We start from the raw sequence: 144,179 nt of genomic DNA on the forward strand, positions 1-144,179 counted from the left end.
GTTTACATAATCATGATCAATCAAACCACCAATCTTAGTTGGACTTGATTTCTGAATTCTTTCATTAACGCGTTTTTCTGTTTTCTCACCCCGAATTTCTTCTTGAATATTTGTTTTTGATGATGATAATGGGGATAGTGGTTTACGATTATCCTTCTTCTTAGTTTGAGATTTGGAAACCTCGCTGTTTCTTCCACCTGCTCAAGAAAGTTAATATGGTTAACTGTTTTTATCGATTGATTACATCATTAATCAAATCATTGACTAAAATCTTAATCCACTTAATTCTTCTTCTAACAAGTTTTTTTTTTTAATTTTTTAAATGGATTACTTACAAATAAAACCGTAGTACAACAAACAAGTTCTTAAAATTTTAAAAATATTAGATAGGAAGAATGTTTTATTCGTATAACTTAAATAATCCACTTTTTTATCAAATAATATTTTTTTTATATTATTCATATATATAAAAACTACACCAAACAAGCTCTTAGAACTAGTAAGATTTTGGATTTTCTAAGATTTTTATGGGTTATCTCAAAAACCTTGTTCCATAGAAAAAATAGGTTATTTAGGATATCTTTAAAATAAATTACTAAAATATATTTTTGTATTTAAAATTTAAATTTAATAAAATTAAAGGGTATTTTTCTATTTTAGTTGATGATCAAAGTGATTTGATAGTTAAAACAATATTGATATGAAATAGAGAGTTTTCAAAAACATGAAAAAATGAAAATAACCCAAGATCAAACAAGGCCTTAGAAACTAAACTTAGACAATTTTTTTTATGAATCTGAAATCACACTTAGAACATGTCAATCACTTTATTAATCAAATTAGTCAAGTCATTACCTAAAATACCCTTATGTTATTGTTTTTAACATTTTGAAATATTAAATACAAAAAATATTTTAGTCATTTAACTCAAATAACCCCAAATAATCCACTTTTCCATCAAACAAGCTTTTAAAAAATGAAATACAGATTCAAAATTGCTAAAATGTTGTTACCTTTCTGTCTAGAACTGGATGGAGTTAACTGAAGAAGAGCAGGTTGAATTGAGTATCTTTTGTTATATAAAGATCCAACTGATGTACCTGAAGCCTTTTTTCCACTCATGGATGGACTTGGTTTAGAACCGTAAAGAACTTCATGTTTCGCCCTCATTTTTCCCTCGAGTTTCTTCTCTTCCTATGAACAAATAAACAATTTAACAAAAGGAAAACATAAAAAGAAAGAAAGTAGGAACATTACTCTCTGCCTCTGACATTCTTTCTCCTTCTCTTCCTTGGATATAGTATATTGCTCAAGCATTGTAAGAAGATTGGCCTGGATATGAGAAAGGAATTTCAGAATTATGAAATTTCTCGAAAGAACAGAATTTTTCGCTGAAAATTCTTACACCATCGTATAAAAATTCAACTTTTTTCTCATCATTCCACGCCCTCACTTTTGCAACCAATGCCTCAACCGTTGCTGATCAAAGAAACAGTCAAGAGTCATTCAACATGAAAACACTCAATCAATCAATTAAAAGAACTAGGAAACAATATTTTTTTGAAATAGGCCAGTGCATTCAAAACCAGAGATCCTCTTGTCAATTATACCAGGAATTTTATTAACCAACAAACGAGCTTTCTCTGCTCGTTTCAAAATGAGATGAGCACCCCTCCCAGCATTGTAGCGGTTATCATCCTACATTCAATTTCATAAAATGGTAAAAGGGGTTAAAATGAGAGGATTGAAACTAATAATGAAAGGTCAAGGCAAACCCTGTTATATTCCTCAAGCCAGTCCTCTTCTTCACAAGCTGCTAACCATTTCTCTACTTTTTCTAGTATTTCTTTCCTACTAGAAGCTTCCTCCTTCGCCTTTGAAATTTGCAACTCAATAATCTCCAATAAGTATATCGGGTCTGTTTCACCTGCCAAGATTAATTAGAAGTTGTTCATAAAGAAACTAACAGCTAGATTACCAGTTTCTATATAAAATTCATACCAGACTCTACAGCATCTTGCGCTTCAAGAACTAGATGCGCTCTCTGACACAATTCCTGCAATTGTGATCTCTTTTTCACAACAACTTCATTTATTTTACTAGATTTCAACTGTTGCAGCCTCTTTACTTCAATCTCTGCCTACATATATAAGAACAAAAAGAGATGAACACTGTTCTTAGCCATTTTCCTTGCCAAACTAATCCAACATATATTAAGAAAGGGGTTTTTAACAAGTATATAAAGTTGCAGGTGAAACAAATTTACTAGGAAAAAAATGTAATAAAATAGCTAGAAGATTGCTTCTTGATTGATTTTAAGACTGCTTTTGATTGTCAAGATATCATTTTATGATGATAATAATATAATTGAAGAATAGTTTATTCTCTTGACTTGTTTTACATTCTTCATTATCCTTTTTTTTGTCACTTCTATCAATCTTGCTTCATAATGTAAAGGACAAGAGAATGAAAACAACTTACTTTACTAATCAAATCCAAAGATAGTGCATTAGGCTCAGTTATTTCATAATCTGAAGCAGCAATCTTCTTTGTAATGTTGTGAAATAATCTTTGATCCATTATCGGTGTATCCAATAGGGTCCAAAGTTCCACCATTGTCGTTGCAAGATCTTGACACTAAAGATATTAAAGTATTAGAAGGTATATATAAAAATTAAAGAACAGCAGAAAGTGTCACCAGAAAGAGTATCTAAATGAGCATCAAGAACCTGTTCAAGTCTTTTTGTCTTGAGCTCCTGCAAACCACATATTTCAGCGGATAATACTTGAATTGTGTGATCACTTATGCTTTTGATGGCATGGCTGTCAACAAGAGAAGGATGTGCCTCTTGAATTTTCAGATTGAAATCAATATCAAGCACTGAACAGAGTGATTTCAAAGTGTTCAGATGATTTTGAACTTCATTAAGGCGGTCATCCTGCAGGGAAGATGGAGAAAACGGGATTAACAGGTTATCAATCATGATAAGAAAATCCATTAAATCTCTAAAAGATTTCTAAAAAGCAAGAGAGGTTAGACTTAAAAAGCCTCTCATTTGAAATGTTGTTAATTTATCTACATAGCATTTTTGGCCCCATTTGAAAACACTTGATACAAAAAAAATCTAGATCTAAAAATGAGATAATGTTTGAAAACTAAACTTAGTGAGAGATAAAACCATAAGTTTATTAGTTGTTTCTCGTATGGATCTACGTCCGGATACACAAACAAAATTTAGAAGTGTTTCCAAATGGAGCCATTATTATAAACTATAACCATCATTCAAGGATTCCAACATGAAAAGCATAACTTCTTTGCACTTGGTTCCATGAAAAAGATTAGTTTATTTCAAAGGACTAATGAAAATTTGACAAGGTAAAACCTTCTTTTTCTGCAGAACAATCAGACAACTATGGATCTCTTCTAATCTTTTCAAAGACAGGTCATTTTCATCACCAACTCTAATGCATGTATTATCTTCTTTAGGCAGAGAAAACTCATTGGAGATTTTCTGTATTTGATCTAGAGCTTCCTGAAATTCATTCTTTCTTTCTGCTTTTTTCACTCGCATTTCCTCTAGTTGGGAAATAATGGTCTCAAACTCTTGCTTCAATGTTCCAGGAATCTGTTTCAAAAAGAATCAAACAAATCCTGGTCAGTAGTAAAAATTGCAGAAGAAAAATATGAATTTTGATCATTAAACCAAGTCACAAACATACAGGTTTAGTATGTAATGGTGGTCGTTCACCCAATTCAGAACAGATATACGCAAGTTCAGCTTCTGAGTCAGCAGTTGCCTTTCGCAACTGGGCTCTTTTCTGGTTTGCCTGATCTACTCTCCTCCTGCACACTTCTATACACTCTTGTTCAAGTTCAAGAATAATGTTTCTTGTAATTGTTTCAGGCTCCCCAACTTCCTCCCATATTTTCTGATCAAAAGACAGTAACACTCAATTAAAACTTGAGGATTAACAAATGAACTGTACCAAAAGAGACAATCTAGAAGAAGTAAAACATTAACAACCTTTAACTCAATCAGAAAAGAACCACAGATTGTCTCCAGATGCAAAACATTCCCTTTCTCGTGATTTTGCATGGTGATAGTATCAGAACTGGAAAGAACAAAGATAAACAAAATTACAGTAGTCATAACTCATTTTGTTTCAATACCAAAAGCTAACTAAGAATGACATCAATCAAATAAGGAATTGAAAACCTAATTACAGAAATATGAACATCTGATTAACAAAATGAAAAGAATACTACTACGATCATAAATTAACTCCGTCAACAGTTACAGAAACGATTATCGAACTAATACAACATCATGCAAAAGAAAATCAACGATAGCAAATTCGTCCTCAATAATAACTCTTAAACAGTAACTTCCAGTAATCTCATTTGCTTCTCTACAATCAAACAGTATCTCCAAGAATGAAGACGGAAGCGATCAATGTAAACGCACCTGAGAGAAGCTAGTCGATCGACGAAGACGGCGGCGGCAACGGCGACGGAGACGGCGAAAGCAACAGTAAAATTCTCGCCGGAAACAATGAAAGATTCACGCGATTTTCTTTTTATGGTTACGATCGATAATGATGAAAATATTTCCCTCCTAGAAATTAAACTGAAAATAAAAATAAATGTAACGCATTATTATTATTCCTTAATTACATATAAGATAAAATCTCAATCAAATCTATTTTTGTATTGAAATATATACCAGTTCATTTGGTATTTAACATTTTTTTCCAAACAAGTACCAATCAATTATATTTAATTTTTTGTTACCAAAATTATCATATAGATTATTGTAATTTAAATTATCATATAAATTACAATCAAGAATTAATTGTATAAAAATAAAATAAATTTAATGTTTTAACTAAAATTTATTTAAATACATAAGGTTATTCACTCTAAAAATGACAATAATCTATATAATATTTTTTTTCCACAAATAATAATATGATAGAATTGTCAAATGAGATTTTAGATTTTTTCTTTTATATCTTACCTTTTGAATTTTTATATTGTTAAAATTATACAAATATGTAACGTTTATAAATAAATAAATAAATAAATAAAAGATCATGTCACTAATTTAATTACCGACTTTCAGCAAATTGAGAATTTAACTACTGAATTTTAGAGAATCGATAGTCAGAACTTTGAATTCGATAAAAATCGGTAATTAAATTATTGACATTGATATTTTATTTATTTATTTATTTATAAATATTACGTAAATAATAAGTTAACGTAGTTTAAAATTAATAAGACAAAATTTCATTTTTGTATTATAAAGTTTGAAAGAAGAGATTCAAAATTTCAATTGATCTAAGAGTTCAATTTAACCATTAATCTTTAATTTTTTTGATCAAAATTATCATATAGATTATTGTCATTTTTTTTCAAGATTATTTAATATTAATTTTATATGTTAGGATCAAAATTAGTGTCTATAGAATTAAGTGTATAGAAAATCAAGCAACTTAATTGTTTTAAACTATAATTTATTTAACCACACAAGTTCTTAAACATATTTTAGGCACTCTAAAAAAAGAAATAATATAAAATCGCCGTACACTTTAACATGATATTTAGCTACATTAAATAACTTTATTTAATTTAACTTAATTTATAATATATATCATATTTTTTTAAACTAGAATACTCTGAATTTAGAGACTATTATTGTTTTTAATAGTGGGAATTTAATTTGAGATATTTAATCTTGTAAAAATAATTATTTTTATTTGAATTAATACTTTAGGTTAAAATAAAATTAATTTATAATTCAAAATTTAATTTGTATACAAAATTAAGTAAAAAATTATAATTTATATCATTATTTAAAAAATAATTTTAATATCATATTAATACATAATCAATAAAATATTTTACATCAAATGAAAATAAAATTATGATCTAAAAAATATTACCAAACGAAATACATTATCTAAAAGTTATATAATATTTATATAAAATTAATAAACTACTATATCTGGTCAAAATTCAAATTGCTAAAAAAGTTGATAATTTTTTTATAACTATACATTAATACTACTGTATGTTTATTAAAAAATAACTTTTTTTCATCTACTCTCACCTAAAATGTTTATATATCTAAATACATCACATTTTCATATTAAATTCCAACAAAATCAATTTCACTTTTTACATTCACATTTTCCACTTTCTCAATTTTTACTTTTTACTTTAATAATTTTAAAATGGAATGTAATCTTGACAAAATATTAGTTTTTAAATAACTTTAATATAATTTAAAAAGAAAGGAAAAATAAATTGTATAAATCTGATCAAATATTGAATAGAAGTTCTTACTTATCAAAAGAAAGAAAAAAGCACTTCCACTTTGTGACAAATTAACCAAATTTTAATATTTAATACTCTTACTTTCATTTCTTGTTTATCTTTAATATATATATATATATATATATTTGGATGGTAAATATGAAAATTTTGATCTACCTTAATTAAAATAATATTTTAAAATTTTAAATTTAAAATAACTCAAAATAAAATTAAAGGTTAAATTAGAGTTAATTAATATGATAATTAAGCCCTAATTAAAAAAATTAAATAAAAATTCAAAAATAATTTAAATTTTTGTTAAAATTATTTAATTATAATTTTAAACATAAATTACGTATAATTTATGGTTTAAAACATTTAAATAAATACCCAAAATAGCCAAAAATAAAAATAATGAACATAATTGTTATTATGTTTCCAAAAATAATTTTTGTGGAAGAAAAGCGCAAAAACAGGATTGAAATTTGATTTAAAATAATTCTTTTATAAAAAAAATAAAACTGATAATCGAGTGTACCCGAAAATGGGAAAATAAATTGCAGCAGGAGCCTAGGCCATCGGATAAGCGATGAATTTTCATCCAGCGCCCAAGAATTAGCCACGCATGTCGGCTGTAACTAAGCGAACGCGCGTCCGGTCCACGCACGATCAACTAACAGGCCGCTAACCCCGTTAGCCCAATCTCTCAAACGCGGACGGAGCTCCAACGGAGCGCCTAACGATGCGTTCATTAAATCAAAACGATGCCGTTTTAGGAGTCTTCTTCGCCGATATAAGTAGGTCGCCGGAAACGCGATCGATCGTCGACGATTCTTCTAGAAGCTCCATCTCATCCCTCAACCATCCTTATCCTCCAATTTTTCGCACATGTGATCGCATTATCCTCGCCATCAATAGCCCTATACCTATAATCTCCACCTTACCCTAGAACTAGGCTGTCCAAGATAAGATCAAAGTTAGGATAAGAACTCCGGTGATCAAATAGTATAAATATTCTCTAGGTAATTCTCTTCCAATCCATCAAACAATATCACATATTACATCCTAAATCAAAGATTCAAATATTCCGTCCAAACTAGTTTTTGTGAAAATCATTTCCGGCAATCAAAACTTTGATACAGGCTTCTGGAAAGCTTCTAATACATCCTTGGAGTGTTCTCCAACTGTTTGTAAGCATTGGGAACCTTTGTAACTCAATTTGTGATTGAAAATTAGATTATTTCTAAGTTTGATCGGTTTGATCTGTTTTAGGGTTCATTATGTGATTTATTGGTTTTGAGAAATTGATCTTTGTAGAGATCGATTGATTGTGATTAGGGTTAGGGTTTTTATTCCCTACAATCATATGAGTTGATTGTAACTTATAGATCATGATTTCATGATATGTATCAAAAGTTATAGCACCTGCAATTCTTGACCAATTCAAGAATACTCTGTCCCCGACGACCAAGTCCTGTAGGACGGGAATGAGAAATATGACCGATGTTCTTAAGTCCGAACCGAGACCAAGGACCGATGTTATTGAGTTAGGACCGAGACTCATGACCGATATTCTTGAGTTAGGACCGAGACTTAAGACCAGTGTTCTTGAGCAAGGACCAAGAAATCCGACTGAGGTTTCTAACCTCGGACCGAGAGGTCTGACCTAGGACCAAGCCTCCTAGGTCCTCGACTGAGAAGCCTAGACCTAGGACTAAGCCTCATGAACCCCAAGACCGAGCCCTCAAGTCCCTCGACCGAACAATCCAAATTCAAGACCGAGCCTCTTGAACCCATGATCGAGCCTTCCAGATTCATGGACCCATATTCCTGAGCCCTAATACAGATCACCCCAGTCTAGACCAAGTCCGTCCAAACCCAGATTAGCAAAATTGGACCAGACCCTAGGAACCCGGTCCTAAAGCCTGTTTGGTTCCACTTTTCAAAATCTAAAATTATTTTTATAATTTTAGAACCTAAATCCATTTCAAATAAGAAAATTCAGAAAATGACATTTAAATATTTTTGGGATATTTCTTAAACAAATATTTTGTCTAATGCACCATTTGTAATTTATTTTTAAATTCTAACGCTTTTCTAATATTTGTAGGGTTTTTACTCAATTATATCAACGCAATCGCATGTATGCCCTTTTAAACAATTTTGTACAATTATTTACATAATATAAACCTATCATTGTTTAAGACCACCAGACTACTAATTAAAGGAAATAAATGTTATAAATAAATTTCATAGCCAAACTTTGTTTTAATAAAATAAAACCGTCATTTGACGAGCGCGAAGGACATAACGCGAAAGCCCTTTTCCGAGCGTAACCAAAAACTGAACCCCTTATAAAGACTCTAGTATAAAGTACATTTATACACGTACCTTTTACTGATTTTTTTAAAATTATTTGACGACGCTGTTTTTAAATAAATAATTTTTTAAATTAGTTATGTTTGATTAATTTAAACCAAGTTTTAATCAAATTGTTATTTGGTCCCTAAATTATTAAAATTTGAATACACTTAATCATTTTTACATGATTAATTTCAAAAGCTCCCAAGTATGCTCAAAATATTTTAAAATCTTTTAATTTTTTTAAAAGACGCTTGTCACGCAAACCAAGGTTGAAACACATCTAACCTCGAGCCACCCCGCGATCTCTTGTATTTCCACGTGTCATCCATACACGTGCTAAGCTACGGTGGGGAATTCCAGGGGGTTTACAACTTTGTTGACGATTCTATTGGGGATCAAACTTTTAATTTAAAAATAAAATAAACAAAATTCTAGCTATTTAAATTTTATTTATAACATTTAAAGGACCTTCACAATAGTCCACCTCGACGGGTTCATCAACTCAAAGAGTAACTAGGCTCTATCATAATAATTGCTAGAAATCCCAAATGGGTATATCACTCGGGATTATTTGAATACGTACTAGATCAGAATTATGTACTTATACAAATTACCTGAAGACCGATAATACCGGTCTGTGACCGAGAGATGTTGTGAGAGGAAAAACTAGGAACCCAGAATGAATCCCCCTTTCGGCTTTGATACATCCGCCATGTTGCAACCTTAGCGACGGTGGAGAGAGATTCCAACACAAACCTCTACTAAACCTTAGCACACAAAACCTAGTTACTTTACCCTACCGTTGTTTGACGTGTCCGAACAACAAAGTCTCGACAAGTCAACCCCCACGTGCTTATTTATTATACATGCAAACATGCATACATCTATAATAAATAATAAACATCTCTAAACATATTTGTTTTTATCAAAATAAAACGACATGTTTGTCAAATTGATTATACGATCACAAAATGCCTCTTCTAGAGAACGAAGATCTGTTCCTCTAGAGCCACAATTTCCATGAAACGGAGTGGTGCTATCGACTTTACGATCTCAATACTGCTCTTAAATACACCCACTTCCGAATTCATCATAACTTTATGATGGAGATGCATCGAAAATGGGACCGGATGCACAAGGCCTTCATGTTAGGAGATCGCCAAATCTGTCCCATCATCGAAGAGTTTAAAGCCATTATGATGATCGATAACAATAACATCATAAGGCTTAAACTTTACACGAAATCTATGTCCCTCGGATGTCTACTCAACAAAGAATTTGGGCACACAAATTATTTTATGCATTATAAACCTTTTTTTAGGGAGTTACTAATTTTATCCATCACTAGTTTAATAAAATAATTTTACCTTAAAAAAATACAACTTGTCAATGATAATCACAAATTAAATCACAAATTCAACTTAGCTATGACAATTCCTTTGTGTGTGTATTGAGGCTCCTAAGCAAGTGAAACTATTGCAAATATGATTATTTTGTTAGTATTAGGTTGTGTTTCCTTAGGGTTATAAGACCGGTTATAAGACATATTATATCCTAAGTAAATTAGCATAATTGTTTGGTGTGATTTTTTTTAATACAAATATATACATATTTAGAAGTATAACTTATAAGCTTCTAAGCTTTTTATAATTATCTATATATATATTTATAACTTATTAATTATATAATTCATTAAATAATTTTAGTGGCAAAAGTAGGTGCTTAGGAGAATTTTTTTTATAAGTTTAGAATTTTACTTAGAATGTATTAAGCACTTAATTAGGTACATAGTTATAACTCGTACAAAACTATTTTATTCACAACTAAAATTTTTATTTATCGCCCTGTGTTAACTTTTGTTTGAGTTTCCATAGAGCTTTTTTAAAAAAGAAAATTGTTTGGTGAAAAGAGATTTTTTTTAAAATTATTTTTATTTAAAGTTTAAAAATTTATAAAAATAAAATATATTAAAAAATATTTTAATTAATAAATTGACGATGTAATAATATTTTGTTATGAAAAGAATCCTAAAATATATATCACAAATAATTAATGTTTAATTACCGTACTAATCTCAAATTTTCTTTTTCTATCCCTCTACTTTACAAGAAAAAGAATTATACCAACTCTCGTCAATCTACACTAACCCACCTATATATTCATTCATTGTTCATCCTATTTTTTTACCAAAAAAACTCCTTTGAAAGGAAAAATAATCAACCATGAGCATCAATGCCAATTCTAGAATCATTATCGAAGCATGTGGGGCATGCAAATTTTTGCAAAAGAGGTGCTTAGATGACTGCATATTTGCACCTTATTTCGATTCCAACGAAGGAACTGCAAATTTCGAGTCCGTTCATAGGATTTTCGGAGCCAACAACATTTGCAAGCTTCTAACGAATATGCCGATCGAAAAAAGAGCCGATGTTGTTTTCACTTTATGTTTGGAGGCTCGTGCTCGTCTTCAAGATCCTATCTATGGTTGTATATCTGAGATCTATACTCTCCAAAATCAGGTACTTATTTATCTATATACAAGTCATAACGTGATATATCATGATGAATTAATAAAGAAAACTTGAAAAAAAAATCAAAACAATTATTATGCTAAATCTTCTACAAATATATTTTCGTCTAATTACGATTATGTGTTTTATTAATTAGGTTTCATTGTAGAGAAAAATGGTTTTAAAATTAGTATGAACAGTTCGTTTTGTTTATACTTGTGAAATAATTGTTTTGCTTAATGATTTTTTTAAAAATTAATTAAATTAATTATCATCTTATCATCATCATTTTTTTGATAATAACCTTGTATTCATTTGATATTATCTTTAACGTTATACGTTTCTTTGATTTAACTTTTAACTATTATTATAAAATTTTGATTTTATTTGATTCTTTAATATCATAGACGTCACTATCATAAATATATTATTAATTAAAGAAAAACTTTTCTATAAAATAACCGTTTCAAAAATAAAAATTCAATAAAAAATATATTATATTAGATTAGGGTAATATATAAATTTAAAAGTGAAGTCATCCTGGTTTAAGATAGTTTTCTCACATATATATTTTATTTTAAAATTATTATTTAATTTTAAAATAAACTAACATGATATTATTGTTATTCATACATTAACACAACTTTATATGGATATATTTTATGTACTATTATCTCGTCTCTTCTCTTAATTCATTTTTATTGGAAAATTTAGTTTTAACTATCAATAATTTTAATAGGTTTTTTTTTTTTTTTTTTAATTTGTATGCTTTTGATTTGATTTTTAAAATTTTTAATACATTTTTGTGGACATGAATTATAAATATATATATATAGGTCATAACTCTAGAAGCTGAGCTTTCGTCCTTGCAAGCCCAAGTAGACACGCAGCAGTCACCTCTGGATGAGTTTGATTCAAATATTGGATCATCTCAGCAGGCAGCCGATCAGAGAACTTTCACCGGAGCTCCGGTGGACGGTGGCGATGGGGAAGAGTTTGCTCGGGAGTTCCCTATTCCCTAATTGATGTCACTTTCTATTGCTTGAATATGACAATTTGTTTTCTTTTCAGGACTTTTATGACTTAATAAGCAAACTCAAGTACTTTATTTATTTATGTTAAGTTTGAATATTTCATATATTTTGATTCTTCCCGTGACATTCTAAATTAAAATTTTGGGTATATGTTTTGATGTTTTGTGCCTTCTTTTAGGTATGATAGCTACTATCCTTACCTTAGGGGACAAATAGTTCGTTATGAATACTCATTCATTGGGAAGGTGGGTTATAAATTCAAATTTAGGGTTTTGAAAGGTATATTTTGAAGCTTTGTACCCTCCTTCGACAATGATATATATTATTATATTTTTTTATTTAAAATTTAAAATTTATAAAAATAAAATAAAAGATGTTATTATAATTTTAATTAATAAATTAACTAATGGTTGAAATAGAGATAATGTGATAATATTTTTTTTTTTTTATGAAAAACTCCCAAAAGAAAATTACAAATAATTAATATTTTTGATTATTCTTGATTTTAATTTGGTCTGATTTTCTTTTCTTTTCTTTTATATTGTTGTAATATAATGTGCTATTAACATTTAATTGCAAAAGTATATGAGTTTGGAGCCATTCTTGGCTACCAATTAGTTAGGAAATAGGGATCTCAATAGTCTGAACGAGAGTATTCAAAGAACATGTTGAAATCTGTTGTAGCAATGCTTGTTCAAGGCTCCTAGCGTAAAAAGGCGACGCTTCTTTCGTTCCTGCTGCTAACTTCGTGAGCGACCGATAAAATGAGCCAGATGCTTGCTTCTGGTTAGGATTTTCGACGCTTCATACCGAGATCGCCCAAGACGTTTGCTACTACACGCGAAGAGAAGCAACCACACTCTTTCCGCTCAACTGCTGCAGTTCTTCATCTGACCAAGAGCTGCTCCTCATGGCTAGTTTTGTCGACACTTTCGACCTTGGAAGCTCGCTGTCTTCACCCGATTGACCTCCCTTTACTGTTGGTTTACTTTACCGACGTTTCCAACCTATGGAACGATTAGAAATCTTGTCTTGAAATAACATAAATATATATATATATATATATATATATATATATATAAATGATGCTACAAATAAATTAATTAAATACAATATTATAAAGAACGATATCACCGAATAAAATGTTGATTCGAGGTATGTGCTTAGCACATTTCCTTTAAAATAGTTCCACCATCTCCCCTTGTGCTGAAGCTTATCATAGATTACTGTCTCCTAGGGTACAACGAATCTAGTAGTGATTCAGCACTAGAATCACTACGCAACGAAATTGACAAAGTACCTGAATCGATCATCGGGTTTCAACGAAAATATGACGAGTTAAAAACTCGAAAAACACTCGACTGAGTGAAGAACTCGAAGAACACTCAAGAAAACAAAGAAAAAAAATTCGAATTATAAAGAGATATTGAAATGAGTGAAGAAGAGATATGAGATATTTTCAGAGTTCCAATATGAAGAGATATTTTTAGTAGGAAATTAAACCATTACGATAAATTCATTTATCAATCCAACCGGTTGATAATTTATCTAACGACTGCCATTCCTAAACTCTTGACATTTTAAGACTCTTGACATTCGAGACATTTCAAGACTCTTGGCATTCGATCTTATCCATTAACTTTCGATCTTATCCACTGACATTAAATTTCACCAAAATTGCCCTTCCTAAATAATATGAATTTTTATTTATTTGGATTAAATTACGTTTAATTTATTTATCTAAATTCTCATTTCTATTTAATTAATAGAATTAGTTTAAAATTCCAACAATACCCCACATTAATGAAAATTGAAAAATTAACTAAGTGAAATGTTCAATAGTTGAATCCTACATATGATAGTTATGTGTAACCTTTAAACATTCCTTTATGAAAGTATATAACTTTACTAGTTGATTAATAGACTCGATGTTCTTAACTATTCTGCCAATTGTGTAAAGGATTACACACTTTCACATAGAATTCTTCATAATAAATGTCAAGCTCTCATGGTTGTGTCCGTTTTGGCCATGGAACACGCGCCTGGTTCTGTGAAAGATTCTAGAATTGAGCCGTGCAATTTCTTAGAAGCGGCCCCACTTCTCCCTCACATAGGTGATCTATTTGCTCACAAAAAATCATTAAAGGTGATTTGCTTATCCTCGTCAAAATATATATTGTTTCATTTGCTTATCCTCGTCAAAATATATATTGTTTCATTGTAGGATTAATCCTCAACAATAATCTTCCAAGTCAATACAATTAGGTTGTCCCATTGAACTTAGTTCTTGGGATCTCCAGTCTGCATAGTTGAATTTTCATTCATACTAATATATAGTAGGCTCGTGTCTTTAAAAGACTTCCAAACAAATCTCTGTTGAATAGTTTCGTTAGTGAATCCATAATGTTATCCTTAACTAATATAGTCAAATGTGATAATTCTATTAGAGAGTACAGTCTAATGACATTATATTTAAGACGTGTATGTCTAGATTTGTCATTTACTCTAAGTTAGTCTAATTTCATATTATTATCACAATAATTAGAAATTTCCTTCAAGACAATCTTGGAATATCTTATAATAAGCATAGTCATTCATACATATTTATCATTTAAACATTCTTTTGTGAAAATATTATTTATTTGGCAACTAGTAGACAAAATATCTTTGAACTATTATGCCTTCGTGTAAACGATTACATATTTCATAAAAAATATATTTTTCGTTAGAAGATTTCCACCCATACAGTTGCACTTTCAAGTGTAAACATGATACTTGTTAGTGCAACTCCCATCCTTAGTGAATTATATCATTTTTATCGTAATTTTTAACGATAAAAATATTGTAAAAAGATGCATAATGAAATAACTACTTTCGTTGTCTTAATGATATACATAAATATTGTCACATTTATTAACTTTTCAGTTAAAATCAAAATATGGTCAAAAAATTTCATACCAATATTGTAAACATCGTTACAAGTCATACAAAACTTTACAAGCCAATTTTTTTTTTATTAATTTATTTTTATAAAATCTATTTTTAAGATATCTGTTCTTCAAATTTGTATGAAAATAATATAAAAGAAAAACGTGTCTCTTGATTTCAAATCCTCAAAACATCAAATTGAGCACCAACTAAACAAATTTAAACAAGACATTTTCTTGTTATGTTAAGTTGCGCAACTTTATCTTTTGTAGAGAATATATTTCTCTAACAATAGATCATTCTTTTATTTATTATAACATACACAATAATACTTTGTGTTATTATCAATAAAAATATTTGGCACCACATTTGTGTTGGTACCTTTTAAAACACACTTTTGTGTGAATTAAATCCAAAGTTTTTTTTAATCAAGAGATTGCAACACAATTCTTGTGTTATACTTATCATTAAATTAATAAGTTAACTATTATTGTGAATATTAATTGAATAAATCATTCAATCATTCATATATAAACCATTCTACACACAATCATTATATAAGAAATTATAATGTTGAATCAATTAAAATATTCATTTTAACATATTATTTCTATAAAAGAAATTAGAATATTTAATCAAATAAATATTCATCATCATGTCACATGATTTTTACAAAAGAAATCATAATGTTTCAAGCATTTTTGGCCGAAGCCGCTTGAACATTTAATTTTGGTTGCACGTTTGCACGTTTGCACCCGATGATGTCGGCACATATGTCACATCATTTCTCAAAACAATTAAATTTTTTCCTTGTAAGACCAAATCAAACAAGATCTTATTATTGAGATCTATAACCAAATAGGCCCTCTCTATTAATACCCCATAATAATGAGTCTTCTTTTTGGCTCTTCAAATTCAATCTAAACAACTCTTCAATTTCTTGGTCTCCAACTTTATTGCTATCACGACCTTCTATTTCCTTTAATTAGAAGAATTTATTCTTTTTCCTTGACTCAACTCTGTCAACAAACAAATATATATATATATATATATATATATATATTTAGAAATAATATCTGAATATCATAATAAAATTGTAGTATATAAAATAAATAGATTATCTCTTATTAGTTAGTATTCACCATCACCCCTTCTTATTAATTATCGACGTTTAATTAATTTAAAGATGTATATATTATAATTAATTATTTAAAAACTGAAACCATATGTTTCAATTATAATTAATTTTAATTATTATTAATAAATATAACCATTAATTTTTTGAAAATTATAAGCTAACCTCTTAATTACCCTTTCATTTATTATTAATAATAATTTTAGTAACTATGAAACTTTTAATTAATTTTTTTTTTATTTTCTAATTTATTTTCAAGATAACGTTTATATATTAAATATACCATTTTTCTTGAGAAAATTTATATGTCAAACATATATTAGTTTATAAAATTAAACTTTGGACAACACAAGAAAAAAATGTTAATAATTAATACATATATATACATATATAATAAAGACTTATCTTTATTAGTAAATCTTCTACTTTTTAAGATGAATAATTTCAACTTGTCGAAATGAGTCATCATCTCTTTTGCAATATCGCAACTCGTATTTTTAAAACATCAAAGTTAAAGATTTTTTACGGCAAAAAAACTACTATAAATAACTTAGCACATGAAACTGTTTTAAGATTGTTAGAAATATTGTCTTAAAATAACAGAAATATAAATATAAATGATACTACAAATAAATTAATTAAATACAATATAATAAAGAAAGATATCACCGAATAAAATGATGATTTGAGACATGTGCTTAGCACGTTTCCTTTAAAACAGTTCCACTGTCTCCCCTTATGCTGGAGCTTATTGTAAATGGTTGTCTTTTAGGGTACAACGAATCTAGTAGTGATTCAACACTGAAATCACTACGCAACGAACTTGATAAAGTACTTGAATTGATCACCGGTTTTCAACGGAAATATGACGAGTCAAAAACTCGAAGAACACTCGACTGAGTGAAGAACTAGAAGAACACTCAAGAAGACAAAGAAAAAACTAAGGTTGAAACGCATCGAACCTCGAGCCACCCCACGATCCCTCGTATTACCACGTGTCATCTAAGCACGTGCTAAGCTACGGTGGAGAATTCCCGGGATTACAACTTTTTTGACGACTCTATTGGGATCGAACTTTTAATTTAAAAATAAAATAAACAAAACTCTAGCTATATAAATTTTTATTTATAACATTTAAATGACCTTCACAATAGTCCACCTCGCCGGGTTCATCATCTCAAAGGGTAACTAGGCTCTATCATAATAATTGCGAGAAACCCTAAACAATTATATCACCCGGGATTATGTGAAGAAGTATTAGATCAGAATTCTATACTTTTATAAATTACCTGAAGACTGATAATACCGGTTTGTGACCGAGAGATGTTGCGAGAGAAAAAACTAGGAACCAATAATGGATCTCCCTTTCGTCTTTGATACATCCGTCAAGATGCGAACTTAGAGACGGTGGGGAGAGATTCCAACCAGAACCTCTACTAAACCTTAGCACACAAAATCTAGTTACTTTACCCTACCGTTGTTTGACATGTCCGAACAACAAAGCCTCAACAAGTCAACCTGTACGTGTTTATTTATTATACATGCATTCATCTATAATAAATATAATAAACATCTTTAAACATATTTTCTTTTATCAAAATCAAATGGAAAGTTTGTCAAATTGATTATACGGTCGTAGAATATCTCTTCTAGAAAACGAAGATCTATTCTCACTAATTTATTAAACTGAAATTTTATGCACTATAAACTTTTTTTTAGGGAGTTACTAATTTTATCCATCACTAATTTAATAAATTAATTTTACCTTCAAACAATAAAACTTGTCAAATCACAAATTCAACTTAGCTATGACAATTCCTTTGTGTGTATTGAGGTTCCTAAGCAAGTGAAACTATTGCAAATATGATTAATCTGTTAGTATAAGGTTGTGTTTCCTTAGGGTTATAAGACATATTATATCCCAAGTAAATTAGCATAATTGTTTGGTGTGATTTATTTTTTATACAAATATTAACCTATATAAATTATAAATTTAAATATTTTAAAGTATAACTTATAAGCTTCTTAAAAGCTTTTTATAAATAAATAATTATAATTATATATATATATATTTATATATAACTTATTAATTATATAATTCATTAAATAATTTTAGTAGTAAAAGTATGTGCTTAATAGAAAAAAAGATTACCAGTTTCAAATTTTACTTTAAACGTCTTAAATTGGTCTTAAATTGAAGTAAAATTCATTTTTTCAGTCAATTTAGTACACAAATATAACTTATTTATTCACGCAAACAAATTAAATTTCTATTTGTCGCCTTGTGTTAACTTTTATTTGAGTTTCCATAAAAAGCATTTTCTAAAAAAGAAAATTGTTGGGTGAAAAGCGAGATTTTTTAAATTATAAAAATATTTTTATTTAAAATTTAAAAATTTTAAAAATAAAATATATTATAATAATATTTTAATTAAAAAATTAATGACGTGATAATATATTTTTATGAAAAGAATCCTAAAATATTACAAATAATTTTACTGCACTAATCTCAATTTTTCTTTTTCTATCGATTCACAAGAAAAAAAAACTCTACCAACCCTCATCAATATATAATAACCAACCTATAAATTCAATTATTGTTCATTCTAAATTTTTACCCAAAAAAAATCCCTTCTCAAGAAAAAAAAAATCAACCATGAGCATCAATGCCTATTCTATTGTCAGAATCATTATCGGACCATGCGGAGCCTGCAAATTCTTGCGAAAGAAGTGCCAAGATGATTGCATATTTGCACCTTATTTCGACTCTGATCAAGGAACCGCCGATTTCGAGTCCGTTCACAAGATTTTCGGAGCAAGCAACATTTCCAAGCTTCTAACGAATATCCCGATCCAACAAAGAACCGATGCCGTTTTCACTTTGTGTTTGGAGGCTCGTGCTCGTCTCCGAGATCCTATCTATGGTTGCATATCTGATATCAATACTCTCCAAGATCAGGTACTTATTCATCTAAATACAAGTCATAATGTGATTTATCATGAATAAATTAATCACGAAAACTAGAAAAAAAATCAAAACAATTATTATGCCAAATCTTCTACGAAGAAAAAAATCAAAACAATTATTATGCCAAATCTTCTACGAATATATTTTCGTGTAATTACATTATGTGTTTTATTTATGTTTGATTGTAGAGAAAAATGGTTTTAAAATTTGTATGAACTGTTGTTTATGTTTACACTTGTAAAATATTTGTTTTACTTAATGGTTTTTCAAAAATTAATTAGATTAATTATTATCTTTCCATCGTCATTTCCTTATAATAACGTTGTAAACATATGTCTACTATTCATTTGATATTATCTTTAACGTTATACGTTTCTTTGACTTAACTTTAACTATTATTATAAAATTTTGATTTTATTTGATTTTTTAATCTCATATACGTCACTTTCATAAATATATTATGAATTAAAGATAAACTTTTTTACAAAATAACCGTTTCAAAAATAAAAGTTCACGTGACGATAAAATAAAAAAATATATTATATTAGATTAGATTATGGTAATATATAAATTTAAAAGTGAAGTCATCCTTGTTTAAGGTAGTTTTCTCACATATATATATTTTATTTTAAAATTATTAATTAATTTTAAAATAAACTAACATGATATTATTGTTATTCATACATTAACACAACTTTATATGGATATATTTTATGTACTATTATCTTGTCTATTATTTTAATTCATTTTATTGGAAAATTTAGTTTTAACTATCATTAATTTTAGTAGATTTTTTTTTTAATTTGTATGCTTTTGATTTGATTTGATTTTCAAAATTTTTAATACATTTTTGTGGACATGAATTATATATATAGGTCATAACTCTAGAAGCTAAGCTTTCGTCCTTGCAAGCCCAAGTAGACACGCAGCAGTCACCTCTGGATGAGTTTGATCCAAATATTGGATCATCTCAGCAGGCAGCCGATAAGAACACTTTCGCCGCCGGAGCTCCGGTGGACGGCGGCTATGGGGAAGAGTTTGCTCGGGAGTGGGAGTTCCCTAATTGATGTCACTTTCTATTTCTTGAATATGACAATTTTTTTTTTCTTTTCAGGACTTTTATGACTTAATAAGCAAACTCAAGTACTTTATTTACTTATGTTAAGTTTGAATATTTCATACATTTTGATTGTTTTGTGACATTCTAAATTAAAATTTTGTGTTTTGAAAATTGCGTATCGATATATTTGGTTGTTTTTTTCCTTCTTTTGGCTATGGTAGCTAAGAATCCTTACTTTTGAGGAACAAATAGTTCATTATGAATATTCATTCATTGGGAATGTGGGTTATAAATTCAAATTTAGAGTTTTGAAAAGTTGTATAGATATATTTTGAAGCTTTGTATCTTCCTTTGGCAATGATAAATATTATTATATTTTTTATTATTTAAAATTTAAACTTTATAAAAATAAAATAAAAGATGTTATTATATTTTAATTAATAAATTAACTAATGATTAAAATATAGACGATGTGCTAATATTTTGTTTTTATGAAAAACTCCGAAAAAAAATTACAAATAATTATTGTTCTTGATTATTCTTGATTTTAATTCGGTTAATAATTTGATTTTCTTTTTTATTGTTGTAATACAATGTGTTATTAATATTTAAGTGCAAAAGTATGAGTTAGGAAATAAGGATCTCAGTCGTCTGAGTATTCTAAGAATATGTTGAAAGGGATGCTTTCTCAAGGTTCCCAACGTTTCTTCTAGGGCTCCTAGCGTAAGAAAGCGAAGCTTCTTTCGTTCCTGCTGCTGCATTCGTTAGCGACCGAGAAAATGAGCCAGGCGTTTGCTGCTGGTTAGGATTTCCAACTCTTCAGACCGAGATCGCCGAAGACGTTTACTGCTACGCGTGAAGAGAAGCAACAACGCTTCTTCAAGAACGCTCTTTCCGCTCAACTGCTGCAGTCTTCATCCAACCAAGAGCTGCTCCTCATGGCTAGTTTTGCCGACACTTTCGACCTCCCTTTACTGCTGGTCTACTTACCGACGTTTCGGACCGATGAAACAGGTACACTATTGCTTTTCAAACGACCGATGAACTAAAGCCATGCTCATCCGCTGCTGCACTTGCTGCACTTAGGGATGAGAAAAATTACCGATATTAAAGGTATATTGAAAATACCGTACCGCAATATATCGAAAATATCGATTTTTAAGGTATACTAAAAAAAAGGTAAGGTATGATACCGATACCGAAATTATTGGTAGGGTAAAGATATGAGATTTTTAAAATTTTGGTATATTGAGATATACCGAAATAGTATTTATAAGTTAAAATATATAATATATATATATATATATATAATACTTATAAGGAAATAATTAAATATATTTGATATTAATTTAATTATATAAATATAATTTTTAAATAATATCAAAATATAATTTTTGAATAATATCAAAATATAATTATACTGAAATATTATTTAATATATGTAATCTTTACCTTATCGATGAGATGAATTTTTTTTAAGTTAATATGTTTTTTAGGTATCAAATGTATAATACCGATACCGTACTGAAATTAAGATATACCGAAATCAAAATAAGGTAAATATATGGATTTTTTATATATCGAAATTAAGGTATATCGAAATCAAGGTATACCGAAATCAAGGTAAGGTAAATGTATACATTTTTTGCATACTGAAATTTTTTGTAAGGTATAAGGTATGGATAAAATATTAAGGTATACCGACTCACCCCTCGCTGCACCCGACCATGAAGACCAATGCCCCACTGATGTTGCCGAAGCTTGCGACCAAGAGGATGAACATTGCTGCTTTCTACTAGCTGCCTGACCGAGAATTATTTGATGCATGTTGGTTGCACGATGCTGCATCCGATCGAGGAAATGAAGCCCGCTACTGCACCCGACCGAAGAAAAGAGGCTGACAGTGATGCATCTATGCTGATGCACCAGCACCGAGTACGCTTGCTATTTCCTTGCTGCAGCTGCATCCGACCGAGAGCTCTCTAAGCGACCGATTTTCTTCGGTCCACAACCCGTTTGTTTCCTTATTCTCAGTTTTATTTGGCTTAAAAATATAAAACTCGAAAGATATAAACACTTCCTCTTATATAAACACCCACTAATATAATCCTAAAACTATAGTAGACTTAGAATAACATTAAACATAAGATTTTTAGGATAATTATTAGGTGAGGATTTATTTTTTTAGACTTTAGGCTATTCTTTATTTTTTTTTACATCCTTTTCATTTATTGCATTTCTTTTCTTGTACAAACACAAAAGAAATCAACCTTAGTTATAAGGTATAAAATATAAGAATAACATAAAAAATAAAACGTAATATATAATTTTAAAAGACCAAAATTAAATTAATAAAGACCTAAGTGGGCGCAGTGGAACATACCTAACTTGCTATTCCTTTGGCTCTTTCTTACATGACCAAATGCCGAACTCACATAAATCTCTAAATATGGCATGCATACGCCTAATTTATTTTCATAATTTTAGAAAATAAGGTGACAACTCTCTTGTCATGAGGTTGTTAAAATCGAAAAAAATCTAAATAGGCCTATGATTGACTTCCCATTAATTATCTCAATCTCTACCAGATTCGACGGAATGTTAAGTTATGAAGTCATCTATAAAACCTCACTTTTTATTTTAATTTTTTGATAACATAAAGTTGATTCTCCTCACGAATAACATCTTTCTAAAAAAGAAAATCCCATCAAACGAAGTGGCGACTCACTAACTATGCACAAAGTTGGACTTCATTGTTATTCAAGGATGCCAATTGTTCTTATCCGGATTTCGAGAGGAAGAAGACGAAGTCAGGTCACCAACACGTGTTAGGCGCAGTCTATGGAGTTCTATCAATGTTCTGTTAGGCTGGGTCATTCGGTATTGACACTTAAAAAAAAGACTGTTTTTAGATGGATTCAAAGCCGACTATATCTTTTGGTATTGTCACAAAATAACGAAAGAAATGTAGAGACTGTAGGTATTTTTTCTCCTTGGCAATAATTTTCTTCCTTTCGGCACCTATACCGACAAATATATAAATTTGTCGAAATTTTTTTTTGGTAAAACCCCTTTTTTACTAGTGCGTCTTTCTGTCCGCCTAGGTTTGCCATGCTAGCCGCGCACTGGGCCTCTGTGTGGCCTAGGCCTAGTTTGATTTGGCCAAACAATTATGGCCTCGTTTGTCCTTCTCCTATTTATTTATTAATTTTTTAGTAGGGAAGAATGTTGATAAAAAGATTGCGAAACATATTTTTTTTTAGTTTAGTGTCATCTTTATAAGCTATCAATCTTCATTCAACCAAGCAGACAGTAAAAAGAAATAGACACGAGCTTTAGCGTGGAAAAACTTTAACAAGAGTAAAAAACCATGGAACTCTTAGGCTGCTTAAACTATCCACTATAATATCGTTTATAATGAGTAATATAGAGTTCTTACCAACTAAAATTTACCATCGAAAAGATTACCGAGAAGAATGAGAAAACTCTATCTTATAATTGACTCAATACTTTCCGTTGGAAAAATTCGGATTACACCTAGTTTTGGTGAAGAAGATGATGAACATTAATGGAGTTAAAGAGATCAAAGAGGTTAATTAGGTTATGATATATTTGATAAAAAAATTAATTTGTAATTGTTTAAAAATAAATAAAGGCAAACGTATAAAAATTTAAAATAGTCATTTAATTAACGTTAATTTAATAAATTTAAGAATTTTTAACAACATTAAATATATAAACAACTGATTTTTAGGTTAGGGATAAATTTAAAAAATAATCACAATATCAAAAATAAATTTATACCAAATTAATTAATAGACAAAAAAAAATTATTTTTGTCTATTTTATTTATTTATTTATTATTGTGTATTTTAGACTTTATAAATAATTATTTTGAGATTTTAATCTCTACAAATTTTTTTAATTAATTATTTAATTTATTTAAGCTCTATTATGGATAAATGGATACAACCTTTTTCTAATATTTTTAAATATATTTATTCAGAATTTAATAAATACAACATTTATCTAAAATATTTATTCAATTATAATAAGTCTATAATTTTTGATAAATTATTTTAACGACTCGGTATTATTTGAAAATTTTCTATAAATTAGGTGGATAAGTCAAATTCTAATTTCTACAATATTATATATATATATATATATTAATTTATAAATATTATTTCGGTATATACCCATATACCGAATTTTTAAAATCTCATAAATTTAGCATACCGATAATTTCGGTATCAACACCATATTTTACCAGTTTTTTCAGTATAATAAATTTTTTTTTTAATATTTTGCGGTATGATATTTTTGATATACCAAAAATATTGATAATTTTCTCATTCTAGGCAGTAAAACCTCGAGAAACATATTTGTGAAGAATTAAGTTATGGGATTTTAACTAACGTCGACTTTTTTTTATTCTTTTAACAAAAAATAGTTTTATATATCTAGTGAAGTCTAAATGTTGGTTCTTCATTTCACATTATTCAATAAGATAGTAAGTTATAGGACAAGCTTATCTTTCTAAAAACATTTTTGAAGAAAAACGATTTAGATCAAATTTTTCGGGGTTAGAAATTGTACATATTATCTTATAAAAATATATAATTTAAGTTGTGATCTTATTTAGAATCCATTGATGAAATTCTAGTATTTTAGTTAGTTAATGTAATTTTTTGTTTACACATATAGCTTCACTTTTGTTAACTTATTTGTGAATTATTTTCTCAAACATCTTTTTATCTATTTTTTAAAATAAATGTTTGGGGGTAATATGAGAAGACTACGAAATAAAAGGACAACCTCACACATTTTTCTTTTTTATTTATAGAAGAGGATTTATTTCATTTTATTATAAAAAAATGTACAATTATGACTCACCAATTAATCAATTCCAAGCAATCATTCATTCATTTTAATAAACAAATTATAAAAAATAAAATTCAAACTCAAAGATGATTGTGTGTCTTCGTAACCTTATCAATTTCAATATCTTATTTCTTTATAAGGATCCAATTCTAGTGAGTATTTCTAATAACTTGTTTACTACTATTTTCAATTGTTTGAAGAAATTTGATAGTCAATTTGACTTGGTATGATTTGCATAACGACGTGAAATAATCGGTTAGCGCATAAATCAAGAGTAAGAATAATTCAAGTTTTCGTTAGTGAGGCTTGTTAGCATGTATTATCTTTAGTTTAATATTCATGATTTTAGCCGAGTTGTGATTTGAGTTTTCAATTCCATCTATAGAGAAGCTAAAGGATTGACGAGGTTTTTGTTTGGCTATTTTGGTGTTATTTTTATTTTCCCTTTATTTTGATGAAAAGCGAGTTTTTTAAAATGATTTGAATTAAATTATTAAAATATATTTTTATTATAATTTACACGTTATAAATTTAAAATGAAAGATATTATAATATTTTATAATTAATAAATTAACTCATGGTTGAAATATAAATGTGATAATATTCTTTATGCTAAAAATCCACAAATAATTAATGTTTAATTACAACTATAAACTAAAATTTCCTTTTTATTACTCCATTTTATAAGAAAAAGAACTCTACCAACCTTCACCAATTTAAAAACCCACCAATAAGTTGTATCATTATTCATCCTAAGTTTTTACCCAAAAAAAACTCCAACTTCTCAAGGAAAAAAAGATAATCAATGAGTATCAAGGCCAATTCCCGCGCTAGAATCATTGTTGGGCGATGTGGAGCCTGCAAATTTATGCGACATAAATGCCTCGAAAACTGCATTTTCGCACCTTACTTCGAACATGATCAAGGAACCGCCAAATTTGAGACCGTTCATAAGATTTTCGGAGCAAGTAATGTTAAAAAGCTTCTAACGAATATTCCGATTCACAAACGAGCCGATGCCGTTTTTACTTTATATTACGAGGCTAGTGCTCGTCTCCGAGATCCTATCTATGGTTGCATATCTCAACTTTATTGTCTCCAAAATCAGGTACTTATGTATTTAGATATTGGTCCTAACATAACATAAGTTTATTAATCATGTTAATTAGAAACAAATTACAACAATATTTAGGTCAAATCTTTAACAATAAATTTGGGTATAACTATATATATGGTGATGTTATATGTATGTTTGGTCTTCTAAAATAATTGTTTATGTCTAATATATTCGTTTGACATCTTTTAAGTTATACGTTTTTGTAACATATTTTTTAAATAATATTATAACATTTTGAGTTTATTTAATTCTTTTATCTCATACAAATAACCTTTCATAAATACATTATTAATTAAAAAAATATTTTCACAAAATAATCGTTTAAAAAATAAATAAAAAATTATGTCACAACAAAATATAAAATATAATACTAAATTATAGTACTATTCAAATTCAAAAGTGAAGTCAACAATGTTCAATAGTTTCTCTCATATATATTTTATTTTTATTTTATTATTATGATTAATTTTTGAAATAAACTAACATAATAATATTGTCATTCACATTGAACTTTATCTTAATATATTTTATGTACTATTATCTAGTCTCTTCTCTTAATTCATTTTATTAGAAAATTTAATTTTAACAATCAATAATTTTAGTAGAAATTCTCATTAATTAGTAGGCTTTTGATTTGATTTGAATTTTGAATGTTTTAATACATTTTTGAGGACATGAATTATATATATAGGTCATAACTCTACAAGCTGAGCTTTCGTCCTTGCAAGCCCATGTAGCCACTCCGCCACCTCAACCGCCACCTCAGCAAATTCCGCTGTCAGTGTCGGACTTCCCTTTTGCTGGAGGTGCCACCTCTGACATGTCATCTCTCGCCGGAGCTCCGGTGGCCGGCGGTGGTGGGGAAGAATTACTGTTGAAGAATCAAGGATCTGACGTCCCAAGCATGCCACCTGGCCCTAATTGATAATTACTTTTGACATCCCTAAACTATTTGACTAGCCAGGTCACTTTCTATTTCTAGTCCTATGTGGCGTTTGGCAAATAATTATTACTATATGACTTTGACTTTGTAATTTGTTATATTTTCTGTACTCTGTTTCTGAATAACACTATTAAGTAAATTTAATACTTTATTTTTTTATCTAAGTTTAGAAATTTCATATATTATGATTGTCCCATGCTATTGTACTTGTAGTGGTGCCTTCATGACAATAGTAGTTTTAATTCTTTCCGAGCCATGGGTTCATTATGAATCCATATTAATTGGTAATATAGGTCCCCAATTTTGAATGATCTTGTACTACAAAAACAAATTGAACATTAACATGTGCTTAGCAACTATTTTTGCATTAAAAATTGTCCTTAGCAAATGTCTTAGCATTAGTTCGAAACTTCACAACTACATTTGTAAGTACCGTTAAACATTGCAAATACCTGGTTGCAAATATATATTGATTTTTATACTAACTGTTTCAACATAATTTTTACTAAATACAAATGTATTGCAGAAAATTTATTTTTTCTGAAGCTGTAACTAACCATAGTTAATATATATTTGTCATAGAATTTGCAATATATGTTTTTATTAATAAATCTAATATTTTACAATAGAAATTCCAATAAGATAAATCTATTAATAATAAAAGTATATTTAACATAAATTATAATAACGTATAAAATTATGAACTGCAATATGTTTCCGCAATAGTCAATATAATAAATATATGAAAATGAAGTAATAAAATTTACATATTTCTATTAAAAGTATATTCAACAAGTTCTACAATACCTACATTATTTATATTAAAATCTACATGCATTCAACAAAAATTGCATTGGCTTATAAAATAATGTTACGCAATACTTTTTGCAATAATATATTAAATTTTGTACTACAATAATCTTCGCAATATCTATATTTATAATTTGCATAATCAATTACAAATATATCTGTAATTCGATTTGCATTATTTCGTTTGAAATTATATTTATATTTTCGTATATTATAGCATTATCATTTGCATTATACATATAAAAAACGGGTGTAGGTCCCCATATATTATCATTTGCATTATATAAATAAGAAACGAGTGTAACAACATTAAACATAAGAAAACCGTTACTATTAATATATCAATAACGATATTAAACATAACAAAATCGTTATTATTAATATATCAGTAACGATATTAAACATAACAAAATCGTTACTAATACTTTATCAGTAACGATTTACCTTTGTTAAAGTCCTTACTGATGTTAATATCATTAACGGTTGTGTAGCCGTTACTAATATAAGTTCCAGTAACGATTTTTGAAAGCCTTTACTGATACTAAAAGAGTATCAGTAACACTCGTTTCTGTAACGAATGGTAACGACGATAAATGTCGTTATAGAATGTCATCAGTAACGATTTTAGGGCTTTCAGTGACGACTTTCGCCTTTACTAATACTCATTTTTTACTAGTGGTACCAACTCTAGTATTTCTTTCTTGAGATCCTTTCTAATATTTAAGATACTCATATATTTCTATTTTCCAATAATAAAGTTTTTACATAACTGAAGTTCAATAGACTTCAATTATAGAATCTGACCATTTTTCAAAAAAAAATTCATCTCTTTTTTGCTCATATGCCATAACTTACAATGTCATAACTCACTGTTCTTTGAGTCATCAACAATACCAGCAATTGTGTCTCTACATTTTGAAGTCATGTATAACGTTCTAGTTTTGTGACCTCGAGCAACAACTATTGATTCTTTAGTCATCTTCCATGAACCATTTCCACAACTGAAACTTTGATATTCGTCATCAAGCTTTGTAACATAAATCAAATTGCGCATTTGACTAAGAATGTGTCTCACCTTATTAATCTTCCAAACAACTGTTTGTCATCTTTAATTTAATACCTCCATGCCCATAATATCTAGTGGCTCGTCATCTACAAGATTAACTTTCCTACAGTTTCCAGCCACATAATTATATATTAATTCACTATGAGTAGTGGTGTGGAAATACACTTCCAAGTCAAAAACCCATTAATCTATCGGGGTATCAACTAACATAAACAACACATTAGTGATAGTTTCTGTAACTGAATTGACTTGATCATTTTTATCATCACCGATCTTCTTCGGTGCTTTGCAGTTCCTCTTTAAGTGACCATATTTATTACAATTCCATCAAACAAATGTCCTCCCAAATTTGGACTAACTCCTCATATTTCTCGACATAAGTTTGCTCTTACCTCGATTGATTTTATCATTACCTTTAGCCCTATTTTCAACCTTCAAAGAAAAACGTTTGAACGTTTCACCATAATCAATTTTATGAACCTCTTCAACAAGAATTCGATCTCTAACTTCAATAAATTTAAAATTTGAATTCCCAATAGAGTTACTGATTGTTGTCATCATAGGTTCCTAACTATTTGGTAGAGATGGTAACAAAATAAGGGCACTCACTTTGTCCCCCAAATCAATCTCAATAGATAGAAATTGATTCACAATTGTATTGAATTCGTTCAAACGAGTAGTGACAGAAATATCATCAACCATTTTTAAGTAAAAAAGTATTTTCATTAAATGTATCTTGTTATTAGCACATTGTTTCTCATACATATCAGAAAGAGATTTCATAAGATCTATAATGATCTTTTTTTTACGTTGTGAGAAACAATCTTGGTTAGTGTCAATTAGACAACTCCCAAAACATGTCTATCTAGAAGTTTTCATTCAGTTTCATTCATCTTCTTTGGTTTCTCACTCAAAGAAACATGAAGCTTCTTTCTGTAAAGGTAATCTTCAATCTACATTCTCTAGAATGCATAATTTGTTCAACTGAATCTTCCAATACCATGCCATATATTGCATTCTCGCCTTCCATCGTTTCAAATGCTCCGATCTTGCCTAACAGCTTTGATGCCAATTGTTATGATTTGGATGCCCCAAATTCGACCTATTTGAAATTATCTATATAAAGCGCAAGAAAATAAGAACATAAGAAGACAAAAAAATTACAGTGATTCACTCAAATGAGTTACGCACACTTTAGCCGCTACCAAATTTCCTTTTGAAGAAGAAGGAATACAAAGTTTTGTTTCACACTGCTTATCTCTCTAGAATTATAATTTCATTTGTAAAAATCTTAACAATAAAATATTTATAGGGTAAACATTCATTAATAAAACCTAGCTAAATAACTCTAGGTCATGCTCAAACCTAAACACAAACCCAATAAATTTTAATTAACTTCTTAGAATTTATTAAGTGTATACAATAGGAAATTTTGTCCTTATATAATAGAACACATAAAAAAAAATTATCTTTCCATCTTTTATTTGTCAAATCTTATTTATCTATTTATATACCAGACATAACATGATTTATCATTAATTAATTAATCACAAAAATTATAAACAAATAAAAATAAAACAATAACTATGTCAAATCTTCTAAGAATAAATATTTGTGTAATTACATCGTATGTCATGTATGTTTGGTGGTAGAGAAAAATGTTTTTAAAATTGGTATGAAATGTTGGGTTTTTTATACTTCTGAAATAATTTTCTTGCTTAATGATTTTTTAAAAATTAATTAGATTATTTACCATCGTCATTTTCGTTGTAGGTGGATTCCTACTATATTTTTTTGATATTATCTTCATATCTTGAACACTTATATGTTTATTTGACTTAACTTTAACTTATTATTATAATATTTTAATTTAATTTAATTATTTAGTCATAGGCGTTACTTTTATAAATATATTATTAATTAAAAAAATTCTATAAAAGAACCTTTTCAATAATAAAAAATCAACTGACTTGACAAAATAAATATATTAGATTAGATTGTGGTAATTTAAGACAAAATAAATATATTATATTAGATTGTGGTAATATAAAAATTCAAAAGTGAAGTTATCCTCCATTAATATAGCTTCTCTCCCTCATATATATTAAATTATGATTTATGTTTTTTGAAATAAACAAACATGATATTATTTTTATTTAGACATCAACAAAACTTTCATGTACTATCTTTCGACCTTGCAAGCCCATGTAGTCAGGCATCCGCCACCTCAGCAACAGCCGCCGTCTTCTCTGTCCACGTCGGACTTCCCTTTTGCTGGCGCTGGCACCTATGACATGTCAGTACCTCTCTATGAGTTTGATCCTCATCAGCAGGATTCATGGGCAGCCAATCAGCAGCAGTTCCATGATCAGAATCCTTTCGCCGGAACTCCCGTGGGCGGCGGCGATAGGGAAGAGTTTGCAAGGAAGTTACTGCTGAGGAATCAACGTGGAAGGAAAAGATCTGCATTGAATATCTAAGTTTATTAAGCAAATTCAATACTTTATTTATTTATCTAAGTTTGGAAAATTTCATAGTTAGGTCCATAATTGTATTGGAATGTTTTGAAGCTTTGTGTCCCTAGTTTTGAACAATCAATTTAAACTTGTAAGAATGTATTCAGCATTAACAAATGAACTAGTCCTTATATTTTTTTAACCAAAAGAGACAGAAAGAAGAAGTAAAACATTAACAACCTTTAACTCAACTAGAATTTAGCCCGTGCATTTACACGAGTACGAGTAATAATATAAAAATTGAGAAAAAAAATTCACTGTGATAGCATTTTTAATTTACTCTCGAAATATACCTATAACATTTTAAATTTTATTTTTAACCATTTTAAATTTATGTGCGGGTCAACTCAAAATCCGACCAAATATCCATTTACTCTCACATATATATTCAAATTAATCACAGCTCTCGACCCGACAATCGGGACACTTTAAAAATTAAGCGTCATTATATAGATCAGAAAATATTTTGATATAAACTAAAAATATATATAATAACTCTAAAGAAATAAGGACTGACTAATCAACTTATAAATAATTATGTCTTAATTTTTTTTTTCATAAATGAGATTCACACCGTCATTATCAAGATCAAACGGTAATTAACGAATTAATCAATTTTAATAAATCTATTTTCTTCTCCAAACATATTTTAGATTTAACTTTTAAGGTATCTATTTTTTATATCAAACTTAAAAAATTTATTTAAAATTTTCAAACATATTTGATGTTAATTCAATTATAAAAATATAATTTTTGAAAATCAAATTATATATGATAATATTATTCGATAGATGCAATTCTTAAAAATAAATTATTCAATTAAAAATAAATTATGAGTCATTAAAATAACTAGCATGCCTTGTGTTGCAATGATAAATAAAAATCACATTTACAAAGTTGAAATAAATAATACTATCACCTCTTTGTGATCATATTCATCATCATTTTCATCGTCTTCATTATCTCTTCGTCGTCAACATCTATGGTCTGAACATGATGGTACTTCAATGGTTGGGACAGCTTAGTGATCGTTTTCCTCCTCTCATTCATCGTTGTTTTCGTTATTCGTAAAAAAAAGATAACAAAATTGATAAGAAGACTTTCATTTAATTTTTTTCATCAGCACCGACCTCTTCCTCTTCGATTTCTTACTCTCATTTCTCGATTAACAAACAATATTTTATTTTACCTAATAAACTTCATATTATTAATCTCGTGACCTCATTTCTACACTCAACCATCTCAAGAGTACCAACATCTTTTACCATCATTTTTAACAAATCAACCATCTCATCATATCATTAACCTCTTTATCATCACTTCTTCATTAAACCAACAAATTCATTCATATATTTAACATCAATATTTTGTGTTCTCCAATGAACATCTCAATACTAATCTTGTGACCTCACTTTGAGTATTTTGTATCTCAATCATCTCATAACATTAATGAAACCTCTTTATCCTCACTTTAATAAACAATCCACCAATCCAATTAACCTCTCACCTTGTGACCTCACTTTCTCACTTCGGTCAACAAACCTGTTAGGATCGGGGACGCCCTTGGAGGACCGGGGTGTTTTCCGGTTTCGGTAAGGGTGGCCGCTTACACAACACACAACTTGGTGATAGTCCGGTTAGAGACTAAAACCGTTCTCAGCACTGCACAACCTGTCACAGACTCTTGAACCGGGTTCAAGGGCGGAAATGTCTGTTTCAGGTTGAAGCAACGTTTGCGACTTTAGATGATGTTTAAGAAGGAGTTGGTTTAATGGAGGTGAGTGACCGGTTTTAGAAGAACGATTAGTTTGCGGTTTACGTTTAGAAAGAGCGGGAAATGGAAGCGAATGAAAGAACACGAGACAAGGAAATTTGTTTATGGATGTTCGGAGCAAACCCTCCTACGTCACCCCTTCTTCTCAGGTTATGAGAAGGATCTCCACTAACTCTTTAGAGTTACAATCACACTTCCGGTCGAGCCCAACTTCGCTACTCGCCGGTTACACCAAACTCACACTTTGATGTAATACAATTACTCAATACAAACACACACAAAGAACTTCCGGTTTTAGGCACACCGGCTTTAGAATACAGGACTTTATTTCTCTAGAATTTAATGCTTTATGACTTTTTGAATTTATGATGCTCACAACTACAAGTACCGAACTGCTCGTATTCACAACTGCATTAAATGAAGACGTTTGATCTTCCTTTTATAGTTGAAAGTAGCTAACGGCTACTTTCTTCTCTCTCTTGCGGATTGGTTGATCGTCATCACGCCTGTTTGCAGAAAGGTTGCTTGCACGCTTCAACTTCCTCAACACATGGCATTCATGCAGGTGACTCTGAGCATATGATGACATAGGCGGTTTTCAGATTGATACACGTGTTTAACATCCGCTTCCGGTTGTCAGCATCGGATCAACAAAGCATCATTGCTTTCCTCGCATGCTTCTGATCGGATCCGATCTTCTTTTATTCTTTCAAGACACGTTTCTTCCGTCATGGTACGTCACTGTTGAGATTTGAATCTTCTGACTTTTGATCTGTACTTTCCGGTTTCTGTGTCTTGTGCATTATGATCCGGTTGGAGTGTGATCTTTTGTTCTTCGTTAACCGGTTGCTTGAGAGAGTGAAGCCGGTTCCTGTGATCTTTTGACTTGATCACTTGAGGCTGGTTTCTTTGAAGTAGTAGCAACCGGTTATTGATGCAAGATTTCCGGTTCCGGTTTGTTAAGTACCTGCACATGAAATTTAACTTCTGTTTAGTTTGTCTGGCCGGTTCCAAAATTAATCTACTTAATTTTTCTATCAATTTCTCCCTTTTTGATTATTTAGAATAAATATTCAAAAATTGTAATGTGTGGCCGGTTTTAACAAAATTAATCTACTTAATTTTTCTATCAATTTCTCCCTTTTTGATTATTTAGAATAAATATTCAAAAATTGTAATGTGTGGCCGGTTTTAAGTATGAGTTCAATTGCTAAATTTGAGAGAAACGTGTTTGAAAAATGTGAGTTTGATTTTTGATAAATGTATGTTTTAAAAGAAATAAGTAAGATTTTTAAGAAAACTATGTTTGAAAAGCATCAAAAATATGTTTGAAAAACATAAGAAATAGCAGAGTAACCGAGTTCTGAAACACAGTAAAGCATAATTGTTCAAAAATAGTTATAGAAATAAAGTTTAGGGCTTGGATGGTCCCCCCTTGTCTTGCTCTTTTTCCAGTTCTTTCTCCAACCGTCTTCTTGCTTCTTCTTGCCGTACTCTGTGTTCTCTAGCACGTCTGTCGGCATCGATCAGCACACCGGCCCACACACTTGAATGACCGGTGACCTTTTTCTTAAGGTTGAAGTTGGCGCAAATTGGTTTTGGCGGTGGAAGAGGTGGAACAGTCAGAGGTCTGAGGCTTGGAGTTGCTGTGGATTCTCCGGTTGTCCTTCTTTTCCGTCTGTTGAGTTCCTCCGGATCTTCTTCTTCTTCCTCATCAAGCGGTTCCGCATTTAACGCAACCGGTTCGGCTGTTTTCAGTTCTGCCCGCTTCATCACGTTTTTAATGGCACTTCGTTTCTTCTTGTTCTTGGTCCTTGTACTCATGGAGTGGGACGATTGACCCTGTGCCGGTTCCTGGACGTTTGCCTGCTCCTCTTCATTGCATTGTTGGGCAAGCTCATGGTCTTTATCTTCAAGTTCCTTCTGTAGCCGTTCTCTTTCAATCTCTTCTTCTTGCAGTTTCCTTGCGGTTTCAGCATCCTTTTCGATTTGAGTTTGGGTTGAGCCGACTTGAACCTTGGACATTTCTCGATTTGAATTGCCATTGCTTGCAGCATGTCCAAAAGTGGAGCGGTTGCGGCTTTGATGGACTCGACAATCATGGCTTTAACAGTTGTTTGCATTGTCGTATCCATCATGGTTTGTAGAGAGTTTACCATTTTATCTTCAGCCACTGAGATTCTTTCTTCGGTTACTGCTTTAAAGTTCCCAAGGCATGAATCAGCTGTTTCCACCACTGCTTGCTTGATTTGATCGATGTCCAGAGCTTTAGCCGGTTGAGAGGCTTCTTGTTCCAGGTTTTCAGAGGTGCCGGATGTTTCACCAGTTATAAAGAAAGGCTTACTCTGAAATAACTCAGGATTGTTGAATTGACGTTGGCAACTATTCCACCATTGCTTATCAAGACGATCGAAACTTTCCACAAGCTTTTCTCGTACCCCAAGAAATCTTTCTGCCATCTTCATTTCAATCGGTTCTAGAGTCTTTCCTTGGATTTCTTGAAAAGCATTCTCAACTGCCTGCAACCGAACGTTTTCAAGGATTACCGGAGCTTTGTTGAACGCCGGTTGGATTAGATTGGTGTTGGCTAGCTCGAGTGCCCTTTCTTCTAGCTTGACGAGTTTGTCCCACTGTCTGTTTCCACTAAAACCTGGAAGCATGTCGGATAGTTTGGTTTCGCATCGGAGCTTCACCCACAGAATGTATGGAGCTAGCGCTTCACTTGCGCCTTTGTTCATATCTTGAATAAATTCCTCAAAAAGCTCATTTTCTTGCTCTATGGTATATGGATATTCGTCTCCGGTTGAGGCTTCAGTCTGAGGGTCGATTTGCAACGTGCCCGTTCCGGTTTCGGTTGTTTCTTCAAGAAGAATGCCTTTGCCTTTGTCTATCTGAGTGGGACCTTCTGGAGCTGTCTTGCCTCCTGCGGAACCGGAAGGTTCCTGTTCTTCAATATTTCCCTCCTGAGCCGGAGGTGCAGTATCTGTTGATTTGGTCGTCTCATCGACCGGTTCAACTTCTGTTTGATCAGGTATTTCAACCTGATTATCTGGCTTCCGACGACTAGAGACGTCGTCCTCTTCGGTTTCTCTTGTGATCTCCTGGACCACATTCTGAATTGCTTCTGAAGTATTCAAGCCCACATCGGCTAATACCTCTTCGGCTTGCTTACTTGGTGACTTGGAGGTTGCAGAGTGAATATTTCCCTCTGCCTCCTCCTTTGAGCTTGACTTGTTCTCCTCGCTCCCCGAAGATTCGGTTTGCTTTGGAGAATCGGATGGGATGGGAGTTGGAATAACGGTGTTGATGGGAATGGGCTGAAAAACATCTGCGGTTCTTTCTGGTGGATTGTCCGAGGAAAGCGTTTTCTCGGAGTCCGCCGGTTTCTTTGCACTCTTCTTCGCAGCTACCTTCTTCCTCCTCTTCGGTTCTGGTGGAGCTTCTGCCTCAACCGCTTTTCTTGACGGTTTCCTTTGTCTCGTTTCTTCTTCAACTGGAACCGATGAGCTAGCTCCCTTAGATGATTTTGTCTTTGAGGTTTTTGGCTTTATCGTCTTCTCCGGTTTTTCTGCCACTGACTCAGAGTCAAGAATGTTGGAGATCGGAAGCGGTATGCCTTCACCTAGTTCCACATTAAGGAACTCAAGGATCTTGACGATTTGCATGGCATAGGCCTGCACCCGGCCATCTTTCTTAATCACCATTTGACAGAACTCTTCGTATAAAACGTATCCCCAGTCCACCTTGTCGCTGCGAACAATTGCTAGCAACATTCTGAGCTTAAGCTTTGTGAGGTTATCAAAGTTACCTCCCTTTCCTTGGAGCGATTTGGCGATGACGGTTACTAACCATATGTATTCCGGTTTTAGCTTGATTTTCCGGCTGTTGTGGATCACCAGATCCTGACCTGAGAAAGATACAACCAACCGGGCAGCATTTGATTCTGCTTCGGTTAAGTCGAACTTTAGGTCTGAACCTGTGTTGGGCAGACCAAGGGCTTCCGCAAAGGTTTCTTCAGTGATAAGGACGGCCTTCCCGTTGACAGTAGCCGAGATCTTTTTCTTCAACAGTGTCGCCGTCGCTAAGAACTCCGTCACTGCCGCCGGATAGATGGTGAACGGACCAGAAAGGAACTTCTCCAACCCAGATTCTCGAAGAAGTTGAAGAACAGCCTTGTTCTTGTCGTCAGCGTGCTCGTCAATGTCTGCGAAGTCTACCTGCAACATCCATTGAAATGGAGCTTTGCCTAGATCCATGATAGCTTTTGAGAGAAGAAGATGAAGATTGATGATGATTGGAGAGAAGAGATCTTTGGAGTTCTGGAAATTTTAGAGAGAGAAAGCACGTGTGTTGAATGGGCTGATTTGAGTTTATATAGATGGCGGTTCCAAGCGGTTTTGAAGATGAACCGTCAACTTAATGTTTTGGCGCCAATTTTCCCTCCAAAAGTTACTGCCGTAACTTTCGGCGGTAAAAGCGGAAATTCGATGGGCGGTAAATTTTGAGAGGTAAAACCATGGGCGGTTAAGATTTTTCAAATTTTTCATCTTTGCTCGAAAATCCGGTTTCTATTGACATCTTGTTAACCGGAGATTGTTAGGTTAACCTTTTAAGTTTAGTTTGAAAACCGGAAAGGAATACGGTGAATGAGAGAACCGGAGACTCTTTAAGAATTGAAATATTTCATTAATAGAAGGAAATGATTAACATATGAGCGGTTCTGGTCGTACAACAAAATGACCAGAAACCGGAAAGAAAATAAAAGAAAGAGATTTATTCAGTGAACCATCCTCCTTCCAACCTCCTTTCATACCACTTGTCGATGGTGTTTTGAGGAGACCGTTCCTCAATCCTACACATACACTTATAGATCATGTCTATAGTGATGGTGTTGAAGGATCCAACCAGAACACCTTTTCCAAAGTTACGACGTTTGGACATGAGGAACCGGGTGATCTGAGGAGCATAACTGATCCTTCCTCTTTTTCCGGTCATAAGCTGCTTCAGCTTATTGAAGAGATAGGACGACCAGTTGATGTCGGTTTCGCGAATGATGGATATCATAATATCGAATGCCTCCCGGCTGTAGTTCTGGTTAGGCATTCGGCCTATGATAGACCGTTGGACCAAGTCTTGAAAGACTTGGTAATGGGGAGCGAGGTCTTCTTTCTTCCCAAAATCCTTAACAGGAGCGTAGGAAGAGGAGAAGATCTTGAAAAAGATTTCCTTAGCCGGTAGATGCGGTGTCGGAAAATCAGAGAAACCTTCCGTTGGAAGGTGAAAGAATGTGGCAAATTCCTCCTCAGAAAACTGGAGGAACTGACCGTCGATGATGGTGCGAATGTTGCCATCATCCAGAACGTGACCGTTGTTAAAGAATTCGCACACCTCCTCCACGAGGATGAGGTCCGAACCCTTGAGGAAGCCTTGCAGGCCAGAAGCTATGACATGTTGAAAGATGCAGTCATAGTAGGAACTGTGCTTGATGTCTTCAAAATCAATGATCAGGGTGTTTCTAATCTCAGCAGACATGATGATGAAGAGTAAATAAGGCTTAGGAGAGTTCTTGAGCTTTTGAATTTTTAGAGAGAAGAATGCTTGAAGGCGTGATTTGAAAAATGGAAGTTGAACCCCTTTTTATAGCCTGGAGTGAGTGAGAGCATTTAATGCAAGGATTTGAAAATCTAGCCGTTTATCCTTAGTCATTAATGATTTTGTGATTTTCCAAGAGAATAAAAGCAAGTCTTGTCAAATCAAGTCAGGCATGCTTTTTGATAATGAGAATTTATGTTTCCAAGAGTGGAATGATTTATTTTTGATACGACGCATTGAATGTTGTAGATTTTGACTTGGAAGAGAAGGAAATCCGTTTCATTAATTGAAGTACAAAAACCGGTATTACAGCAAAAGTACCGGTTTTGTAAAGAAAGGATAAAAGACAAGAGGAAAGACATGTTTAGACATTTGATGACTCAGCCGCTTGAGCATTTGAAGCCTCAGCCGCTTGAATTCTTCTGGCTTTAACCGCTTCCCACCGGTCGATCATCTCTTGTACTCGTTCTTTGGTGAGCACGTGCCTTGGGTGCAGAGTGACGAAGGCTCCGGCGTGGATCTCCAGACTTGCGCAGAAACCGCTCAGCTGAGGAGCGTAGCCGGTTTTGTTGGAGAGAATCATCTTCTTCAGGTTGCTGAAGATGATCCAGGACCAGTTAACCGGTGTCCCAACCGTTACAGCGATCATCATCTCGAAGACCCTTTGAGTGTAGTAGTAACTTTTCTCTCTGCACAAGACAGATTTTCCCAGAATCTCGCAGAGAATCTGGTACTTGTGAGAAAGTTGACTCTTAGCACCCCAGGGTTTAACCGGGATGTCAGATCCAGAGAACCGGCGACACATTTTTTCCATTGTCACCGGAGAATAGGTTAAGTCGGTTACCCCTTCATTGGGTAAACCGCAGTATACAGCGAAATCCGTCTCGCTGAAGAGGATTTTTTGACCGTAAACCTGTGCAACGAGTATATCTCGATGCACCTCTTTCACGGTTTCAAACAGTTCTTCGACTACAAGGTAGTCGATGATGAACCTGTTTTCAAGAAAGCTCCTTAGCCCACTCCTTTCTATGGCTAAGAACATTTCCCTGACTTCATGATCCTCATATTGGTAGATTGATTCGAAATCTGCCAATAGGATTTTCTTGGCTAGAGGGTTGGAATTCATGTGTGTTTTTGAGAGAGAAAGAGGATTTTATCTCAAGAATGATACTTGTGAATAGTGAGCTTGTGATGTTTTTGAAAAGGATTAAAGATGGTTTATATAGCCCGGGGATTCGGCTTGGTCTTTAATGAAGTTAAGCATGCCTGATGATGTCATCAGCTATTTAATAGACTTAACTTGTTGAAGTAACTAATGGTTATTTCCAAGGTAAATCTAATAATTACTAAGATAGCAATGATGAAAAATATCTATTGACAAGATGTAAGTCTCCCTCTCTTGATGATGGACACATGTCGTCATCTCGATTGTGGTAGACTTGTTTTTAATTAATCACAGGCTTCATTTTTCAAAACATGCACGAAAACTCGGTCGGTCATCTCAGGTTAACCGGAGAAATTCATTTCATCAGACCAGAGTGCATACGTACTCAGCGGTTTTCCATGACCGGTTTTAGTAGGATATTTCCGTTTTATGAAGAAAAGTTGATTAATGTCAACAATTGTTCAACTTTGGATTTGTTTTATCCACTTCAACCTGGTTATTTCAACCGTATAGTAAACATACATTTGATTTGAAATAATGAGATAATCGGGCATAACTGGAGACTTCCTCCCGGTTAGCATATTTGATTTATTAATGGCCTATTTGAATATGGTTTGAGAAGCTTTAGCTTCTCCCTGAACACATATCCCGGTTTTGTATACAAGCATGCATCATGATTATATCAATTGATTTAGATTAGTAAGACCCAAGATATTTCGAAAATGTGAAAACTTAGCTTCCTGTAGCGGTTTCGTGAAGATGTCCGCTACTTGTTGCTCGGTCGACACATATTCCAGCCGGATGTGTTTCTCCTGAACATGCTCCCGGATGAAATGGTGTCGAATGTCGATATGCTTTGTTCTTGAGTGCAACACCGGATTGTATGTGATCGCTATGGCGCTGGTGTTGTCACAAAATATTGGAGACTCCTTTGCTTCTATTCCGAAGTCCCTGAGTTGCTGTTGAATCCAGAGGAGTTGTGCACAGCAGCTTCCAGCCGCTAAGTACTCCGCCTCTGCGGTTGACGTTGCAACGGACGTTTGTTTCTTGCTGCTCCAAGTGACTAACCGGTCACCCAAAAACTGACAGGTTCCACTTGTACTCTTTCTGTCGATTTTGCACCCCGCGTAATCGGCATCTGAGTAGCTTATTAGATTGAAGCTCGAGTCTTTTGGATACCAGAGTCCCACTTCTTGAGTTCCCTTCAGATATTTCAAGATTCTTTTAGTCGCCGTGTAATGAGATTGCTTTGGATTTGCTTGGAACCTTCCGCACACTCCAACTGCAAACAGAATATCAGGTCGGCTAGCTGTGAGATACAACAGCGATCCGATCATTCCTCGATATGCTGTGATGTCAACGGCTTGACCATCATCATCTTTGTCCAGCTTCACGGAAGGACTCATTGGCGTAGCCGCTTCGGCACATGTATCCATCCCAAATCTCTTCAGCAGTTCGGCTGTATATTTCGGTTGGCTTATAAAGATTCCGGCTTCCATCTGCTTAACCTGAAGTCCTAGAAAGAAGCTCATTTCCCCCATCATACTCATTTGAAATCTATCAGTCATCATTTTCGAAAATTTGTCACATAACTTTGGATCGGTTGACCCGAATATGATATCATCAACATAAATTTGAACAAGTAAAATTTGCTCCTTTCTTTCAAATTTAAAGAGGGTTTTGTCTACTGAACCTATTGTAAATTTGTGATCAAATAGAAATTGAGTCAAAGTATCATACCAAGCTCTTGGAGCTTGTTTCAAACCGTAAAGGGCTTTATTCAGCCGGTAAACGTGATTTTCATGTTCTGGATTTTTAAAACCTGGAGGTTGATTAACATACACCTCTTCATTTACTTTACCGTTTAGAAAAGCGCTTTTTACATCCATTTGATAAACTTTGAACTTTTTGAAAGCTGCATATGCTAAAAATATTCTGATGGCCTCAAGTCTAGCTACAGGAGCGAATGATTCTTCAAAATCAATGCCTTCTTCCTGCTTATAGCCTTGAGCCACTAACCGGGCTTTGTTCCTCGTAACTAAACCGTCTTCATTGAGTTTATTTCTGAATACCCATCGTGTGCCTATAACCGGTTTGTTTTTCGGTCTAGGAACTAGGTACCAGACTTTATTTCTCTCAAACTCGTTTAATTCCTCTTGCATTGCCAAGATCCAATCTGGATCTGACAGTGCTTCATCCACCTTTTTCGGCTCAATTTGTGATATGAAAGCAGAGTTTCCATAGTGATCCAAATTTTGTTGCCTAGTTCGGACGGGTGAGGATATGTTACCTATTACTAGTTCAAGAGGATAATTTTTGTTCCTTCTGAGGTTAATCCGAGACGTGTCTACCAAGCTTTCGGCTGGCTGATCAAGGTTAGACTGATCGGTAGGTTGAACATAGTCAGACCGACCGATTTCTTCAGTGGAAACTGAAGCGTCAACTTTCTGCGGTAAAGCAGCTTGATCAGGTTGAATTTCAACATCAACCGCTTGGTCCTTGACAAAGCGTCTAAAAACCGGAACCTCGTCTTCATCATCAGAATAGATATTGAAATTTTCAATTCTGTTGTGAAGGTCGAAGGGTAATGCAGTGTTTCGCTCAACTGATTCATCGAAAACAACGTGTGCGGTTTCTTTAACTGTTAAAGTCCTAGTATTATATACTCTGTAGGCTTTACTCACAGCTGAATATCCCAACATTATTCCCTCATCGGATTTAGCATCAAAAGCGGTCAAGTACTTCTTGCCGTTATTGTGAACAAAACATTTACTACCAAAAATTCGAAAATACCGTACACTTGGAATTTTATCAAAATAAATTTCAAAAGGAGTTTTCGAAAACCGTTTAGTCACTAGAGATCGATTTTGTGTGTAGCAAGCGGTGTTGATAGCTTCAGCCCAAAACTTTTGAGCGATACCCGAATTGGCTATCATTGACCTTGCGGCTTCCTTGAGAGTTCGGTTTCTTCTCTCAGCCAGGCCGTTTTGTTGAGGAGTTCTGGCACTAGACAACTCGTGCCTAATACCGGAATCATTAAGAAAAGTAGTTAAATTACTGTTAATAAACTCAGTTCCTCTATCACTTCTAATTTTGTTTACTCGAATAGATTTTTCATTTTGTATTCTTAAAATCAGTTTAATCAAGTTTGAAGTTGCTTGATTCTTAGAAGCTAGGAAAGTAACCCAAGTAAATTTGGAGTAATCATCAATAACTACCATAGTATAATGCATGCCTCCTAAACTCGTTACTTTAACCGGACCGAACAAGTCCATATGCAACAGTTCTAAACATCTTTCAGATTGATAATTTCCTTTACTTTTAAAAGATGATTTCACTTGTTTTCCCATTTGACATGCAGCACATACTTTATCTTTTGAAAATTTAACATTTGGAAAACCGTGAACCAGTTCCTTGGAACAGATAAAGTTAATCGTTTTGAAATTCAAGTGATTTAACCGTTTATGCCAAAGCCAATTTGGATCATTTCCGGCTATCATACACACAGGTTTTTCGAAATCAGTTTTCCAGTTCACTTTGTAAATGTTTCCTATCCTGTTACCGGTTAACAGAGTGTCATCGTTTTGATTTTTGACTAAACATGAGTTTTTATGAAATTCAACTTTATAGTCCACATCACACATTTGGCTTATGCTTAGTAAATTAAAGCTTAGTTTTTCTACTAATAGCACATTATTTATGGATAATTCACCATGGACAATCTTACCCTTGCCCACGGTTTTACCTTTTGAATTATCCCCGAATGTGATGAATGCTCCGGTTTCGTACTTGATGTCGGTCAGTAGTTCCTTGTTTCCGGTCATGTGCCTTGAGCATCCACTGTCCAAGTACCATTCAGAATTCTTTAACCGATTGCTCCTCCTAACCTGCAACAAACAATTATTTACAACTTTTTGGTACCCACATTTAGTTGGGTCCATGGTTGATTAGTCCCTTTGGAATCCAGACTTTAATTAGTCGGATTACTTTCCCGGTTGTTGTTTTGATAATATTTGGCTTAACTTCTTGGCCGTTGCTCAAGAATGCCTTATGTGTTGATGGGCTTCTTTGATGTCGGTTTTTATTATTATTTTTATTTGGTTTCCGGTTGGCTTTCCTTCTCTCAGGATGAAGCCATTTTTCAGATTCGTTGGGACCTACATACTTAAGCGTTTCTTCCGGTTTTAGGTCATTTTCGGTTTGTGAGCTTTTGACAAATTTTATAAATGGAAGATTGTTTTTCGTTAGTTTCATCCCGTTAGATTGTTTTGTTTTGTTTTGTTTACTTGGATCATAACCGATACCATATCTACATTTCGGATGTCGTTTATAGTTACACATTTGTTTCACTACTTGACGTGATCTCTCCCACGCAGCCGTGACGTACATTGCTCGTTCATCGGTTTCCATTACCGGTTGAACTGTCTTCTCGTCGTCCGAGAATAGTTCATCCGGTTCATGTGTTTTGATCTCATATGTTTTATCGTTTTCATCATTTATTAGTTCGGTTTTAGGTTCTACAGGTGTTGGCATATATGCAGATATATTTCTGAACTCAGCAACCATTTGGTTGAGTGCAGATACTAGATCTTCTTTAGTAAACTCATCAGAAGAGAAATCAAATACCTCTTCGTCGTTTGCCATGAAGCATGTTACTTTCTCTTCACCATCTTCATTGTCGGAATATGCCCACTCGCTTCCACCGTCTGATGCAATGAGAGCTTTTTGGATCTCCTTTCCTTCATCAGCATGTTGATCATTATTTCTTCGGTAGTCGTTTCGTTGGTTATTGTTGTTTCCCCGATAATTGTTTCCTTGATAATTATTTCCATGGTACCGGTTGCCTTGATAATTATTCCCTTGATGATTTCCTTGATAATTTCCTTCCGGTTTTCTATCGTCTCTTCTTGTTTTTCTACACTCTGACCTGAAATGTCCAAAACCATCACAATTATAGCATCTTTTGTTTGATTTATCTACATAGTTATAATTAAAATCATTATTAGATGGTGGCTGGCTCTTCTTCATGAATTTCCCGAATTTCTGGGCTAGCATCGCCATCACATCGTCGGTTATTTGATCAGTATTTTTGTCTGGAGCCGGTGCGGTTGATACTGGAGCCGCCGGTTCCACCGATGTGACCAAAGCTCTTGTTGCGGTTGATGTAGATGTTTCATCTTCGATCCGAGAATTGATCTCGAATTCGTAGGCTTTCAAGTCCTCAAACACATCATGCAACTTAATCTGCCCAAGGGTGCTGGACTCCCTCATCACCATGGTCTTGATATCCCACGTGCTTGGCAGTGATCTTAGAGCTTTGATGATCACTTCTCGGTTGTCATACTTCTTTCCGAGTGTCTGAAGCTCGCTTACTACGCTGGTGAACCGGTTGCTAAATTCTTTCATATTTTCTCCCGGTTTCATCCTTATGTTTTCGTACTTCTGCGTAGCCACCAAGATTTTATTCTCTTTGGTTCTTTCGTTTCCCTCGTGGATCTGGATAATTGTTTCCCAGGCTTCCTTTGCATTTTTGCACTCTGATATTTTGTTCAAAGTGTTGTTATCTATAGCTTTATAGATGTGCCTCATGCAATGGTTGTCCAGGTTGCTTCTTCTCCGATCTTCACTCGTCCACTGGCTTTCCTCCTTGTTGATCTTGATCGGTCATTCTTTCAGGACTCGGCTCATCTCATCATCTAATGTTATCAGATGTAGATACATCTGTTTCTTCCAACTGCTAAATGCTTCACTGTTTAGCATTGGCGGCTTGTCGCTGTGGGTCATGTTTCCCACCATCTTTGGTTGTTTGAGTGCTAAGAACCTCGCTCTGATACCACTTGTTAGGATCGGGGACGCCCTTGGAGGACCGGGGTGTTTTCCGGTTTCGGTGAGGGTGGCCGCTTACACAACACACAACTTGGTGATAGTCCGGTTAGAGACTAAAACCGTTCTCAGCACTGCACAACCTGTCACAGACTCTTGAACCGGGTTCAAGGGCGGAAATGTCTGTTTCAGGTTGAAGCAACGTTTGCGACTTTAGATGATGTTTAAGAAGGAGTTGGTTTAATGGAGGTGAGTGACCGGTTTTAGAAGAACGATTAGTTTGCGGTTTACGTTTAGAAAGAGCGGGAAATGGAAGCGAATGAAAGAACACGAGACAAGGAAATTTGTTTATGGATGTTCGGAGCAAACCCTCCTACGTCACCCCTTCTTCTCAGGTTATGAGAAGGATCTCCACTAACTCTTTAGAGTTACAATCACACTTCCGGTCGAGCCCAACTTCGCTACTCGCCGGTTACACCAAACTCACACTTTGATGTAATACAATTACTCAATACAAACACACACAAAGAACTTCCGGTTTTAGGCACACCGACTTTAGAATACAGGACTTTATTTCTCTAGAATTTAATGCTTTATGACTTTTTGAATTTATGATGCTCACAACTACAAGTACCGAACTGCTCGTATTCACAACTGCATTAAATGAAGACGTTTGATCTTCCTTTTATAGTTGAAAGTAGCTAACGACTACTTTCTTCTCTCTCTTGCGGATTGGTTGATCGTCATCACGCCTGTTTGCAGAAAGGTTGCTTGCACGCTTCAACTTCCTCAACACATGGCATTCATGCAGGTGACTCTGAGCATATGATGACATAGGCGGTTTTCAGATTGATACACGTGTTTAACATCCGCTTCCGGTTGTCAGCATCGGATCAACAAAGCATCATTGCTTTCCTCGCATGCTTCTGATCGGATCCGATCTTCTTTTATTCTTTCAAGACACGTTTCTTCCGTCATGGTACGTCACTCTTGAGATTTGAATCTTCTGACTTTTGATCTGTACTTTCCGGTTTCTGTGTCTTGTGCATTATGATCCGGTTGGAGTGTGATCTTTTGTTCTTCGTTAACCGGTTGCTTGAGAGAGTGAAGCCGGTTCCTGTGATCTTTTGACTTGATCACTTGAGGCTGGTTTCTTTGAAGTAGTAGCAACCGGTTATTGATGCAAGATTTCCGGTTCTGGTTTGTTAAGTACCTGCACATGAAATTTAACTTCTGTTTAGTTTGTCTGGCCGGTTCCAAAATTAATCTACTTAATTTTTCTATCAAAACCATCTCAGTCACACATTTAACCACTAATATTCTTTTTCTCAATGGAAAACTCTCATTACTAATATTGTGATCACACACACTTTTACACGTCTCTTATCACTCGCCAAACCATTCACCAAAATCTCAATTGACCTCTCTATCTTGTGATCTCACACTTTTAGATGCCTCTTATCCATTGGTAAATTAACTGTTAATCTCAATTGATTTCTAATATCGCGACCTCACACTTCGGTCAATCAACATGTCATTCACATATATTTTTAACCACCAATCACAATCGACCTTTAATATCGTAGTCTTGTGACCTCATGATCCTTTATTACCGGTCCCTTATCCCTTGGCAAGCCACATCTCAATCACACTTCATAAGTCTCTTATCCTTCGACAAACCAACCATCAATTTCAATCACACTTTCAAACGCCTCTTATCCCTCGGTAAACCAATCACCAATTCCAATCATATTTTCACACGCATCTTATCTATCGGCAAACCAACCACCAATATTAATCACTTTTTAAAACACCTATTTTACCTCCAAAAACCAACCACAAATCTCAATCACATTTTCACATGTCTCTTATCTCTCAACAAACCAACCACCAATCTCAATCGACCTCTAATCTTGTAACCTCACGATCTTTTATTACCGACATCTTATTCCTCGATAAAGCACATCCCAATCACACTTTCACGCGTCTCTTATCCCTTAGAAAATAAACCACCAATCTAAATCGATATTTAACCTCGTGACCTCACACCAATTAAATATTTGATTCATATTTTTTAACCACTCTCATTTGTTATCGGCCTATTATCTCTTAGAAAACCAAACTCTAATCACACTTGATTAAAGGGTTGTACTTGTTTTGTTATGTTGTAATTTTGAACCTTACATATATCATTTTTAATTTTATTTTTAACTGTTTCAAATTTATGGGTAGATTAACTCACGATCCAACCCAAGTATCCACTTACTCTCACACACACACACACACACATATATATATATCCAAACTCTCGACCCTACAAACAAAGAAAATAAGAATTATTATATATATAGATTAGTTAGTTAAATAGTTGAACTTATTGTTAGGAATGTCGCACGTTCATCAAATTTGATTTTAAATATAAAATATAAAGGCTTATTAGCTTAATTGGTTAAAGGGTTGTCATCTTTTGTTAGGTTGCAAATTTAAAACATACATATAAAATTTTTAATTTTATTTTTAACCGTTTTAAGTTTATGGGAGAGTCAACCCACGATCCGACCCAAATATCCATTTACTCTCACATATATATCAAATTAACCACAACTCTCGACTCGACAAACAAAGAAAATTCAAATTAACCATTATTATATATATATATATTATACATATATATATATATATATATATATAATTAATGTGCCCACAAGGAGGTTAAGCACATAACCCACAAACACACTTAACTATTTAACTAGGCACAAACTTGTCGCTTGACGGGCTTGAACCCAGAACCTTTCAAGAAAGTTAGAGATATTCACCTCTTATTGTCGCTAGGCTAGAAGAGGGGATTATATATATATATATATATATATATATATATATATATATTAGTTAAAGAGTTGAACTTATGTTGTTAGGAATGTCGCACGTTCATCAAATTTAGTGTTGAATATAAAATGTAAAGTCTTATTAGCTTAGTTAGTTAGAGGGTTATAATTGTTTTGTTAGGTTGAAAGTTCGAAATATACATATAACATTTTTAAATTTATTTGTAACCGTTTTCAAGTTTATGGGCAGGTCAAGCTATGATCCGATCCAAATATTCATTTACTCTTACATATATATCCAAATTAACCATAGTTCTCGACCCGATAAAGATAAAACTTTGAACTTATATTGTTAATAATGTCGCACGTTCATTAAATTTCGTGTTGAATATAAAATATAAAGTCTTATTAACTTAGATGGTTACAAGGTTGTACTTGTTTTTGTTATGTTACAAGTTCGAAACTTACATATAGTATTTTTAATTTTATGTTTAACCGTTTCAAGTTTATGTGCGGGTCAACTCACGATCCGACCCAAATATCTATTACTATATATATATATTCAAATTAACCACAACCCTCGACCCGTCAAATCAATCAAATTCAAATTAAGCATTATATATATATTAGTTAATTAAAAAGTTAAACTTATATTTTTATGAATGTCGCACATTAATCAAATTTGGTGTTGAATATATATAATATAAAGTCTTATTAGCTTAGTTGGTTAAAGAGTTGTACTTGTTTTGTTATGTTGCAAGTTCGAAACATACATATAACATTTTTAATTTTATTTTTAACGGTTGCAAATCAAACAAATTCAAATTAAGCATTATTATATATATATATATTAGTTAGTTACAAAATTAAACTTATATTGTTAATAATATTGTATATTCATCAAATTTGGTGTTGAATATAAAATATAAAGTCTTATTAGCTTAGTTGGTTAAAGGTTGTATTTGTTTTGTTAGGTTATAAGTATGAAATATATATAGCATTTTTAATTTTTTTTAACCGTTTCAATTTTATGGGTGGGTCAACCCACGTTCCGGCCCAAATATACATTTACTTAGACATACATACATACATATATATATATATATATCCAAATTAACCACAACTTTAACTCGACAACCCAAGCAAATTCAAATTAAGCATTATTATATATATTCTATAATTATTGACTCATCAAGGGATAAAAATAAAATTACAAAAAATTATTTTGAATAAATGTTGCATTCATTAAATTCAAAATAATTAAAATAAAGATCAAATTTAAAATTTGAACCATAAAAAATAATTATTTTTGAGAAAATATTATATTTATTGATCCCAAAATAATTCAAATAACTTTAGAAAATAAAGCAAATAATTATTTTTGAGAAAAATTTCGTATCCATTAATTTTAAAATAATTAAAATTTAGGGCTTAAATAAATTAAATAATTATTTGGAATAATATGGTATAGCCATTTAAATCCAAAAATAATTAAAATTAAATCTCTAAAATACATAAAATAATAAAGAAAATAGAAAAATAAAATTCTATGACAAATAATTAATTTTATATTTTTTACAGATAAATAAATGAAAAAAATATATAAAAAAAGAAAAAAGGAAGGTCATAATTTGGCCCAAAATAAACAAGCTCTAGACCACGGGGAGCCTAGACGCACAACCAACTAGCCCAAATGGAACGTTAGCAGAAGGCTAACGCTCAAGGCCCGGGATGCCCAATATAGACATAACACAAACGGAATGTCCAGACCATGCCCAATACACGTTTGCGATCGACCTTGATATTATTTCTTGCAACAAATGATAAGAACAACCGTCTTTGTGAAAAATGGTCAATCCTCATCTTGGTCATTTCTCGACCAAATGATAAAGTTCAAAAAGTTGTGTGATCATTTCCCCTAGATCGTATTACTCACCGAGAAGATGGAATTCAACCAAACAAGTAGACGACCATTATTGTTTTTTTGTCCAAAATTGAACCGAATTATATCACTTGTTTCTTGGTTGGCTATAAAAGGGATGCCCATATGAAGACGAAGAACCCAACCTCAAACCATCAATCATCTCTAACAACATCCGTCATTCAAATTTATACATTTTTTTTTTAAATTTAGAAAACCTTGTATAGAGTCTAAACCTTATTCTGGTTGATTAAAAAGTTTCAACAAGAGTTTAGAGTGTTTTCCAACATTGTTGTAATTTATGTTATGAACAAAATTTGAAATTTTTATATTTCAGTTAATGTGTTCTTTAATAGATATTTCAATTTCTTGTTTTGAATTTGATCTTAAGGTTATTTATAAGTTTTCCATCAACATTAATTTGAATCAATCCGTGAAATAAATTAAAAATGTCCAATTTTGATTTTAAAATTTTAAAATTTGAATTGTTGTTTGTTGTATACTTAAGAATGATGACTCAATAATCACCCTCAATATTTTTTAAATGATGTTGGAAGTGTTTTAAAACCAATTCGGAGAGATTTAATGCACATTTTTTAGAAATCAAGTTTTCTAAAAAAAAACTATTGGATTTCAAATTTAAAATCAATCTAAAGGCTAACCGAGTTGGTTTGAATAAAATCTTTAAAACACAAATTTCATTTTTCCTTTTTCAATCAAGGCTCTAACCATGCCTCTAGACGTTGAATGACTACCTAGAGCACGGTGAACAAGTTTCAAATGGGAAGACGAAGCTCCCCATATATTTGGTTTCGCGGCTAGAGCCTCCTAGCCGAAAACCAAAGTTTTGATTTTGGCAAAGTTGAAGATGGAGCCAACTCGCCCCTCTAAGCAGTCCAATCCGCGCTTCGCTTGATCTACCTACATGCCTCACTCCACGTTGACCAGAGTCCAGACCACATTGACCCCGGCCCAAACCACATTGACCCCGGCCCAAACCGGATCCAAGCCAACCCAGACATCTCTTGAAATGTGCCTGGCGAACCGACAGTGCACTCCGCGCCTGGTCCAAGGCCATCTTAGGCTTGCTTGTTTTTATTTATTTTAAATGTTTTTGATATTTAAAAAAATTCAAACTATTTTTAAAAATCTGAAAAATAGTAAATGTCTTTATAATATTTTTAGAACATTAAATGTTTTCATTTTTTTAATTGATATTTTTCATGTACCATTTTCCACAATTTTTGACATTAATCGAATAAATTAATATTCATTTAATATTTATAAAAATGTCAAATTTAAATATATATCTAAAAAATTAAGAAAATAATTAGATAAATAAAATGTGAAATTCAATTTTCTATATAGTCAAAATCTTGTGATTTAAAGACTGTTTTTAAAGGACACCGATGATATAGTGTAAAAGTCCTTTTTGGAGTGTCACCAAACATCAAACAATTTTTTTTTTAAATTATGTTCTTACAGGTAAGAATTTTTATTTATTTAAAATAATCAAGTAACGACACTAAAAATTAATAGGCTAACCCTTTAAAATTAATTTTCTACAAAATAGTTTTAAATTTATCACTTTAATCAAGTTTATCATTTCGGTTACTCGTCTCTTTTAAAATATTTGAGTAAGGTATGAGATTTGATTATTGGAAAAAAAATGGTTTACCTAAAAATTAGGTAAAATTAATTTGAAATTAATTTTTAATTAATCTGAAATTAATTTTTAATTAATCTTTTATAAGATGAAGAAAACACATCAAAATATCATCACATCACTGATCACACCAGCTTACAATACATATTATGTTTTATAATTTTGTCCTTAATTTTCCTATTTTTAATGTAATTACAAGGATGTTTTATTTATTTATTTATTTATTTGTAGTGAACCACAATCCATTGTTGTATTTTATGCACTATAAACTTTTTTTATCCATCACTTGTTTAATAAAATAATTTTACCTTCAAACAATAAAACTTGTCATTGATAATAAAAATTTAAATCACAAATTCATCTTAGCTATGATAATTCCTTTGTGTGTATTGAGGCTCCTAAGCAAGTGCAACTATTGCAAATATGATTAATTTGTTAGTATTAGGTTGTGTTTCCTTAGAGTTATAAGACCTGTTATAATACATATTATATCCTATGTAAATTAGCATAATTGTTTGGTGTGATTTTTTTTTATACAAATAGAGTATTAACCTATATAAATTTTACATATTTAGAAGTATAAGTTATAAGCTTTTATAAACAAATAATAATAATAATTTATATATATATATATATATATTATTAATTATATAATTCATTAAATAGTTTTAGTGGTACAAGTAAATACTTAGGAGAATAAAAATTACAAGTTTAAAATTTTACTTAAACGTCCTAACTTAAAGTCATAAGTTGAAGTTCTAGACCGAAACAAATTTATTCACGTATACAACTAAAAGTTCTATGTCGCCTTGTATTAACTTTTATTCGAATTTATATAAAGTCTTTTTTTTTAAAAATAAAATTGTTTGTGAAAAGCGATCTTTTTTAATTATTTAAATTAAATTATTAAAATATTTTTATTTAAACTTTATAAAAATAAAATATATTATAATTTTAATTAATAAATTGATGATGAGAATATTTTTTATGAAAAGAATCATAAAATATGAAAAATAATTAATGTTTAATTACTATACTAATCTCAAATTTTCTTTTTCTCCACTTTACAAGAAAAAGAACTCTACCAACTCTTATCAACCTACCTATAAATTCTGTTATTGTTCATCTTAATTTTTTACCCAAAAAAACTCCCTTCACAAGAAAAATAATCAGCCATGAGCATCAATACCAATTCTAGAATCAGAGCATGCGGGGCCTGCAAATTCTTAGGAAAGAGGTGCCTAGATGAGTGCATATTTGCACCTTATTTCGTTTCCGATGAAGGAACCGCAAATTTCGAGTCCGTTCATAAGATTTTTGGAGCCAACAACATTTCCAAGCTTCTAACCAATATCCCGATCGAAAAAAGAGCCAATATCGTTTTCACTATATGTTTGGAGGCTGAGGCTCGTCTCCGAGATCCTGTCTATGGTTGCATGTCTGAGATCTATGCTCTCCAAAATCAGGTACTTATTTATCTATGATTTATTATGAATAAATTAATCACGAAAACTAGAAAAAAAATCAAAACAATTATTATGTCAAATCTTCTACAAATATATTTTCACAATTATTTGTTTTATTTATGTTTGGTTGTAGAGAAAAATGGTTTTAAAATTTATATGAACTGTTGGTTTTATTTATACTTGTGAAATAATTGTTTACTTAATGATTTTTTTAAAAAAAAATTAATTAGATTAATTATCATCTTATCATCTCATTTCTTGATAATAGAACATATATATACTATATTCATTTGATATTATCTTTAACGTTGTTATATGTAATTTCTTTGACTTCACTTTTAGCTATTATTATAAAATTTTGATTTTATTTGATTCTGTAATCTCATAAACGTCACTTTCATAAATATATTATTAATTAAAGAAAAACTTTTCTTAAAAAAAACCGTTTCAAAAATAAAAGGACACTTGACGACAAAATAAAAAAAATATATTTTATATTAAATAATAGTAATGTTCAAATTTAAAAGTGAAGTCAAATTCTTTTAAGATAGTTTTCTCACATATATATTTTATTTTTAAGTTAATATTTAACTTTTACATAAACTAACATATATAATTAATTAGTATTCATACATTAACACAACTTTATATGGATATATTTTATGTACTATTATCTTGTCTATTCTCTTAATTCATTTTATTGGAAAATTTAGTTTTAACTATCAATAATTTTAAGTAGATTTTTTTTTAAAAATTTGTATGCTTTTGATTTGATTTTAATTTAAAAAATTTAATACATTTTTGTGGACATGAATTATATATATAGATCATAACTCTAGAAGCTGAGCTTTCTTCAATGCAAGCCCAAGTAGCCATGCAGCAGTCACCTCTCTATGAGTTTGATCCAAATCTTGGATCATCTCAAGAGGCAGCCGATCAGAACACTTTCGCCGGAGCTCCGGTCGGCGGCGGTGATGGGGAAGAGTTTGCTAGGGTGTTCCCTAATTGATAATTACCTTTGATAATCCCTAAGATATATTACTAGCCATGTCTTTCTATTTCTAGTACTATGTGGCATTTGGCTATGGTAATTTGTTTTCTTTTTCTGGACTTTTATTACTTAATAAGCAAACTCAGTACTTTATTTATTTATGTTAAGTTTGAAAATTTCATATATTTTGATTGTTCCATGCTATTCTAAAGTAAAAATTTGGGTTTTGAAAAATTGTATCAACATGTTTCGATATTTTGTGTTTTCTTTTCCTTTGGCAATGGTAGCTCTGACTTTGAAACCAGTCTGTTTGTTATGAATACTTTGGGAATGTGGGTTATAAATTCAAATTTAAGGTTGTGAAAAGTTGTGTGGGTATATTTTGAAGCTTTGTACCTTTGGTAATGATAGATATTATTATATTTTTTTATTTAAAATTTTAACTTTATAAAAATAAAATAAAAGATGTTATTATATTTTTTAATTAATAAATTAACTAATGGTTGAAATATAAATAACGTGATAATAGTTTTTACGAAAAAATTCTAAAAAATTAGAAATAATAGATGTTTAATTACAACATTAATCTCAAATTTTCTTTTTCTCACTCCACTATACAAGAAAAGAACTCTACCACCCTCACAAATCTAAAAAAACTCACATATAAATTATATAAATTCAATCAGTGTTTATCCTATTTTTTTTTTTTTTAAAAAAAACCTCTTTTAACTTCTCAAGAAAAAAAATCAATAATGAGCATAAAGCCCAATTTTTGCGCCAGAATCATTATCGGGCCATATGTGCATGCAAATTATTGCAAAAAAGGTGTCTCGAGGACTAGATATTCGAACTTTACTTCGATTTCGATCAAGGAACCGACAATTTACGTCCCTTTTTAAGATTTTTGGAGCGAGCAACATTTCCAAGCTTCTAACTAATATCTTTATCCAGAAATGAGTCAATGCCGTTTTCACTTTATGTTTGGAATCTCGTACTCTCTCCAAGATCCTATTTATGGTTGCATATCTTGATGTACCTTAGGTCATCTCCAACCCAAATACATATTCTCAAATCCAAAATACAGTAAATATCCCATCAAACAGTAATTCATCTACAACCTAAAAACCCAAACTCAAACTTAAATAATATTTTCAGAATATTCCTTTTTATAATAATTATTAATTTTTTCAATATTATCTATATATTTATCTAAAATTACAAATTGAACCCATAATTTTACAACAACTTATTAATTACTTTTAAATTCTAATTATAAATCAATTATTTATACAACTGCATAAAACAAATACACATAAAATAGACAATTTATCAATTATCGTAATGTCTTTTCAAATGTCTTTTTCAATTTTTTAGTTATGTAATCGGATTGTCTTTTTCAATTTCTTAGTTATGTAATGGATTATTGTATTTTTTCGATTTTTTTACGTGTTTTATTTATTAAAATTATTTTTATTATTTATTATTTTTTTTATCAATAATGTTTATTATTATAAATTTATAATACTTAAAAAATATAAAATATAAATATAAACAAATTTAAATATAAGTTAATCATATAAACAAATTAAAATTACCATAAATTAAACATATAAATAAAGTAAAATATAGATAAATTAAAATATAAATAAATTATATATATAAATTAAAATATAAATAAATAAAATATGTAAACAAATTAAAATATAAATAAGTTATGTAAATTAATTAAAAACAAACTAAAAGAACTGAAATGAAAATTTTAAAAAATTTTGAGTATATGAATAGTGTCCCTGCAAATTTGGGTTTGGAGAATAGAGAATTTATAGAAAAACTCAAAATGCAGTTGAGTTTACAGGTGGGTTGGAGGGCTAAAACTTATTATGAAGATGAGTTTGCAGGTGGGTTGGAGATGATCTTAGGTATCTATATACAAGACATACCATGATTTATCAATAATTAATTAATCAAGAAAACTAAAAATAAATCAAAATAATAATTTTGTCAAATCTTCTATAGTATATTTTGGTGTAATTACAAATTTATGTTATATGTATGTTTGGTTGTATGAAAAAATTGGCTTTAAAATTGGTCTGAAATGTTGGTTTTGTTTATTTTGTGAAATAATTATTTTGCTTAATGATTTTTAATTTCTTTATTAGATTATACTTACCATCGTTAATAACGTTATATACAGAATTATACAATATTAGTTTGATATTGTATACATATATCTGTATCAGTATATGTTTCTTTGTTTTAACTTTTAGTGAATATTATAATATTATTTGATTCTTTTATCTTATAGACGTTACGTTTATACTATATTATTAATTAAATAAAAACTTTTTTTACAAAAGAATCTGTTTCAAAAATAAAAATTCAACAAAAACAAAACAAAAATATTATATTAGATTATAGTAATATTTAAATTCAAAATGAAGTCATCAGCATTTAAGACATCTTCTCTTATATATATATATATATATATATATATATATATATATATATAATTATATTTTTTTCTGTAATAAACTAACACAATATTGATGATGTTATTCGACATTAACAAAAAACTTTTTTTTACCTTCCATATACTTAAATATGTATATATTTTATGTACTATTATTAATCATCTGGTTGGAAAATTTAACTTTAACAAGTATTGATATTAGAAAAAAAATCTTGTCAATTTGTATGATTTTGATTTGATTTAAATATATATATTTAAATATATATATATATATATATATATATATATATATATATATATATATATATATATATATATATATATATATATATATATATATATATATATATATATATATATATATATATATATATATATATATATACGAGGAATGATAGTGAGCACTACTTTGGGTGAGCGACTTGTACCGCAAAAATGATCTCGTTGTTATACGAAAGTGACCTCGCTGTTATACAAAAAAGATCTCGTCCCTTTTGTATAACACCGAGGTCTCTTTTGTATAACAGCGATGTCACTTTCATATAACAGCGATGTCATTTTCGCTGTACGAGTCGTTACCCAAAGTAGTGCTTCTAATCATTTATTTATATATATATATTCAGATAGAGCTATAGTGCTTACAAGCCTATGTTGCCATGCAGACGCCACTTCCCAAACCTCCAATCACTTGAGAGAGATCAACAACCGAAATGATAGATCTAATTAAATAAATTTGAACTTATTTAAGAAATTATTTTAAAATTGCTGGCCTAATAAATTTTAAAGCGCCACTTTGATTTTTAAAATCAAAGAAAATATTTTACATGTAAAAATATAATTTTAGAAATTATTTTGATTTTGGTCTTTTTTGAACCCTCAGAAAAGAGCTTACATGATTTGTCCTATATGTCGTTGAAGAACTATATTTACTTCACAAAATTTTTGGTTATTTAGAAAATTAGAATTTTACGTTTTATTTATCCAAATTTTATACAGGCATTTAGGTTCTGACATTTTAAATTTTAAAATATTAAATAAATGTCAATATATGCGATTAATGTCGAAAATAGGAGAGAATGTTACCTGAAAAATATCAATTAAATAAATAAATCCAAACAAATCTTTAATAATGTTTTTTAAATGTTCTAAATATATTTTAAAGGTGTTTTTTTTTTATTTATTTTGAATTTTTTAAAAATAGTTAAGAGTTTCTAAATGTTAAAAAAACATTTTAAGTTAAAAGACTTAAATCAAACGGGCCATAGGCGGGCTGGACCGGGCGCTGGGGGGATCGTTGGTTCGAGGGAAGGAGTTCAGGAGCGAGATTGGCCGGATTGGGCGCTATCTGGACCAGGGTCAAGGTGGTTTGACCGCTAGTAAACGCGGGTGAGACACGCGCATGTGGACCGGACAAGGCTTTGGTGACTTGGATGTTGAAGGCCGAGTTGAAGTCCGTCTTCAACATCCAACAAGACTCCATCTCCTTATTTAAAACATGTCGATTATACTCTAAAGATGTCATCCAATTGGAAATCACATCAACACTCCAACATAAATGGCCATTTTTTATTGAAAAAAATCATTTTTTATTCATGACTTTGATTTGAATTATGAGCTTACACATAGCTTTCTTATGGTTTTTAAAGTTAAAGACAATTAGCAAAACGTTTAAACGAATATTAAAACATAAATTCAGTTTTTTAGAAAATTTTAAATTTAGACGAATATGTTTGAGATTGGTTTAGAAATACTCCAAACATCATTTAAAAAAAATTGGACAATTTATTGGATCTATTTTCTTGAGCTAAAACTCAAGAAACGAGATTCATTTTTTTTTTTAATTTTAAATTTGTAATTGAGTTTTTTAACTCGGGTTGATTGATTCAAATTGATTTCGATAGAAAGATTATAAATGATCTTAAGATAAATTCAAATCGATAAATTCAAATCGATAAATTGGACAATCATGCAATATTGAAGGACACATGAACTGAAATGTAAAAAAATAAAATTTTGTTTATTACATGAATTACAACATAAAAGATGATTTATAGTGAGTTGGAGAACATTCCTAAACTTTTATTGAAGCTTTTGATGAATTAGAACTGAGATTAAAAACTCTATAAAAAGGTTTCTAAAAACTTAAAAAGCTTTGAATTTTTTTAATCGCGGGTGTTAATGGAGATTGATTGATGATGTGAGGCTTGGTTTATGTGATTCGTCTTGATCGGATCCTTTTTATAGTCGGCTTAGGTCAGTTGACGGCTTATGTTGAAAAAAAATATTAATGACTTTGCCACTTGCCCGACCGAATTATATCCTTTCAGAGAATATGACGAGCTACCAATGTAAGGAAATGATCTCACGAACTATAGTGTGATCATTTCTCTTCAACTTTTCATTTTTTTCTGAGTAACAATGAAGTTGGATTTCATCATTATTCAATTATTCAATGATGCCAATTGTTATCATACGAGCGTCACAAGTCTTGACGAAGTTGGGTCGCCAACGCACGTTGATCGCAATATGTGGAGTTTCGTCAAAGTTCCGTCAGGCTAGGTCATTTCATGCCTTTCCATCAGCATGGGCGTTAGCCCCTCCGTTTGCCATGTCAGCCGCGTGCTTAGCCTTTACATGGCCTCGGCCTAGTTTGATTTGGGTCAACAACTATGATCTCATTTGAATTCTCCTCATTTTTATTATTTTTTTATACACAATATTAAATAATAGACATAAATATTTAATTTTGTCTATTTTATTTATTTTGTGTATTTTAGACTTTATAAATAATTATGTTAGGATTTAAATGACTACAACATTTTTCTAAATAATTGTTTGATTTATTTAAGCTATATTTTATGATAGATGAATACAACATTTTCTCTAATAATTATTTTATTTATTTATTTTGAATTTAATGAATATAACATTGTAAACACTAAAATTTTACATACCCAATTTATAAATTTTAAAATAATTATTTTGACTAAATAAAATTAAAATGATTAAAATTAAGGTTAAAGACACCATTAAATAATTAATTGGATTAATTATTATAATAATTAAACTCAATTAATTAAATATAATGACCAAGAAAAGTAAATAAAATAATTTGTTATAAATGTTATATTCATTTTTACCTCAAGCAAAAATTTTTTGTATCCATTTTATCCCAAATAAAATCTAATAGTCATTTTGAATAGTATGCTTTCCAAAGCGGAAAGATAGAAGAGATTAGTGCATGGTTCGAGAGTACAAATAATGCTGAGTATTCGTTAGCGAGGCTCTTTCACATGTATGATCTTTAGTTTAATCTTCGTGATGATTGTCAAGTTGTGGTCCAAGTTTTCGGTTTGATCTTTAGAGGAAGCTTAAGGGTTGATGATGTTTTTGTTTGGCTATTTTTGTTTTAGCTTTATTTTTTATTTTTTTTTTGTGTGTAAGAAGTGAGTTTTTTAAAATTGTTTAGAATTAAATTATTAAAATATATTTTATTTAAAATTTTAACTTTATTAAAATAAAATAAATTATAATATTTTGTAATTAATAAATTAACTAATGGTTAAAATATAGATGATGTGATAATATTTTTATAAAAGAAATCCTAAAATATCACAAATAATTAATATTTAATTACAACCATTAAAACTCAAGTTTCTTTTTTTATCACTCCACCTTCCAAGAAAAAGAACTCTATCAACCCTCACCAATCTAAAAAATACCATATAAGTCCAATCAATATTCATCCTAAGTTTTTAGGCCAAAAAGACTCTAACTTCTCCAGGAAAAAAATAAACAATGAGCATCAAGGCCAATTCTCGCACAAGAATCAGGGCATGCGGGGCCTGCAAATTCTTGAGGAAGAAATGTCTAGAGGACTGCATATTCGCACCTTACTTTGATTCCGGTGAAGGAATTGTAAATTTTGCGGCCGTTCATAAGATTTTTGGAGCGAGCAACGTTACAAAGCTTTTAACCAATGTCCCAATCCACAAACGACCCGACACCGTTTTTACTTTAAACTATGAGGCTCATGCTCGTCTCCGAGATCCTATTTATGGTTGCATGTCTGAGATCCGTGATCTCCAAAATCAGGTACTTATGTATTTAGATATCAACCCTAACATGGTTTAACATGAATTAATTAATCATGTCAATTAGAAACAAATTAGAACAATAATTAGTTCAAATCTTTAAAAGTAAATTATGGTGTAATTATATGGTGATGTTATATGTATATTTGGTATGGTGAAATAATTGATTTCCTTAATAATTTTGTAAAAATTAATTTAAATTACTTTTCTTATCATCGTCGCAACGCTATGAAAATAGGTTTACGATAATGGTTTGATATCATTAACATTATATATTTATTAGACTTAATTTTTAGCTAATATTATAACATTTTAATTTTATTTGATTCTTTTATCCTATAAACGTCACTTTCATAAATACATCATTAATTAAAGAAATTGTTTTTTACAAAAGAACCGTTTCAAATATTATAATACACGTCGTCACGACAAAATAAAAAAATATATATTATATTTAGATTAAGGTAATATTTAAATTCAAAAGGGAAGTCTTCTTCTTTTAAAATATATTTAATCCTCTCAAGAATATTTTATTTTAATTTTAAAATTATAATTTTTTTTTTTGAAATAAACTAATACAATATTATTTTTATTCAGACATTAACAAAACTTGAACTTTCATTTATATGTATATATTTTAAGTACTAATATATCTTGTCTCTTCTCTTAATTCATGTTGTTTGAAAATTTAATCTTAACGAAGCAATGACATTATTATAAATTCTTGTTAATTAGTTTTAATACATTTTTGTGACATGAATTTTATATATAGGTGATCAATCTACAATCGGAGATTTCGTGCTTGCAAGCCCATGTAGCCAGGCAGCCGCCACCTCAGCAACAACCGCCATCTTCTCTGTCCATGTTGGACTTCCCTTTTGCTGACGCTGGCACCTATGACATGTCACTACCTCTTTATGAGTTTGATCCAAATATTGGATCATCTCATCAGCAGGCCAATTCATGGGAAGCAAATCTGCAGCAATTCCATGATCATAACACTTTCGCCGGTGCTCCGGTGGGCGGCGGGGTTGGGGAAGAGTTTGCCAGGGAGTTATTGCTGAGGTATGGAAGATCTGCCCCAAGCATGCCACCATGGCCCTAATTCATAATTACTTTTGATAATCCCTAAACTATTAACTATGATAATTTGGCAAATATTTATTATCGTTCTTGAATGGTAATTTCTTTTTCTTTTCCGGATTTTCAGTATTTTCTTCGTTGAATAAGAAAACTCTGTAATTTATTTATTTATCTAAGTTTAAAAAATTCATATGGTCTGATTGTTACATGTCATTTTACATTTGAGTTTTAAAATTTTGTATCTATATGTTCCGATGTTTTTGTGCATTTTCCTTATTATATTGTTCTATATGAATACTCATTCATTGAGAATATGAGTGGTTTAAAAAATTGTATAGGTATATTTTGAAGCAACAACTTTTTTGGCATTGACAGATATTATTGTTTTTCTATTTAAAAATTTAACTTTATAAAAGTAAAATAAAATAAAAGATATAATTATATTTTTTTAATTAATAAATTAACTAATGGTTGAAATATAGATTATTTGATTATATTTTTTTTAATAAAAAACTACCCAAAAAAATTATAAATAATTAATGTTTAATTACAACATTAATTTTAATTTTTTTTCCTATTACTCCACTTTACAAAAATAAGAACTCTACCAACCCTCTTTAATCTAAAAAAACACATTTATAAATTCAAGATGTTTAGAGAGAGCATTATTTATGAGCTTCTAACTATAATATCATGATTAAAAAAGAATTGATAAAATTTTCATTTTATGTTTGGAGACTCATTATATATGGTTGCCCTCCAAAATGGTAGGTATATAATTTATCATGAATTAATTAATCACTAAAACTAGAAACAAATCAAAACTATAATTATGTCAAATCTTCTAAAAATATATTTTGGTATAATTACACGGGGAATCTCGGAGTATTTGAAGAACTATTAAAAAAGAATTTGTGGTCACAAAATTAAAATATATTAATACTAATCATAATTTTAACAAAATATATAATTAAGATATATACTTATAAAAAATTCATAATATATATAAAAATATTAATATAATTGTGATAAAAATATATTAATTTATTTATAATATATATTTATTAATTAATTAAATGCTTTTGATAAATTTGAAAATTTTAGAGTCTTTATAAGTGGGGATATGTAATGCCTTACCCTTTGTACTAGTCTATTACATCGTGATATTATTTATATGTATGTTTGGTGTAGGAAAAAAATGATTTTGAAATTTGTATGAATTCATGTTGGTTTGGTTTATTTTTTTGTGAAATAATTGTTTTGTTTGCTTAGATTATTGGTCATTTTTTATAATAACCTATTATACAAATGTGTATATAAATGTTTTTGATATTATCTTTAACGTTAATACGTTTCTTTGACTTATTTTTAGTTAATATAATAATATTTTTATTTTATTATTTCTTTTATCTATGATGAGATAATCATATTATTAATTAAAGATTTTTTTAAAATTAATTTAAAAAATAAAATCACGTTAAGACAAAATAACAAATATTATATTAGATTACGATAATATTCAAATTCAAAAAGTGAAGTCATACGTTTCTCTCTTATATATTTTATTTTTTATTTTAGAATTATAATTAATTTTTTAAAATAAACTAACACAATATTGATATTATTCAACCTTAATAAATCATTTTTTTACCTTTCATATATTAATAATATTATATATAAACAAGCAATGATATTAGTAGAAATTTTTGTTAAATAGTATGCTTTTTATTTGATTAAAATTTTTAATACATTTTTTTTTCCTAATTTGTTTATTGAATAAAGTTGTTAAGCAAATTCAACACTTCATTTATTTATCAAAGTTTGAAAATTTTATTTATTTTGATTGTACTGTGCTATTGTACTTGTAATGTGTCACTCCGATAAAATTAATACTATAATTGAATTATTGGTAACACAAGTGAAAATTTTTTTAAAAAAAATAGTTAGGGTTTTGAAAAGTAATATCGACATGTTTAGAAGTTTTGTGCATTTTTCTTACAACGGTAGTTATCATCCTTTCCTTCCAAATTCTAATTTATTTATAATATGAGCACACTTTTGAATGATCTCAGTGCTTTCTGTATTAGTGTCTTTAGTATACGATGATGTTAGGGGTGAACTTTTGAATTAATTCGAATAATAAAACTTGTATATAGATCATTATAAATTAAAAAAAAAAAACATTTGATCTATGTTAGAGGTATGATATAAGATATATATCCAAATCATTAAATCAATATGATTCATTTTCAAAATATATTAATTAATCTTATGAATAATATATGTTTTTTCAAATTTATCAACTTAATTTGTACGTTTATTGTTTAATAAAAAATTTAGTATGAAATTGGTATTATATTTGTGTTATTTTATTGGATTTTTTTTAATTAGCTTAAAGCATGTTAGAATATGAATTATTAGATATATAGAATTATGGGTCAATCTATAAAGGTTTAAAATAAGATAAATTCTCAATAATCATTCCTATTCTTTCTTCTTTTCCGATGCACCTTAATCCATTTATAAAATATTATAATCATTTATAAGTATTTAGTTGCATATAAATGTAGGATTTCTTCTCTTTTTCACTATTACCAAATTCTCAATTTTAGTTTTATAATAAAATGATAATAACTTTATTTTGAAAATGACTATTTGACGAAAAATCATTTTATAAACATAAATTATACTACGACACAATTATTAAAATTAAGTTTTAAAATTTTACGATTTTATAAGTGTTTTCTGATTTAGACAAACTCTTAAACTAGTTACATTTTTATGATTTTAAATTTTAAAAAATATATTTATTGAAATAAATGAATTAATGTAATTAATTTTAAAAATATAATTTCCTTATAATTTCATTTACTTAATTATATAAAATTTTAAATTATCAATGTATAAAACTTATTAATTATATATATATATATATATAATAATAATAATAATAATAATAATAATAATAATAATAATATATAGCTAATATTTGTTTTAAAGTAAACTTTACCATTACCATTTGAAGTAACTTTTAATTTTACAAATTTATCATTAACCAACTATTTTAAGTCTGGACTTATAGTTACTTGATTTGAACATTACAAAATAACGGTTGCCTAAGTAGGATAATCTACAATCAAGTTATCAAACACTTAAATGTGTTTTTTTTAAATTATATTTTTTTTACTAGTCATTATCTAGACTATCAATTTAATTATTTTCTAGGCAGGTTTGAGTTTATGGATTATATAATCTCATGGGCTTGTAAGAACATAAGGCCCATTAAGGCTCATTTTTTTTAAGCTTCATTCTTCATTTTGCCTCTAATTTTAATAAACTTAATCATTATATATATTTTTTTAATTCTAAAACAGTTTATTTCACACGATTAAAAATAAATAAATAATTAATTCAAAAATGATTTCGGTGGAATTATAAAATAATTAAAATTCAGAATATTTTCAAATAAAACAAAAACCTTACCATAAATCAATAAATACATAAATAGGTTAAATGAAATATATGATTATTAAGAATTGTTTTGCATGTCGAAATAAAATTGAAAAACAATATTGATTGAACTGTGACTGACTACCATTGTATCCGGAGAACGGTCGCAACTCACCCGAACCTAAGTCCAACCTCCACACGGAAAGCCAAGCCACAAGACAACACGCACCACGAACTAGACCCAAGCGCGTTGCGTGTAAAGGGTGACACGCTTAGAGAAAATCAAACATCACTCATCGCCATCGCAGGTTCACGTTGGAGGAACGCCTAAAAAGACAAAAATCGGCGTCATTTTAGCCCTAGTTACATGGGCTCATTTGAAAAACTACATAAATCATCTCAATTGTTATTGAACCAAATGAGTTGATTCAAATAGGAAAATGATCCATGATCATGATTTTTTCCCTACGTTCAATGCCATCTACTAAAAATTGAAACCGACACTCAATGTGTTCGAGGTCGTGTTGCCTATAAAAGCTTCATATCATGACTTTTGTAAAGGAGGAGAGGAAAAACGGAGAAGAAAGACAACTTCAAAAAAAAACCGCCTTGATAGATACATTTTCTAAATGGATGACAACAGGCTCATCGAGAGACTCTTCGAGATCGGTCGTAGAAAAAATTATAAATTATAAACCACTGTGAACGGTCCTTACCAATAATTTTTCATATCTTGCCTAATGCCAAGAAAATGAGAAAATGAGAAGTCCAATAGAATGAGAACACTACTAATTCTAAAGAGAGAATGAACATAAATTATTAAATTCTTTTTTTAAAAATATAACATTTAAAATTTACCTCTCAATTTAGTTTGGTGTAATCAATCAGAAATAACCTAAAATAATTATACAGTCTAGGTCTTGTTTGTGTTTGAGTTTAGTTCTAATCAAAATCATACTTTTCTTATCATTTTTATTTATTTATTTATTTGCAAAAATATTAATATTGAAATTACTCTACAATAATTATAAAAATTTACATAAGTAACTACTAGAGGACTTTTGAGCTAATTAATTGTATTTTTTTACTTATTTATTTATTTTGAATCATGTTTTAATGTTATGTTTTTGTCGTTGTATACTTAAATAATTTTATATTTTTATTTGGGTAGACACCCAATTTTTGCCCCGAATTTATAATTTTAAAATAATTTCGAAACAACAATTTTGTTTTATTTTTAAAACAACTTATTGCATGAGATTAAAATAAATAATTAGTTTAGGAATCGATCTAATTCTAAAATAATTAAAATATGGGTATCTTCAAATAAAATCAAAAACATACAAAGAAATCAATAAATACATAATAGGTTCAATGAAATATATGCTTATTAATTAATATAAATTAAGTTTATTTTGCAGGTTGAAATAAAATTTAAAAAAATGTTGATCGAAGGTGACCAGCGACCGTCGTGTACGGCCACCGGACAACCGTAGCTAGCGAACTACAGATATCCAGTCCGAATAGAGAAAAACCATGGGCTCAACTCACACATAGAAAGTCAAGCCACAAGCCAATGCACACAGAAACAAGACCCAAGCGCGTTGCACGTGAAGGGTCAACCATCACCAATCACCATCACAAAACCGTGTTTGGAGGATACAAAATTGGTGTCATTTTAGCCCTAGATGCATGGGCTCATTTGAAAATTGTTGAAATCATATATCATTGGTTATCAAATGAGTTAATTTAAAAGGGAAAAATATCTCATGACGCTTAGATCATTTTCCTTACGCTCTCATAGACTCTAGTGGCCATAAGCAATGAATTGCGACTAAGAAGTGAAATATCATTAGTGAATTTCGTCTACGCTTTGCGTCCCTGGCGTCCCGAGTCTTTCGCGTTAACCTTCCGTCTAGGCTTCCGTTTGGCCTTGCTCATTGCGCGCCTGAGCTAAGCATGATATAGAGACGGTTTGATTTAGACCAAACGACTTTGGTCATGTTTGACATTCCCCTCACTACAACAAAACATACTTTCAGCGACCCTTATATGTCAACCCATATTAAGCTTGGGTAAAAATTAAAAGAAAAAAACTTTTGTCAACCTTTATATCTATACCACCACCTTTATTTTTTTTATATACCAACTTTGTAACTTTGTTAAAACCTTATATTTTAAATATTCTAAATTTTAATAATTTTTATGTTTTATTTTTAAGCTTTGTAAATATATTTTTTTTAATTTTTTAATTTTTTTAAAATTAAAATTGACTTAAAATTTTGTTAACATTAAAATTTAATTAATATTTTTTATATAACAAAATTTTTAAACTTTTTATAGTATTATTAATATATGTCTTTTATTTAATTATTATTTAAATTTAATTAAATTAAAAGTAAAATATGAGAGAGTTCATCAGTTTCTGAAGTGTTAATATGACATTTATCCCACATCGGAGAAAAAAAGAAGTTTTTGGTATATAAAATATGAGAGAGTTCATTAGTTTTTGAAGTGTTTTTAAGGTTATAATGTGTTGGAATATGGGTTCACCCTAAAGGTTTAAGTTTATGTTCATCTAAAATAAAATAGACTTTTAGCGACGTTTTTTAATTTTGCCAACGCTTAAATAAGCGTCGTTAAAACTTTCGCCTTTCGGCAACGCTTGTATCGACGCTTGTACCAACGCTTAAATAAGCGTGGTAAAAACTTGCGCCCACCCTGCTTCTGGCGACGCAAGAATAAGTGTCGATAATGTTTTTGGCGACGCTTTTAAAGGTTGGCAGAAGTCTTTTTAAGCGTCGCCGAAAGTCATTTTTGTTGTAGTGCCTCGTCAGTTAATATATATATATATATATATATAATATAATATATATATATAATATATATATATTTATTTATTTTTACCTACAAAATAAATTAATAAACATAACATTTATTTTTGCCTATTCTGTTCTATTTATTGATTTATTTTTATATTTTAGAGTTTTATTTTTATTTTAGAATTTAATTGGCTACAACATTTTTTCTCAAATAATTATTTAATTTATGCTCTTAATTTAATTATTTTGTGATAAATTAATACAACATTTTCCTAAATAATTATTAAATATATTTTTGTCGTTTTAAATTAATTATTTTGGGATAAACGAATACAACATTTTCTTAAATAATTATTTATTTTTTTATTGGCCGCTAAATTAATTATTTTGAGATAAATGAATACAACATTTTCCCTTAATAATTATTTGATTTATTTTTGGCCATTAAATTAATTATTTGGAATAATTGAATACAACATGTTTTTTAAATAATTATTAAATTTATTTTTGGCCTTTGAATTAATTACATTTAAATAAATGAATATTACATTTTTTAAATATAATATTATTTAATTTAAAGGCCTTTGAATTAATTATTTTGGAATAAATGAATAAGACATATTTCATAAATAATTATTTAATTTATTTTAAACCCCTTTTCGAGTCTTATAATATTAGGAAAATTATTTTAAGGACTCGGAATTATTTGAGAATTTTCTATAAATTTGGTAAATTAATTTTCTTTTAAAACGTTGGGTTCCGCAACTCTTTTGGAATCTCCGCGAGTTAATTATTTTCTCGTCTCAAGAGTTCAAACTCAGTACCTAATTGAGACTGAGTAAATCAAATTTTAGTATATACCCGTTCTAAAGCGACAAGATATAAGTGGTTAGTGCATAGATCAAGATTAAAAATAATTCGACTTTTTGTTAGTGAGGCTCGTTTTGTGTATGATCTTTAGTTTAATCTCCATGACCACCAAGTTGTGATTATAGTTTTTTATTTCATTTAAAGAAGAAGTTTTTTGTTTGCCATTTTTGTGGTTATTTTTGTTTTTGTTTTATTTTGTTGAAAAACTTTTTGAAATAATTATTAAAATATATAATTTTTAAAATCTAAACTTTATAAAAAAAAAAATATTAGAATACTAATTTTTGAAATATAGATGATGTGAATATTTTTTTTATGACAAAATTCTAAAATATCAAAGATAAATAGTATTTAATTACAACCAATTACTCAATTTTCTTTTTCTATCATTTCACTTTACAAGAAAAAGAACTTTACCAACCTTTGCCAATCTAAAAAAACACACATATAAGATAATCATTATTCATCCTAAGTTTTTACCCAAAAAAAAAAAACTCCAACTTCTCTTAGGAAAAAATAAACAATGAGCACCGAGACCAATTCTAGCGCCAGAATCATTATCAGACCATGCGGAGCCTGTAGATACTTACGAAAGAAATGCCTTGACAATTGCATATTTGCACCTTACTTTAATTCCGATCAAGGAACTGCCAATTTCGCGTCAATTCATAAGATATTCGGAGCAAGCAACGTTACAAAACTTCTAACGAATATTCCGATCGACAAACGGCCCGAGGCAGTTAGGACTTTAAATTATGAAGCTTATGCTCGTCTCCAAGATCCTATTTATGGTTGCGTATCTCAAATCTTTGGTCTCCAAAATCAGGTACTTATGTATTTAAATATGAATAGTAACATGATTTAACATGAGTTATTTAATCGCATCAATTTAGAAAGAAATCAGAACAATAATAAAGTTAAATCTTCTAAAAACAAAATTGGGTGTAATTATATGATGATCTTATATGTATGTTTGGTTTCATAATTGGTTTGCTTAATAATTTTTTAAAAATTTATTTAGATTACAAATCGTAACTGTTGTGAATGATATTTACCTTATATGTTTCTTTTGACTTAACTTTTTTTAGTTAATATTATAATATTTTGATTTTATTTAATTTATTTATTTTATAGACGTCACTTTCATAAATATATTATTAATTAAAGAAAAACTTTTCACAAAATAAACGTTTTAAAAATAAAAATTGACGTAACGACAAATTACCAAATATTATATTAGATTATGATAATATATATATATATATATATATATATATATATATATATTGTCTGTTCTCTTAATTAATTTTATTGAAAAAATAAATTTAACAAGCAATGATATTAGGTAGAAATTCTTGTTAAGTGGTATGTTTTTTATTTTATTTAAAATTTTAATTTTTTAATACCTTTTTATTTTATTTAAATTATATATATACATAGGTGATCAATCTTCAACGAGAGAATGCGTGGTTGCAAGCCCAAGTAGCCAGGCAGCCGCCACCTCTGCAGCCACCTCAGCAGCCATATCAGCACCAGCCACATCAGCAACCGCCACAGTATTCTCTGTCCATGTCGGACTACCCATTGGTTGGCGGCGCCACCTATGACATGGCACCTCTCTTTGAGTTTGATCCAAATATTGGATCATCTCAACAACAGGATTCATGGGCAGCCAATCAGCAGCCGTTCCATGATGATCACAACACTTTTGCCGGTGTTCCGGTGGGAGGTGGCGACGGCGGTGGTGGAGAAGAGTTACTGATGAGGAATCAACGAGGAAGAAAAAGATCTGCCCCAAGCATGCCACCTGGCACTAATTGAATCATTTTTTATTTTTAATAATATATGTGACATTTAGCAAATAATTGTTATTGTTAGTGACTGTGGTAATTTGTTTTTTTTTCCGTACTACTTTGTTTATTGAATAAGGCTATTAAGCAAATTCAATCCTATATTTATTATTTATCTAAGTTTTAAAATTTCATATATTTTGATTCTTTCATGACATTTATAAATTAAAATTTAGTGTTTTAAAAATTGTATCTATATATTTTGAAGCTTTGTTCTTTACCTTTAGAGAGCCCTCGGTTCATTACGAGTTTTGGAATTAGTGACCTATAAGCATACAAATGAATTTAAACAATTTAAATGTATTTTAAGTCAAAATCTCGAGTTAACTCTTAAAATCTTACGATTTTACGATTTCACATAAGGTTAACGAGTCTGATTTTAAGTAAACTCTTAAATAGGTAAACTCTTACGATTTTAAATTTACGATAATAAGATTTTACGAGTTTATAAATAATTTCGATTTTATGATTTTATACGATTTTACGTTTAAAAAAACAAATTTATAATAAATTAAAAAATAAAATTATTATTAATTTAAATAAATTAATTAATATAAATAATTTTGTAAGTACAATTTTTTTATATTATTATTTACTTATTATTAATTTTTTTTATTAATTTTATATTTAAATATAAAAATTTTAAAATTGGTTAAGTATAAAATACTTAATTATATATATAAATAATAATGATATATAACTATTATTTTTAAAATTAAACTCTTACGATTTCAAGTAAACTCTAGATTTTATAAGTTTACAATTGGTTAACGATTTTACGTAAATTCTTGATTTTGACAGTCTTGTATCCACCCAAGCCTTGTATCCACCCAATTAGAACTTGAAAACATATAATTTGTTTTAAACGATTTTTTTTTAAATATACCAATAGGTCTTTTTCACGATTTTTGTTTACTAAAAGGTTTGTTTGAAATTGGTACTATATTAGTAATTTTTTACTTGATTGATTTTGTTTAATTAATTGATCGAAATTAGTTTTAAATATATTAAATATTAATTATTAGATATTGTAAATAGGGGTGTCAAAAATGAACTCGACCCGCCAACCCGACACGAGTCGACCCGAAGAATATTGGGTTAGGGTTGGGGGTTTTCGGGTTTGAATCATTTCGGGCCAGACCCAAAATATAACTTGAAAAAGAAAATTGGGTTGGGTTGGGTTGGGTTCGGGTCAACCCGGGTTGACCTGAATTAAAAAATCAGGTCACTCATCAACCCGAACCCACCCACCTAACCCGACCCACCTAATATATTAATAAAAAAATAACTTGCCTACCTTACAAAAAAAACCCTAACTCTAATGGGCCTAACCCATATATTTAATTTCTATTCCTTTTCTTTCTTCCGTCTTTCTCACTATTCCTTTTCTTCCATCTTTCTCACTTCTCTTCAATATACATTCCTTCTCTAATTTTCATCTTTTTTAATCTCTTGAACTCCACTAGTATCCAGCAATAAAATGAGTTCACAAATTAATCTTGATCTTGAGGAGAATAGTGTGGAGGGTTCACCTATGGCAAATTTAGATGCAAATAAAGAAATGTGCATTGATTCCAAGATCAAGCCTCCAAAACTAGTATTGGTAAACGAAAAGAGACCATTAAAATCAAAGTGGTGGCAGTATTTTGATATGCTTCCTAAAATAGAGGGAGAAATTTGCGATGTAAATGTAAAGCATGTGGAATTACATACAAAGTTGATAGTAGCATGGGAACAGTAATCTTCGCCGTCATATCCTTAATCGATGTTCTAGACAAAAAACTCGTGATATTGCTCAAGCTTTGTTAAAACAAGGTGATAAACGTCTTAATATTAGGTCTCAAAAAACTTATTTCAGGTTAGGTCTGGGTTAGGTCGGATTGTTGTTCAGGGTTGGTACTGGGTTCGGGTTCGGGTTGAAAATTTTGTTATAATGCACCTCCTTCAACCGGACTCGAACCCACCCGACCCACCTGAATTGACACCTTTAATTGTAAACACTAAAAATCAACACTCCAATTTATAATATTAAAATAATTATCTTGAATTATTTTTAAATAAATAAGACAAAATAATTAACCCCATCGCCAAAAAATAATTTAAAACAATTAATTATGATTGTGTTAATGAATCAAATTAATTAGGGATTAAGGACAAAATAAAAAATAAAATTATTTGGAATAAATGTTATACCCATATTATTTCAAAATAAATTTAGAATAATTAAAGAACAAAAATAAATAATTTAGAGTGAATTTTGTATCAAATTCACCTAAAAGAATTATTTGTTTAAATCCTAAAAATATAAATAAATAAATAAAATAAATTGATAAAATATTTGTCATGTTTATTTTAATATTTTGTGTATTTAAAAAGATCAAAATTGAAGACAGAAGGGTGGAAAAAAATTAATTTGAAACAAACACTTAAGTTTATAAAATAAAAATAAATGTGTGATCCTATGTGGCCGAATCCAAGAAAAAAAAATTCAAATTTCAATCACAAATCGAAATACAGTAAATTTGGAAGCTTATCAACAACTGGAGAACACTCTTAGGATGTGTCTTTCCCAAAACCTGGATCAAAGCTTTGATCGTCGGAGAGAATTTTATAAAAATATAGTTCTTGCCGGAATCTTGATTCTTTGATTTAGGTTGTAAGATGTGATATTTTTTTGATATTTTGGTAGAGGGTCACCTAAGGAGTATTTATATTAAGCTAGGTCGGTTGGGGTGGACGAATTCAATTCTAATTAGATCGTCGGAGTTCTTATCCCTAATTCTTTTTCATTTGTGGCAGCCTAGTTCTAGGGAAAGATAAGGTCAATAGGTTTAGGGGTAATGATGGCGGAGAGGAGACGTGCACATGGGCAAAAAACAAAGTGATAAGGATAAGTATTGGTGAAGATAGAGCTTATGAAAGAATCGTCGAAGATCGATCGTGATTCCGGTGATTGACCTGTTTTATTGAGAAAGACGAACGAAACAACTTTGTTTCGTTTAATTGAAAAGCGTTGTTGCGTTCAATTGGAGATCCATTAGCGCTGGAGCGTTTGGATTAACGGGCGTTAGCGTCCCGTTAGTCAATCCGTTGTGGACCAGGGCGCGCGCGCTTGGCTATAACCGACTGCGTGGTCGATTCCTAGGCGCATGATGAAAATCTAGCCCTGATCTAATGACCGAGAGTTCTGCTGCAACCGTTAAACATAATTTCAGTTACACAAGATTATCAGTTTATTTTTTATAGAAGGGTTATTTGAAATCAAATTTTAACTTATTGTTTTCGTTTTTCTTTAAAAAAAAATTTTTACAAATTGGAAACATAATAAAAATTATGTCCATTATTTTTTATTATTTTAGAGTATTTATTTAATTATTTTAAGCCAATAATTACACATAATTCATGTTTAAATCATAATTAAATAATTTAAATCCTTCTTGAGTTTAATTTGAATAAAATAAATAAAATATTTTAATCTCAAATTATTTTTAAATTTAATTAATTTCCTTAATTAGGGTGTAATTATTACAATAATTAACTCTTAATTTGGTTTTAACTCCTTCTTTGAGTTATTTTGATTTAAAAAATTTAAAATATTATTTTAAAATTATAAATATTATTATAAATTAGTGTACTGTTAATTTTCATGTCTACAATGTTCATTAAAAAGAGGCATGGAAATTGAGATGATGAGCAACATTGTGAAAGTTATGAGATTGAGAGATTTAGGACTTGAAAGAAAGAGATTAGACAAAAGAACGTAACCCTCTCTTAGAGAGCCTGTTCATTTTATATTAACATAATATTCAATTAAGTCCTGAACAAACTTAAGTCTTTACAAATAATCTTTTCACTTTTATAATGTTTTATTTATTACATATTCTTACATCCCTCCCTCAAGATGAATATCTTTCAAATTCATCTTGTCTCTAAGATGGTAAAAAGCTCCATGATCCAAAGGCTTGGTAAAGAAATCAGCTTGTTGAACCTTTGAATATACATGTTCTGGTAAAATGAACCCGTGTTTGAAGTGATCTCGAACCACACGACAGTCTATATCGAGGTGCTTTGTCCATTCGTGGAAAACTGGGTTTTCGGCAATGTGGATTGCTGCCTAGTTATCACATCTCAAGGGGATCGACAATTTGACTGGTGTATGAAGATCGTTAAGAAGATATGTAATCCATTTTAGTTCGCAAACAGTTGTGGCCATGCTGCGATATTCTACTTCAGCGGAAGACCGTGAAACAGTGTTCTGTTTTTTGTTTTCCATGATACTAGGGAATTTCCAAGTTTTATACAATAACCTGTAACAGATCTGCGATTATCGGTACAAGTCGCCCAATACGCATCTGAAAAAACTCTCAAGTAAAGGATTAGAAACACAAGGATAAAACAACCCCAATGAAGGTGTACCCTTTAGATATCGAACAATCTGTAAGGCAACTTCCCAATGTATTTGAAGGGGGTTGTGCATAAACTGACTTAGTTGTTGGACGCTAAAACAAATGTCGGGCCGAGAAAAGTTCAAATATATTAATCGTCCAACTAATATTCTGAACTTTTCTGGTTCAGTAAACACATGACTATCAATATCATTAAGTTTAATTCCCTTTGTCATAGGAATACTACTTGGATTACATCCGGTCATTCCCGTATCAGCTAATATATCAAGAACATATTTGCGTTAATTTACATATAAACCAGCATTAGTTCTATGTATTTCTAAACCTAAAAAATAACTAGCGTTTCCAAGATCTTTGATTGAAAATTTTGTATCAAGATATTTTTTGACAGAATTGATTTCTTTTATGTTATCTCCAGCAATAAGTATGTCGACAACATAAAAAAGTAAAATAGTAATTGATTTTTCAGTTTTAAGTATAAAAAGACAATTATCATGAATAGATTGAATAAAACCATACTTGATAAGTTGTTTTGAAAATTCCAAGTTCCACTGTCGTGAAACTTGTTTTAATCCATACAAACTTTTATTAAGACGACATACCTTATTATCAATTGCTTCAGTATAACCTTCAGGAGGATGCATATATACATCTTTCTCGAGTTCACCATGGAGAAATGCATTGTTCACATCAAACTGTTGCAAATACCAATTATTAGCAGATGTTAAAGCAAATAAAAGTCTTACCGTCACTGTTTTGGCGACTGGCGAGAAGCTATCGTGGAAATCGACCACATCTTTTTGGTTGTATTCTTTTGCAACAAGGCGTGCCTTGTATTTTTCCACTATTCCATTTGGATTGAGCTTTGTTTTGTAAATCCACCTGCACCCTATTGATTTCTTCTCATTTGGAAGTGGTACTAAATCCCAAGTGTTGTTATTTTTCAAAGGTGCCAATTCTTCTTTCATTGCAGTTTACCAATGTTTAATTGTTGCAGCTTCTTTATATGTATGTGGATCTTTATGTGTTGAAATATTTCCTAAAAATTCTAGGTAATCGGTGTTCATACATTTGGATGAATAAGGAAAATTATTTGGTGTGTATAATTTTCCATTGTTAATATTTGTATTTGAATTAACAATGTAATCATTTAACCAAGTTGGATGTTTTCTTTCTCTACTGCTTATCCTTTGTTCATTTTGAAAATCATTAGATGGTTCAGTGTTATTTAAGGGTGAAGAAATGGTTGGTTGAGAAGATGCATTTGAGTTATTTTCAAATGAAAAATCAGTTGAGTGATGTTGAAGTACAAGATCAACACTGTGTTTTGGAGAAAATGCATCGTCTATGTGAGATGACTTTAATTTTTCATTAGAGTCATCAAAAACAGTTTCTACATTTGAAGGATTTTGTGTATTTTCATGTACAAAATTTGTGTTTTTATATGGAAAAATATTTTCATGAAAATTATGTCTCTAGACACAAGTATGGTTTCATTTGAAATGTCAAAAACTCTATAACCCTTATGTCCTAGAGAGTAACCAATAAACATGCATTTTTTTCCCTCTTGGTTTAAATTTTGTTTGATGAGAAATGTTGTTTTTGATATAACATAAACATCCAAAAACTTTTAGGTTAGAAAAATCTGGTTTTGTTTATAAAGTTTATAATATGGACTGTCCTATTTTAAAACTTGTGAAGGAGTTCTATTTATGATGTATGTTGCCATAAGGATTGAAAAGGACAAAAAATGTGAAGGTGTTTGTGCTTGAATCATTAAGGATCTTGCAATTTGGAGAAGATGTTTGTGCTTGCGCACAACCACCCCATTTTGTTGTGGGGTGTAAGGACAAGACTTTTGATGTAAAATACCATTTCTTTTGAAAAATATTTGACATTCATTATTTAAAAATTCACTACCATTGTCAGTTCTAACAGTTTTAATTGATGATTCAAAATGTGTTTTAATCATGGCATAAAACTCAATAAATGTTTGTGTAACACAATGTTTGGTTTTAATCATGTATGTCCAAGTAAATCTACTATAATCATCTACAATTGTAAGCATATAAGGACAATTAATAAGTGATGTTTATTTATATGGCCCCCATACATCCATATGAATCAATTCAAAACATTTAATAGTCATAGATGTACTAGAATTGAAGGGTAATCTTTTCATTTTAGAGATTGGACAAACATCACAATGAATATTTTCATCTTTATTAAACTGAAAAACATGTTTGAGTGCAACATCAGATAAATGTCCAAGTCTTATATGAAGTAACATGAAATCAGTACATGAATTAGAAACATGTTCTTTTGTAACAGTTTCAATTTCTTCATTATCTAGTAAGTAAAGATTTTGAGATAATTCCCCTTTTCCTATGATGCCGTTGTCTCTAAGATCTTGCAATAAACATCCAGTAATAGAGAATTGACATCTAATATTGTTTTTTCTTGGCAAGTTTAGAAACTGAAATTAGGTTATATGAAAAATATGGCACATGCATGACATCAAACTGTTTCAATTTATCATTCAGTTTAACAGTTCCAATTTGTTTTACATGCTTAGTTGATCCATCAGGTAAAAATAATGGCACATTAGCAATATTTCTCACTTCAGTCATGAAACTTAAATTTGAACATATATGACAACTAGCTCCACTATCAATGATCCAAATAGGCTTATTCTTGTTATTATTATGCACATTTAAGATACATGCACTAGTAAAACTGTTATTAGAAAATTTACCTTCATAATAGTTGTCTTTGGCTTTTTCTTCAGTAAGTAGTCCTTTCATGACTTCCTTGACGACAGCAGCAAGCTCAACACTGAAGAATATTTTGGTTGTTTTTCACCGAATGAAAAAGGAGTATTAGCTGCATTTGAAGAATTTCTTTCCTTTTGATCTCTATTCCCCTTCCACCAGTCATGGTAACCAATTAATTTGAAACACCCTTCTTGACTATGTCCCTCAGTTCTACAATAAGTGCAATATGAGGATGATGCTCCTTTGTTATTATTTTTGTTTGCAGATTGTCTTTCTCCTCTGCCTCTATTATTTCTTCCCATATATTGTCCCCTTTGTTGCTCTGAATTATCTTTCATCAGCATAGCAAAATTTTCAGTTTGTTCTATCATTAATGACTGAACTTCCCTTTGTCTTTTTATACTCAACAACATCGCATACACTCGATTAATACTCGGTTTTGGGTCCATAAGAAGTATTTGTTGTCTTGCATGATCAAAATAGTAATTTAGACCCATAAGAAACTGTGTGAGTTTATTAGATGTATCATGTTAAACTACAAGTTTTGTCATTCTACAACAACAAGGCGTTTTGGATCACAATCACAACATGGTAATGGCTCCAAGACCATGAGCTCACCCCACGGTTTCTTAATCTTAGAATAATATTTTTCAATTGAAAGAGTACATTGTCGTAGATTGCTTATTGCCTTCTGAATCTGAAAAGATTGTGGGCCATTATTTTCTTGATATCGCTATTTGATATCAATCCACAAATCCAAAGAAGTGGTATTTGATAAATAGTTACCCTTTATTTCTTCAGAAACAGTGTTCAAGATCCAAGATCGTACTAAGAAATCTACCTTTCTCCACCGATCAAATTGTTCAGCATCTTTTGGAGCCACTAATGATCCGTCTATGAACCTTAATTTTGACTTTGCTTCCAGTGCTAACCTGATACCACTACTCCAACCGATGTAGTTTTCACCGTTGAATGTTGTTGTGCAGATAATGCTTCCTAGATTGTCCGAGTTCCTAATCGTAAACTAATCATTAGAATCGTGCTTCTTCTTCGCGACCATTTTAATCGGTTGAGTAATTTCTTCGGATGAATCGTTCGCTGAGGAGAATGACAAATCACTATCAAAATCAGATGTTTTTCTTCTTTTTATCTCTTCATGCCCTTCTTGATCTTCAAAAGAATTTTGCTCTGATACCATGTGAAAGTTATGAGATTGAGAGATTTAGGGCTTGAAAGAAAGAGATTAGACAAAAGAATGTAACTTCTCTTAGAGAGCCTGTTCATTTTATATTAATATAATATACAATTAGGTCCTTAATAAACTTAAGTCTTTACAAATAAGCTTTTCACTTTTATAATGTTTTATTTATTACATATTCTTACATCCCTCCCTCAAGATGAATATCTTTCAAAATGTTTTCCTACTTCCTCAATCAGCCCTTACCATTTTTTTTAGCATTCTTTCTCATTTCTCGATGTATATATGCTTCCCCTTCTATATAATTCCATTTTTTAATGAGTCACATGTAGACAAACCGACAAACGGAAGGACGATCACAAACATAACCATGAATGCTTCATGAGTTTCTTGAAAATCAAGAAATGAGAGAAAGAGAGATTGACAACCGGTCGTAATCATGATTTAGTGATTGTGATTGAGATGCAAATACATATGGTTGATTTGAAAGAGGTTATGATAGTATGAGTAAGGAATACTCGGTCACGTCCATCCCTGATTTGAAGTTCCACGTAAGGCTCCATACTTATATCTCTACAAAATCCATATTAAATGTTTTTCTATGTGAATCATTATTATAGTTGAAACATAGATGATGTGATAATACTTTTTATGTAAAGAATCTTAAAATATCACTAATAATTGATGTTTAATTACAACATTAATCTCATTTTTCCTTTTTATATCCCTCCACTTTACAAGGAAAGGAATTCGACCAACCCTCACCAATCTACAAAACCGACCTATAAATTGAATCATTTTTAATCCTAAATTTTCAACTACAAAAAATTTCTTCTCAAGAAAAAAAATATATATAAAAAATGAGCATCAAGGTCAATTCATGTGCCTGAATCATTATGGGCCATGCAGGGCATGCAGATTCTTGCGAAAGAGGTGCCTGAATGACTGCATATTTGTTCCTTGCTTCGATTTCGGTGAAAGAACCGCCAATTTCGTGTTTGTTCATAATATTTTTTGGAGCGAGCAACATTTCAAGCTTCTAATGCATATCCAAATCTAAAAACAAAGTGATGCTATTTTCACTTTATATTTGGAGGCTCGTACTCGTTTCCGAGATCCTATCTTTAGTTGCATATCTAAGATCTATACTCTCCAAAATCAGGTACTTAATTATCTATATCCAAGTCATAACGTTTATCATAAATAAATTAATCACAAAAATTATAAACAAATCCAAACTATAATTATATATGTCAAATCTTCTAAGAATATATTTTGGTGTAATTACATATTGGGTTATATATGTTTGGTTGTTGAGAAAAATGGTTTTAAAATTGGTATGAAATGTTAGTTTTTTTATCCTTGTGAAATAGTTGTTTGCTTAATATTTTTGTAAAAATTAATTAGATTACTTATAATCGTCATTTCTTGATAATAAAGAACGTTGCAAATGATGCCTACAATATTTGTTTGATATGGATATGATATTCTGCTCTCAATTGTTCATTACTCCGTTCATGTTCCTTACACATGAAAGAGGAAAAATAGTTATTTAAAAAAAAATAATGTTTTTCTCCTTCATATGGAAAAATTGGAAGCAAGCAGCACAAATGTTATTTTAATATATTTTATGTTTCTTTGACTTAACTTTTTTACTAATATTATAACATTTTGATTTTATTTGATTATTTAATCTTATAAACGTTATTTTGATAAATATATTATTATTTTTAAAAAATTTTTTAAAAAAAAACATTTCAATAAATATATTATATTAACGTGACTTGACAAAAATAAATATAATATATTAGATTATGGTAATATAAAAAAGTGATTATATTAGATTATAGTAATATAATAATTCAAATTGAAATCATCCTCCATTAATATAGCTTCTCTCTTTTGTATATATATACAACCATGATATTATTTGTATTTAAACATTAACAAAACTTTATATGAATATATTTTATGTACTACTATCTTGTCCCTCCTCTTAATTCATTTTATTAGAAAATTTAATTTTAACAAACAATAATTTTAGTAGAAATTCTTGTTAATTAGTATGCTTTTGATTTGATTATATAGGTGATCATAACTCTCCAATATGAGCTTTCGACCTTGCAAGCCCATGTAGCCAATCAGTCGCCACATCAGCAACAGCCGCCGTCTTCTCTGTCCATGTCCATGTCGGACTACCCTTTTGGTGGAGGTGCCACCTATGACATGGCACCTCTCTTTGAGTTTGATCCAAATATTGGATCATCTCAACAACAGGATTCATGGGCAGCCAATCAGCAGCCGTTCCATGATGATCACAACACTTTCGCCGGAGCTCCGGTGGGCGGCGACGGTGGGGAAGAGTTTGCTAGGGAGTTACTGCTGAGGTGTCAAGGATCTGCCCCAAGCATGCCACCTGGCCCTAATTGATAATTAGTTTTTATATCCCTAAACTAGTTTACTAACTATGTAATTTGTTTTATTTTCCGTACTTTGTTTACCGAATAAACGCTATTTAGCAAATTCAATACTTTATTTATTTATGTTTCTAAGTTTTAAAATTTCATATATTTTGATTGTTCATGTTGGAAGGATATTGTGCCTTCTGTATTTGTGACTCAACTAGATAATGAGCATATGTAGAGCGATCAGACGGCCAACCCATGGCGGTGCAGGCTTACCCACCAAATTCATCGTTTGACGGGTCGATGGAGGGACGACCCACCATCCCGGCGGGCTGAAAATCCCCAATCCAACCCAGCCCAAGGTGGGTTGTGAGTTAGGCGGGCCAGTCCGCGGGTTGTCTTATTGTAAATAAAAATAAATAAAAATTATTAATAGTTTTAGAAAATAAGAGTTAAAGAACATTATCAAATAATCATAATATAAACCAAACAAGAATCTTGTCTACATTAAATGACCAAATAGTTTAACAAAATAACTAAAATTTGAAAAATTCATAAAATATAAATTTCAATGAGTGTGAAGCTTTTAGAGCTGAAACTAAGTTTGAATTCACTAACCCTAGCTTAAAGGTGAGAACGAAGAGAAGAAAGACGGAACAAATAAATATTCGGCGACCAATGGACGAAGTATTAAGTATTGACTTGTGCAGTCTGAAACCAAGTTTGAATCCACGAACCCTTGAAAGCGAGAACGAAGAGAAGAAAGACGGAATAAATAAGTAGTTGACGACCGATGGACGAAATATTGAGTATTGACTGATGCAGTACTGTCTGAGAGAAAAAACTATACTATGTGGCATATTCCTATAAGCTATAAATCATATTAGATTTTTTTTTCCAATCCAAGCCCGACCCGCCTAGGCTCGCGACCCGAGCAAGTTAGCCCGTGTAGGCCCACTTCCAGATGGGTTGTTAATATTTCAACTCAACCCGTCTAAATTGTTTGTCGGACGGACCAACCCAACGGGCTTAACCCAAATTGACAGCTCTAAACATAGGGGGTAGGGGGGTGTTTTCCCAATTAATTGTAACATTCAAAACTTTTGTAAGACAATTGAAAAATATATGATATAGGTTAGGGTATATTATATGATTTATTTAAATAATTCAAAATGTATTATTTAAAGGATAATCAAATCTTATGATTAATGTATATTTTTTCAAATATTAACTTGATTTTGTACAATTTGTTAATAAAAATGATTTGTTTGAAATTAGTATTATATTGTTGTTTTTTACTTAATTTTGTTTACCACTAAATATAACATTCTGCCATTGTTTGTTGATACATGCACAATGAACTTCAAGCTGCTTAGAGTAAAAAACTCTTTATATTCAGAATTAATTGTTTTAAAATTACTTTAAAACATTTTAAATATGAATTATTAGATATATGAAATAAGATATTTAGATAATTATGAAATACATCCAATCTATAGGACGACGGGTTGGATTTAAAATTTTGAATTAGTTATAAGAGAACCATTGAGTTGACTTTTGAATAAGTCCAACAAATAATTGGGCTATGGGACACTTATTCTTACAAAACCCCAAATTCAAGGCCCAAAATAAAATAAAGTCCAACAATCATTCTTATTCTTTCTTTCATCTTATCCTATGGACCTTAATCCATATAATAAAATATAATAATAATTTATAATTATTTAGTTGCATATAACTTTAAGTTATGTGAGATTTATTCTCTTTTTCACAGTTACTATCAATTTCTCAAAGATACCAACTTTATTTTTCTGGAGAATATGATAAAATTGTTAAAATTTGAATTATTTTTAAAACTTTTAGGATTTTAATTTAGCAAATTTGATTTAGAGAAGCTTTTAAACCATTCTTACAGTTTTAAATTTATGGTAGTAAGCTTTTATAAGAAAAATATTGAATTTATATTTATAAATTAAAAAAATTTATTATTTATTTAAATAAATTAATTAATATAATTAATTTTATAAATATAATTTCTTTAAATTGTTTCAAGTAACTTTCAATTTTAGGAATATAGAATTAACCAATCATTTTAAATAAAATTTTGTTTCTGAGGAGTGACTTAAACCGTCCAAAATAAAGGTTAGAGACAATAAAAGTGAGTTTCTTTTTTTTAAAAATTATAACCTTTTTTATTAGCCATTATCTAAATTATTAATCAGTTCAATCTACCATTCTAACAACTTAGTATTAGTTTATAAGAGAGAAATTGAGGGAGTAATTTGGAGAGTAGATGACATGCCATCACGTTTTTCACGTTTAACACGTTTTTGACACGTTTAATACGTTTTTGACATGTTTAACACGTTTAAACGTTTATGACATGTTTAACATGTTGTATACCTATCTGAATGTGTGAAAAACATGTTAAACGTATTAAAAATATCAAAAACATGTTAAATGTGCCAAAAAACATGTTAATAACGTGAAAAATGTGTGGTAAACGTGAAAAACGTGTGAAAACGTGTGAAAAACGTGAAAACGCGTGAAAAACGTGAAAAACGTGAAAAACATGTGAAAATGTGTTAAACTTGCCAAAACGTGAAAAACATGTTAAACATGTTAAACGTGTCAAAAATGTGTAAAACGTATGAAAAAACGTGTTAGACATGCCAAAAATGTGTTTAACATGCCAAAAACGTGAAAAACATGTTAAACATGTGAAAAACATGTTAAATATGAAAAACATGTGAAAATGTGTTTAATGTTTTAAACGTGTGAAAAATGTGTTGAATGTGCCAAAACGTGAAAAAAACGTGTTAAACATGTCAAAAATGTGTAAAACGTGTTAGACATGCCAAAAACGTGTTAAACGTGTGAAAAATGTGAAAAATGTGTTAAACGTGTGAAAAACGTATTAAACATGTTAAAAACCTGCCAAAAATGTGAAAAACGTGTTAAACTTGTTAAAGTGTGTGAAAAAACGTGAAAAACATGTGAAAAACGTGAAAAACGTGTGAAAAACGTGAAAAACATGTGAAAAATGTGTTAAAATGTGTAAAAACGTGTGAGAACGTGTTAAACTTGTTAAAACGTGTGAAAACGCGTGAAAACGTGAAAAACGTGTTAAAGCGTGTGTAAAATGTGTGAAAACGTGAAAAATGTGTTAAAACGTGAAAAACATGTGAAAACGTGAAAAAACATGTTTATCGTGTGAAAAATGTGTTAAACGTGTTAAATGTGTCAAAACGTGAAAAAACGTGTAAAACGTGTTAGACATGCCAAAAACGTGTTAAACGTGTGAAAACGTGAAAAACATGTTAAACGTGTGAAAAACGTATTAAACATGTTAAAAACGTGACAAAACGTGAAAAACGTGTTATATTTGTTAAAACGTGTGAAAAACATGTTAAACATATTAAAAATGTCAAAACGTGTTAAGCATACCAAAAACGTGAAAAACATGTTAAACGTGTAAAAATGTGTTTTAAGTGTGAAAATGTGTTAAACATGTCAAAAACGTATTAAACATGTCAAAGACGTATTAAACGTGCCAAAAACGTGAAAACATATTTAAAAAGTTAATATATTGAACTGATATTTTATTTTACAAACATAGAATTAGAATTGAATTATAATTCTATCATTTTGCAAAACATAGGAATTGGAATTGAATTACAATTCTATAATTTTTCCAAACATAGGAATTGGAATTGAATTACAATTCTATAATTTTTCCAAACATAGGAATTGAATTGTAATTCAATGCCAATTCTCATGGAATTGGAATTAGAATTCCAATGCCAATTCCAATTTCTCCTCATCAAACTCACCCTTATATTTCTCTCTTATAAACTATTAAACGTGCCAAAAACGTGTTAAATGTGAAAATCAAGTTAAACGTGTTAAACGTGTCAAGGACGTGAAAAATGTGTTAAATGTGTTAAAAACGTGTTAAACGTGTCAAGGACGTGAAAAACGTGTTAAATGTGTCAAAGCGTGTTAAACGTGTCAAAACGTGTTAAACGTGCCAAAAATGTATTAAACGTGCCAAAAACGTGTTAAACGTGTTAAACGTGTTAAAAACGTGAAAATCAAGTTAAACGTGTCAAAAACGTGTTAAACGTGCCAATGACGTAAACAACGTGTTAAATTTGTCAAAAACGTGTTAAACGTGCCAAAATATGAAAATATGTTAAACGTATGAAAAACGTGTTAAACGTGTTTAATGTGTGAAAAACGTGTTAAACATGTCAAAAAATGAAAAACGTGTTAATTTGGAATTACAATTCCGACCTAAAAAGATTGGGATTGAGAACTATCAAATTACACTATATTGAATTCCATTGGAATTCTAATTCCAATTCTAATTCTTAATATTAAAGTGTCTAACAAACATAAGAATTAGAATTGGACCCTTCAATTCCAATTTCAATGCCAATTCCAAGGTTATCAAACACACCCTAAGAGAGAATATTAATATTGAGAAATGATTGGGAGAGGGAATTTTAAAGGGAATGACGTGGCGCATTCTAATTGGCCCAAAAAATAACAAAATTTATCTCTTTTCTCTCTCCTCACACTTTATCCTTTTTCCAACTATTGATATTTCTCTTCCCCATTCCCTCTCCAAAATTCAAATTCGGATCTACTATCTCAAAGATAATGTCCCCACTTGATGACTCATAGGAGAGAAGAGAGTAGAGAGAGGAAAGAGAAAATTAAATATTAAAATAAAATGTCATATATATAATTTTTTAGGGTTTAGGATTTAGGGTTTAAGGTTTAGAATTTAGAGTTTGTGGTTTAGAATTTAGAGTTTATTTCATATATATATATATAATTTTTTATTTGTCTAATTTATCAAAATTATTGTCGGTTTTGATAAATGAGACAGTAAGGGACAGTAAGGGACAGTAGATTCCTATCACTCCTTATAAATATAAATTTTATTATTTTTCAATGAATTCGGATCTGTTGTCCCACATATAATGTCTCACTTGCTTTCTCATAAAAGAGAAGAGAGTGGAGAGAGAGGAGGGGTGAGATCTATTGTCCGCTGTCCCAAGTTAAGCTGTCCCTTTCTTCCTATCTCATTTATTAAAACAACCTAATTTTGATAAATTAGACAAATAAAAAATTATATATATTAAATAAATTTTAAATTTTAAACCATAAACTCTAAACCCTAAATTCTAAATCTTAAATCTTAAATTCTAAACCCTAAAAAAATTATATATATGACATTTTATTTTAATATTTTATTTTCTCTTTCCTCTTTCCACTCTCTTCTCTCTCCTATGAGACAGCAAGATATTATCTTGGGACAGTAGATCAGATGAGAGATGAGAAAGAAAATTGAATATTAAAATAAAATGTCATATATATAATTTTTTAGGATTTAGAATTTAGAGTTTAGAATTTATGATTTAGAGTTTAGGGTTTATTTCATATAAATAATTTTTTATTTGTATAATTTATCAAAATTCCGTCGTTTTGATAAATGAGACAGCAAGGGACACAGCTTTACTTGGGACAGTAAATCCTCTCCGGTTTTCAAGTCAATCAAATTGCGCCCACGTCATTTTCTCATTATAATATTTTTTTTATAAGTCTAAGGCCTTGTTTGTTTTTTTAGTTTAGTTCTAAACAAAATCACATTTCTCTTATATTTTTATTTGTTTATTTTTTTGCAAAATATTAATATTAAAATTACTTCACAATAATTATTAAATTTTACATAAATAACTAACCCACTTCTTTTAAGCTAATTAATTGAATTTTAATTTTTTAATTTTTTTTAATATTATTTTTTATTTTGTATTTTGATCATGGTGCTTAACGATTTCATATTTTAAATTGTCTAGTCACTCAAATTTTGTACGCGAATTATAATTTTAAATTATTTTCAAACAAATAAAATTATTTTCTTATAATTTCTAGAATGTCATTGCACCTAAATAAAATAAATAATTAGTTTAAGAACGGTTTTGTATCAATTCAAGCCCAAAATTATTAAAATCCGAACTATCTCCAAATAAAAGTACAAATAAATTAATAAATAGGTTAAATAAAATATATGCTTATTAATTAATCTTTACTATATTTGTTTAAAAAATGTTGACCGATGGCCACCGGACCATAGCGGTCTCGAGCCAGCCCAGGCGGAGGCTCGCATTTTGAGGAACGCCCAAGAAGATAAAAATGTTGTCGTTGTTGCCTTGGGTTCAATTACTCATTTGAAAAACGGTAGAAATCATATAATATTCTTTACTCTACAAAATTGGAAATGATTCCATGACGTAGGAATCATTTCTCATACGATCTCGTAAACCCTAGTCGCTAGATGAGACAAGTTGCGGCCGAAAAGTGAAAGACCATTAACGACCTCGACTAAAAATTGGAACCGACCCTCGGGCTGCCTATTAATGTTTCATAGGATCTTTGTGAAGATGGAGTAGAAAAACGAAAAAGAAATTCAACTCCAAAGGATTTTCGTCAAAGCACCTCAATTGTTTTCTATTTTTTTAGATTTCGAACTATAAACTTTATTCGGTAGTGGGAATCATTAGAGATTGGTCATGATCCCATTTAGAAAATATGTTAGTAATTGAACCATCACCATTATTGTGTAACATTTGAATTTTGAAGAAAGTTGATTTCAAAAAAAATGTGAATTTTGTGTTCTATCTTAGAAAGTAGGTTAGTAATTGAATCATCTCCATTATCCCTTTCCACACTTAATTTTTGAATGAAAACTAATTGGTGACTAGGGATAACAATCGAACGGATCGAACGGAAAATGCATTTACCATTCTGCCTCATTCTACTTCGGAGTAGTTTTTAACCTACCATCTCCAGAGAACACTGTTATATCATAATTTCAAAAAAAAAATACAAATATTTTTGATAAATTTATGTCAACGAATTTTTGATATTTTATATATATATTGTAATATATTGAAAATTATATTATTATAAATAAATAAACTTAAAATTCATACAAAATATGAATAATAATTAAATAAATTAGTGATATTATATATTAATTATGTTTTCTTAATATTCAGGTAGAATTGGGGTGAGATCGGGACGAGGGACACCAATACCATCATCGATCCATCCCCGATCAATTACCGGTCATACTGGGGGAAAACTTCCCTAACGGGGTAATTCAAATCGGAAACCATGTGATAGATTAAAACTGTCATCCCTACCAACGATAGTTTATCTGGCATGTCATCTGATCGAGGAAATATAGTCTGAACGGGGTTCGGAAAAAATAAATATATCTGCAATTCGATTTGCATTATTTCGTTTGAAATTATATTTATATTTTTGTATATTATAGCATTATCATTTGCATTATACATATAAGAAACGGGTGTAGGTCCCCATATATTATCATTTGCATTATACAAATAAGAAACGAGTGTAACAGTATTAAACATAAGAAAACAATTACTATTAATATATCAGTAACGATATTAAACATAACAAAATCGTTATTATTAATATATCAGTAACGGTATTAAACACAACAAAATCGTTACTAATACTTTATTAGTAACGATTTTACCTTTGTTAAAGTCCTTACTGCTGTTAATATCAGTAACGGTTGTGTAGCCGTTATTAATATGAGTTTCAGTAACGATTTTTGAAAGTCTTTACTAATACTAGAAGAGTATCAGTAACGCTCATTTCTGTAACGAATGGTAACGACGATAAATGCTGTTATAGAATGTCATCAGTAACGGTTTTAGAGCTTTTAGTGACGACTTTTGCCTTTACTAATACTCTTTTTTTACTAATGGTAACAACTCTAGTATTTCTTTTTTGAGATCATTTCTAATATTTAAGATTCTCATATATTTTTATTTTCCAATAATAAAGTTTTACATAATTGAACTGAAGTTCAATAGACTTTAATTCTATAATCTGACCATTTTTCAAAAGAATTTTCATCCTTTTTTTGCTCATATGCCATAACTTACAATGTCATAACTCACCGTTCTTTGAGTCATCAACAATACCAGTAATGGTGTCTCTACATTTTGAAGTCATGTATAACATTCCACTTTTGTGACCTCGAGTAAAAACTATTGATTCTTTAGTCATCTTCCACGAATCATTTTCACAACTGAAACTTTGTAACATAAATTAAATTGCGCATTTGACTAAGAATGTGTCTCACCTTATTAATCTTCCAAACAACCGTTTGTCATCTTTAATTTAATACCTACATGCCCATAATATCTAGTGGCTTGTCATCTACAAGATAAACTTTCCTACAGTTTCCAACCACGTAATTCTATATTAATTCACTGTGAGTAGTAGTGTGGAAATACACTCCCAAGTCCAAAACTCATTAATCTATTGGGCTATCAACTAACATAAGCAACGCATTAGTGATAGTTTCTATAACTGCATTGACTTAATTATTTTTATCATCACCGATCTTCTTCGGTGCTTTGCAGTTCTTCTTCAAGTGACCATATTTATTACAATTCCATCAAACAAATGTCCTCCCAAACTTGGACTAACTCCTCATATTTCTCGGCATAAGTTTGCTCTTACCTCGATTGATTTTATCATTACCTCTAGCCCTATTTTCAACCTTCAATCGTTTCACCATAATCAATTTTATGAACCTCTTCAACAAGAATTCGATCTCTAACTTCAATAAATTTAAAATTTGAATTCCCAACAGAGTTACTAATTGTTGTCATCATAGGTTCCCAACTATTTGATAGAGATGCTAATAAAAAAGGGCACTCACTTCGTCCCAAAATCAATCTCAATAGATAACAATTGATTCACAATTGTATTGAATTCGTTCAAATGAGTAGTGACAGAAATATCATCAACCATTCTTAAGTAAAAAAGTATTTTCATTAAATGTATCTTGTTATTAGCACATTGTTTCTCATACATATCAGAAAGAGCTTTCATAAGATTTATAGTGGTCTTCTCTTTTTTTTTACGTTGTGAGCAACAATCTTGGTTAGTGTCAATCAGACAACTCCCAAAACCTGTCTATCTAGAAGTTTTCATTCAGTTTCATTTATCTTCTCTAGTTTCTCACTCAAAGAAACATTAAACTTATTTCTGTAAAGGTAATCTTCAATCTACATTCTCTAGAATACATAATTTGTTCCATTGAATCTTCCAATACCATGTCATATACTGCATTCTCGCCTTCCATCGTTTCAAATGTTCCGATCTTGCCTAACAACTCTGATGCCAATTGTTATGATTTGATGCCCCAAATTCGACCTGTTTGAAATTATCTATTTAAAGCGCAAGAAAATAAGAACATAAGAAAATAAAAATTTATAATGATTCACTCAAATGAGCTACGCCCACTTTAGCCGCTACCAGATTTCCCTATGAAGAAGAAGGAATACAAAGTTTTGTTTCACACTGTTTATCTCTCTAGAATTATAATTTCATTTGTAAAAATCTTAACAATAAAATATTTATAGGGTAAACATTCGGGTAATGAAACTTAAATAACTCCGAGTCATGTTCAAACCTAAACACAAACTCAATTAATTTTAATTAACTTCTTAGAATTTATTACAAGGGTATATAATAGGAAATTTTGTCCTTATATGATAGAACACATAAAAATTTTATCTTTCCATCTTTTATTTGTCAAACACTATGAAAATATATCAACTGCTCAAGTGAGAAGAAGAGTGAATTTGTTTACTAGTTTTTAGTAAGTTTATTCTATTTGTTTGTTTACAGGAACAAAAGTGGAAAATGGTTGTTCTTCTTATTGTTCTTATATATATGCTACAGAGTCGATAATACTAATTTATCATTTTCTCGTTTGGGTGTAATTTTGTGCCTTGCCGATCATTTTTAGCTAGAAAGATGGTTGCATAAACGACTTATGATTCATACATTACTAATTGTTTCAATAGCATAATTGTTTCAGCTATATGAATATTTATAGGAATTTGAAATTATTTATGAGTTTCAGTCTTTCTATTTCCCTGGCTTATTAAATCAATAGTATGGTTGATATCTTTTCTAGATTTTATCCTTGTGGAATCCGGATGTCTCTTGCATGTGACATCTAGAAAATTCTATGAAGCAGTATTCAATTTTTTTTTCCTCTAATAAGCATTTAACTATGGTTCCTTAATTTGATTGCATGTATTAATTAGGAAAGAGTACTTGGCCAAATATTACCATCCTCTTGCATTTAATTAAGGATATGTCATTGCACACTGTTGAGGATAGGCTTTGTTTGTTCAAATTCTTGGTAAGAATGTTTATGTTTATACACTGATTCATTGTCCATGTCTACTTGCTTATTACACGAAAGGTATATACATTCATGTTTTTATCTTTTCCTCGACGTCTCAATTGATGATACACTATGTTCTCCTGTAATTGTATTGAAGTTTATTTGTCAAGTGAATACGGTTATTCATGTTTTTGTTTTTGTGTGTAATTTGAAATATGTTCTCCTGTAATTTGAATTGATGATACACTAGAATTCAAGGACTCAATGGCTGAAGGTGTGAGTTGTTTTCATTTTGTTCTTTTTATGTGTTGAGTACTAAAATAAGATTGGAGGCTAATGTTATTTTTGTGAAAAAATTATTGATAAAAACTATTGAGTCTCACAATTTGTTTTTAAGTGAATGTTTTTTTTAGTTAATAAATTTGTAATTAACACTTTTAAAATATTTTGTTAATTATTTTTTTTTAAATCTGATTATTAAAGTGTTAAATAATATAATTGATAATTAAGAAAAATATGTAATTGTAATATGAGAAATAATTAAGAAAAGTAAAATTTTAAATAAATATATTATTTTTTGACGAATATTCCTACGGATTATCCCAAACTTTTCGACGAATATTCCTACGAAATTATCATGAACTTTCCGACGAGTATTCCTACGAAATTATCACGAAATTACCTATGGAAAATTTCCAATGAAATATGATATTTAATAAAAAAATATTTAAAACACAAATTTCATTTTTCCTTTTTCAATCAAGGCTCTAACCATGTCTCTAGACGTTGAATGACTATCCTAGAGCACGGTGAACAAGTTTCAAATGGGAAGACGAAACTCCCCATATATTTGGTTTCGCGTTTAGAGCCTCCTAGCCGAAAACCAAAGTTTTGATTTTGACAAAGTTGAAGATGGAGCCAACTCGCCCCTCTAAGAAGTCCAATCCGCGCTTCGCTTGATCTACCTACATGCCTCCTCCGCGTTGACCAGAGTCCAGACCACATTGACCCCGCCCCAAACCGGATCCAAGCCAACCCAGACATCTCTTGAAATGTGCCTGGCGAACCGACAGTGCACCCCGCGCCTGGTCCAAGGCCATCTTAGGCTTGCTTGTTTTTATTTATTTTAAATGTTTTTGATATTTAAAAAACTTCAAACTATTTTTAAAAATCTGAAAAATAGTAAATGTCTTTATAATATTTTTAGAACATTAAATTTTTTCATTTTTTTTAATTGATATTTTTCATGTACCATTTTCCACAATTTTTGACATTAATCGAATATATTAATATTCATTTAATATTTAAAAAAATGTTAAATCTAAATATATATCTAAAAAATTAAGAAAATAATTAGATAAATAAAATGTGAAATTCAATATTCTATATAGTCAAAATCTTGTGATTTAAAGACTGTTTTTAAAAAACACCGATGATATAGCGTAAAAGTCCTTTTTGAAGTGTCACCAAACATCAATTTTTTTTTTTTTAAATTATGTTCTTACAGGTAAGAATTTTTATTTATTTAAAATAATCAAGTAACGACACTAAAAATTAATAGGCTAACCCTTTAAAATTAGTTTTCTACAAAATAGTTTCAAAATTTTCACTTTAATCAATTTTATCATTTCGGTTACTCGTCTCTTTCATAAAATTTGAGTAAGGTATGAGATTTGATTATTGGAAAAAAAAAATGGTTTACCTAAAAATTAGGTAAAATTAATTTGAAATTAATTTTTAATTAATCTTTTATAAGATGAAGAAAACACATCAAAATATCATCACATCACTGATCACACCAGCTTACAATACATATTATGTTTTATAATTTTGTCCTTAATTTTCCTAATTTTAATGTAATTACAAGGATGTTTTATTTATTTTTTTTATTTGTAGTGAACCACAATCCATTGCTGTATTTTATGCACTATAAACCTTTTTTTATCCATCACTTGTTTAATAAAATAATTTTACCTTCAAACAATAAAACTTGTCATTGATAATCAAAAATTAAATCACAAATTCAACTTAGCTATGATAATTCCTTTGTGTGTGTATTGAGGCTTCTAAGCAAGTGCAACTATTGCAAATATGATTAATTTGTTAGTATTAGGTTGTGTTTCCTTAGGGTTATAAGACCTGTTATAATACATATTATATCCTATGTAAATTAGCATAATTGTTTGCTGGTGTGATTTTTTTTTTATACAAATAGAGTATTAGCCTATATAAATTTTACATATTTAGAAGTATAACTTATAAGCTTCTTAGAAGCTTTTATAAACAAATAATAATTATTATAATATATATATATAGCTTATTAATTATATAATTCATTAAATAGTTTTAGTGGTAAAAGTCAGTATTAGGAGAATAAAACTTGCAAGTTTAAAATTTTACTTAAACATCCTAACTTAAAGTCATAAGTTGAAATTCTAGTATGAAACAAATTTATTCAAGTATACAACTAAAAGTTCTATGTATCGCCTTGTGTTAACTTTTATTCGAATTTATATAAAGTCTTTTTTTTTTAAATAAAATTGTTTGTGAAAAGCGATTTTTTTTAATTATTTAAATTAAATTATTAAAATATTTTTATTTAAACTTTATAAAAATAAAATATATTATAATATATTTTAATTAATAAATTGATGATGAGAATATTTTTTATGAAAAGAATCATAAAATATAAAAAATAATTAATGTTTAATTACTATACTAATCTCAAATTTCCTTTTTCTCCACTTTACAAGAAAAGAACTCTCCCAACTCTTATCAACCTACCTATAAATTCTGTTATTGGTTCATCTTAATTTTTTACCCAAAAAAAACTCCTTTCACAAGAAAAATAGTCAACCATGAGCATCAATACCAATTCTAGAATCAGAGCATGCGGAGCCTGCAAATTCTTGCGAAAGAGGTGCCTAGATGAGTGCATATTTGCACCTTATTTCGATTCCGATGAAGGAACCGCAATTTTCGAGTCCGTTCATAAGATTTTTGGAGCCAGCAACATTTCCAAGCTTCTAACCAATATCCCGATCGAAAAAAGAGCCAATATCGTTTTCACTATATGTTTGGAGGCTGAGGCTCGTCTCCGAGATCCTGTCTATGGTTGCATGTCTGAGATCTATGCTCTCCAAAATCAGGTACTTATTTATCTATGATTTATTATGAATAAATTAATCACGAAAACTAGAAAAAAAAATCAAAACAATTATTATGTCAAATCTTCTACAAATATATTTTCGCAATTATTTGTTTTATTTATGTTTGGTTGTAGAAAAAAATGGTTTTAAAATTTATATGAACTGTTGGTTTTATTTATACTTGTGAAATAATTGTTTGCTTAATGATTTTTTTAAAAAATTAATTAGATTAGTTATCATCTTATCATCTCATTTCTTGATAATAGAACATATATATACTATATTCATTTGATATTATCTTTAACGTTGTTATATGTAATTTCTTTGACTTCACTTTTAGCTATTATTATAAAATTTTGATTTTATTTGATTCTGTAATCTCATAAACGTCACTTTCATAAATATATTATTAATTAAAGAAAAACTTTTCTTAAAAAAAACCGTTTCAAAAATAAAAGTTCACTTGACGACAAAATGAATATATATATATATATTATATTAAATTAAATTATGGTAATGTTCAAATTTAAAAGTGAAGTCATCTTCTTTTAAGATAGTTTTCTCACATATATATTTTATTTTTAAGTTAATATTTAACTTTTACATAAACTAACATATATAATTAATTATTATTCATACATTAACACAACTTTATATTGATATATTTTATGTACTATTATCTTGTCTATTCTCTTAATTCATTTTATTGAAAAATTTAGTTCTAACTATCAATAATTTTAAGTAGATTTTTTTAAAAAAAATTTGTATGCTTTTGATTTGATTTTAATTTAAAATTTTTTAATACATTTTTGTGGACATGAATTATATATATAGATCATAACTCTAGAAGCTGAGCTTTCTTCAATGCAAGCCCAAGTAGCCATGCAGCAGTCACCTCTCTATGAGTTTGATCTAAATCTTGGATCATCTCAGGAGGCAGCCGATCAGAACACTTTCGCCGGAGCTCCGGTTGGCGGCGGTGGTGATGGGGAAGAGTTTGCTAGGGAGTTACCTAATTGATAATTACCTTTGATAATCCCTAAGATATTACTAGCCATGTCTTTCTATTTCTAGTACTATGTGGCATTTGGCTATGGTAATTTGTTTTCTTTTTCAGGACTTTTATTACTTAATAAGCAAACTCAGGACTTTATTTATTATGTTAAGTTTGAAAATTTCATATATTTTGATTGTTCCATGCTATTCTAAAGTAAAAATTTGGGTTTTGAAAAATTGTATCAATATGTTTCGATATTTTGTGTTTTCCTTTTCCTTTGGCAGTGGTAGCTCTGACTTTGAAACCAGTCTGTTTGTTATGAATACTTTGAGAATGTGGGTTATAAATTCAAATTTAGGATTTTGAAAAGTTGTGTAAGTATATTTTGAAACTTTGTACCTTCCTTTGGTAATGATAGATATTATTATATTTTTTTATTTAAAATTTTAACTTTATAAAAATAAAATAAAAGATGTTATTATATTTTTTAATTAATAAATTAACTAATGGTTGAAATATAGATAACGTGATAATAGTTTTTATGAAAAAATTCTAAAACATTACAAATAATAGATGTTTAATTACAACATTAATCTCAAATTTTCTTTTTCTCACTCCACTATACAAGAAAAGAACTCTACCGCCCTCACAAATCTAAAAAAACTCACATATAAATTATATAAATTCAATCAGTGTTTATCCTATTTGTTTTTTTTTTAAAAAAAAACTCAAAAAAATCAATAATGAGCATAAAGCCCAATTTTTGCGCCAGAATCATTATCGGGCCATATGTGCATGCAAATTATTGCAAAAGAGGTGTCTCGAGGACTACATATTCGAACTTTACTTCGATTTTGATCAAGGAACCGCCAATTTACGTCCCTTTTTAAGATTTTTGGAACGAGCAACATTTCCAAGCTTCTAACTAATATCTTTATCCAGAAATGAGTCAATGCCGTTTTCACTTTATGTTTGGAGTCTCGTACTCTCTCCAAGATCCTATTTATGGTTGCATATCTTGATGTACCTTAGGTCATCTCCAACCCAAATACATATTCTCAAACCCAAAATACAGTAAATATCCCATCAAACAGTAATTCATCTCCAACCTAAAACTCAAACTCAAACTTAAAGAATATTTTCAGAATATTCCTTTTTATAATAATTATTAATTTTTTCAATATTATCTATATATTTATCTAAAATTACAAATTGAACCCATAATTTTACAACAACTTATTAATTACTTTTAAATTCTAATTATAAATCAATTATTTATACAACTACATAAAACAAATACACATAAAATATATGATTTATCAATTCTCGGAATGTCTTTTTCAATTTTTTAGTTATGTAATCGGATTGTCTTTTCAATTTCTTAGTTATGTAATGGATTATTGTATTTTTTCGGTTTTTTTACGTGTTTTGTTTATTAAAATTATTTTTATTATTTATTATTTTTTTATCAATAATGTTTATTATTATAAATTTATAATACTTAAAAAATATAAAATATAAATATAAACAAATTTAAATATAAGTTAATCATATAAAGAAATTAAAATTACCATAAATTAAACATATAAATAAAGTAAAATATAAATAAATTAAAATATAAATAAATAAAATATGTAAACAAATTAAAATATAAATAAATTATGTAAATTAATTAAAAACAAACTAAAAGAACTGAAATGAAAGTTTTAAAAAATTTTGAGTATGTGAATAGTGTCCCTGCAAATTTGGGTTTGGAGAAGAGAGAATTTATAGAAAAACTCAAAATGCAGTTGAGTTTGCAGGTGAGTTGGAGGGCTAAAACTTATTATGAAAATGAATTTGCAGATGGGTTGGAGATGATCTTAGGTATCTATATACAAGACATACCATGATTTATCAATAATTAATTAATCAAGAAAACTAAAAATAAATTAAAACAATAATTTTATCAAATCTTCTAAAAGTATATTTTGGTGTAATTACAAATTTATGTTATATGTATGTTTGGTTGTATGAAAAAATTGGCTTTGAAATTGGTCTGAAATGTTGATTTTGTTTATTTTGTGAAATAATTATTTTGCTTAATGATTTTTAAATCTTTTATTAGATTATACTTACCATCGTTATTTCTTGATAATAACGTTATATACAGAATTATACAATATTAGTTTGATATTGTATACATATATCTGTATCAGTATATGTTTCTTTGTTTTAACTTTTAGTGAATATTATAATATTATTTGATTCTTTTATCTTATAGACGTTACGTTTATACTATATTATTAATTAAATAAAAACTTTTTTTACAAAAGAATCTGTTTCAAAAATAAAAATTCAACAAAAACAAAACAAAAATATTATATTAGATTATAAAAATATTTAAATTCAAAATGAAATCATCAGCATTTAAGACATCTTCTCTTATATATATATATATATATAATTATATTTTTTTTTTGTAATAAACTAACACAATATTGATGATGTTATTCGACATTAACAAAAACTTTTTTTTACCTTCCATATACTTAAATATATATTTTATGTATTATTATTAATCATCTGGTTGGAAAATTTAACTTTAACAAGTATTGATATTAGAAAAAAAATCTTGTCAATTTGTATGATTTTGATTTGAAATCTTGTCAATTTGTATGATTTTGATTTGATTTAAATATATATATATATATATATATATATACGAGGAATGACGAGGAATGATAGTGAGCACTACCTTTGGGTGAGCGACTTGTACCGCGAAAATGATCTCGTTGTTATACGAAAGTGACATCGCTGTTATACAAAAAAGATCTCGTCCCTTTTGTATAACACCGAGGTCTCTTTTGTATAACAGCGATGTCACTTTCGTATAACATCGATGTCATTTTCGCTGTACGAGTCGTTACCCAAAATAGTGCTTCCAGTCATTTATATATATATATATATATATATATATATATATATATATATATATATATATATATATTCAGATAGAGCTATAGTGCTTACAAGCCTATGTTGCCATGCAGACGCCACTTCCCAAACCTCCAATCACTTGAGAGAGATCAGCAACCGAAATGATAGATCTAATTAAATAAATTTGAACTTATTTAAGAAATTATTTTAAAATTGCTGGCCTAATAAATTTTAAAGCGCCACTTTGATTTTTAAAATCAAAGAAAATATTTTACATGTAAAAATATAATTTTAGAAATTATTTTGATTTTGGTCTTTTTTGAACCCTCAGAAAAGAGCTTACATGATTTGTCCTATATGTCGTTAAAGAACTATATTTACTTCACAAAATTTTTGGTTATTTAGAAAATTAGAATTTTACGTTTTATTTATCCAAATTTTATACATGCATTTAGGTTCTGACATTTTAAATTTTAAAATATTAAATAAATGTCAATATATGCGATTAATGTCGAAAATAGTAGAGAATGTTACCTGAAAAATATCAATTAAATAAATAAATCCAAACAAATCTTTAATAATGTTTTTTAAATGTTCTAAATATATTTTAAAGGTGTTTTTTTTATTTATTTTGAATTTTTTAAAAATAGTTAAGAGTTTCTAAATGTTAAAAAAAACATTTTAAGTTAAAAGACTTAAATCAAACGGGCCATAGGCGGGCTGGACCGGGCGCTGGGTAAGGATGGCAATGGGGCGGTTCGGGGCGGGGAATGCAATTACCATCCCCGCCCCGTTTTAATTTCGGGGATTTTTTTAATACCATCCCCATCCCGTTCGGTTTTTTTCGGTTTCGGGGAATCCCGCTGGGCACCGTTAATAATTTTTATTTAAAAAAAATAAATAAATATTATACAATAAAATTATATAAACCAATTTTTTAATATAATATATATTGTAATATATTAAAATTTTATATTATTATAAAGAAATAATTTTAATATTCTTATAAAATATAGTAAATAAATAAATATATTGATGATTTAATATATTTAATTATGTTTATGGTATTCGGGGCATAATCGGGGTGAAAACGGGGTGAAATCGGGGCGGGTCGGGGCGGGGGACACAAATACCATCCCCGCCCCATCCTCGTTCGGTTTCGGGGAAAAACCGTCCCAAACGGGGCAATTCGGTTCGGTTTTCACGGGACGGTTTTAAATTGCCATCCCTAGTGCTGGGGGATCGTTGGTTCGAGGGAAGGAGTTCAGGAGCGAGTTTGGCCGGATTGGGCGCTATCTGGACCAGGGTCAAGGTGGTTTGACCGCTAGTAAACGCGGGTGAGACACGCGCATGTGGACCGGACAAGGCTTTGGTGACTTGGATGATGAAGGCCGAGTTGAAGTCCGTCTTCAACATCCAACAAGACTCCATCTCCTTATTTAAAGCATGTCGATTATACTCTAAAGATGTCATCCAATTGGAAATCACATCAACACTCCAACATAAATGGCCATTTTTTATTGAAAAAAATCATTTTTTATTCATGACTTTGATTTGAATTATGAGCTTACACATAGCTTTCTTAGGTTTTTAAAGTTAAAGACAATTAGCAAAACGTTTAAACGAATATTAAAACATAAATTCAGTTTTTTAGAAAATTTTAAATTTAGAGGAATATGTTTGAGATTGGTTTAGAAATACTCCAAACATCATTTAAAAAAAATTGGACAATTTATTGGATCTATTTTCTTGAGCTAAAACTCAAGAACCGAGATTCATTTTTTTTTAATTTTAAATTTGTAATTGAGTTTTTTAACTCGGGTTGATTGATTCAAATTGATTTCGATAGAAAGATTATAAATGATCTTAAGATAAATTCAAATCGATAAATTGGACAATCATGCAATATTGAAGGACACATGAACTGAAATGTAAAAAAATAAAATTTTGTTTAGTACATGAATTACAACATAAAAGATGATTTATAGTGAGTTGGAGAACATTCTTAGACTTTTATTGAAGCTTTTGATGAACCAGAACTGAGCTTAAAAACTCTATAAAAAGGTTTCTGAAAACTTAAAAAGGTTTGAATTTTTTTAATCGCGGGTGTTAATGGAGATTGATTGATGATGTGAGGCTTGGTTTATGTGATTCGTCTTGATCGGATCCTTTTTATAGTCGGCTTAGGTCAGTTGACGGCTTATGTTGAAAAAAAATATTAATGACCTTGCCACTTGCCCGACCGAATTATATCCTTTCAGATAATATGACGAGCTACCAATGTAAGGAAATGATCTCACGACTATAGTGTGATCATTTCTCTTCAACTTTTCATTTTTTCTGAGTAACAATGAAGTTGGATTTCATCATTATTCAATGATGCCAATTGTTATTATACAAGCGTCACAAGTCTCGACGAAGTTGGGTCGCCAACGCACGTTGAGCGCAATATGTGGAGTTTCGTCAAAGTTCGTCAGGCTAGGTCATTTCATGCCTTTCCATCAGCATGGGCGTTAGCCCCTCCGTTTGCCATGTCAGCCGCGTGCTTAGCCTCTACATGGCCTCGGCCTAGTTTGATTTGGGTCAAACAACTATGACCTCATTTGAATTCTCCTCATTTTTATTATTTTTTTATACACAATATTAAATAATAGACATAAATATTTAATTTTGTCTATTTTATTTATTTTGTGTATTTTAGACTTTATAAATAATTATGTTGGGATTTAAATGACTACAACATTTTTCTAAATAATTGTTTGATTTATTTAAGCTATATTTTATGATAGATGAATACAACATTTTCTCAAATAATTATTTTATTTATTTATTTTGAATTTAATGAATATAACATTGTAAACACTAAAATTTTACATACCCAATTTATAAATTTTAAAATAATTATTTTGACTAAATAAAATTTAAATGATTAAAATTAAGGTCAAAGACACCATTAAATAATTAATTGGATTAATTATTATAATAATTAAACTCAATTAATTAAATATAATGACCAAGAAAAGTAAATAAAATAATTTGTTATAAATGTTATATTCATTTTTACCTCAAGCAAAATTTTTTGTATCCATTTTATCCCAAATAAAATCTAATAGTCATTTTGAATAGTATGCTTTCCAAAGCGGAAAGATAGAAGAGATTAGTGCATGGTTCGAGAGTACAAATAATGCTGAGTATTCGTTAGCGAGGCTCTTTCACATGTATGATCTTTAGTTTAATCTTCGTGATGATTGTCAAGTTGTGGTCCAAGTTTTCGGTTTGATCTTTAGAGGAAGCTTAAGGATTGATGATGTTTTTGTTTGGCTATTTTTGTTTTAGCTTTATTTTTTTTGTGTGTAAGAAGTGAGTTTTTTAAAATTGTTTAGAACTAAATTATTAAAATATATTTTATTTAAAATTTTAACTTTATTAAAATAAAATAAATTATAATATTTTGTAATTAATAAATTAACTAATGGTTAAAATATAGATGATGTGATAATATTTTTATAAAAGAAATCCTAAAATATCACAAATAATTAATATTTAATTACAACCATTAAAACTCAAGTTTCTTTTTTTATCACTCCACCTTCCAAGAAAAAGAACTCTATCAACCCGCACCAATCTAAAAAATACCATATATAAGTCCAATCAATATTCATCCTAAGTTTTTAGGCCAAAAAGACTCTAACTTCTCAAGGAAAAAAATAAACAATGAGCATCAAGGCCAATTCTCGCACAAGAATCAGGGCATGCGGGGCCTGCAAATTCTTGAGGAAGAAATGTCTAGAGGACTGCATATTCGCACCTTACTTTGATTCCGGTGAAGGAATTGTCAATTTTGCGGCCGTTCATAAGATTTTTGGAGCGAGCAACGTTACAAAGCTTTTAACCAATGTCCCAATCCACAAACGACCCGACACCGTTTTTACTTTAAACTACGAGGCTCATGCTCGTCTCCGAGATCCTATTTATGGTTGCATGTCTGAGATCCGTGATCTCCAAAATCATGTACTTATGTATTTAGATATCGACCCTAACATTGTTTAACATGAATTAATTAATCATGTCAATTAGAAACAAATTAGAACAATAATTAGTTCAAATCTTCTAAAAGTAAATTATGGTGTAATTATATGGTGATGATATATATATTTGGTTGTGAGATAATTGATTTCCTTAATAATTTTGTAAAAATTAATTTAAATTACTTAACTTCTTATCATCGTCGCAACGCTATGAAAATAGGTTTATGATAATGTTTGATATCATTAACATTATTTATTTATTTGACTTAATTTTTAGCTAATATTATAACATTTTGATTTTATTTGATTCTTTTATCCTATAGACGTCACTTTCATAAATACATTATTAATTAAAGAAATTATTTTACAAAAGAACCGTTTCAAATATTATAATACACGTCACGACAAATATATATATATATATATATATATATATATATATATATATATATATATATATATATTTATATATATATATATATTTATATATTTAGATTAAGGTAATATTTAAATTCAAAAGGAAGTCTTCTTCTTTTAAAATATATTTAATCCTCTCAAAAATATTTTATTTTAATTTTAAAATTATAATTTTTTTTTGAAATAAACTAATACAATATTATTGTTATTCAGACATTAACAAAACTTGAACTTGTATATAATATATCTTGTCTCTTCTCTTTAATTCATGTTGTTTGAAAATTTAATCTTAACAAGCAATGACATTATTATAAATTCTTGTTAATTAGTTTTAATACATTTTTGTGACATGAATTTTATATATAGGTGATCAATCTACAATCGGAGATTTCGTGCTTGCAAGCCCATGTAGCCAGGCAGCCGCCACCTCAGCAACCACCTCAGCAACAACCGCCATCTTCTCTGTCCATGTTGGACTTCCCTTTTGCTGACGCTGGCACCTATGACATGTCACTACCTCTCTATGAGTTTGATCCAAATATTGGATCATCTCATCAGCAGGCCAATTCATGGGCAGCAAATCTGCAGCAATTCCATGATCATAACTCTTTCGCCGGAGCTCCGGTGGGCGGCGGGATTGGGGAAGAGTTTGCCAGGGAGTTATTGCTGAGGTATGGAAGATCTGCCCCAAGCATGCCACCATGGCCCTAATTCATAATTACTTTTGATAATCCCTAAACTATTAACTATGATAATTTGACAAATATTTATTACCGTTCTTGAATGGTAATTTCTTTTTCTTTTCGGATTTTCAGTATTTTCTTTGTTGAATAAGCAAACTCTGTAATTTATTTATTTATCTAAGTTTAAAAAATTTATATGGTCTGATTGTTACATGTCATTTTACATTTGAGTTTTAAAATTTTGTATCTATATGTTCCGATGTTTTGTGCATTTTCCTTATTATATTGTTCTATATGAATACTCATTCATTGAGAATATGAGTTATAAATAAAATTTAGTGGTTTAAAAAATTGTATAGGTATATTTTGAAGCAACAACTTTTTTGGTGTTTACAGATATTATTGTTTTTCTATTTAAAAATTTAACTTTATAAAAGTAAAATAAAATAAAAGATATAATTATATTTTTTTTTAATTAATAAATTAACTAATGGTTGAAATATAGATGATTTGATTATATTTTTTTAATGAAAAACTACCCAAAAAAATTATAAATAATTAATGTTTAATTACAACATTAATTTTAATTTTTTTTCCTATTACTCCACTTTACAAAAAGAAGAACTCTACCAACCCTCTTTAATCTAAAAAAACACACTTATAAATTCAAGATTTTTGGAGAGAGCATTATTTATGAGCTTCTAACTATAATATCATGATTAAAAAAGAATTGAAAAAATTTTCATTTTATGTTTGGAGACTCATTATATATGGTTGCCCTCCAAAATGGTATGTATATAATTTATCATGAATTAATTAATCACTAAAACTAGAAACAAATCAAAATTATAATTATGTCAAATCTTCTAAAAATATATTTTTGGTATAATTACACGGGGAATCTCGGAGTATTTGAATAACTATTAAAAAAGAATTTGTGGTCACAAAATTAAAATATATTAATACTAATCATAATTTTAACAAAATATATAATTAAGATATATACTTATAAAAAATTCATAATATATATAAAAATATTAATATAATTGTGATAAAAATATATTAATTTATTTATAATATATATTTATTAATTAATTAAATGTTTTTGATAAATTTGAAAAATTTAGAGTCTTTATAAGTGGGCTATGTAATGCCTTACCCTTTGTACTAGTCTATTACATCGTGATATTATTTATATGTATGTTTGATGTAGGAAAAAAATGATTTTGAAATTTGTATGAATTCATGTTGGTTTGGTTTATTTTTGTGAAATAATTGTTTTGCTTGCTTAGATTATTGGTCATTTTTTATAATAACCTATTATACAAATGTGTATATAAATGTGTTTGATATTATCTTTAACGTTAATATGTTTCTTTGACTTATTTTTAGTTAATATAATAATATTTTTATTTTATTATTTCTTTTATCTATGATGAGATAATCATATTATTAATTAAAGATTTTTTTAAAATTAATTTAAAAAATAAAATCACGTTAAGACAAAATAACAAATATTATATTAGATTACGGTAATATTCAAATTCAAAAAGTGAAGTCATAAGTTTCTTTCATATATATTTTATTTTTTATTTTAGAATTATAATTAATTTTTTTAAAATAAACTAACACAATATTGATATTATTCAACCTTAATAAATCATTTTTTTACCTTTCATATATTAATAATATTATATATAAACAAGCAATGATATTAGTAAAATTTTTTGTTAAATAGTATGCTTTTTATTTGATTAAAATTTTTAATACATTTTGTTTTTTTCCTAATTTGTTTATTGAATAAAGTTGTTAAGCAAATTCAACACTTCATTTATTTATCTAAGTTTGAAAATTTTATTTATTTTGATTGTACTGTGCTATTGTACTTGTAATGTGTCACTCCGATAAAATTAATACTATAATTGAATTATTGGTAACACAAGTGGAATTTTTTTTTTAAAAAAATAGTTAGGGTTTTGAAAAGTAATATCGACATGTTTAGAAGTTTTGTGCATTTTTCTTACAACGGTAGTTATCATCCTTTCCTTCCAAATTCTAATTTATTTATAATATGAGCACACTTTTGAATGATCTCTGTGCTTTCTGTATTAGTGTCTTTAGTATACGATGATGTTAGGGGTGAACTTTTGAATTAATTCGAACAATAAAACTTGTATATAGATCATTATAAATTAAAAAAAAAACATTTGATCTATGTTAGAGGTATGATATAAGATATATATCCAAATCATTAAATCAATATGATTCATTTTCAAAATATATTAATTAATCTTATGAATAATATATGTTTTTTCAAATTTATCAACTTAATTTGTAATATGAATTATTAGATATATAGAATTATGGGTCAATCTATAAAGGTTTAAAATAAGATAAATTCTCAATAATCATTTATATTCTTTCTTCTTTTCCGATGCAACTTAATCCATTTATAAAATATTATAATCATTTATAAGTATTTAGTTGCATATAAATGTAAAATTTCTTCTCTTTTTCACTGTTACCAAATTCTCAATTTTAGTTTTATAATAAAATGATAATAACTTTATTTTGAAAATGACTATTTGACGAAAAATCATTTTATAAACATAAATTATACTACGACACAATTATTAAAATTAAGTTTTAAAATTTTACAATTTTATAAGTGTTTTCTGATTTAGACAAACTCTTAAACTAGTTATATTTTTATGATTTTAAATTTTAAAAAATATATTTATTGAAATAAATGAATTAATGTAATTAATTTTAAAAATATAATTTCCTTATAATTTCATTTACTTAATTATATAAAATTTTAAATTATCAATGTATAAAACTTATTAATTATATAATAATAATAATAATAATAATATTAATAATAATATATAGCTAATATTTGTTTTAAAGTAAATTTTACCATTTACCATTTGAAGTAACTTTTAATTTTACAAATTTATCATTAACCAACTATTTTAAGTCTGGACTTATAGTTACTTGATTTGAACATTACAAAATAACGGTTGCCTAAGTAGGATAATCTACAATCAAGTTATCAAACACTAAAATGTGTTTTTTTTTAAATTATATTTTTTTTACTAGTCATTATCTAGACTATCAATTCAATTATTTTCTAGGCAGGTTTGAGTTTATGGATTATATAATCTCATGGGATTGTAAGAACATAAGGCCCATTAAGGCTCATTTTTTTTAAGCTTCATTCTTCATTTTGCCTCTAATTTTAACAAACTTAATCATTATATATATATATTTTTAATTCTAAAACAGTTTATTGCACACGATTAAAAATAAATAATTAATTAATTCAAAAATGATTTCGGTGGAATTATAAAATAATTAAAATTCAGAATATTTTCAAATAAAACAAAAACCTTACCATAAATCAATAAATACATAAATAGGTTAAATGAAAGATATGATTATTAAGAATTGTTTTGCATGTTGAAATAAAATTGAAAAACAATATTGACTGAACTGTGACTGACTACCATTGTATCCGGAGAACGGTCGCAACTCACCCGAACCTAAGTCCAACCTCCACACGGAAAGCCAAGCCACAAGACAGAACGCAACACGAACTAGACCCAAGCGCGTTGCGTGTAAAGGGTGACACGCTTAGAGAAAATCAAACATCACTCATCGCCATCGCAGGTTCACGTTGGAGGAACGCCTAAAAAGACAAAAATCGGCGTCATTTTAGCCCTAGTTACATGGGCTCATTTGAAAAACTACATAAATCATCTCAATTGTTATTGAACCAAATGAGTTGATTAAAATAGGAAAATGATCCATGATCATGATTTTTTCCCTACGTTCAATGTCATCTACTAAAAATTGAAACTGACACTCAATGTGTTCGAGGTCGTGTTGCCTATAAAAGCTTCATATCATGACTTTTGTAAAGGAGGAGAGGAAAAACAGAGAAGAAAGACAACTTCAAAAAAAAAAAACCGCCTTGATAGATACATTTTCTAAATGGATGACAACAAGCTCATCGAGAGACTCTTCGAGATCGGTCGTAGAAAAAATTATAAATTATAAACCACTGTGAACGGTCCATACCAATAATTTTTCATATCTTGCCTAATGCCAAGAAAATGAGAAAATGAGAAGTCCAAGAGAATGAGAACACTACTAATTCTAAAGAGAGGATGAACATAAATTATTAAATTCTTTTTTAAAAAATATAACATTTAAAATTTACCTCTCAATTTAGTTTGGTGTAATCAATCAGAAATAACCTAAACTAATTATATAGTCTAGGTCTTGTTTGTGTTTGAGTTTAGTTCTAATCAAAATCATACTTTTTTTTATCATTTTTATTTATTTATTTATTTGCAAAAATATTAATATTGAAATTACTCTACAATAATTATAAAAATTTACATAAGTAACTACTAGAGGACTTTTGAGCTAATTAATTGTATTTTTTTTACTTATTTATTTATTTTGAATCATGTTTTAATGTTATGTTTTTGTCGTTGTATACTTAAATAATTTTATATTTTATTTGGGTAGACACCCAATTTTTGCCCCGAATTTATAATTTTAAAATAATTTCTAAACAACAATTTTGTTTTATTTTTAAAACAACTTATTGCACGAGTTTAAAATAAATAATTAGTTTAGGAATCGATCTAATTCTAGAATAATTAAAATATGGGTATCTTCAAATAAAATCAAAAACATACAAAGAAATCAATAAACACATAATAGGTTCAATGAAATATATGCTTATTAATTAATATAAATTAAGTTTATTTTGCAGGTTGAAATAAAATTTAAAAAAATGTTGATCGAAGGTGACCAGCGACCGTCGTGTACGGCCACCGAACAACCGTAGCTAGTGAACTACAGATATCCAGTCCGAATAGAGAAAAACCATGGGTTCAACTCACACATAGAAAGTCAAGCCACAAGCCAATGCACACAGAAACAAGACCCAAGCGCGTTGACGTGAAGGGTCAACCATCACCAACACCAATCACCATCACACAACCGTGTTTGGAGGATACAAAATTGGTGTTATTTTAGCCCTAAATGCATGGGCTCATTTGAAAATTGTTGAAATCATATATCATTGGTTATCAAATGAGTTAATTTAAAAGGGAAAAATATCTCATGACGCTTAGATCATTTTCCTTACGCTCTCATAGACTCTAGTGGCCATAAGCAATGAATTGCGACTAAGAAGTGAAATATCATTAGTGAATTTCGTCTACGCTTGACGTCCCTGGCGTCCCGAGTCTTTCGCGTTAACCTTCCGTCTAGGCTTCCGTTTGGCCTTGCTCATTGCGCGCCTGAGCTAAGAATGATATAGAGACGATTTGATTTAGACCAAACGACTTTGGTCATGTTTGACATTCCCCTCACTACAACAAAACATACTTTCAGCGACCCTTATATGCCAACCCATATTAAGCGTGGGTAAAAATTAAAAAAAAAAACTTTTGTCAACCTTTATATCTATACCACCACCTTTATTTTTTTTATATACCAACTTTGTAACTTTGTTAAAACCTTATATTTTAAATATTCTAAATTTTAATAATTTTTATGTTTTATTTTTAAACTTTGTAAATATTTTATTTTAATTTTTTAATTTTTTAATTTTTTTAAAATTAAAATTGACTTAAAATTTTGTTAACATTAAAATTTAATTAATATTTTTTATATTACAAAAATTTTAAACTTTTTATAGTATTATTAATATATGTCTTTTATTTAATTATTATTTAAATTTAATTAAATTAAAAGTAAAATATGAGAGAGTTCATTAGTTTCTGAAGTGTTAATATGACATTTATCCCACATCGGAGAAAAAGAAGAAGTTTTTGGTATATAAAATATGAGAGAGTTCATTAGTTTCTGAAGTGTTTTTAAGGTTATAATGTGCTGGAATATGGGCTCACCTTAAAAGTTTAAGTTTATGTTTATCTAAAATAAAATAGACTTTTAGCGACGTTTTTTAATTTTGCCAACGCTTAAATAAGCGTCGTTAAAACTTTCGCCTTTCGGCAACGCTTGTACCGACGCTTAAATAAGCGTGGTAAAAACTTGCGCCCACCCTGCTTCTGGCGACGCAAGAATAAGTTTCGGTAATATTTTTGGCGACGCTTTTAAAGGTTGGCAGAAGTCTTTTTAAGCGTCGCCGAAAGTCATTTTTGTTGTAGTGCCTCGTCAGTTAATATATATATATATAATATAATATATATAATATATATATTTATTTATTTTTACCTACAAAATAAATTAATAAACAAAACATTTATTTTTGCCCTGTGTTCTATTTATTGATTTATTTTTATATTTTAGAGTTTTATTTTTATTTTAGAATTTAATTGACTACAACATTTTTTCTCAAATAATTATTTAATTTATGCTCTTAATTTAATTATTTTGTGATAAATTAATACAACATTTTCCTAAATAATTATTAAATATATTTTTGTCGTTTTAAATTAATTATTTTGGGATAAACGAATACAACATTTTCTTAAATAATTATTTATTTTTTATTGGCCGCTAAATTAATTATTTTGAGATAAATGAATACAACATTTTCCCTTAATAATTATTTTATTTATTTTTGGCCATTAAATTAATTATTTGGGATAATTGAATACAACATGTTTTTTAAATAATTATTAAATTTATTTTTGGCCTTTGAATTAATTATATTTAAATAAATGAATATTACATTTTTTTTAAATATAATATTATTTAATTTAAAGGCCTTTGAATTAATTATTTTGAAATAAATGAATATAAAATATTTCATAAATAGTTATTTAATTTAATTTAAACCCCTTTTCGAGTCTTATAATATTTGGAAAATTATTTTAAGGACTCGGAATTATGTGAGAATTTTCTATAAATTTGGTAAATTAATTTTCTTTTAAAACGTTGGGTTCCGCAACTCTTTTGGAATCTCCGTGAGTTAATTATTTTCTCATCTCAAGAGTTCAAACTCAGTACCTAATTGTGACTGAGTAAATCAAATTTTAGTGTATACCCGCTCTAAAGCGACAAGATATAAGTGGTTAGTGCATAGATCAAGATTAAAAATAATTTGACTTTTTTTGTTAGTGAGGCTCGTTTTGTGTATGATCTTTAGTTTAATCTCCATGACCACCAAGTTGTGATTATAGATTTTTATTTCATCTAAAGAAGAAGTTTTTTGTTTGCCATTTTTGTGGTTATTTTTAATTTTGATTTATTTTGTTCAAAAACTTTTTGAAATAATTATTTGAAATAATTATTAAAATATATAATTTTTAAAATCTAAACTTTATAAAAATAAAATATTAGAATACTAATTTTTGAAATATAGATGATTTGAATATTTTTTTTATGACAAAATTCTAAAATATCAAAGATAAATAGTATTTAATTACAACCAATTACTCAATTTTCTTTTTCTATCATTTCACTTTACAAGAAAAAGAACTTTACCAACCCTTGCCAATCTAAAAAAACACACATATAAGATAATCATTATTCATCCTAAGTTTTTACCCAAAAAAAAAATTCCAACTTCTCTTAGGAAAAAATAAACAATGAGCACCGAGACCAATTCTAGCGCCAGAATCATTATCAGACCATGCGGAGCCTGTAGATACTTACAAAAGAAATGCCTCGACAATTGCATATTCGCACCTTACTTTAATTCCGATCAAGGAACTGCCAATTTCGCGTCGATTCATAAGATATTCGGAGCAAGCAACGTTACAAAACTTCTAACGAATATTCCGATCGACAAACGGCCCGAGGCAGTTAGGACTTTAAATTATGAAGCTTATGCTCGTCTCCAAGATCCTATTTATGGTTGTGTATCTCAAATCTTTGGTCTCCAAAATCAGGTACTTATGTATTTAAATATGAATAGTAACATGATTTAACATGAGTTAATTAATCGCATCAATTTAGAAAGAAATCAGAACAATAATTAAGTTAAATCTTCTAAAAACAAAATTGGGTGTAATTATATGATGATCTTATATGTATGTTTGGTTTCATAATTGGTTTGCTTAATAATTTTGTAAAAATTTATTTAGATTACAAATCGTAACTGTTGTGAATGATATCTACCTTATATGTTTCTTTTGACTTAACTTTTTTTAGTTCATATTATAATATTTTGATTTTATTTGATTTATTTATTTTATAGACGTAACTTTCATAAATATATTATTAATTAAAGAAAAACTTTTCACAAAATAAACATTTTAAAAATAAAAATTGACGTAACGACAAATTACCAAATATTATATTAGATTATGATAATATATATATATATATATATATATATATATATATATATATATATATATATATATATATATATATATATATATATATATATTGTCTGTTCTCTTAATTAATTTTATTGAAAAAATAAATTTAACAAGCAATGATATTAGGTAGAAATTCTTGTTAAGTGGTATGTTTTTTATTTTATTTAAAATTTTAATTTTTTAATACCTTTTTATTTTATTTAAATTATATATATACATAGGTGATCAATCTTCAACGAGAGAATGCGTGGTTGCAAGCCCAAGTAGCCAGGCAGCCGCCACCTCTGCAGCCATATCAGCACCAGCCACATCAGCAACAGCCACAGTATTCTTTGTCCATGTCGGACTACCCATTGGTTGGCGGCGCCACCTATGACATGGCACCTCTCTTTGAGTTTGATCCAAATATTGGATCATCTCAACAACAGGATTCATGGGCAGCCAATCAGCAGCCGTTCCATGATGATCACAACACTTTCGCCGGTGTTCCGGTGGGAGGTGGCGACGGCGGTGGTGGAGAAGAGTTACTGATGAGGAATCAACGAGGAAGAAAAAGATCTGCCCCAAGCATGCCACCTGGCACTAATTGAATCATTTTTTATTTTTAATAATATATGTAACATTTAGCAAATAATTGTTATTGTTGATGACTATGGTAATTTGTTTTCTTTTCCGTATTTTGTTTATTGAATAAGGCTATTAAGCAAATTCAATCCTATATTTATTATTTATCTAAGTTTTAAAATTTTATATATTTTGATTCTTTCATGACATTTATAAATTAAAATTTAGTGTTTTAAAAATTGTATCTATATATTTTGAAGCTTTGTTCTTTACCTTTAGAGAGCCCTCGGTTCATTACGAGTTTTGGAATTAGTGACCTATAAGCATACAAATGAATTCAAACAATTTAAATGTATTTTAAGTCAAAATCTCGAATTAACTCTTAAAATCTTACGATTTTACGATTTCACATAAGGTTAACGAGTCTGATTTTAAGTAAACTCTTAAATAGGTAAACTCTTACGATTTTAAATTTACGATAATAAGATTTTACGAGTTTATAAATAATTTCGATTTTATGATTTTATACGATTTTACGTTTAAAAAAACAAATTTATAATAAATTAAAAAATAAATTATTATTAATTTAAATAAATTAATTAATATAAATAATTTTGTAAGTACAATTTTTTTATATTATTATTTACTTATTATTAATTTTTTTATTAATTTTATATTTAAATATAAAAATTTTAAAATTGGTTAAGTATAAAATACTTAATTATATATATAAATAATAATGATATATAACTATTATTTTTAAAATTAAACTCTTACGATTTCAAGTAAACTCTAGATTTTATAAGTTTACAATTAGTTAACGATTTTACGTAAATTCTTGATTTTGACAGTCTTGTATCCACCCAAGCCTTGTATCCACCCAATTAGAACTTGAAAACATATAATTTGTTTTAAACGATTTTTTTTTTAAATATACCAACAGGTCTTTTTCACGATTTTTGTTTACTAAAAGGTTTGTTTGAAATTGGAACTATATTAGTAATTTTTTACTTGATTGATTTTGTTTAATTAATTGATCGAAATTAGTTTTAAATATATTAAATATTAATTATTAGATATTGTAAATAGGGGTGTCAAAAATGAACTCGACCCGCCAACCCGACACGAGTCGACCCGAAGAATATTGGGTTAGGGTTGGGGGTTTTCGGGTTTGAATCATTTCGGGCCAGACCCAAAATATAACTTGAAAAAGAAAATTGGGTTGTGTTGGGTTGGGTTCGGGTCAACCCGGGTTGACCTGAATTAAAAAATCAGGTCACTCATCAACCCGAACCCACCCACCTAACCCGACCCACATAATATATTAATAAAAAAATAACTTGCCTACCTTACAAAAAAACCCTAACTCTAACGGGCCTAACCCATATCTTTAATTTCTATTCCTTTTCTTTCTTCCGTCTTTCTCACTATTCCTTTTCTTCCATCTTTCTCACTTCTCTTCAATATTACATTCCTTCTCTAATTTTCATCTTTTTTAATCTCTTGAACTCCACTAGTATCCAGCAATAAAATGAGTTCACAAATTAATCTTGATCTTGAGGAGAATAGTGTGGAGGGTTCACCTATGGCAAATTTAGATGCAAATAAAGAAATGTGCATTGATTCCCAAGATCAAGCCTCCAAAACTAGTATTGGTAAACGAAAGAGACCATTAAAATCAAAGTGGTGGCAGTATTTTGATATGCTTCCTAAAATAGAGGGAGAAAATTTGCGATGTAAATGTAAAGCATGTGGAATTACATACAAAGTTGATAGTAGCATGGGAACATGTAATCTTCGCCGTCATATCCTTAATCGATGTTCTAGACAAAAAACTCGTGATATTGCTCAAGCTTTGTTAGAACAAGGTGATAAACGTCTTAATATTAGGTCTCAAAAAACTTATTTCAGGTTAGTCGGGTTAGTCAGGTTGGTCGGGTTGGACTGGGTTCGGGTTCGGGTTGAAAATTTTGTTATAATGCACCTTCTTCAACCCGACTCGAACCCACCCGACCCACCTGAATTGACACCTTTAATTGTAAACACTAAAAATCAACACTCCAATTTATAATATTAAAATAATTATTTTGAATTATTTTTAAATAAATAAGATCAAAATAATTAACCCCATCGCCAAAAAATAATTTAAAACAATTAATTATGATTGTGTTAATGAATCAAATTAATTAGGGATTAAGGACAAAATAAAAAATAAAATTATTTGGAATAAATGTTATACCCATATTATTTCAAAATAAATTTAGAATAATTAAAGAACAAAAATAAATAATTTAGAGTGAATTTTGTATCAAATTCACCTAAAAGAATTATTTATTTAAATCCTAAAAATATAAATAAATAAATAAAATAAATTGGTAAAATATTTGTCATGTTTATTTTAATATTTTGTGTATTTAAAAAGATCAAAATTGAAGACAAAAGGGTGGAAAAAAATTAATTTGAAACAAACACTTAAGTTTATAAAATAAAAATAAATGTGTGATCCTATGTGGCCGAATCCAAGAAAAAAAATTCAAATTTCAATCACAAATCGAAATACAGTAAATTTGGAAGCTTATCAACAACTGGAGAACACTCTTAGGATGTGTCTTTCCCAAAACCTGGATCAAAGCTTTGATCGTCGGAGAGGATTTTATAAAAATATAGTTCTTGCCGGAATCTTGATTCTTTGATTTAGGGTGTAAGATGTGATATTTGTTTGATATTTTGGTAGAGGGTCACCTAAGGAGTATTTATATTAAGCTAGGTCGGTTGGGGTGGACGAATTCAATTCCAATTAGATCGTCGGAGTTCTTATCCCTAATTCTTTTTCATTTGTGACAGCCTAGTTCTAGGGAAAGATAAGGTCAATAGGTTTAGGGGTAATGATGGCGGAGAGGAGACGTGCACATGGGCAAAAAACGAAATGATAAGGATAAGTATTGGTGAAGATAGAGCTTATGAAAGAATCGTCGAAGATCGATCGTGATTCCGGTGATTGACCTGTTTGATTGAGAAAGACGAACGAAACAACTTTGTTTCGTTTAATTGAAAAGCGTTGTTGCGTTCAATTGGAGATCCATTAGCGCTGGAGCGTTTGGATTAACGGGCGTTAGCGTCCCGTTAGTCAATCCGTTGTGGACCAGGGCGCGCGCGCTTGGCTATAACCGACTGCGTGGTCGATTCCTAGGCGCATGATGAAAATTTAGCCCTGATCTAATGGCCGAGAGTTCTGCTGCAACCGTTAAACATAATTTCAGTTACACAAGATTATCAGTTTATTTTTTATAGAAGGGTTATTTGAAATCAAATTTTAACTTATTGCTTTCGTTTTTCTTTAAAAAAATTTTTTTTAAAAATTGGAAACATAATAAAAATTATGTCCATTATTTTTTGTTATTTTAGAGTATTTATTTAATTATTTTAAGCCAATAATTACACATAATTCATGTTTAAATCATAATTAAATAATTTAAATCCTTCTTGAGTTTAATTTGAATAAAATAAATAAAATATTTTAATCTCAAATTATTTTTAAATTTAATTAATTTCCTTAATTATGGTGTAATTATTACAATAATTAACTCTTAATTTGGTTTTAACTCCTTCTTTGAGTTATTTTGATTTAAAAAATTTAAAATATTATTTTAAAATTATAAATATTATTATAAATTAGTGTACTGTTAATTTTCATGTCTACAATGTTCATTAAAAAGAGGCATGGAAATTGAGATGATGAGCAACATTGTGAAAGTTATGAGATTGAGAGATTTAGGACTTGAAAGAATGAGATTAGACAAAAGAACGTAACCCTTTCTTAGAGAGCCTGTTCATTTTATATTAACATAATATTCAATTAAGTCCTGAACAAACTTAAGTCTTTACAAATAATCTTTTCACTTTTATAATGTTTTATTTATTACATATTCTTACATCCCTCCCTCAAGATGAATATCTTTCAAATTCATCTTGTCTCTAAGATGGTAAAAAGCTCCATGATCCAAAGGCTTGGTAAAGAAATCAGCTTGTTGAACCTTTTAATATACATGTTTTGGTAAAATGAACCCGTGTTTGAAGTGATCTCGAACCACACGACAGTCTATATCGAGGTGCTTTGTCCATTCGTGGAAAACTGGGTTTTCGGCAATGTGGATTGCTGCCTAGTTATCACATCTCAAGGGGATCGACAATTTGACTGGTGTATGAAGATCGTTAAGAAGATATGTAATCCATTTTAGTTCGCAAACAGTTGTGGCCATGCTGCGATATTCTACTTTAGCGAAAGACCGTGAAACAGTGTTCTGTTTTTTTGTTTTCCTTGATACTCGGGCATTTCCATGTTTTATACAATAACCTATAACATATCTTCGATTATCGGTGCAAGTCGCCCAATCCGCATCTAAAAAACTCTCAAGTAAAGGATTAGAAACACAAGGATAAAACAACCCCAATGAAGGTGTACCCTTTAGATATCGAACAATCTGTAAGGCAACTTCCCAATGTATTTGAAGGGGGTTGTGCATAAACTGACTTAGTTGTTGGACGCTAAAACAAATGTCGGGCCGAGAAAAGTTCAAATATATTAATCGTCCAACTAATATTTTGAACTTTTTCTGGTTCAGTAAACACATGACTATCAATATCATTAAGTTTAATTCCCTTTGTCATAGGAATACTACTTTGATTACATCTGGTCATTCCCGTATCAGCTAATATATCAAGAACATATTTGCGTTAATTTACATATAAACCAGCATTAGTTCTATGTATTTCTAAACCTAAAAAATAACTAGCGTTTCCAAGATCTTTGATTGAAAATTTTGTATCAAGATATTTTTTGACAGAATTGATTTTTTTATGTTATCTCCAGCAATAAGTATGTCGTCAACATAAAAAAGTAAAACAGTAATTGATTTTTCAGTTTTAAGTATAATGTTAGGATCGGGGACGCCCTTGGAGGACCGGGGTGTTTTCCGGTTTAGGAAGGGTGGCCGCTTACAACACACACACTTTTTGGTGATAGTCCGGTTAGAGACTAAAACCGCTCTTAACACTACACAGATTGTCACAGACTCTTGAACCGAGTTCAAGTGCGGAAATGTCCGTTTCAATCTGAAGCAACGAATACGATTCGGATGAAGTTTGTGAGGAGTCGGTTTAAGGATATGAGTGACCGGTTTAAGGCGTATGATTAGTTTGAGGTTAGGTAAAGTAAATAAAAGCAAATGAAAGAACACGAGACAAGGATTTGTTTATGGATGTTCGGAGCAAACCCTCCTACGTCACCCCTTCTTCTCAGGTTATGAGAAGGATCTCCACTAACTCTTTAGAGTTACAACAATACTGCCGGTCGAGCCCAACTTCGCTACTCGCCGGTTACACCAAACTCACACTTTGATGTAATACAACAACTCAACACAACAACACACAAAAAAGCTTCCGGTTTTAGGCAAACCGGTTTTTGAATATACAAGTTTATCTCTCTAGAATCTTATCACTTGAATTGTATTGAAAAGTTTTTCTTGCTTGATCACTGCTACATTAAATGAAGACGTCTCGTCTTCCTTTTATAGCTGAGAGGACACAACGGTCATATTTTCTCTCTCCTGGTAATGATCAAGAGGCTTGCACGCCTTCCCTCTTGGACAGATCAATTTGGACACATGGCAGACATGCGCTTTAGCCGGTTTGCATGTTGGACACATGGCAGACATGCACTTAACCGGTTTGCATTTTGGACACATGGCAGCTCTTAGCCGGCCGCCTGACAGCTACCTGCTGCCTGGAGATTGCTTCTGGATTTGGACAAGCATGCCTGACAGCTACCTGGAGATTGCTTCTGGATTTGGATTACTCATTTAATCAACCGGAACATGGCTCATTTAATCAACCGGATCATTTATGACTGGGCGGTTGCACTTAATCAACCGGATCATTTATGACTGAGCGGTTGCACTTAATCAACCGAAGCATTTATGACTGGGCGGTTGCAGTTAATCAACCGGAGCATTTATGACTGAGCGGCTGCAGTTAATCAACCGGAGCATTTATGACTGAGCGGCTGCAGTTAATCAACCGGAGCATTTATGACTGAGCGGCTGCAGTTAATCAACCGGAGCATTTATGACTGAGCGGCTGCAGTTGACCAATCCGGTTTGACTGAACTTTACTGACCGGTTCCGGACTCATTGACTGAACTCCGGTTGACCAACCGGTTGACTGAACTTCTTGGACAAACCGGTTGCGGTTGCTTTTACTTCAAACCGAAGTCAAACAACCGAAACGGTATATATATACTTCCAACCGAATGGATTTTGCTCAATTTCCCTGAAACAGCAAAACTTTAAATATTATTTGCAGCCAGTGGGATTTGATCCCTGGTCACCTGTGTGACAGGCAGAGGCGTTTACCACTACGCTACAACAGATTCTTGTTATATTTAAACCAGTTAATATACTTGATATAACTTAGCGATTTAACATATATTTTTCATAAGTTATAACAATTATTTTCTAACCGGTTTAAAATTAATCTACTTAATTTTTCTATCAATTTCTCCCTTTTTGATTATTTAGAATAAATATTCAAAACTTGTAATGTGTGGCCGGTTTTGAGAAAATTAACTTACTTAATTTTTCTATCAATTTCTCCCTTTTTGATTATTTAGAATAAATATTCAAAACTTGTAATGTGTGGCCGGTTTTTAAAAATCTTATATTTGTTTGGCCGGTTTTAAAAACTTACACTTGTTTGGCCGGTTTTTGAAGAACTTACACTTGTTTGGCCGGTTTTTGAAGAACTTACACTTGTTTGGCCGGTTTCTGAAGAACTTACACTTGTTTGGCCGGTTTTTGAAAAACTTACACTTGTTTGGCCGGTTTTTGAAAAACTTACACTTGTTTGGCCGGTTTTTGAAGAACTTACACTTGTTTGGCCGGTTTTTGAAAAACTTATATTTGTTTGGCCGGTTTTTGAAAAACTTATATTTGTTTGGCCGGTTTTTGGAAAAACGGTTTCGTTTAAAAAATTTTTTTTTTTTTTTTTTTTTTTTAAACAAATTTTCTTCAAATTCTGTAATCTAACAATTCTAAAATATTTCTAAGGGAAGAAAACTTAGACTCGAGAAGTGGCTTTGTGAGGATGTTAGCCACTTCATGCTTGTTCCCTTCAAATGATGTGTTCTTCAGCAGCCGGCTGTCCGGATGCCATGATGTCTCTTCCAAGCTTCTGTCTTGATTTACCTACATTCATAGACAATAAAGAATCTGGTCCCCATTTTTCTTTGGGTCCGTGGCTTATTAATCCCTTAGGAATCCAGACTTTAATAAGTCGGATAACTTTCCCGGTTATGGTTCTAATTACTTTTCCGGTGCTTGGCTTGACATCTTTCTGTTGTCCTAAGAGTGCCTTATTTTGTGGGTGTGTATCGGTTTGTTTACCTGCTGGCCGGTTGGCTTTCCTTCTCTCAGGATAAAGCCATTTTTCCGAGTCCGTTGGACTTACATATTTTATTTCTTTTTCCGGTTTTGAGTCACGTTCTTCCTCATTGTCGGTTGATGAACTCTTGACAAATCTTATGAAAGGAAGATTGTCTTTTGTGAGTTTCATCACATTGGAATGCTTGTGAGTGGCGGATTTGTTATAACCAATACCAAATTTACATTTGGGATGTCTTTGGTAATTAGACATCTGGCTTACCGCTTCACTAGATCTCTTCCAAGAAGCCGTGACATATTTAATTCTCTCAATTTCTTCGGTTAACGATTGGACTGTCTCCTTGAGCTTCTCATTCTCTAAGGATAGTCCAACCGATTCGTAAGTCTCGGTTCCGCTTGGCTCACCAGCGGTACCACTTGACTTTCCGGTTTCATATTTTGTTTGGGTCGGTATTAAAACAGCTAATTTTTTGAACTCATCGACCATGTCGTTGAGTGCAATAACTAAGTCTTCTTTAGTAAATTCTTCAGAAGAGAAATCAAATACCTGAGATTCTTTCTCAGCCGCGAAGCATGCATCAACTTTATCATCGCCGTCGCTGGATGATGAGTCGTCTGAATCGCTATCGGCCCATTTGCTATTGATTTCATAAGCTATCAGAGCCTTATGATCTTTCCGGTTCTCCTTTATTTGGTCGCTGCCCTCACACAGTTGGATCAACTTCTCCCAAATTTCTTTAGCAGAAGAGCACAGTTTGATCTTATTAAACATGTTTTTGTCCAACGACTTGAACAAAATGTTTTTGGCAACATTATCCAGGTTATTCATCTTCTTATCTTCCGTCGTCCATTTGTATCTTGGCTTATCAATCTTTATCGGACCATCGGTAATAACATACCACATGTCGTCGTCTTGTGAGGCCAAATGCACTTCCATCCGTATCTTCCAATCAACATATTCTTCGATGCAGAACATGGGGGGCTCGTTGATGAAAGACATGATGGTATTCGGTTGCTTGAGTGTTAAGATCCTCGCTCTGATACCACTTGTTAGGATCGGGGACGCCCTTGGAGGACCGGGGTGTTTTCCGGTTTAGGAAGGGTGGCCGCTTACAACACACACACTTTTTGGTGATAGTCCGGTTAGAGACTAAAACCGCTCTTAACACTACACAGATTGTCACAGACTCTTGAACCGAGTTCAAGTGCGGAAATGTCCGTTTCAATCTGAAGCAACGAATACGATTCGGATGAAGTTTGTGAGGAGTCGGTTTAAGGATATGAGTGACCGGTTTAAGGCGTATGATTAGTTTGAGGTTAGGTAAAGTAAATAAAAGCAAATGAAAGAACACGAGACAAGGATTTGTTTATGGATGTTCGGAGCAAACCCTCCTACGTCACCCCTTCTTCTCAGGTTATGAGATGGATCTCCACTAACTCTTTAGAGTTACAACAATACTGCCGGTCGAGCCCAACTTCGCTACTCGCCGGTTACACCAAACTCACACTTTGATGTAATACAACAACTCAACACAACAACACACAAAAAAGCTTCCGGTTTTAGGCAAACCGGTTTTTGAATATACAAGTTTATCTCTCTAGAATCTTATCACTTGAATTGTATTGAAAAGTTTTTCTTGCTTGATCACTGCTACATTAAATGAAGACGTCTCGTCTTCCTTTTATAGCTGAGAGGACACAACGGTCATATTTTCTCTCTCCTGGTAATGATCAAGAGGCTTGCACGCCTTCCCTCTTGGACAGATCAATTTGGACACATGGCAGACATGCGCTTTAGCCGGTTTGCATGTTGGACACATGGCAGACATGCACTTAACCGGTTTGCATTTTGGACACATGGCAGCTCTTAGCCGGCCGCCTGACAGCTACCTGCTGCCTGGAGATTGCTTCTGGATTTGGACAAGCATGCCTGACAGCTACCTGGAGATTGCTTCTGGATACAGTTAATCAACCGGAGCATTTATGACTGAGCGGCTGCAGTTAATCAACCGGAGCATTTATGACTGAGCGGCTGCAGTTGACCAATCCGGTTTGACTGAACTTTACTGACCGGTTCCGGACTCATTGACTGAACTCCGGTTGACCAACCGGTTGACTGAACTTCTTGGACAAACCGGTTGCGGTTGCTTTTACTTCAAACCGAAGTCAAACAACCGAAACGGTATATATATACTTCCAACCGAATGGATTTTGCTCAATTTCCCTGAAACAGCAAAACTTTAAATATTATTTGCAGCCAGTGGGATTTGATCCCTGGTCACCTGTGTGACAGGCAGAGGCGTTTACCACTACGCTACAACAGATTCTTGTTATATTTAAACCAGTTAATATACTTGATATAACTTAGCGATTTAACATATATTTTTCATAAGTTATAACAATTATTTTCTAACCGGTTTAAAATTAATCTACTTAATTTTTCTATCAATTTCTCCCTTTTTGATTATTTAGAATAAATATTCAAAACTTGTAATGTGTGGCCGGTTTTGAGAAAATTAACTTACTTAATTTTTCTATCATATAAAAAGACAATTATCATGAATAGATTGAATAAAACCATACTTGATAAGTTGTTTTGAAAATTCCAAGTTCCACTGTCGTGAAACTTGTTTTAATCTATACAAACTTTTATTAAGACGACATACCTTATTATCAATTGCTTCAGTATAACCTTCAGGAGGATGCATATATACATCTTTCTCGAGTTTACCATGGAGAAATGCATTGTTCACATCAAACTGTTGCAAATACCAATTATTAGCAGATGTTAAATCAAATAAAAGTCTTACCGTCACTGTTTTGGCGACTGGCGAGAAGCTATCGTGGAAATCGACCACATCTTTTTGGTTGTATTCTTTTGCAACAAGACATGCCTTGTATTTTTCCACTATTCCATTTGGATTGAGTTTTTTTTGTAAATCCACCTGCACCCTATTGATTTCTTCCCATTTGGAAGTGGTACTAAATCCCAAGTGTTGTTATTTTTCAAAGCTGCCAATTCTTCTTTCATTGCAGTTTACCAATGTTTAATTGTTGCAACTTCTTTATAAGTATGCGGATCATTAAGTGTTGAAATATTTCCTAAAAATTCTAGGTAATCGGTGTTCATACATTTGGATGAATAAGAAAAAGTGTTTGGTGTGTATAATTTTCTATTGTTAATATTTGTATTTGAGTTAACAATGTAATCATTTAACCAAGTTGGATGTTTTCTTTCTCTACTGTTTATCCTTTGTTCATTTTGAAAATCATTAGATGGTTCAGTGTTATTTAAGGGTGAAGAAATGGTTGGTTGAGAAGATGCATTTGTGTTATTTTCAAATGAAAAATCAGTTGAGTGATGTTGAAATACAAGATCAACACTGTGTTTTGGAGAAAATGCATCGTCTATGTGAGATGACTCTAATTTTTCATCAGAGTCATCTAAAACAGTTTCTACATTTGAAGGATTTTTTGTATTTTCATGTATAAAATTTGTGTTTTTATATGGAAAAATATTTTCATGAAAATTATGTCTCTAGACACAAGTATGGTTTCATTTGAAATGTCAAAAACTCTATAACCCTTATGTCCTAGAGAGTAACCAATAAACATGCATTTTTTTCCCTCTTGGTTTAAATTTTGTTTGATGAGAAATGTTGTTTTTGATATAACATAAACATCCAAAAATTTTAGGTTAGAAAAATCTGGTTTTGTTTATAAAGTTTATAATATGGACTGTCCTATTTTAAAACTTGTGAAGAAGTTCTATTTATGATGTATGTTGCCATAAGGATTGAAAAGGACCAAAAATGTGAAGGTGTTTGTGCTTGAATCATTAAGGATCTTGCAATTTGGAGAAGATGTTTGTGTTGCGCACAACCACCCCATTTTGTTGTGGGGTGTAAGGACAAGACTTTTGATGTAAAATATCATTTCTTTTGAAAAATATTTGACATTCATTATTTAAAAATTCACTACCATTGTCAGTTCTAACAGTTTTAATTGATGATTCAAAATGGGTTTTAATCATGGCATAAAACTCAATAAATGTTTGTGTAACACAATGTTTGGTTTTAATCATGTATGTCCAAGTAAATCTACTATAATCATCTACAATTGTAAGCATATAAGGACAATTAACAAGTGATGTTTCTTTATATGGCCCCATACATCCATATGAATCAATTCAAAACATTTAATAGTCATAAGTGTACTAGAATTGAAGGGTAATCTTTTCATTTTAGAGATTGGACAAACATCACAATGAATATTTTCATCTTTATTAAACTGAAAAACATGTTTGAGTGCAACATCAGATAAATGTCCAAGTCTTATATGAAGTAACATGAAATCAGTACATGAATTAGAAACATGTTCTTTTGTAATAGTTTCAATTTCTTTATTATCTAGTAAGTAAATATTTTGAGATAATTCCCCTTTTCCTATGATGCTGTTGTCTCTAAGATCTTGCAATAAACATCCAGTAATAGAGAATTGACATCTAATATTGTTTTTTCTTGGCAAGTTTAGAAACTGAAATTAGGTTATATGAAAAATCTGGCACATGCATGACATCAAACTGTTTCAATTTATCATTCAGTTTAACCGTTCCAATTTGTTTTACATGCTTAGTTGATCCATCAGGTAAAAATAATGGCACATTAGCAAAATTTCTCACTTCAGTCATGAAACTTAAATTTGAACATATATGACAACTAGCTCCACTATCAATGATCCAAATAGGCTTATTCTTGTTATTATTATGCACATTTAAGATACATGCACTAGTAAAACTGTTATTAGAAAATTTACCTTCATAATAGTTGTCTTTGGCTTTTTCTTCAGTAAGTAGTCCTTTCATGACTTCCTTGACCACAGCAGCAAGCTCAACACTGAAGAATATTTTGGTTGTTCTTCACCGAATGAAAAAGGAGTATTAGCTGCATTTGAAGAATTTCTTTCCTTTTGATCTCTATTCCCCTTCCACCAGTCATGGTAACCAATTAATTTGAAACACCCTTCTTGACTATGTCCCTCAGTTCTACAATAAGTGCAATATGAGGATGATGCTCCTTTGTTATTATTTTTGTTTGTAGATTGTCTTTCTCCTCTGCCTCTATTATTTCTTCCCATATATTGTCCCCTTTGTTGCTCTGAATTATCTTTCATCAGCATAGCAAAATTTTCAGTTTGTTCTATCATTAATGACTTAACGGGCGGCATAAGAAGATTCATAAGTAGCGGCATCTAGCCTCGAATTCCTATTTTCAAAGGAACTTCCCTTTGTCTTTCTATACTCAACAACATCGCATACACTCGATTAATACTCGGTTTTGGGTCCATAAGAAGTATTTGTTGTCTTGCATGATCAAAATAGTAATTTAGACCCATAAGAAACTGTGTGAGTTTATTAGATGTATCATGTTAAACTACAAGTTTTGTCATTCTACAACAACAAGGCGTTTTGGATCACAATCACAACATGGTAATGGCTCCAAGACCATGAGCTCACCCCACGGTTTCTTAATCTTAGAATAATATTTTTCAATTGAAAGAGTACATTGTCGTAGATTGCTTATTGCCTTCTGAATCTGAAAAGATTGTGGGCCATTATTTTTTTGATATCGCTATTTGATATCAATCCACAAATCCAAAGAAGTGGTAGTTGATGAATAGTTACCCTTTATTTCTTAAGAAACAGTGTTCAAGATCCAAGATCGTACTAAGAAATCTACCTTTCTCCACCGATCAAATTGTTCAGCATCTTTTGGAGCCACTAATGATCCGTCTATGAACCTTAATTTTGACTTTGCTTCCAGTGCTAACCTGATACCACTACTCCAACCGATGTAGTTTTTACCGTTGAATGTTGTTGTGCAGATAATGCTTCCTAGATTGTCCGAGTTCCTAATCGTAAACTAATCATTAGAATCGTGCTTCTTCTTCGCGACCATTTTAATCGGTTGAGTAATTTCTTCGGATGAATCGTTCGCTGAGGAGAATGACAAATCACTATCAAAATCAGATGTTTTTCTTCTTTTTATCTCTTCATGCCCTTCTTGATCTTCAAAAGAATCTTGCTCTTATACCATGTGAAAGTTATGAGATTGAGAGATTTAGGGCTTGAAAGAAAAAGATTAGACAAAAGAACGTAACCCTCTCTTAGAGAGCCTGTTCATTTTATATTAACATAATATACAATTAGGTCCTTAACATACTTAAGTCTTTACAAATAAGCTTTTCATTTTTATAATGTTTTATTTATTACATATTCTTACATGAATATCTCTCAAAATGTTTTCCTACTTCCTCAATCAGCCCTTACCATTTTATTTTATCATTCTTTCTTATTTCTGGAAGTATATATGATTCCATTTTTTAATGAGTCACATGTAGACAAACCGACAAACGGAAGGACGATCACAAACATAACCATGAATGCTTCATGAGTTTCTTGAAAATCAAGAAATGAGAGAAAGAGAGATTGATAACCGTTCGTAATCATGATTTCCTATAGTGATTGTGATTGAGATGCAAATACAGATGGTTGATTTGAAAGAGGTTATGATAGTATGAGCAAGGAATACTCGGTCACGTCCATCCCTGATTTGAAGTTCCACGTAAGGCTCCATACTTATATCTCTACAAAATCCATATTAAATGTTTTTCTATGTAAATCATTATTATAGTTGAAATATAGATGATGTGATAATACTTTTTATGTAAAGAATCCTAAAATATCACTAATAATTAATGTTTAATTATAATAATAATCTCATTTTTCCTTTTTATATCCCTCCACTTTACAAGGAAAGGAATTCGACCAACCCTCACCAATCTACAAAACCGACCTATAAATTGAATCATTTTTAATCCTAAATTTTCAACTACAAAAAATTTCTTCTCAAAAAAAAAATATATATAAAAAATGAGCATCAAGGTCAATTCATGTGCCTGAATCATTATGGGCCATGCAGGGCATGCAGATTCTTGCGAAAGAGGTGCCTGAATGACTGCATATTTGTTCCTTGCTTCGATTTCGGTGAAAGAACCGCCAATTTCGTGTTTGTTCATAATATTTTTTGGAGCGAGCAACATTCCAAGCTTCTAATGCATATCCAAATCTAAAAACAAAGTGATGCTATTTTCACTTTATATTTGGAGGCTCGTACTCGTTTCCGAGATCCTATCTTTAGTTGCATATCTAAGATCTATACTCTCCAAAATCAGGTACTTAATTATCTATATCCAAGTCATAACGTTTATCATAAATAAATTAATCACAAAAATTATAAACAAATCCAAACTATAATTATATATATGTCAAATCTTCTAAGAATATATTTTGGTGTAATTACATATTGGGTTATATATGTTTGGTTGTTGAGAAAAATGGTTTTAAAATTGGTATGAAATGTTAGTTTTTTTATCCTTGTGAAATAGTTGTTTGCTTAATATTTTTGTAAAAATTAATTAGATTACTTATAATCGTCGCAAATGATGCCTACAATATTTGTTTGATATGGATATGATATTTTGCTCTCAATTGTTCATTACTCCGTTCATGTTCCTTACACATGAAAGAGGAAAAATAATTATTTAAAAAAAAATGTTTTTCTCCTTCATATGGAAAAATTGGAAGCAAGCAGCACAAATGTTATTTTAACATATTTTATGTTTCTTTGACTTAACTTTTTTTACTAATATTATAACATTTTGATTTTATTTGATTATTTAATCTTATAAACGTTATTTTGATAAATATATTATTATTTTTAAAAAACTTTAAAAAAAAAAACATTTCAATAAATATATTATATTAACGTGACTTGACAAAAATAAATATAATATATTAGATTATGGTAATATAAAAAAGTGATTATATTAGATTATAGTAATATAATAATTCAAATTGAAATCATCCTCCATTAATATAGCTTCTCTGTTTTGTATATATATACAACCATGATATTATTTGTATTTAAACATTAACAAAACTTTATATGAATATATTTTATGTACTATTATCTTGTCCCTCCTCTTAATTCATTTTATTAGAAAATTTAATTTTAACAAGCAATAATTTTAGTATAAATTCTTGTTAATTAGTATGCTTTTGATTTGATTATATAGGTGATCATAACTCTCGAATCTGAGCTTTCGACCTTGCAAGTCCATGTAGCCAATCAGTCGCCACATCAGCAACAGCCGCCGTCTTCTCTGTCCATGTCCATGTCGGACTACCCTTTTGGTGGAGGTGCCACCTATGACATGGCACCTCTCTTTGAGTTTGATCCAAATATTGGATCATCTCAACAACAGGATTCATGGGTAGCCAATTAGCAGCCGTTCCATGATGATCACAACACTTTCGCCGGAGCTCCGGTGGGCGGCGACGGTGGGGAAGAGTTTGCTAGGGAGTTACTGCTGAGGTGTCAAGGATCTGCCCCAAGCATGCCACCTGGCCCTAATTGATAATTAGTTTTTATATCCCTAAACTAGTTTACTAACTATGTAATTTGTTTTATTTTCCGTACTTTGTTTACCGAATAAACGCTATTTAGCAAATTCAATACTTTATTTATTTATGTTTCTAAGTTTTAAAATTTCATATATTTTGATTGTTCATGTTGGAAGGATATTGTGCCTTCTGAATTTGTGACTCAACTAGATAATGAGCATATGTAGAGCGATCAGACGGTCAACCCATGGCGGTGCAGGCTTACCCACCAAATCCATCGTTTGACGGGTCGATGGAGGGACGACCCACCATCCCGGCGGGCTGAAAATCCCCAATCCAACCCAGCCCAAGATGGGTTGTGAGTTAGGCGGGCCAGTCCGCGGGTTGTCTTATTATAAATAAAAATAAATAAAATTTTTAATAGTTTTAGAAAACAAGAGTTAAAGAACATTATCAAATAATCGTAATATACACCAAACAAGAATCTTGTCTACATTAATTGACCAAATAGTTTAACAAAATAACTAAAATTTGAAAAATTCATAAAATAGAAATTTCAATGAGTGTGAAGCTTTTAGAGCTGAAACTAAGTTTGAATTCACTAACCCTAGTTTGAAGGTGAGAACGAAGAGAAGAAAGACGGAACAAATAAATATTCGGCGACCAATGGACGAAGTATTAAGTATTGACTTGTGCAGTCTGAAACCATGTTTGAATCCACGAACCCTTGAAAGCGAGAACGAAGAGAAGAAAGACGGAATAAATAAGTAGTTGACGACCGATGGACGAGATATTGAGTATTGACTGATGCAGTACTGTTTGAGAGAAAAAACAATACTATGTGGCATATGCCTATAAGCTATAAATCATATTAGATTTTTTTTGCTAATCCAAGCCCGACCCGCCTAGGCTCGCGACCCGAGCAAGTTAGCCCGTGTAGGCCCACTTCCAGATGGGTTGTTAATATTTCAACTCAACCCGTCTAAGTTGTTTGTCGGACGGACCAACCCAACGGGCTTAACCCAAATTGACAGCTCTAAACATAGGGGGTAGGTGTGTGTTTTCCCAATTAATTAATTGTAACATTCAAAACTTTTGTACGACAATTGAAAAATATATGATATATGTTAGGGTATATTATATGATTTATTTAAATAATTCAAAATGTATTATTTAAAGGATAATCAAATCTTATGATTAATGTATATTTTTTCAAATATTAACTTGATTTTGTACAATTTGTTAATAAAAATGATTTGTTTGAAATTAGTATTATATTGTTGTTTTTTACTTAATTTTGTTTACCACTAAATATAACATCCTGCCCTTGTTTGTTGATACATGCACAATGAACTTCAAGCTGCTTAGAGTAAAAAATTCTTTATATTCAGAATTAAATGTTTTAAAATCACTTTAAAACATTTTAAATATAAATTATTAGATATATGAAATAAGATATTTAGATAATTATGAAATACATCCAATCTATAGGACGACGGGTTGGATTTAAAATTTTGAATTAGTTATAAGAGAACCATTAAGTTGACTTTTGAATAAGCCCAACAAATAATTGGGCTATGGAACACTTATTCTTACAAAACCCCAAATTCAAGGCCCTAAATAAAATAAAGTCCAACAATCATTCTTATTCTTTCTTTCATCTTTTCCTATGGACCTTAATCCATTTAATAAAATATAATAATAATTTATAATTATTTAGTTGCATATAACTTGAAGTTATGTGAGATTTATTCTCTTTTTCACAGTTACTATCAATTTCTCAAAGATACCAACTTTATTTTTCTGGAGAATACGATAAAATTGTTAAAATTTGAATTATTTTTAAAACTTTTAGGATTTAATTTAGCAAATTTGATTTAGATAAGCTTTTAAACTATTCTTACAATTTTAAATGTATGGTAATAAGCTTTTATAAGAAAAATATTGAATTTATATTTATAAATTAAAAACAATTATTATTTATTTAAATAAATTAATGAATATAATTAATTTTATAAATATAATTTCTTTAAATTGTTTCAAGTAACTTTCAATTTTAGGAATATAGAATTAACCAATCATTTTAAATAAAATTTTGTTTATGAGGAGTGACTTAAACCGTCCAAAATAAAGGTTAGATACAATAAAAGTGAGTTTCTTTTTTTAAAATTATAACCTTTTTTATTAGCCATTATCTAAATTATTAATTAGTTCAATCTACCATTCTAACAACTTAGTATTAGTTTATAAGAGAGAAATTGAGGGAGTAATTTGGAGAGTAGATGACATGCCATCACGTTTTTCACGTTTAACACGTTTTTGACACGCTTAACACGTTTTTGACATGTTTAACACGTTTAAACGTTTATGACATGTTTAACATGTTTTATACCTATCTGAATGTGTGAAAAACATGTTAAACGTATTAAAAATGTCAAAAACATTATAAATGTGCCAAAAACATGTTAATAACGTGAAAAATGTGTGGCAAACGTGAAAAACGTGTGAAAAACGTGAAAACGCGTGAAAACGTGAAAAACATGTGAAACGTGTGAAAATGTGTTAAACTTGCCAAAACGTAAAAAACATGTTAAACGTGTCAAAAATGTGTAAAACGTATGAAAAAACGTGTTAGACATGCCAAAAATGTGTTTAACGTGCCAAAAACGTGAAAAACATGTGAAACATGTGAAAAACATGTGAAAATGTGTTTAATGTTTTAAACGTGTGAAAAATGTGTTAAATGTGCCAAAACGTGTTAAACATGTCAAAAATGTGTAAAACGTGTTAGACATGCCAAAAACGTGTTAAACGTGTGAAAAATATGAAAAATGTGTTAAACGTGTGAAAAACGTCTTAAACATATCAAAACCTGCCAAAAACGTGTTAAACTTGTTAAAGTGTGTGAAAAAACGTGAAAAACATGTGAAAGACGTGAAAAACATGTGAAAATGTGTTAAAATGTGTAAAAACGTGTTAAACTTGTTAAAACGTGTGAAAACGCGTGAAAACGTGAAAAACGTGTTAATGCGTGTGTAAAATGTGTGAAAAACGTGAAAAATGTGTTAAAACGTGAAAAACATGTGAAAAACGTGAAAAAACATATTTATCGTGTGAAAAACGTGTTAAACGTGAAAAACGTGTTAAACGTGAAAAACGTGTTAAATGTGTCAAAACGTGAAAAAACGTGTAAAACGTGTCAAAAATGTGTAAAACGTGTTAGAAATGCCAAAAATGTGTTAAATGTGTGAAAAACGTATTAAACATGTTAAAAACGTGACAAAACGTGAAAAACGTATTAAATTTGTTAAAAGGTGTGAAAAACATGTTAAACGTATTAAAAATGTCAAAAACGTGTTAAGCATACCAAAAACGTGAAAAAATATGTTAAACGTGTAAAAATGTGTTTTAAGTGTGAAAATGTGTTAAACATGTCAAAAACGTATTAAACATGTCAAAAACGTATTAAACGTGTCAAAAACGTGAAAACATATTTAAAAAGTTAATATATTGAACTGATATTTTATTTTACAAATATAGAATTAGAATTGAATTATAATTCTATCATTTTCCAAAACATAGGAATTGGAATTGAATTACAATTCTATAATTTTTCAAACATAGGAATTGGAATTGAATTACAATTCTATAATTTTTCCAAACATAGGAATTGAATTGTAATTCAATGCCAATTCTCATGGAATTGGAATTAGAATTCCAATGCTAATTCCAATTCCTCCTCATCAAACACACCCTTATATTTCTCTCTTATAAACTATTAAACTTGCCAAAAACGTGTTAAACGTGAAAATCAAGTTAAACGTGTTAAACGTGTCAAGGACGTGAAAAATGTGTTAAATGTGTTAAAAACGTGTTAAACGTGTCAAGGACGTGAAAAACGTGTTAAATGTGTCAAAGCGTGTTAAACGTGTCAAAAACGTGTTAAACGTGCCAAAAACGTATTAAACGTGCCAAAAACGTGTTAAACGTGTTAAAAACGTGAAAATCAAGTTAAACGTGTCAAAAACGTGTTAAACGTGTCAATGACGTAAACAACATGTTAAATTTGTCAAAAACGTGTTAAACGTGTCAATGACGTAAACAACGTGTTAAATTTGTCAAAAACGTGTTAAACGTGCCAAAATATGAAAATATGTTAAACGTATGAAAAACGTGTTAAACGTGTTTAATGTGTGAAAAACGTGTTAAACATGTTAAAAAATGAAAAACGTGTTAAACATGTTAAAAAAATGAAAAACGTGTTAATTTGGAATTACAATTCCGACCTAAAAAGATTGGAATTGAGAACTATTAAATTACACTATATTGAATTCCATTGGAATTCTAATTCCAATTCTAATTCTTAATATTAAAGTGTCTAACAAACATAAGAATTAGAATTGGACCCTTCAATTCCAAGGTTATCAAACACACCCTAAGAGAGAATATTAATATTGAGAAATGATTGGGAGAGAGAATTTTACAGGGAATGACGTGGCGCATTCTAATTGGCCCAAAAAATAACAAAATTGCTCTCTTTTCTCTCTCCTCACACTTTATCCTTTTTCCAACTATTGATATTTCTCTTCCCCATTCCCTCTCCCAAATTCAAATTCGGATCTACTATCCCAAAGATAATGTCCCACTTGATGACTCATAGGAGAGAAGAGAGTGGAGAGAGGAAAGAGAAAATTAAATATTAAAATTTTTTAGGGTTTAAGGTTTAAAATTTAGAGTTTATGTTTAGAATTTAGAGTTTATTTCATATATATATATAATTTTTTATTTGTCAAATTTATTAAAATTACTGTCGGTTTTGATAAATGAGATAGTATGGGATGGTAGATTCCTATCACTCCTCATAAATATAAATTTTATTATTTTTTAATGAATAATGAATTCGGATATGTTGTCCCACAGATAATGTCTCACTTGCTTTCTCATAAAAGAGAAGAGAGGAGAGAGAGGAGGGGTGAGGATCTACTGTCCGCTGTCCCAAATTAAGCTGTCCCTTCCTTCCTATCTCATTTATTAAAACAACATAATTTTGATAAATTAGACAAATAAAAAATTATATATATTAAATAAATTTTAAATTTTAAACCCTAAACTCTAAACCTTAAATTCGAAATCTTAAATCTTAAATTCTAAACCCTAAAAAAATTATATATATGATATTTTATTTTAATATTTTATTTTCTTTCCTCTTTCCACTCTTTTCTCTCTCCTATGAGACATCAAGATATTATCTTGGGACAGTAGATCAGATGAGAGATGAGAAAGAAAATTGAATATTAAAATAAAATGTCATATATATAATTTTTTAGGGTTTAGAATTTAGGATTTAGAATTTAGGATTTAGAGTTTAGGGTTTATTTCATATAAATAATTTTTTATTTCTCTAATTTATCAAAATTCCGTCGTTTTGATAAATGAGACAGCAAGGGACACAGCTTTACTTGGGACAGTAAATCCTCTACGTTTTTCAAGTCAATCAAATTGCGCCCACGTCATTTTCTCATGATAATATTTTTTTTATAAGTCTAAGGCCTTGTTTGTTTTTTAATTTAGTTCTACACAAAATCACATTTCTCTTATATTTTTATTTGTTTATTTTTTTGCAAAATATTAATATTAAAATTACTTCACAATAATTATTAAATTTTACATAAATAACTAACCCACTTCATTTAAGCTAATTAATTGTATTTTTAATTTTTTAATTTTTTTAATATTATTTTTTATTTTGTATTTTGATCATGGTGCTTAACGATTTCATATTTTAAATTGTCTAGTCACTCAAATTTTGTACAAGAATTATAATTTAAAATTATTTTCAAACAAATAAAATTATTTTCTTATAATTTCTAGAATGTCATTGCACCTAAATAAAATAAATAATTAGTTTAAGAACGATTTTGTATCAATTCAAGCCCAAAATTATTAAAATCCGAACTATCAGCAAATAAAAGTACAAATAAATTAATAAATAGGTTAAATAAAATATATGCTTATCAATTAATCTTTACTATATTTGTTTAAAAAATGTTGACCGATGGCCACCGGACCATAGCGGTCTCGAGCCAGCCCAGGCGGAGGCTCGCATTTTGAGGAACGCCCAAGAAGATAAAAATGTTGTCGTTGTTGCCTCGGGTTCAATTACTCATTTGAAAAACGGTAGAAATCATATAATATTCTTTACTCTACCAAATTGGAAATGATTCCATGACGTAGGAATCATTTCTCATACGATCTCGTAAACCCTAGTCGCTAGATGAGACAAATTGCGGCCGAAAAGCGAAAGACCATTAACGACCTCGACTAAAAATTGGAACCGACCCTCGGGCTTCCTATTAAAGTTTCATAGGATCTTTGTGAAGATGGAGTAGAAAAACAAAAAAGAAATTCAACTCCAAAGGATTTTCGTCAAAGCACCTCAATTGTTTTCTATTTTTTTAGATTTCGAACTATAAACTTTATTCGGTAGTGGAAATCATTAGAGATTGGTCATGATCCTATTTAACAAGAGTAAAAAACCATGGAAGCCTTAAGCTGCTTAAACCATCCACTATAATATCGTTTATAATGAGTAATATAGAGTTCTTACAAACTAAAATTTACCATCAAAAAGATTACCGAGAAGAATGAGAAAACTCTATCTTATAATTGACTCTATCTTATGATATGTTTGATAAAAAAATTAATTTGTAATTGTTTAAAAATAAATAAAGGCACACGTATAAAATTTTAAAACAGTACTTTTAATTAACGTTAATTTAATAAATTTGAGAATTTTTAACAACATTAAATATATAAACAACTGATTTTTAGGTTAGGGATAAATTTAAAAAATAATCACAATATCAAAAATAAATTTATACCAAATTAATTAATAGACAAAAAAATTATTTTTGTCTATTTTATTTATTTATTTATTATTGTGTATTTTAGACTTTATAAATAATTATTTTGAGATTTTAATGTCTACAAATTTTTTTAATTAATTATTTAATTTATTTAAGCTCTATTATGGATAAATGGATACAACCTTTTTCTAATATTTTTAAATATATTTATTCAGAATTTAATAAATATAACATTTATCTAAAATATTTATTCAATTATAATAAGTCTATAATTTTTGATAAATTATTTTAACGACTCGGTATTATTTGAAAATTTTCTATAAATTAGGTGGATAAGTCAAATTCTAATTTCTACAATATTATATATATATATATATATATATATATATATTAATTTATAAATATTATTTTGGTATATACCCATACCCATATACCGAATTTTTTAAATCTCATAAATTTAGCATACCGATAATTTCGGTATCAACACCATATTTTACCAGTTTTTTCCGTATAATAAAAAAAAATATATTTTTAATATTTTGCAGTATGATATTTTTGATATACCAAAAATATTGATAATTTTCTCATTCTAGGCAGTAAAACCTCAAGAAACATAGTTTTTTACCTCGTTTTTTTTTATATTTGTGAAGAATTAAGTTATGGAATTTTAACTAACGTCGACTTTTTTTTATTCTTTTAACAAAAAATAGTTTTATATATCTAGTGAAGTCTAAATGTTGGTTCTTCATTTCACATTATTCAATAAGATAGTAAGTTATAGGACAAGCTTATCTTTCTAAAAACATTTTTGAAGAAAAACGATTTAGATCAAATTTTTCGGGGTTGGAAATTGTACATATCATCTTATAAAAATATATAATTTAAGTTGTGATCTTATTTAGAATCCAGTGATGAAATTCTAGTATTTTAGTTAGTTAATGTAATTTTTTGTTTACACATATAGCTTCACTTTTGTTAACTTATTTGTGAATTATTTTCTCAAACATCTTTTTATCTATTTTTTTAAACAAATGTTTGGGGTAATATGAGAAGACTACAAAATAAAAGGACAACCTCACACATTTTTCTTTTTTATTTATAGAAGAGGATTTATTTCATTTTATTATTAAAAAATGTACAATTATGACTCACCAATTAATCAATTCCAAGCAATCATTCATTCATTTTAATAAACAAATTATAAAAAATAAAATTCAAACTCAAAGATGATTGTGTGTCTTCGTAACCTTATCAATTTCAATATCTTATTTCTTTATCAAGGATCCAATTCTAGTGAGTATTTCTAATAACTTGTTTACTACTATTTTCAATTGTTTGAAGAAATTTGATAGTCAATTTGACTTGGTATTTGACTTGGTATGATTTGCATAACAACGTGAAATAATCGGTTAGCGCATAAATCAAGAGTAAGAATAATTCAAGTTTTCGTTAGTGAGGCTTGTTCGCATGTATTATCTTTAGTTTAATATTCGTGATGTTAGCCGAGTTGTGATTCGAGTTTTCAATTCCATCTATAGAGAAGCTCAAGGATTGACGAGGTTTTTGTTTGGCTATTTTGGTGTTATTTTTATTTTCCCTTTATTTTGATGAAAAGCGAGTTTTTTAAAATGATTTGAATTAAATTATTAAAATATATTTTTATTATAATTTACACGTTATAAATTTAAAATGAAAGATATTATAATATTTTATAATTAATAAATTAACTCATGGTTGAAATATAGATGTGATAATATTCTTTATGCTAAAAATCTACAAATAATTAATGTTTAATTACAACTATAAACTAAAATTTCATTTTTATTACTCTATTTTATAAGAAAAAGAACTCTACCAACCTTCACCAATTTAAAAATCCACCAATAAGTTCTATCATTATTTATCCTAAGCTTTTACCCAAAAAAAACTCCAACTTCTCAACGAAAAAAAGATAATCAATGAGTACCAAGGCCAAATCCCGCACTGGAATCATTGTTGGGCGATGTGGAGCCTGCAAATTTATGCGACATAAATGCCTCGACAACTGCATTTTCGCACCTTACTTCGAACATGATCAAGGAACCGCCAAATTTGAGACCGTTCATAAGATTTTCGGAGCAAGTAATGTTAAAAAGCTTCTAACGAATATTCCGATCCACAAACGAGCCGATGCCACTTTTACTTTATATTACGAGGCTAGTGCTCGTCTCCAAGATCCTATCTATGGTTGCATATCTCAACTCTATTGTCTCCAAAATCAGGTACTTATGTATTTAGATACTAGCATTTAACCCGTGCATTTGCACGAATAATAATATAAAAATAGTGAAAAAAAATTACGGATAACATTTTTTATTTTATTTTTAACCGTTTTAAGTTTATGGGTGAGTCAACCCACAATCCGACCCAATTATCCATTTACTCAACATCATTACATATTAGTTAGTTAAAAAGTTGAACTTATATTAATATTAAAACGTCCCGCGTTTATCAAATTTTGTGTTGAATTTAAAATATAAAGTCTTTGTAGCCTAGTTGGTTAAAGAGTTGTACTTGTTTTGTTAGGTTGTAAGTTCGAAACATACCTCTAGCATTTTTAATTTTATTTTTAACCGTTTTAAATTTAAAAACGGGTCAACCCACAATCCGACCCAAGTATCCAAATTAACCACAGCTCTCGACCCGGCAATCCGGACACTTTAAAAATTAAGCATCATTATATATATATAGATTAGTTAGTTAAAAAGTTGAACTTATATTAATATTAAAACGTCCCGCGTTTATCAAATTTGGTGTTGAATTTAAAATATAAAGTCTTTGTAGCCTAGTTGGTTAAAGAGTTGTACTTGTTTTGTTAGGTTGCAAGTTCGAAACATACCTCTAGCATTTTTAATTTTATTTTTAACCGTTTTAAATTTACAAACGGGTCAACCCACAATCCGACCCAAGTATCCAAATTAACCACAGCTCTCGACCCGGCAATCCGGACACTTTAAAAATTAAGCATCATTATATATATATAGAGATTAGTCCTAACATAAGTTTATTAATCATGTCAATTAGAAACAAATTACAACAATAATTAGGTCAAATCTTTTAACAATAAATTTGGGTGTAACTATATATATCGTGATGTTATATGTATGTTTGATATTGTAAAATAATTGTTTATGTCTACTATATTCGTTTGACATCTTTTAATGTTATATTTTTTTTAACATAATTTCTAAATAATATTATAATATTTTGAATTTATTTAATTCTTTTATCTCATACAAACATCCCTTTCATAAATACATTATTAATTAAAAAATATATTTTTACAAAATAATCGTTTAAAAAATAAATAAAAAATCATGTCACAACAAAATAAAAAATATTATATTAAATTATGGTAATACTCAAATTCTAAAGTGAAGTCAGTAATGTCATAGTTTCTCTCATATATATATATATATATATATATATATATATATATATATATATATATATATATATATATATTATTTTTATTTTATTATTATGATTAATTTTTGAAATAAACTAACATAATAATATTGTCATTCACATTGAACTTTATATTGATATATTTTATGTACTATTATCTATTCTCTTCTCTTAATTCATTTTATTAGAAAATTTAATTTTAACTAGCAATAATTTAGTAGAAATTCTCATTAATTAGTAGGCTTTTGATTTGATTTAAATTTTGAATTATTTAATACATGTTTTAGCACATGAATTATATATATAGGTCATAACTCTACAAGCTGAGCTTTCGTCCTTGCAAGCCCATGTAGCCATGCAGCCGCCACCTCAGCCGCCACCTCAGCCACCACCTCAGCAAATTCCGCCGTCTTCTCTGTCAGTGTCGGACTTCCCTTTTGCTGGTGGTGCCACCTCTGACATGTCACATCTCGCCGGAGCTCCGGTGGCCAGCGGTGGTGGGGAAGAATTACTGTTGAAGAATCAAGGATCTGACCCAAGCATGCCACCTGGCCCTAATTGATAATTACTATTGATATCCCTGAACTATTTGACTAGCAGGTCACTTTCTATTTCTAGTCCTACGTGGCATTTGGCAAATAATTATTAATTTTCATGACTTTGTAATTTGTTATATTTTCTGAACTTTGTTTCTGAATAACGCTAATAGTAAATTGAATACTTTATTTATTTATGTAAGCTTAGAAATTTCATATATTATGATTGTCCCATGCATTTGTATTTGTAGTGGTGCCTTTATGACCATAGTAGTTCTGATTCTTTCCGAGCCCTCAGTTCATTATGAATCCATATTAATTGGTAATATGGATCCCAATTTTGAAGATCTTGTACTAAAAAAAAATTGGTGCTTCGCAACTATTTTTGCAATAAAAATTGTCCACAGTAATTGTCTTAGCATTAGTTCGAAACTCCGCAACAACATTTGTAAGTACCGCTAACATTGCAAATATACGTTGATTTTTATACTAACTGTTTCAACATAATTTTTTCTAAATTCAGATGTATTGCCGAAAATTTATTTTTTCTGAAACTGTAACAAACTATGGTTAATATATATATTGCCATAGGATTTGCAATATATGTTTTTATTAATAAATAGAATGTTTTATAATAGAAATTCCAATAAAATGAATCTATTAACAATAAAAGTATATTTAACATAAATTGTAATAACGTATAAAATTATGAACTGCAATATGTTTTACAATAGCAATATAATAAATATATAAAAATGAAGCAATAAAATCAACAAATACTGCAATACCTACATTATTCATATTAAAATGTACATTCAACAAAAACTGTATTGGCTTATAAAATTATGTTACGCAATACTCTTTGCAATAATATATTAAATTTCGTACTACAATAATCTTCGCAATATCTATATTTATAATTTGCATAATCAATTACAAATATATCTGCAATTCGATTTGCATTATTTCGTTTGAAATTATATTTATATTTTTGTATATTATAGCATTATCATTTGCATTATACATATAAGAAACGGGTGTAGGTCCCCATATATTATTATTTGCATTATACAAATAAGAAACGAGTATAACAGTATTAAACATAAGAAAACAATTACTATTAATATATCAATAACGATATTAAACATAACAAAATCGTTATTATTAATATATCAGTAACGGTATTAAACATAACAAAATCGTTACTAATACTTTATTAGTAACGATTTTACCTTTGTTAAAGTCCTTACTGCTGTTAATATCAGTAACGGTTGTGTAGCCGTTATTAATATGAGTTTCAGTAACGATTTTTGAAAGTCTTTACTAATACTAGAAGAGTATCAGTAACGCTCATTTCTGTAACGAATGGTAACGACGATAAATGTTGTTATAGAATGTCATCAGTAACGGTTTTAGAGCTTTTAGTGACGACTTTTGCCTTTACTAATACTCTTTTTTTTACTAATGGTAACAACTCTAGTATTTCTTTTTTGAGATCCTTTCTAATATTTAAGATACTCATATATTTTTATTTCCAATAATAAAGTTTTACATAACTGAACTGAAGTTCAATAGACTTTAATTCTAGAATCTGACCATTTTTCAAAAGAATTTTCATCCTTTTTTTGCTCATATGCCATAACTTACAATGTCATAACTCACCGTTCTTTGAGTCATCAACAATACCAGTAATGGTGTCTCTACATTTTGAAGTCATGTATAACATTCCACTTTTGTGACCTCGAGTAAAAACTATTGATTCTTTAGTCATCTTCCACGAATCATTTTCACAACTGAAACTTTGTAACATAAATCAAATTGTGCATTTGACTAAGAATGTGTCTCACCTTATTAATCTTCCAAACAACCGTTTGTCATCTTTAATTTAATACCTACATGCCCATAATATCTAGTGGCTTGTCATCTACAAGATAAACTTTCCTACAGTTTCCAACCACGTAATTCTATATTAATTAACTGTGAGTAGTAGTGTGGAAATACACTCCCAAGTCCAAAACTCATTAATCTATCGGGACTATCAACTAACATAAGCAACGCATTAGTGATAGTTTCTGTAACTGCATTGACTTGATTATTTTTATCATCACCGATCTTCTTCGGTGCTTTGCAGTTCTTCTTCAAGTGACCATATTTATTACAATTCCATCAAACAAATGTCCTCCCAAACTTGGACTAACTCCTCATATTTCTCGGCATAAGTTTGCTCTTACCTAGATTGATTTTATCATTACCTCTAGCCCTATTTTCAACCTTCAATCGTTTCACCATAATCAATTTTATGAACCTCTTCAACAAGAATTCGATCTCTAACTTCAATAAATTTAAAATTTGAATTCCCAACAGAGTTACTAATTGTTGTCATCATAGGTTCCCAACTATTTGGTAGAGATGCTAATAAAAAAGGGCACTCACTTCGTCCCAAAATCAATCTCAATAGATAACAATTGATTCACAATTCTATTGAATTCGTTCAAATGAGTAGTGACAGAAATATCATCAACCATTCTTAAGTAAAAAAGTATTTTCATTAAATGTATCTTGTTATTAGCACATTGTTTCTCATACATATCAGAAAGAGAGCTTTCATAAGATTTATAGTGGTCTTCTCCTTTTTTTTACGTTGTGAGCAACAATCTTGGTTAGTGTCAATCAGACAACTCCCAAAACCTGTCTATCTAGAAGTTTTCATTCAGTTTCATTCATCTTCTCTGGTTTCTCACTCAAAGAAACATTAAGCTTATTTTTGTAAAGGTAATCTTCAATCTACATTCTCTAGAATACATAATTTGTTCCATTGAATCTTCCAATACCATGTCATATACTGCATTCTCGCCTTCCATCGTTTCAAATGCTCCGATCTTGCCTAACAACTCTGATGCCAATTGTTATGATTTGGATGCCCCAAATTCGACCTGTTTGAAATTATCTATTTAAAGCGCAAGAAAATAAGAACATAAGAAAATAAAAATTTATAATGATTCACTCAAATGAGCTACGCCCACTTTAGCCGCTATTAGATTTCCCTATGAAGAAGAAGGAATACAAAGTTTTGTTTCACACTGTTTATCTCTCTAGAATTATAATTTCATTTGTAAAAATCTTAACAATAAAATATTTATAGGGTAAACATTCGGGTAATGAAACCTAAATAACTCCGAGTCATGTTCAAACCTAAACACAAACTCAATTAATTTTAATTAACTTCTTAGAATTTATTACAAGTGTATATAATAGGAAATTTTGTCCTTATATGATAGAACACATAAAAAAATTATCTTTCCATCTTTTATTTGTCAAACACTATGAAAATATATCAACTGCTCAAGTGAGAAGTTCGAGTGAATTTGTTTAGTAGTTTTTAGTAAGTTTATTCTATTTGTTTGTTTACAGGAACAAAAGTGGATAATGGTTGTTCTTCTTATTGTTCTTATATATTTATGCTACAGAGTCGATAATACTAATTTATCATTTTCTCGTTTGGGTGTAATTTTGTGCCTTGCCGATCATTTTTAGCTAGAAAGATGGTTGCATAAAGGACTTATGATTCATACATTACTAATTGTTTCAATAACATAATTGTTTCAGCTATATGAATATTTATAGGAATTTGAAATTATTTATGAGTTTCAGTCTTTCTATTTCCCTGGCTTATTAAATCAATAGTATGGTTGATATCTTTTCTAGATTTTATCCTTGTGGAATCCGGATGTCTCTTGCATGTGACATCTAGAAAATTCTATGAAGCAGTATTCAATTTTTTTTTTCCTCTCATAA

At 29.9% G+C, this 144,179-nt stretch overlaps 11 protein-coding genes across 11 annotated transcripts in view; 10 read left to right on the forward strand and 1 right to left on the reverse strand.

Moving 5' to 3' along the window:
- The window catches only part of LOC124943887 (65-kDa microtubule-associated protein 9-like), a 4,516-nt gene extending 317 nt beyond the window's left edge, over window positions 1-4,199 (reverse strand). The window contains exons 1-12 of the mRNA XM_047484344.1: window positions 4,026-4,199; window positions 3,721-3,930; window positions 3,384-3,626; window positions 2,730-2,939; window positions 2,482-2,637; window positions 2,002-2,140; window positions 1,776-1,927; window positions 1,611-1,698; window positions 1,406-1,479; window positions 1,258-1,332; window positions 975-1,194; window positions 1-197 (exon numbers count right to left, since the gene is read on the reverse strand). The exon at window positions 1-197 is cut by the window's left edge and continues 317 nt beyond it. Of these exons, the coding sequence (XP_047340300.1) occupies window positions 1-197; window positions 975-1,194; window positions 1,258-1,332; window positions 1,406-1,479; window positions 1,611-1,698; window positions 1,776-1,927; window positions 2,002-2,140; window positions 2,482-2,637; window positions 2,730-2,939; window positions 3,384-3,626; window positions 3,721-3,930; window positions 4,026-4,151 (1,890 nt within the window). The 5' untranslated portion in view covers window positions 4,152-4,199. The remainder of the gene's footprint in view (window positions 198-974; window positions 1,195-1,257; window positions 1,333-1,405; window positions 1,480-1,610; window positions 1,699-1,775; window positions 1,928-2,001; window positions 2,141-2,481; window positions 2,638-2,729; window positions 2,940-3,383; window positions 3,627-3,720; window positions 3,931-4,025) is intronic.
- A 6,706-nt stretch (window positions 4,200-10,905) lies between these two features.
- Window positions 10,906-12,215, forward strand: LOC124943888 (LOB domain-containing protein 30-like). The gene is made up of 2 exons (XM_047484345.1): window positions 10,906-11,202; window positions 12,030-12,215. Exons 1-2 carry the CDS (start codon window positions 10,906-10,908, stop codon window positions 12,213-12,215), a joined length of 483 nt encoding a protein of 160 aa, XP_047340301.1.
- Window positions 12,216-18,946: 6,731 nt separating this feature from the next.
- LOC124943889 (LOB domain-containing protein 30-like) lies at window positions 18,947-27,244 on the forward strand. Its single transcript, XM_047484346.1, has 2 exons — window positions 18,947-19,249; window positions 27,011-27,244. Exons 1-2 carry the CDS (start codon window positions 18,947-18,949, stop codon window positions 27,242-27,244), a joined length of 537 nt encoding a protein of 178 aa, XP_047340302.1.
- Window positions 27,245-53,595: 26,351 nt separating this feature from the next.
- On the forward strand, window positions 53,596-54,895 carry LOC124943890 (LOB domain-containing protein 18-like). Its single transcript, XM_047484347.1, has 2 exons — window positions 53,596-53,886; window positions 54,713-54,895. The coding sequence occupies exons 1-2, from the start codon at window positions 53,596-53,598 to the stop codon at window positions 54,893-54,895; spliced, it is 474 nt and encodes a 157-aa protein (XP_047340303.1).
- Window positions 54,896-61,145: 6,250 nt separating this feature from the next.
- Window positions 61,146-62,546, forward strand: LOC124943891 (LOB domain-containing protein 30-like). Its single transcript, XM_047484348.1, has 2 exons — window positions 61,146-61,442; window positions 62,214-62,546. The coding sequence occupies exons 1-2, from the start codon at window positions 61,146-61,148 to the stop codon at window positions 62,544-62,546; spliced, it is 630 nt and encodes a 209-aa protein (XP_047340304.1).
- Window positions 62,547-70,189: 7,643 nt separating this feature from the next.
- LOC124943892 (LOB domain-containing protein 30-like) lies at window positions 70,190-71,487 on the forward strand. Its single transcript, XM_047484349.1, has 2 exons — window positions 70,190-70,492; window positions 71,107-71,487. Exons 1-2 carry the CDS (start codon window positions 70,190-70,192, stop codon window positions 71,485-71,487), a joined length of 684 nt encoding a protein of 227 aa, XP_047340305.1.
- A 9,310-nt stretch (window positions 71,488-80,797) lies between these two features.
- On the forward strand, window positions 80,798-82,324 carry LOC124943893 (LOB domain-containing protein 30-like). The gene is made up of 2 exons (XM_047484350.1): window positions 80,798-80,827; window positions 81,983-82,324. The coding sequence occupies exons 1-2, from the start codon at window positions 80,798-80,800 to the stop codon at window positions 82,322-82,324; spliced, it is 372 nt and encodes a 123-aa protein (XP_047340306.1).
- A 13,094-nt stretch (window positions 82,325-95,418) lies between these two features.
- Window positions 95,419-96,729, forward strand: LOC124943894 (LOB domain-containing protein 18-like). The gene is made up of 2 exons (XM_047484351.1): window positions 95,419-95,709; window positions 96,544-96,729. The coding sequence occupies exons 1-2, from the start codon at window positions 95,419-95,421 to the stop codon at window positions 96,727-96,729; spliced, it is 477 nt and encodes a 158-aa protein (XP_047340307.1).
- Window positions 96,730-103,339: 6,610 nt separating this feature from the next.
- Window positions 103,340-104,781, forward strand: LOC124943895 (LOB domain-containing protein 30-like). The gene is made up of 2 exons (XM_047484352.1): window positions 103,340-103,636; window positions 104,437-104,781. Exons 1-2 carry the CDS (start codon window positions 103,340-103,342, stop codon window positions 104,779-104,781), a joined length of 642 nt encoding a protein of 213 aa, XP_047340308.1.
- Window positions 104,782-112,333: 7,552 nt separating this feature from the next.
- LOC124943896 (LOB domain-containing protein 30-like) lies at window positions 112,334-113,661 on the forward strand. The gene is made up of 2 exons (XM_047484353.1): window positions 112,334-112,636; window positions 113,293-113,661. The coding sequence occupies exons 1-2, from the start codon at window positions 112,334-112,336 to the stop codon at window positions 113,659-113,661; spliced, it is 672 nt and encodes a 223-aa protein (XP_047340309.1).
- A 24,698-nt stretch (window positions 113,662-138,359) lies between these two features.
- Window positions 138,360-140,410, forward strand: LOC124943897 (LOB domain-containing protein 18-like). The gene is made up of 2 exons (XM_047484354.1): window positions 138,360-138,662; window positions 140,156-140,410. The coding sequence occupies exons 1-2, from the start codon at window positions 138,360-138,362 to the stop codon at window positions 140,408-140,410; spliced, it is 558 nt and encodes a 185-aa protein (XP_047340310.1).
- The last annotated feature ends 3,769 nt before the right edge of the window (window positions 140,411-144,179 follow it).

Source organism: Impatiens glandulifera, chromosome 6, assembly GCF_907164915.1.
Source record: "Impatiens glandulifera chromosome 6, dImpGla2.1, whole genome shotgun sequence".
NCBI classification, from domain to species: domain Eukaryota; kingdom Viridiplantae; phylum Streptophyta; class Magnoliopsida; order Ericales; family Balsaminaceae; genus Impatiens; species Impatiens glandulifera.

Bases quoted from the DNA above. Each gene is read 5' to 3' on its own strand.
- LOC124943888 (XM_047484345.1), top strand. From the start codon at position 10,906: ATGAGCATCAATGCCAATTCTAGAATCATTATCGAAGCATGTGGGGCA. The intron at 11,203-12,029 runs GTACTTATTTAT...ATATATATATAG, and splicing joins TCTATACTCTCCAAAATCAG to GTCATAACTCTAGAAGCTGA.
- LOC124943889 (XM_047484346.1), top strand. From the start codon at position 18,947: ATGAGCATCAATGCCTATTCTATTGTCAGAATCATTATCGGACCATGC. The intron at 19,250-27,010 runs GTACTTATTCAT...TTATATATATAG, and splicing joins TCAATACTCTCCAAGATCAG to GTCATAACTCTACAAGCTGA.
- LOC124943890 (XM_047484347.1), top strand. From the start codon at position 53,596: ATGAGCATCAATACCAATTCTAGAATCAGAGCATGCGGGGCCTGCAAA. The intron at 53,887-54,712 runs GTACTTATTTAT...TTATATATATAG, and splicing joins TCTATGCTCTCCAAAATCAG to ATCATAACTCTAGAAGCTGA.
- LOC124943891 (XM_047484348.1), top strand. From the start codon at position 61,146: ATGAGCATCAAGGCCAATTCTCGCACAAGAATCAGGGCATGCGGGGCC. The intron at 61,443-62,213 runs GTACTTATGTAT...TTTTATATATAG, and splicing joins TCCGTGATCTCCAAAATCAG to GTGATCAATCTACAATCGGA.
- LOC124943892 (XM_047484349.1), top strand. From the start codon at position 70,190: ATGAGCACCGAGACCAATTCTAGCGCCAGAATCATTATCAGACCATGC. The intron at 70,493-71,106 runs GTACTTATGTAT...ATATATACATAG, and splicing joins TCTTTGGTCTCCAAAATCAG to GTGATCAATCTTCAACGAGA.
- LOC124943893 (XM_047484350.1), top strand. From the start codon at position 80,798: ATGCAGGGCATGCAGATTCTTGCGAAAGAG. The intron at 80,828-81,982 runs GTGCCTGAATGA...TTGATTATATAG, and splicing joins TGCAGATTCTTGCGAAAGAG to GTGATCATAACTCTCCAATA.
- LOC124943894 (XM_047484351.1), top strand. From the start codon at position 95,419: ATGAGCATCAATACCAATTCTAGAATCAGAGCATGCGGAGCCTGCAAA. The intron at 95,710-96,543 runs GTACTTATTTAT...TTATATATATAG, and splicing joins TCTATGCTCTCCAAAATCAG to ATCATAACTCTAGAAGCTGA.
- LOC124943895 (XM_047484352.1), top strand. From the start codon at position 103,340: ATGAGCATCAAGGCCAATTCTCGCACAAGAATCAGGGCATGCGGGGCC. The intron at 103,637-104,436 runs GTACTTATGTAT...TTTTATATATAG, and splicing joins TCCGTGATCTCCAAAATCAT to GTGATCAATCTACAATCGGA.
- LOC124943896 (XM_047484353.1), top strand. From the start codon at position 112,334: ATGAGCACCGAGACCAATTCTAGCGCCAGAATCATTATCAGACCATGC. The intron at 112,637-113,292 runs GTACTTATGTAT...ATATATACATAG, and splicing joins TCTTTGGTCTCCAAAATCAG to GTGATCAATCTTCAACGAGA.
- LOC124943897 (XM_047484354.1), top strand. From the start codon at position 138,360: ATGAGTACCAAGGCCAAATCCCGCACTGGAATCATTGTTGGGCGATGT. The intron at 138,663-140,155 runs GTACTTATGTAT...TTATATATATAG, and splicing joins TCTATTGTCTCCAAAATCAG to GTCATAACTCTACAAGCTGA.